Here is a 144179-nt window from a genome sequence, read left to right on the forward strand (position 1 = left end):
TCTGACTTAGTTTATTGAACTAATGGCTTGTGACATGAGGATAGGGACTCCTTAAATGAGTTCATTTCTAGCAATCATTTCAACATCTCAAAAGCCCCCAGCCTTATCAGAATTGTGAATTACTTGAGTCTAAAAATATTAGGCAAAATGTAATAACCACTCTCTGGAGATGACTGCTTTTTCCTGGTTCAGTTATGAGAAAAGAAAATAAAACAGGTGAATCAAGTGAATAAGAGAGATAATCAAATTCAATGTGTCAGTAAATTCTCAAATCCATTCTTGTGTTATCATAATTGCATTATCTATACTCTTTGTGTGAGTAACAACCGCCCTTCAATCTTGTTGTCTAACAAAAGAAAATAAAATAATGAGAAACAAAGTGAAATGTAAATAGGAAAATAGTTAGATTTATTTCCAAGGTTGTACCAGATAGGATATGGGGTAGAAGAACATGGACAGATGACTGAAATAGGGGTACCGTGGAACCCTCTTTCTTTTTCACCTATTCTCTTTCTCTCCCTCCCTCTGTCTCTTCTACAAATATACACTGATATGGCAAGGCTAATATCCTTTGATAACCAGCTGGTGTAGTTGTATGATTCATGGAGGAATAAGAAATAATTTATATTCTCCAGAAATTCAGATCAATATAGCTAAACCACACCAGTTGGTTTGTATTCTAATACCTATTTTTTTAGTAATCATAGACTGATTGTGTTTTGAGGGAAAAAAAATTCTTTTGTACCTACAACAATCCACAAAATCCATTCCTTAATAAGAGGGCTTGTTTATAGGGTGCCTGGGTGGCTTAGTTGGTTAAGCATCCAACTCTTGATTTTGTCTCAGGTCTTGATCTCAGACCTGGGAGGTAGAGGTCCGCATTGGGCTCCATGCTCAGCTGGAAGTCTCTATTGAGATTCTCTCCCTCTCCATCTCCTGCTCCCACCCTGCCCCCCCACTCATGCACTCTCTCTCTCTAAAATAAAATCTTAAATAAGAAAAAAGTGCTTATTTGAGTAATGGACACATGAATCTGGTCAGTCGAAAGGCTTGTGCTAAAATGATCAAGAAAGGGGTGCCTAGGTGGCTCAATGGGCTAAGACTCTGCCTTTGACTCAGGTCATGATCTCAGGGTCCCAGCACTGAGCTCCGCATTGGGCTCTCTGCTTAGCGGGGAGTCTGCTCCTCCCACCCCGCCTGCCTCTCTGCCTACTTGTGATCTCTGCCTGTCAAATAAATAAATAAGTATATAATCTTTTTTGGGAAAAAAAAAAAGATCAAGAAAAAGGAGTTCAATTTCCACAGAGCTTTTTACGGATAAGATAAAAACCTACAGCCTCTCCAGAAGCCATTTTGCCAAACCCAAGGTGAAAATCCCGTCTATGAATAAATATAACATAGAAGAAATCAGAGATAATATATATAAAAAATATATGTCAGTGCATATATGTATATTTTTGCATATAGTTTGAGCATCAGATTAGATAATATTAGTTGACTATAGAAACATTTATATCATTTTGGACAACTTGTGTTTTATCTTTTTCATCATTTTGAGTTAGTATATTGATTGAGATCATGCTTAACTACAGGTAACAGGAAAAAGAAGATTCTATTTTCTCATGCAACAACAAGTGTGGGAACAGGTAGCTCAGGAGTAGTACCATAAGGACTATTCTCTTTCGGACGCATCATTCCTAGTATGGACCTCTCAACCTCAGTGTCACAAGATAGATTCTACCTGTATTTACCTTCCAACCCTCTAAAGTACCTTTAATATATTCTAGGCAGGAATAATCAGGGAAAGATAAGGCAAATGATGTGTTCACACTCATCAAGTTGACACTATGCACAAAATTGAGATCCTGTAGTAAGGAGGAAGGAGTACATTCAGTAAGCACCTGTGATCAGTATTTACCAGAATCAGGTCACTTGCAATTCAAAACAAAACAAAACAAAACAACGAAAAAACCCTTAGTAATTCCTTATATGAAAAACTCTTTCACTAAAATATGACTTGTGCTTTAAAATAGACATGTGCCAAAGGGTTATAACATATCAAGGAGAGTGGGAATACAATAGGAATATATTCAAAGAGGAAATGACACATGAGCTGAATGTTAAGTCAGGAGTCCAAGAAGGGCAGAAAAAGAAGATAGGAAAATGGAACCCATTTATGCCTAGTAATGAGAAATGGACCCTGAAAATTTGAAATTTCCAATAGAGATTACATTTGTTAGTGAGAAAGAATATGGTCATTTTAAATAGCATGCTCCTTCAAAAAAAGGACATTTGGTGCCTGATCTGTTTGGAGCCGTGGTAGAGAGAAGATATTCATATGAGAGAACACATTCACAGGTGCATGTATGAATGATTCTTTTTTTTTTTAAGTTGGGATCTACGATATCATATATATTATCGTATAATCTAACGTTTGTGCCTTCAATACATCTAGGATTTCATCCATCAGAGCCACAAATTGCATCACAGCACAGTACTCAAATGATTTACAGATCCTTAGTGTATCTTCTTCTTATTCCTAATTAGATGACATACCTCTGCTTAGCTAGCAAAATGGATTTTTGACTAAATGATGGAATTAGGTTTTAATAAATGATGTACTGTATGTGTAAGCCTAAGAAGTCCTAAGTAACTAAACTTGAGTATTGTTCACCATCTGATGTTACAACTGTCCTATTGCCATCCAAATATAATTTTTACTGTACATTACTAAGGAAAGCCCTAATCTCTCATTCAGAATTTACTGGGGAGTCACCTGGTTGTCTCAGTCAGTTGAGCATCCGACTCAGCTGATTTCAGCCCAGGTTGTAATCTCAGAGTCATGAGATGGAGCCCAGTGTTGGGCTCCATGCTCAGTACAATCAGCCTGAGATTCTGCGTCTTCCTCTGCTCCTCCCACTCTGCCCCTCCCCCTGCTTCTACTCAAATAAAAAATAAATAAATAAAATCTTAAAAAACAAAAAAACTTAACCTGTGCTGGCTTTGAAAGAGAAAACTGTCATTTTTCATTTATCCATTGGTATTTTTCTTTAAGATTTTTATTTATTTATTTGACAGAGAGAGATCACAAGTAGGCAGAGAAGCAGGCAGAGTGAGGGGTTGGGGGGGAAGCAGGCTCACCACTGAGCAGAGAGCCCGATGTCCTCAGCCCAGGACCCTGAGATCATGACTTGAGCCGAAGGCAGAGGTTTTAACCCACTGAGCCACCCAGGCGCCCCGCCATTGATAATTTTTATAAAATCATATTTTTAAGGAATAAGGCCAAACACTTACATACATTGGGATTGGACTCCAGCTACCATTCTACATTCTTTGTATATTTGTTATCATGCAATGATCAGAAGATCCTGTGAAGTATTAAAGTTTTCTGAAGTGCACTTATTTGACTCTAGATGACCAAAACCCTCAGAGTGTCAAAATGGTAAAAATTCTCCTTTGTGTCTGACCTAATTTGATATCTGAATCTCTGCTGAGAAACCATCTCTAACATTTCTGGGAGAATATATACTCACAGATATGTGTGTATGGGGGGGGGAGGTACGTGTGTGAGATATATATAAAATTTCTGAGATATGTAATCTGGCTTTCTTTTTCTTTAATTCCAAATTAAGAAAATTGAGAATCATCTGGACATTGAAAAATATTGGAAAATCTTCCTCTTATTTTTCCCTACCCTTCTGCTCTGGTTTGCTTCATGTCCTTTGTAATTCTTTACTAGAAATATCTTCTCCAGATGGTTATGGGAGGAAGAATTAACTACTAATATATATTATTTATTATAAATATATTATTTTATTTCCTTTTGGCATGTGTACCTTCTTGATTTGTGCAGACTGAATGAGTAAAATTCATATAAGGCACATAGAGTTATGCTAACTCCTAACAAGCACTATTAATGTGTCACACTTGTTTGTCAGGAAGGAATTCCTTGTATGATGAGTATTTAGTATATATTGTATGTGTGTGTGTATGTATGTGTGTATATATACACAACACCAAGAGTTTGGCTGGACATCCATGGTATAAAGAGATTACAGTTATGACTCCTGAATCAAATCATCCATCTCAGTAGAAACAAGGAATAGAGATGGGTTTATACCAGCAGAAACACTACCACCTTGGACCCAAGAAGGGTAGAGACAAGACAAAGTGAAGGAGAGCTGACAGTTTTCTGGGATTCTACAAGGCAGAACAGTAGAGCTGCAAACATTCATTAAGTTTCAAGAAAAGGAAGGATGTTGCCAAAGATGATTTAGAAATCAGGGCTGCCTCTCCCTTTACTCAGGTCTAGGGGGCACAGCTATTTTCTCCTCAGTTTCAGAGAGCAGGACCACATCTTCATTTCTGCGGGCCAGCCTGATGCTGCCTAGAGCCTCAGAGGCAGGGGTAAGACCCAAAGCTGCAGGAACAGGGCTGCTGCCCAGGGCCAGGTTGGGCAATACTAATGCGGTGGGATTGGAAGGCAAGGCCACTGCCCTGGAGAACCCAAAACACAGAGCATCAAGCCAAAGAGGATTATTCTCAAGCCTTAAAATGTATTAGAATTTGCCCTGGGACTAATATAAGCTTTGAAGCAGGCCTCTTCACCACCAATATCATTGTGCTTGTAGAAGAGAAACTCATCTTTGAGTACCCTTAGGAGAACATCATATACTTTAAAGAAGCAGAGTCACCAAGGCACTTCCAGAGCTTACAATTCACACTTGACAACCAGGGATTTAAAGCTAGTATAGAAGATATGGCAGCTCTCCCATGGAAACCAAATGACGAAGATTAGTTACGTAAAGATTATGTTCGAGTAAGCACTTTCTATGATGCAGAATAAAGATCTTCTAGCAAGGCCATTGTACATGGTGAGAACAGTAGGCACCTGACAAGATAAATACATCCCTTCATTACTTAGAACCTCACCCTATCCCTGCAAGGATATTGCCAGTTCCAGGGGGAAAAGGAACTGGAAGTGAGTATCAGAAACCACTGATGAGTCTACATACCCCTACGTGTCAATGAACAGTAGCGTTAAGTATACAGATTTCTCTTTACAAAATATGGACAAAACATTCAAACTTTTTTAAAAGATTTTATTTATTTATTTGACAGTCAGAGCTCACAAGTAGGCAGAGAGGCAGGGAGAGAGAGAGGAAGAAGCAAGCTCCCCGCCGAGCAGAGAACCTGATGCAGGGCTCCATCACAGGACTCTGAGATCATGACCTGAGCCGAAGGCAGAGGCTTTAACCCACTGAGCCACCCAGGTGCCCCAAATCATCCAAACTTTAAAATATATATATATATATATTTCTCCAAGACTTTGAATTAAAAAAAAAAAAAAAACTATAATTTTCTTTTACTTTACCCCTGGGGCTAATAATACATTATATGTTAATAAAAAATAATTTTTTTTTAAAAATCTAACTTCCAGCATGGTGGAAATGCAAACACAGTGTCTTCGGTGAAGGTCATTCTTTTATTAACCAACTGAGCCACCCAGGCGTCCCGAGGTCATTCTTTTATTAAATATGTTTCATGTTACAGAGGCAGTCACTGCCCCATGAGTTTACTTACAGTATAATATACTTAACCTTCAGAGCTTATAGGCTCTAGTTTTAAGTATGCTTTTAGAAAGTTCCATTTTGTGAATTCCCACTACAACATATAAAGCAACAAATTTCAAAGAGGAAGATAAGTTAATCGTTTGGTAATTCCATTTTCAGAAACACAGAACTTAATACATCTCTGTTTAAAATTCAGTCCAACTTTAAAATAATAAAGTTTTTTAAAGAAGTAATAAGGTATTTATGAACTTAAGAAATAAGATATAAATCAATTTGATGATCTCATAATGCCAAACAATACGTATCTGTTGGCAATGAATATACAAGGCTATGTATTGAATAATTATCTCTGGTGGGTTGCGAGGTATTTCTTTTCCTTTACCTGTATTTTTGGATTTATGCCATTGCTACATACATAATCATTATTGCTTATACAGGAAAAATAAAACCAGCTTTGTCAGTTTTGTTATACAAAAAAAAAGTTTCATTTGTTGATGAAAACATTTTCTAGAGACGGATTTTCCTTCTTTAGTTCCAAATACGAGTCTATGGTAAAAGCATTACTTGTTTGTAGAACTAGACTGTGCCCAAAATTGTTGAACTACTCATAAAACTCTTTGTACTCTACAAAGTGGAAAATTATTTCTGAAATTTCAGTTTGTCAAGACCAGTTTGCTTTATCCATGGGTAATAGTAGAAAGAAACTATTTCTAACTGCATCTGTGCTAAAAGTACACATGGCATTATATAATCAGTAGAAATATGCACTTTCAAGCTGAATAACAAAAGAAGAAAAAGAAATATTAGGTCACTAGATGGTGCCATAATGTTATTTTTTACTTTATTGTCAGGATTCTGGAAAGATATGACAATTATTTTTAGGAGGCATCATTTAGCTGCATTCAGGATAAAAAATAAACATAATGTTTACATGTAACGTGGACATTTTAGAAAGGAAATGTTTAACCAAAAAAACTTACATAAATAGTATTGAACTAAACTGTCTCAGAGTACATCAGTAAACACTTTGGGCAGTTTTTTTTACACGATCAAGTTAAAATAATTTAATGTGACCAAAAAGTATTTTATGATGGATTTTTAGATTGAGTTTAGTGATTTTGTTTCTAAACCACTTGTGATGACTCATATACTTACACACATGTAGAAAATAGAAATGTTTCCTCGTGTACTCAAAAAAAGCCATAATTCTTTTTTTTTAAAATAAGCAAATGTATTTTTTGTATCAAATGTATTTAAGGACCTTGTTCAATCAGGAGTTCCTTTGATAAGTGGACCTGGGTCCTTTGCCTTTTGTTGTTGTCATTATTAAGCAAAGATGAAAATAAATAGAATTCGCTGATGGGACATTTCTCCATTGAGTTGATATTACCAAGAAACGGCAGCCCAAGGGGTAGTTTTTCAAACAAGAATTATTTTACGGCACCTGAAACAAATCCAGAGTAACATTCTTGTTTTGGGGAATGTGAGAACTTGTTGCCAGGTTTGGGAGTAAAAACACTTGTGTGTGGAGAAACAGTCACATAGAAGCCTGTGAGAGGCTTATTTGCATTTCTCAACTTCCCCACTGGCATAATGACTTGCAGAGAAAAAAGGAGTTTCTCCCTTTCCAGTCCTCAACCACCATTCACACACACACAATGTTCAAGAGATCTAACACTTTTAGGTACTTTGGAGATTTCATGGTGGAGGAGATGGGAAAGACTTTAAAAGTCCCCAAATGCTTCTTTATTTCTCTCATTATTGGAAGCAGTTTAACAGTGTACTTCGAGGTTCCCTTTTAACAAAATTTGCTCTTTTCCACATTATTATTCAACATGAAAATGGATTTTTCAACTCAGACTGAACAACAAGGAACCTTTCAAAAAAAGGTGCAACTTTTGGTGTCAGGTGTATTTAGATACATCTTTGATAATACAATTCAAAAATTCCCCAAACCCTGATCTGTGATGTTTCTGAGGATAAGCCCACTCCTTGCAGGAGAATTTGTATAACGTGACCAAGATCACCATTTCTGACTACCACAATGCAAATTTCTGATGGATTTTGGATTGAAAGCAGAGAACAAAGGGCTAAGACTGTTTCTAAGGAGTATTTCTTCTTCATTTTAATTAGACGAGGTGACTGTTTTACTCATATTTAAATTATTACTTCACCCCACACTTGACAAATTAATATCTAAAAATATATTAGTGCATGGGAAGAGTTTATAGCTTTACTGTAACCTCATTTTGGGGAAGGGCTTTTTTGATATAATTTATAGTAAGATTAGGCTTGTCTCTGATTTAGGTGAGGATGTAGCTAACAGGTTATTTATAGGGTTGCTTGCTACTCTGTTTTACGGCATGTTTCCCAGGGGATGTTAGTTTATAACAACCTTTTTCTTCCTTGATGGCTATTAACGATATTTGGCACTCCTTTTCTTTCGCAGGCCATGTACAATTAAACACAGACTGACATTTTGACTGTGCCTTGGCTAAAATGGCATATGCAAATGCTGATAGTCTTATCCAAATCCAAAAGAGTTTTATTTGATAAGCGCAGGAGCCAAGAGAAAATCTTTTGAGTTTTTCCTTAAAACACTGATTCTCTGAGCAAATCATTGCCTTATTTGGATCAATTTATTGATCCAGGGTTTCCCCAAGAATGAATGCTTTGCTTCATTTCATACAATCTAAAGAGTTTTACAAATACCAGTGGGACATTATGTACTGGGCACAGTGCCAAGTGTTTTACCTACATTGTGTCCTCTGCCTACCATCACTATGATTGAGTAAAAAGGGCTGTTACAGACCCCAGTTTAGAGATGACGGAATGGGGCCTTGGAGGTGGTTCTATGATCTGCCCAAACACACAGATGTAGCACACAATATAATGAGGAGCAGTAACCTCAACAGAGAACCCTTGTACCGCCATAGGTTATGTTGGTCTTAGAGCGGCAAAGTGAAAGAACCGTTAAAACTTTTCTGTGTGAGTGCCTGGGTGGCTCAGTTGGTTAAGCCTCTACCTTTGGTTCAGGTCATGATCTTAGGGTCCTGGGATCGAGCTCATATCAGGCTCTCTGCTCAGCAGGAAGCCTGCTTCCTCCTCTCTCTGCCTGCCTCTTTGCCTGTTTATGCTCTTCTTTCTCTGTCAAATAAACTAAACTAAACTAAACTAAAATACTTTTCTGTGGTTGGAGAAAAGAGTAGTTTTGATTACATACAGTAGGCAACAACCTGAGAGTTGACCACCTGCATCCAAAAATTGCACTGAGTTTCATCTTAGATAAATTAGCAGCTGTCCAGAGGATACCTCCTTTGGGGCTCCTAGTTTTTTGTTTTTTATTTTAAGATTTTTTTGTTTTTAAATTTATTTGACAGAGAGATCACAAGTTGGCAGAGAGGCAGGCAGATAGAGATGGGGAAGCAGGCTCCCCGCTGAGCAGAGAACCCAACATGGGGCTCCATCCCAGGACCCTGAGACCCTGACCCGAGCTGAAGGCAGAGGCTTAACCCTCTGAGCCACCCAGGTGCCCCTGGGCTCCTATTTTTACTTGCCCAGCATCTATTTCTTTTTTGAACTTCTCTTTCCCCTCTTTTGTTAACCACCTACAGCTGTCAATCAAGGCAATCTAACCTAACGTGCCCAATGGTGACAGGGGGCTCAGGTTGTCATCAAGTCATCTTAAGAATTCACATCTTCACCAGTGTGACCCAAAGATTCAAATCAAGTGGGAAGGGAGTTAATTATATTGCCTATGGTGCTGCAAGGAAATGTCCATTAATTGCCAGCACGAGATGCCTATAAGTTTCCCTAGTTCTCAGCCTTCCAGCAACCACTTATTTTGCTTTGAGTCAAATAGTACTTCATATTCTTTATGAACCTAAGCTCTCAACAGTTAGTAATAACTTAATAAAAACATCTGGTAGTTCTAAGAATTAATTTAAATAATACAAATAAAATGCTGTGCACAATGTCTGATATAATAACTGATGTCTTAATGGAATCTGTACCTCACCCCTCCCCACTGCAGATCCAACAAAAATCATTTATACCCCTTTCAGTAATAACTGGTTTTTAATTAAGAGTATCCTATTTAAACAGCTATACTCTAAACACTATTTGGCCCCATTGAATTATCTCCATGTTGCCCTGATGGTTTCATCCCATTATGAGTCGGTGTTTCGAACGCATGGAGTTTTCCCTGGGTTTTGTAATTTGATTTTGAACAGAATATTACCAGATCTTTGAGAGTAAGAGAGTTATCATGAATCAAACAATAGTGAAAATTGGTTGGGGGTAGAGGAGCAGAGGTATGGAGAAGTGTTTGGGTATGTGAGGATAAGACCGTACTTAAACTAACTCAGAAATGAAATTGAAATATTTCTGAAAAGGCTTTCTAGAGAAGGATTTAAAGTTACAACATACAGATGAGGAGCAGACATTCTTTCTACCCAGCTCTGCACATGCTGATCAATGAGGCATAAAGATATAATTTGGTTTATAGACACATTTGTTGGAATTTATTTACCAGGCTGTTAAATATCACATTTATGTTTTGAGTCTAAATCATCAGGAAATGAATTTCAACATAAAAAAGAGAGTTTCTGTGAGATATTAATTAATTTATTTGTATACCGACATTAAAAGTTCCCACCACCCCATTCTAAAGAATTCGTTTTAAAGAATGCCAAGAAGGAATTAATTAAAATGTAATTTGGCAGTAAAATCTCTTTTTGGAAAAGCCCAGAGGCCTCTCCTGCAGAAATCATCAGATAGGAATTTTTTTGTTGTTGTCTTTTAAATATTATGTTATCTGCTTATGTTAATGGTTCCAGTGAAAGTTGTCACCCCCATTGCAAGTTGGGCAGAGATTGAAACTTGGCAGTGGGTTGGGACCTTGCTTCGTGGGTACTTCAGACTTACCTTTAACACCTTTAGAATCTTCTGGAGAGGTATACACAGAAAACAATGCATTGAGTAGAAGTCCTTCTTGCTCTAAGACTTTGGACACAAGTCCTACCAGGCAATGTCTTTCATTCCTACTGATAGACCTGCTATATTTTGTAAGCTAAGAGCAACAAATGCAGTCTCCTTTCACGACTGTGTAAGGTAAAGTGACTCTCAGCAGTTTATTCAAGTATGACCTCAGAATCCTTAGAATCATAGCATTCCCAGGGAACCACTACCAGTAGATTGGCTTTGGCATGAGGAACGAATTTTATCTGTTATCCTGACTATAGAGAATTCAGCTAGGAAGATAACTCTAGAGGTGAGATCACTAAATGCAAAGCATTTAAACATTTTATCAAGACTAAGATATACTTTGAAGGAAAATAACAGCATAATAGAAATACAAAACAACTTTAAAAAATAAAAACTATTTGCATTGAAGACAGTAATATGGTATAACTTTTTTGATGCAGTTTCCCAAGAATTTCCACTGCTATGATGTCATCTCATTTAAACCTCATAGCCACTCTTTGATGAAGATATGATTACTATTTCATTTGCAGATCAGGAAAATGAACCACAGAGGAGCTGTATTTCTTGAGCGCACATAGTTGATAATGTAGGGTCAAGAATAGACCACAAATCCTATGTTTTCATAATACTCTTTATTTACACACTCAAATCTAAGAGTAAAATAGCCATGATGACATAAACACACCATTAAATTGACATGAGTTCCCTTTTATAAGAAATATATATAATATATATATGAATGCTCTCTGTCCATATGTCTCATATTATAAATGAATAAAATGAATTCCAGAAGATTATGGCATTAATAGTAACAATAATATTTAAATCTTAGATAATATTTTATTTGCCAAGCACAGTGCCAAACCACTTTGGTGTTTGCCATAAACTCATATATTAAAATTCATAACAACCCTAAGAGTGAGGGCTATTATTTATTATCTGTTTTACAGATGAGGAAATTGAAGCATGGCAGGTGACATAATTTGTTAAGCTCATGCTCAGATAGTTAAAGGTAGAGTAGTGCTCTGTATCTAGGTTCTGGATCCATAGCTACTACACACGCTGTTTCTCAAACATTCATCATCTGCATGTGTAAGTAAAAATGCATTTAAAAGGATCTGGGGGGCAACTGGGTGGCTCAGTGGATTAAGGCCTCTGCCTTCAGCTCGGATCACGATCCCAAGGTCCTGGGATCAAGCCCCACGTCGGGCTCTCTGCTCTGCAGGGAGCCTGCTTCCTCCCCCCCCACCCTGCCTGCCTCTCTACCTACTTGTGATTTCTCTCTCTCTGTCAAATAAATAAAATCTTAAAAATAAAATAAAATAAAATAAAATAAAAGGATCTGGTACCAGACTATAGCCATTCAAACATTTTTTCATAAGTAATGGTTGTGTTCCTATGCTAAGAAGTCTGCTCATTTAATGTTCAAATGCAAACGTGTAGAAAAATATAAAATGTTATACATGTGTTAAAACATTAAATACATATATGTAGTAAAAACAGCAACAATAATGTTTAGATCATATTATGGGTGGGGTGGTAAGAAATGTCTACCAAGTTTTTGAACTTGCTAAAGCAATTATATTTATAAGTGATCACATTAGTGGATTTCTTAGAGCACAAATAAAACCATCTTACATGTGGTGAACCATCAGGGGAATTTTAAATGGCTGCCAAAACCTATTAAATAATGAGAACACAATACTGCATTGCTCTGTTCACCTTTGCATTTTAAACTGTAGAGGCATTTCAATGAATTCTGCCCAAGATTCCTTAGGTGTTTCCTAAGGAGAAAAGTTTCTCTGGGCTCCTCCCCAGCTTCAGTGCACTTGTGCTTCTAATGAACCACACCCGTGACTCTCTTTAGACACCTGATTTGGAGCTAATGGAACTGCTCTGCCTGCATTCTAAGAAAGCAGGACGTGTCTGGAGATAGGTTTCTAGCACTGCCACCCCCGGGAGACATGTTACCCGTTCGTGAACAGGTAGGAGATTATGAAAACTCCAATCTCTTGGTTCCATTGGGAAAAACTCAGAACCTAATTTAACGTTACATGGTCCCTTGTGGGATCGGTTTTAAGCTATTTCCACTGGACTTTGCTTTGAGTGACATCTCCTTTCCTCTCTGCTTCTCCCGCACCCTTCCCAGAATCTCTTGGGGAGTATTTTCCTTATAAATCTATAGTAAGTCACTGTCCCACTTTGTCCAGTGCTGTGGGATTACCTGGGAGTGGAATGTTATCAGCAGGTAGAACTGTAAGTACCAACATTGACATAGTTGTGGGCAAACCAAAATGGTTGGTTAACCTACAGTGTGGCTTCTGAGAAACCTGACCTAAGACATCAAGGAAGGCCTCTCTGAAAAGACAGAGTTTATGCTCAGAAGGAGTTAGCCATTCACAGAGCTGGCAGAAGTATTTTTTTTAAGCAAAGAAAACAACAGCAAGTGGTAATGGCTGAAAATATCCCATACTCGGACAAATAGAAAACCAGTGTGGCTGGAGCGATCTGAGTAAGAACACGTGTGTGAGTCATTGACTCTAACGTGGTAGGAAGGTAAACAACGCAAGGGAACTTGGAAGAAAAGGTAAGAGGAGAAATTCATTATTCTATTGAATTATCACATATGCTGTGACACAATGTGTAGAATGTTTAAGAATGGATCTGTGTGCATTATTCCTACTGAAATTTTTTGAGAAGGTAATCTTTCAATGTAAATGCAAGTCTAGAGGTACCCCTGGGTGGCTCACTTGGTTAAGGATCTGACTCTTGATCTCAGCTCAGGTCTTAACCTCATAGATCATGGGTTCAGGCCCCACTTTGGGATCTGCACTGGGCAGGGAGCTTATTAAAAAAAAAAAAAATGTAAGCCTAGGTATTTGGAAGCTTCTTTCTTGATACACTTGTAGTTTTGAGACTGTGAACTCAACTGAGAACCACAATCACAAAAACATATAAGACCTTTGTGGTTGAATTAAGAGATGCAAAAGAGAAAGCGGAATGAATTATTGTTTATAGCTTCTAGAATAAAACTATGATTCTGGGTGTTTGGATTTTTTTGTTTGTATATTCAGATACCTCTGCATGAAAACTTCATCTTTAGCTTCCAGGAGACACACCACGATTGAATTCCGAAGGGCGTTGAAAGTTTAATTATTTTGGTTAGAATTTTGGCTGTGCCATTTCTTTGACCTTTGTTTTGTTTTTTTCTTGAGGTCACAGAACCTCATCTTCTTCATGTGTCCACCAATAGATGCAAGTGTTGGTCTGAGGGATAGATTGTTCTGTGCAAGTCACATAGTCCCTGGGAAGCAGTCACTGATAGGTAGTTATGATTTTGATAGGGCCTCGCTTTAGAACAGTAAGCCCTTTCAGGCATAGGATGTTGCAAAATGGATGGCAGGAGATGAAACAGAAGAGTACTTCTGTGGAGTACTGTGGAGGGCGAAAATCTAAACAAGACTGGGTTTTGAGAAAGAAAGAAAAAAAAATGCCTGAAGGATCCTCTGAGCTTCAGAATATTTTCCCAAGGGCACTTTTCCCAGTGTTTGTAAGTTTTAAATAAAAGAGTTTACTTGAGAAAACCCACAAGGTTGAGAGAAAGGAAGGGGAACAGAAATTACTCCCCATTGCTCGAAGAGCAAGTTAGAGAATCTAACAGGTCTTCTCTCTTTGCCAGATTTAGTGCTTTTATTATAATTGGAATACACAAAATGGAGTCTTACACTTGAAGAAAGATTGAGTCAAATTATATTACTGATGCATTCATGTAGCCTCCATTATTCTGATTAACAGTATAGTCAGGGAAAATTAACCCTTTGCATGCTCATAAAGAATAATCTTTCTATAATTTTCCAAAAACTTGTAATTACTTATCTTCCTCAGAGAAAATAAACTGCCTATAAGTATCCCTATGCTAAACAAAAAAACAAACAAACAAAACCCTATATGTTAAAATACCAAAAACACATGTATAATACACATATATTATATATATATCAAAAAATTAAATACATATTACTGAAGAATGTTAACATGATTTTCATTGCATGTAGTTTAATTGAACTGATACAAAATCCATTTGTAAAATAAGAAATGATAGTATGTAGGCAAATAATTCTATTTTATATGAAGAAATTAGCCCGAGTACTGATTTTTAAAAATGGTCAGTTGGAAAGGTCAATAACTGCCCTGATTATACATAGAAAACACCAACAGTGTCATTTTCTAACCTTTGTTCACTGGCAAATTTATTTGGGCATTGATTGCTGGCATAATTAGATAATTTTACTTTCAAAGTAGAGGTTAGTAAGCTAATTAACTTACTTCATAAAGAAGGATTTTGTTAGGGGGAAAAAAGTCAGCATATGAAGATGGTAGGAGGGATTTTAAAATCCAGTCAACTTTTGGCTTATTTCTTCTTTTTTCTTTTATACGGCCAACATGTGGTTGAATAAATACAGAAATGGATGAACAAATACCATAGGTGGTACCTGACTAAATTCCTAGGGTCAGATATTTAAGTTCAAGGAGACATGTGCTTTATTTCTGAGAGTTCAGAATGGGGAATACTTCACTGATAATAAAAAGTTCAGTTTCCCCCAGAAGATAATGAACCTGGGATCTTGAAAGATATGCTACAGAATTATGTCATATGGCCTCAAAGTGATGTTGTGCTCTTTTCTCTTTAGGGTAAGTGTTCAAGATTGAAAGAAATAAAGACAATTTTAGGAAAATTACACCCATATACACTTGACAGAATTAAAGATAATGAGTATGTGGATATTAGCTTCCATTAGTGTTTGTGTTGAAAATTGTGAGTGACCTGTAAATATTATTTGTAGAAATATTTGGTGGAATGAAGAAAAGAATTAATTCAGTGCCTTTCATTTTTAGATTTCCCTGCAAATATAACTTCAAGGGCAATACCCGCCATTAATCCCCACCCTCCCCTTATAACAGAATGCCATTCTGCTCCTTCCTCCTGGATGTTCTTAATATAATCTGAGGGGTTTGAAGTGGCGGGGGGTGGGCGGTTGGGGTACCAGGTGGCGGGTATTATAGAGGGCACGGATTGCATGGAGCACTGGGTGTGGTGAAAAAAAATGAATACTGTTTTTCTGAAAATAAATAAATCAATTTAATTAAAAAACAAATACTGCCCTTGTGGGTAAGCAGCCTGTTCTGAGATGACATTCGGGGCTTTCTCTTAGCCCACAGGATTTGCCTCCTTCTATGCTGTCCACAGTCCCTAACCTTGCCAGTTTTTACCTACATGAGTTGTGGATGCCACCCTCTCTCTGTTGCCCTCTACCGTCGTGTTACCAAAGGGACAAAACCTCTCATTCCCAAACACAAGGGAAAGCTTTGCTCCTCTGGTGATCACCAGTCTCATGGGTGAGCCAGCGTGGGTTCTACTCACTTTTCACACGCTCTCTTTTTCTTTTCTATACTTTCATACTTCTGTCTATCCTGTCTAAAGGCAGAAACCCCTTTTAAAATTTTTCTATTCCAAACAAATTTTCATTTTTATATCATAGGATAAATCTAGATGGTAAGGGGAGGGCTGGCAGCCTTTTGAATTAACAGTATTTAAACATTAACAATGGCTAGAGGGCAAGGGTCATCGATATGGTTCTTATTAAACAGAAAATTTAGACATAACTTGAATTGGCACCAATTCATGCCAATTATAGAAGCACTGAGAAGACAAATTATCTTCTACTAAAAACCACATGCTATGCTTCCTTCATTCATCCCCCTATAAAGGCCTTTCAAATTTTACTACCTGCCTAAACCTCTTTTTTGGCTCTAGGAATAAAATGGGGACAAAAACTATGTATAATTCCTCCTTACATGGAAGAACCTAGGGAGAGAGAGATTAATGAAATAAACACGTTAATAAAGGTACAAAGAATCAAGAAGTGGTAGGACAGTAATGCTATAAACACACAAAGGAGAAACAAAACACCTTACACTTGAATTTTGCTAGAAATTCTGATAGTTTTTTTTTTTTTTTGTAGAAGTGTGATACTGGAGCTGAAAACTAAATTATGAATAGCAACTAATAAGGTGAAAAATTGTGTGTGTCTGGTGCCTGTGTGTGTTTAGTTTAGAATAACATACAGAATGTATGATTTTTGTTTTGTTTTGTATTCAGGGCAAGAGTGTTTTTCTTTTTTATTAAGAAAGAATAGTACCTGTTTACCAGGAGACATCCAAGTTCATGATTAACTTGCATACGGATTTAATGGGATTGCTCTGAGATCAATACTCTTTCAACCCCACAGATACGTGTTTACCAAGAGACACTCAAGGTTGCTGTCTACTCCAACAAGGCTCAGTAGTAGCTAAATCTGCAGAAGCAAAAGGAAAGCATTGTTTTAAATGCAAGATAGAAACAGAGGAGTTGTATATTACCTCCCAGGATATCATTCTGACTTCTGCAATGATAATAGATGGTCAGAACAAAATATGCTCCTTAATATAAAGCAATTTCTTAACGATGTGAGCATCCCAAATGTCTGTATTTACATATACGAATAGCCTCCCTTTTACAAATCATTTGGAAATCTCTTAGCCTTTAATACAAAGATCAAATCTGTTAGTTGCGGAGTTCAGAGAAAAATATACAGGGCCTTGCAACCAGCATGATGAACATCTTTCTTGATATCAGTGCAAAAATTACTTATTGGATGGAAAACAGCGATCATTGTTTAAAAAGGGAGCATTTAAAACTTTAGCTCATCAGGCTGGATAGTCCAAGGAAGGGTACATCTTTAGTGTGAAAAAGGGTGGGTGCAAAGGATCTGGGACAGCTCTGTGAGACCAACAGGTATAACCAAAAACGTATTCATTCGTGCATATTTAAGATAAACATCCTTATGAAGGGAGAATATTTCTTAACATGCCTGAATATTAATCTTAAGAAATACACACTCTGGGTGAAGACAAAAGAAATGACTCTAAGTGGAAGCTATTGCTGTATATTTGTGTTTGAAGGGACGACTCATATCTGGAAATGCTTGTCTCCAAAATAGAGCCAATCTCATAAAATGACATCTGAATAAGACACTTATATTTGGTAAGCATAAATTCACACTGAAATACCATTTCCCTAATAACCACTTTAGTTGTTATCCTTGTTTGCCCTAGAAATACTAATGCTGTGATAATAAGAAAGCATACTTATATTTTCCACTAAATTTAGAATTTTAGTAATTGAAACACAGATGCAGTGGCTTTGACAGGGAATTAATTTGGTGTTAAGTATCCTGCTAATGTTAGATATGCATAGTTACCCACATGGACATATTGCTTGTACCAATGATAGTATAACACAGTTTAATATACATACTCACATGCCTACACACACACATAAACAAACCCAGAAATAAAACTGAAAACCGAAGATAAATGTGGGTTGATAAAACTGTATTTTGAGTTGTATGAACTATTAATTCATATTTACATTTTTTTTATCTATTAGTATAATAGTCTTCATTTTTTCCTGTATTTTTTCAATCATTCTGTAGTATTTACTTTGGTAACAAATATCAACTAAATATACTATTTTTTTTACCAATATTCCTTTACTAACTAAAATTTTTCTCTTTAGTACAGATGACAGAAGAAGAAAACATGAATTGAATTGTGTTTTTCTTTATTTTACAGAACTTTAGATGTTGCTTGCTCTCTTAACTCCCTCTGTTCCTCCCTCCGTCCCTCCTTTCCTCCCTTCTTTCTTCCATCTTCTTTCAAAAAATACTTAATTAGAATCTGTCATAATCTAGGCACTGCGCCGTATATTGGAAAGTCAAATAAATGTCCAGTGAGATGGATTTGTACCTCATAAGATTTTATAGACTAACAGTAAAACAAGTGTTAATAAATTATCTCACTGGAATAATTATTTGTGAGAAAAATAGAAAGTGATCCAGTGAGAGAAGTCATGGCAGAGTCTGATGGGTTCATTACCTCAGAGAAGACCTTCCTGAGGAAGGGCTTAAATCTGAGGGGAAAGCACATATAAAATGCGTATTATTGAGGATAAGCTCTACAACAATAGCAAACAACTCCTAAATCACATTGGCTTAACAATTTCATTGTTTGGGGTTTTGTTTTGTTTTGTTTTTAAGATTTGTGTGTGTATGCATTTTATTTCACATGTATTATACAACATAAATGAATGAGGTGCTCAGTTCTGTTTAGCTTCCCAGAGAGCTGGGCTGATGAAAGTTCTACCATCTTCTAGCTCAGGGGCAATTCACCACTACAGGATATTTAGCAGTGTCAGTCTATAAATTTTATTGTGACAACTGGAGAGAAGGCTATTGGAAGCTATTGATTATAGGCTAGGGATACTGCTAAACATCCTACAATGCACAGGATAGACCTCTGTCTCCCACACTCAGAATTTCCTGGTTCAAAATGTCCATTGTATCAAGGCTGAGAGACCCCCGGGGTAGCTGTACCATCGACACATCCTTGGGTCTCACAGCACGAGAAGACACTACTCTTCAGTGCTTCATCCTGAAAATAATACATATTCCTTTTGCCCACAGCAGGATATAAGTATGGTAGCCATAAGTATGTCTTGTGTCCCTGATTAAGTGCAGGGAGGTTTGGAAATGTGGTAAAGTAGATTACAAATTTCACGAGCACTGCCGAACTGCCATGGTCTAAAGGAGGACCATGCTGTAAATCTCTTGAGCCCTTGGAGTCACGTCTCAGTTATAGAACAGTGGGCGATAGGGCTGAGGCCAGCAGGCATCTGATCTGGGTATGGGGGGATAAATGTGAGTCTGCCACCACGTTCACTGTGAAAGCTGCTTTCATATTGAGGTATTCACTGAAAACCAGCAAAAGGCAATATATTAACTTTCCAATGTAATTTTCTCAGATATGTGTGAAAATGGAATTCATTATACTTGAGAATTGAATATTAAGGGTAATTAATGAATTTGGCAGCTCTTTTATTCTCAGCATTAGTTGGGAAAATTCCAAGTATTCAACAAATGAAGCAAGTTTTCTAGTTTCCATGCCATTTCTTCAAGTGAAACAAGTGACTGGGAAATTATCTGCATTTTTTTTTTAAATTCCAGAAGATTCTTTAACTTCTAAAGTAAGAGAATAAAATAATTTTGGAACAGATCAGAAGGGAATAAAATTCATCATTCAAGTATCTTCTTTTTCTAAGCAGACATTTCCGCAAAATTAATATCTTAATAATTACTTTGCATGACAACTTTTTTTTTTTTAACACTAGAATAAGTTCTGAACAGAACCTGGTTTAAAGTGCTGGCCTAGAGTTTTGGCTCTGCGTGTCCCTTGGTCTTAGTCTCCTTATCTATCAAATGACTACCCACTTCAAAGGAGAAATTTAAAGATGGTTTATTTCATAATGGATCTTGGTATTTTCTTCGTATGTAATAACACTCATTGCAGGTTGCTACCATTATTTATCTAATTTTTGTTAATTCATTTTAATTTCAGGTTAAGCGCATTGATCTCTTGGCACATGGCACAGAGTATCGTGATTCATTTAGACCTTGGATGTGCTGCTCAGAAATTTTGGTTCAAAGGTAAGAGATTCACAACCTGTTTTTCTTTGGTGGTATTGTTTATTGTATGGAGTTTATGGATCAGAGGCCAAAAAGGAGATAAAACCACATCTCTGATTCAAGTGGTAGGATGGAGTGATGAATTTAGTAGGTGATTTACTACTGAAGTTAAAGAAGCAGCTTAAGTGGTCCAGAAATTACAAATGCAGGAAGCTGCAAATATACGTAGGCTGAAGAAAAGTGCACAAGGGAAGAACTAAGGCTGAGATGTAATTCTTGCTGAAGAGAATGAGGCTGCCACAGAAACATAGACTGTCAATAAGGATGAAATGCCTCCAAGCGGATAGGTCAGAGCTAGTTTATAGAAACCAATCACCAAGTGGCTGAGAAACTTTCTGCCATGGATGCTTATCTTTTTCTTAATAATCTGTGGGCTCCTTTGCTGAAAGAGAGCATAGGGAACCACTGAAGGAAACCTGATCCTCCTGCTCTGGTCTCCCAATATCTGTCCCGTCCCCTCTTTGCGGAAAGCCTAAAAGAGCCAACTGGTAAGGGGACATGTTTCTAGGATGCGGTTCACTCTCATTAAGAGGGACTGAAAGGTAGTGACGGCCAGTGATGTACCGCAGCTGGCTGGACCAGCTTTTGAGAGCTGATTGTCTGGACTCTCCACATTCTGTGACTCCGTGTAGATAACTTGAAATTGGCCACAGTGGAAGTATCTTCAAAACAAAAATCAGCAAACATTTCAGTTCAGTGCTTGTTGTTGTCATTCTTATTGGAGAGCCGGCTTATCAGTATACTACCGGACACAGCCGCTTTAGGGAGAACAAACCTTCTATAAAAGACAGAATTCAATTTTAAAAACTCATTGAAATGCATAAATAAACAGCATAGTTCATTTTCAAAAATGATCAGCTCTGCCGTCTGGCAGCATCGATTCCATTCTCTACCATTTCTTATCTGTGTGACAAGGAGTATAATCTCTCTAAACTAAGTATCCTCATCGGCAAAATAGAGAAAATAGTAAGACCTCTCTTAGGATTGTTCTGAAAATTGAGCAAGATAAGCTAGATAAAGAGACAGGCACAGAATAAGCCCTAAGTGTGAGTGATTATGAGAATTAACACCATGTAACATCCCAAGGAAATTTGCTCAGTGTTTTAATATTAAAACTCAGCTAAATGTATCATGCTTAGACTGACAGAGGTACTAATTACAGTCTTCAAAAAGTTTGCCTTACAATTCATTAAAATATGTTTAAAATAGTCTGAAAAGGTTATTGGTCATTTGAAAGTTAATTTTCATAGATTAAAAATCTTTTAAAATATTTATGTTACCGAAGCCAATAGATCAATTTCTGAAAAGTATCATAAGGGACCATCCAAAACATGGAGGAAAACATTTTATGTTCAAATATATTTATCATACTGTCTATAATGGTGAAAAATCACAAAATAGGAGGCTGGGTAAGTAAATTATGGATTAGTAGGAAATACTTGGACTGTTGTGTAGTGCTTTAAATAATGTTTATTAAGCACTGGTATTAGTACAGAAAATGCAATTAGTAATACAAAGAAAGAGGAAAATTATATACATCATGACTACAACTGTGGGAAATATGACTTTTAAATGCTTAAAGAAATTGCTTTTTGAAATGCTGGTGATAAATGCATCTTGCAGAATGAAATAAGAGAAATTATGTTCTTTGCGTGCTAATAAAATTCTGCTACCAAAACTAATAGTAGGTACTAAATAGACCCAAAAGCAAAGGTCAGGGAAAATAAGTCTGTATATGGATATCCATACTATCCCAGTTTGTTTGTTCTTTCTTTCTCTCTTTTTGTCTCTCTCTTTCCTTCTTTTTCCCCTTCTTTTTCTTCCTTTTCTTTCTTAGAAGCAGCAAAAGCCCATATTTAAATCACATGAATTTCTTTCTGCTCGAAGAAATGTCATAGGGAAAATGGGGATAAAATTAGCTTGATACTCTTTCCTATGTATATGACATCGAGTTTTCACAAAATAAGAGAAACGCACTGAGGGTTAAGAATTTAGTAATCTATCATCCCGTCTTTGAGCCGTGGCCCTTTGTAGCCTCCCTTCATCTAAAAATCACTTATTTCATTAATATATGCAGTGACATTGAATTCATTGCTCATAGAAAACCCATCCCATTCTGGGTTTTCTTTTTCATGGAAGCTCTTTGTAGATGTGCTATTCTTCAGGTTTCTCTAATCTAGACCAAATATCCTCCATTCTTTGCAAAATCCCTCACTTGGCCTGGATTTCCTATCTAGTATATATTTTGGTAGTTTCTCTTACTTGCACTTCAGGTTGCCGGTGTTTACTGTACAGTTTATTAGCAAGCATTAAACTCAGAGCTCTGGGTAGTGAAGTGTAGATGTGTTTCCCTATCCAGTGTTGGCAAGAAGAAACACGTTCTTGCTTAGCTGTTTCAATCACATGAATGTCCACATCCAGCTCCATTTGTATTTTCCCCAATACTTCAAGTTTTCAAGACATGAGATAATGTAAGGAAAAATGGATACAGGTAGGAAGATTTCTCTTGGACCTTGGATGGTGTAGACAGTGTATTTCCCCAGAACATATTAAAGACACATGCTGATTGATAATTAAAAGAAATAATGGGATGTATTTAGTGACATCTCAAAATGACCCAGGTAGATCTTCAATTATTTGCTTTTATGTAATGTTCATTGTCATTTTTACATCTCTAAAAGGTAAGGTTTATGGAGTAAAGGGTTTGTATTTTTGTTCATTTTAGTGTTTAACATTCATACCTATTGGAGCACTGCCCTCTTATGATTCCAGAACTTTTTCTAAACCAGTACCCAAGTGCAAGGGAAATGTGTACACTCAAAAAGCATTGATTAAATGCAAGATGAATTAATTCTAACTTTTTAATATAGAGTCACAGAAATAAGTATGTGTATTTGATTAATATATCCTAATCTCTTCCCAACCTTTAATGCCTCTTTTTCTTGACTTCTGTATGATCTAACCTCTGGCTACCCTTAGAAAATATTTTTTCTATAATTTCCCTTTGTTCATTTTGATCCAGCTCTACTGGCTTTTCCATTGTCCTTTGATTATGCCCTACTTGATTCTCAATGTCACCTGCTCAGTGAGCTCTCCAACCATTCTCTATAAATTGTGCAAACCATCACTTCTGATTTCCTTTCTCTCTTTTTTATTTCATAATACTCTTACTAATATTTTAGTATGTATCCATAAGTCTTTCTCCCTCACCAGAAAAGTAGGCAAATATATGTATTTAATTACTGTATCCACAGTTCCTGGAAGATAATAGGTACTGGGTAAATACTAAATGAGTGATGAGTGAGTAAATAAATAAATAGACAGGGCAGAGAGGTGGGTATTATCATCAGCATTTTAGAATTACAGACCTAGGCCTAGAGTGGTTAAGTCTTTTCTAAACTTATCAGAACTAGAAAGTGGCTGATCTAATTTACTGGGATTGTTAGCTATTCAAGATGTACCACTATGACCCATGGTGGATACCCACTAAAAGTTGACTTTTAGGGCAAAATCACAAGGTTCAAATTGGGGAATGTTTGAAAACTTCTGATGTGAAAACCAGAGTTCAAATTCTTCCTACGTTGGTAATTTAAAAATCTCTCTGTGATTTCTTACATTAGGGCCCACTCAAATGAATTAGAAATCTCTACCATACAGAGTGGTGGTAAATGTGACATTGCCCTGATACAGGTACAATTGAATGTGGTGATCTCATAGAGAATCTGTTTGGTTTTGTCTGGGTTTCTTTTCTTTTGTTCTACTGATTATTTTACCTCATTCACAAACATCAAATTCCATTTGAATTGCTTCATGATTGATCACTTTTTTCCAGAATTCTTATTAATAGTTTAAGATTATTAATAGTTTCTTATAAGTATAACTCCCTGATCTTAGCTCCGTTCTAGACCTGCATTTGTTATTTTCTGGTCAAAGGATTTTTATGAACTACTTTACCTCTCACATTTTCTGGATAATGGGACTTCTATTTATTTATAAAACTGTAGAATCTAGCAAATTGGGCATTTTCTGCACTACAGTAATTCTTTATTATGGTATGCTAATGCTTCCTCTCTCTTGCTCATGATGGGTTGTTTCTTCATGAAAAGGAAATGGTGGCAGAATAGGAGGACCCTACATTTCTCTTATCCTGTGATTACAACTAGATAACTATCGAATCATCCCAAATACCCCAGAAATCGACCTGAAGATTTACAGAAGCTCTACAACTAAAAACATAAATTATTGGGATTTCATCAAAATAAAAAGCTTCTGCAAAATCAAAGGAAATGGTAATATTAAAAGGTAACCTAGGGAATGGGAGAAGATATTTGCAAATGATATATCTGATGAAGGGTTCATATCTAAAATCTATAAAGAACTTATAAAACTCAACACTAAATAAATAATCCAATTAAAAATGGGCAGAAGACATGAACAGAGATTTTTCCAAAGAAGATATCCAGATGGCTAATAGACACATGAAAAGAAGCTCAGCATCACTAATCATCAGGGAAATACAAATCAAACTACAGTGAGCTATCACCTCACACCTGTCAAAGTGGCTAAAATTAACAGTACAAGAAACAAGTGTTGGCAAGGGTGTGGAGAAAGGGGAACTGTCTTGATTGTTAGTGGACATGCAAAAACTCCATACCTTGAAAAAGGTATGGAGTTTCCTCAGAAAGTTAAAAATAGAGCTAACCTATGATCCCACAATTGCATTACTAGGTATTTACCCAAAGAAAAACAAAAACACAAATTCAAAGGGATACATGCCCCCTGATGTTTATAGCAGCATTACCTACAATAGTCAAATCATGGAAACAACAAAGTGTCCATCAATTGATGAATGGATAAAAAAGTGGTATGTTGTTAATGGAATATTACTCAGCCATAAAAAAGAATGACAGCCTTGCCATTTGCATTGACATGGATGGAGCTAGAGTATTATGCAGAGTGAAACAAGTCAGTCAGAAAAACAGAAATACCATATGATTTCACTCACATGTGAAATTAAAGAAAAAAAAAAGGAGCAAAGGGGGAAAAAAAGAAAGAAAGGCAAACCAAGAAACACTCTTAACTATAGAGAATAAGCTGATGGTTACCAGAGGGGAAGAATGTGGGGGGTTGGGTGAAATAGGTGATGGGGATTACACAGTCTACTTATGATGAGCACTAGATGTTGAATCACTTTATTGTACACCCCAAACTAATATTATACTGAATTTTAATTAGGATTTCAGTAAAAACTTTTTTTTTTAAAGATTTTATTTATTTATTTGACAGAGAGAAATCACAAGTAGGCAGAGAGGCAGGCAGAGAGAGAGAGAGGGAAGCAGGCTCCCTGCTGAGCAGAGAGCCCGATGCGGGACTCGATCCCAGGACCCTGAGATCATGACCTGAGCCGAAGGCAGCAGCTTAACCCACTGAGCCACCCAGGCGCCCCAGTAAAAACTTTTTAAAAAGATGAATTTAGGGATGCCTGGGTGGCTCAGTCACCTAAGTGGGTCCCTTAAGCTCTGGCCATGATCTCAGGGTCCTGGGATCGAGCTCTGCATCAGGCTCCCTGGTCAGCGGGGAGTCTGTTTCTCCTTCTCCTTCTGAGCCTCCTCCCTGTTTATGTTCTCTTTCTCAAATAAATAAATAAAATCTTTCAAAAATATATATGTTTCTTACAGTCAAATATAAAAAAAAGGTATGCTCAGTCATTATTATAAGTGGGGTAATTTGATTATTAAAAAAATCTTAATCTTTTAATTAGAAAGACTCTATTGGAATTTTCCAGATAATTTTATTAATGCCCTACTCCCTTTTTTTTTTTTTTTTTTTTTTTTTTTTTAAAGATTTTATTTATTTATTTGACAGAGAGAAATCACAAGTAGGCAGAGAGGCAGGCAGAGAGAGAGGAGGAAGCAGGCTCCCCGCCGAGCAGAGAGCCCGATGCGGGACTCGATCCCAGGACCCTGAGACCATGACCTGAGCCGAAGGCAGCGGCTTAACCCACTGAGCCACCCAGGCGCCCCCTACTCCCTTTTTAATAGTCAAAACATGTTATATAGAATATTTGTCTTGGAAAACCTGAATCGTGGTTTTATTTCCGTTTTGGGGACAAAATGCTTAAAATTTCTCATCCTCAGGCTCCATCTTCTAAGAAAGTAGAAATATTCATCTCAAAAATTTTTATACAGCTTCTTGAAAATGAAGTAAACAACAGTGCCTGGCAGGTGTCTTTTATGAACATTAACTGAGTTTTTGCTTTAATGTGTCCCCATCCGGAATTCTGTCTTACTTGTTCTGCTTCCAGTCCATTGCTTGACTTTTCCTCTACCTCATCGCATTAGCATTGATCATAATAAAACATTCTATGGCCTATTTCTTGCATACTTTGGAGGAGAAAGATACTACACATAGCTATTAAATAATGGATAAATATCACCTTTCAAGTGTAAATGTATAACAATGCCACAGTCTTCTGCATACAAGTATCAAAATGATATCAGTAAAGCACAGGTTGGCAAAATCAATATTATTAATGAGACAGTCAGAGTTGAAAGAGCAAAAGATAACAAAGAGTGAATCTATAACTAAAAAAATAGTCTCCATATATTTTATTAATAATTCTCATGACGACTGCTTTTTTTTCTTACATATTTGAAATGGTCCTAATGGAACCAGTTTTTATAGCATGCTTCTGCATCAAACAGCAAAAATAAAATAAGATGAACATCTGAGATGTTTATTGTCTCTACATTAATTGAAAGTTTTGAAATATGATCATTATTAGGCCAAAATTTGACTTCATTTCTTTTCTAAATTTCCAATTGACATTTTATTAGAACGTAAGCCCTAGGAGTCAGAGGTCCTGTCTTGTTCATTATTGTATCAAATGCACTTAACACACATAGTCACATATTTTAAGTGATCAAAAATGTGGTTAAGCAATTCTTAACCAACGGAGCCACCCAGGTGCCCCTGGTTAAGCAATTCTTGGTAGTACTAAAGATCACTTCAAATTCCACTGCTAAGAGATTCTAAATCACTGTCTTGTGTTATTTATCCACCAACTCTGAAATATATTGTAAGTATATGGTTATGCAACATTCACAATATTTTAGTACCTAATTACAAATTGAGTACAACTGATGTTTCTTCTAAAGATGCTGGACTATTTTATAAATATTACTTAACCAAGAAAGAAGGAAGGTGTTTTATAAGGTATGCAGGAAAGGGGCGATACATGAGCATGTAGAAATGGATTCATTTTCTAGTGACAGAATTTGGTCAGAGAATGACAAAGGCCAGAGGACTACACACATGAATTATTTAGTTACTGCAAATCACTGTTGGCTGACTATTCTAGGAATGATAATTTCTTTATCACCTTTTGAAAATTACAAATCTGTTTCACATCCATTGTCTTATTTGGTCCTTACCACTCTCCAGAATTATTTGGAAGGCAAATAAATTTTGCCGTTTTTAAAAATTGCTTGGAGTGGATATTAAATACTTAAATACTAGATATTAAATACTAGAAACATGGAATCCTTGATTTTAGCATTGGAAAGTATTGGAAATATTTCTCAATTACATTCCACAATAGTTGGCTTTTTCTTAAAAGCTGTGACAAATTAGAGCATTTTAAAAAAGATTTTATTTATTTATTTGAGAGAGAGGGAGAGAGCGAGCACAAGCAGGGGGAGTGGCAGAGCGAGAGAGAGAAGCAGACTCTCCACTGAGCAGACAGCCCAACTTCGGGCTTGATAAACAGGACCCTGGGATCATGACCTGAGTCAAAGGCAGACGCTTAACCAGCTGAGCCACCTACGTGCTCCAAAATAGAACATTCTAAATGTGATTTTTGGTTTTATCATAAAACTCTAATCAGCACAATTGGAAAACCATCACAGCAGGAACACTAAGTATATGAGGAAAATTGGAACAACTGACATAGGACTGTGGATCCAACTAATCAACTATGTCTACCAAATCCTGCAAATTCCCCATATGGTTGCTTTATTTCATACTAGACATTAAAGAAACTCTGATCCCTTCGGAAGAAAGGAAATTGCATATTTATTCACAAAGTATATACTTCAGCTCCAAGAAAGTTTGTCACATTGTTTTACCGGGAGAGCATAGGGTACAGCAGCAAACTTCTGGGCCTGCTAAAAACCATCACATTTATGGCACAACCACAGTTATGACATTGATGAAAATAATAAAGAAGGAAACATATATTCTAATAATAATCCTGTAACTTTAACAAATGTAAGAATTCTACATTTACGTGTCTCCTATCAGTCCCTATCAGTGCATATGCATGATTTGGATAGTGGTAAACTCCTTGCATGGATGCAATTTTGTATTCTGACTTTTATCTGAAGTATTTACCGCAGCATATGACCCTTACTGAGCATTCCATAAATGCCATTTTTGCTCAGTTTTACTTATATTTATTGAACATCAACTTTTTATCAATTCATCATGCCCTGAATAACTTAAAATAAATAAAATAACTAAACATGCCTAGCCTAGAGAATCTTCCATTTTAAGATCATACATTATGGGTGGGAATTGGATATTAAACTAATGTATTTTTATTCGATTGAATAAGGTCAGGTGTTAAAAGTAAGAGTGTAAAGGGAAAGCATTCCATTTGCAAATGACACAAAAATAAGTTTTGACACATTTTTGGGGATTGCTGTTTTTTTTTTTTTTTTTTTTTTCATTTTAAGTGGCTGGGTTGATCAAATAAATAAATAAAGTGGTTAGATAATCCTGACATGTTTATCCATGCAATGCATGCAGACTCACTACTTTCATTGTTGAGAGAGTTTGGCCACTGCCAATCCACTTTTCTCCAGCTAATCCCCCTGACCTCCAATAACAAATAGAACCAGGGTGCAGCCACACCTTGCAAGAAGCAGGTACCAGTGTCATCATCGAGTAATTCAATATCAGCGTATAGGAGAATGAACTCTGTAATGCAGGGATGGTGCTATTTTTCTTGTGCCAGGTTTTGGAACACATTTTCTATCAACTTCACAGTTTATTTGAAGACAAAATTGCCTATCACAACCCTACTCCTATGGGTTCATCCTATCCACTTACTTTAATTATGCATAGTAACTAGAAAGAAAAACCATTAAAAATAATCACCTCCACTGTAACAATAGTTTAAGACTCTCCCACTGCCATCCACCACATTCTGCAAATTCCTGCCCCTTGGATTTGTGAATTCCACTTCTGTCTCCTTACACTTATCACCTGTTGTAATTTCCTTGAGGCCCCTCATCTCTTTCAAAGGTCTTTATTTGACTCATCTCTGTAGATTCTCTTCTCTGTGGATTGCCAAGATTAAAGCCTATTCAGGCTTTCAAGGTAGCTCCAGACTTGCAAGTCTTATCCTGATTTATTCCATGGTTGGGTTTCCCATGACTAAATTAGTTCTTAGGTACAATTTGTCACTCTCGCAGAAGTGAAATGTTAAGCAGATTTCAGTGGTGTTTACATACATCTTAACATGCGATAAAATGTCATACACACTTACATACAAGAATACATGTAAAAATGGCTGATATCCAGGTAAATTCTATAGTCTAGTTAATAGTATCATGCCATTGTTAATCTCTTGGTTTTGATAATATGTTATAGTGATATGAGACACCAGCCTGGGGGAATTTGGAAAATTTGAGCAAACCTCAGCATAATCGTAATAAAAAGGGACTATGGTTTCAGATTACCAACATTATTCAAACCCAACTTTACAATTTAATAGCTGTATAAACGTGAACAAGCTCTTACATGTTTCTAAATCTGAGGTCCTTGCTTCTAAAACTGGGGTAAAAATAATGCCTTTGTCTTGGGAAATTCATGAGAATTGAATGAAACACTGAATGCTAAGAGTATAGAGTAGCTCTTGCCATATAGCAGGAGCCCAACTAATCTTCATTCAGAGTGCTTAGTATAGCGATGATATTGGAAAAAAGAGTCAACTAACGCACTCCCTGCAGAACATGTCTTCACAAAATCCAGCCAGTATACACCTTGTCATTGAATCTCCAGACCATTTAATAAAAAAAAAAAAAACACTACACAGATTCTGTGCTCTTTGTAATGACTTAGGAGTGTTTGATGTTATGTGGCAGTAGTGACAACATAGTTACAATTATGGTAGAAAGCCATCTGCCTGATTTGTAGAGAAAAGTTGTTAGTGTTTCAGTGACTCCATAAAGTTTTTTATTGGACTATTCCCATTTTTCTATTGTACATTTGAGCCTTAATTTCACAGTAGTACCCAAAGATAATTTTAATCTACAGAGCTACCCTGCAGCCCAACAATTGCACTAGTAGGTATTTACCCCAAAGATACAGATGTAGTGATCCAAAGGGGTACCATACAGGTGTCCACAATAGCCAAACCGTGGGAAGAGCAGAGATGTTCATTAACAGGTGGATAAAGAAGATGTGGTATGCATTTACACACACACACCACACACACACACACACACACACACACTATTACTCAGCCATCAGAAAGGATGAATTTTTACCATTTAAATCGACATGAGTAGAACTGGAGTGTATTATACCGAGCAAAATAAGCTAACCAGAGAAAGAAAATCATCATATACTTTCTACTCCATATTTCATATGTGGAATATAAGAAGTAGTTCAAAAGATCACAGGGGAAAGGAGAGAAGCCAAAGGGCAAATCATCAGAGAGGGAGAAAAACCATGATAGACTCTTAACTATAGGAAACAAACTGAAGGTTGCTAGCGGGGAGGTAGGTGAGGGGATGAGGTAATTGGATGATGGATATTAAGTAGGTCACGTGGTGTGATAACACTGGGTATTATACACAGCTGATAAATTACTGAACGCTACATCTGAAAGGTACTATATGTTGTCTAATTGAATTTAAATTTTTAAAAAAGATAGTTTTAATCTGATCTCCTGAGAATGATGAGTACAGTCTAGGGTCCAAACTCTAAATCAGAGGGATCCACTTCTCAAAAAACTTCTTGGACTTTGATTGGCATTCTATTCCTTAAAACAAAAAGTGACTTCATTGGTAATGGCCAGCATGTGAAATGTTACAAAGACTCTACAATAAAGGCGTAGTGCACTTAATATATTTCACAGTGAATAGGCAGTTGTCATATTAGTTTTATTTATAATCTTGCCCATGTCTCCTGACAGTATTGGAGGAAAACAAATTCAGGTTTCCAAAAAGCATGACAAAATAGTTGCTAAAGCAATTTCCTAAATGATCCTGTTGAAAGTGGGTTTGAGACTCACATGAAACTATGGAGATATGATTTAAGAATGCCACTTAGAGAAGCACAGATTTCAATGTCCTTTTAATAACAGTCAAACAATGTTACCAATATCTAGTGAACAAATAGGTTATGTGCTACATCATGAATGTTACATTCTACATGTAGGGAAAAATCATGTCTTAATTCTTTGGGAAATCCAATTTTCAGTATTCTTTCTTGTTATTTTTCTAAACTTCAAATGCCTCCAAAGGAAAGCTTAATAACTGAGGTAGAAAAATAACAGTGAAATCAAAAGAATATTGAAACATGGTGAATGAGAATGTCAAATAATATTATACCCATATGTCTGGATTATCATTTAGCCATTTAAGTGTAATGTTATGGAAGTATTTACTTACGGTAAAAGACTAAAGAAAAAAGACAGAAAAGTGGGGTGGGGGTTGTTTGAGAGTTATTTTAGTTATTTTAACTTTTTTGAGAAAAGTATATAGAAAATGGATATGATGAGTTTATTAAAAATGTTAATATCAGCTCATAAGTATTGAATTTCTGAGAATTTGGGGGATTTTAATATATTTCTTGAGTCTTAACTGTTTCATAGAAGGAGTATACATTGCTTTGAATGTATACACATATATGCACATACATATATATGATATTTTAAAATCAAAAAGGGTAGCTGTGCTATTGAAGAATTAGTGAAGACAAAGTAGGATCAGTTCTTCGACATCCTATAAAACCTTTCTTCTTGGACCAGCTACAAAATTTAAAAAGCCGAGCAAAAAATAAAAATGTGGGGTTTCTTATTCAAACTGTGTTAAGAATTTCAAGGTAGTGACAACAGAACAATAAGCCAAGCATGGAGCCCTGTGTGGCTATCCAAGTCACATGCCCATGAACACTGCTTTCTTCCTACACGTTATATTCATGTTTACATCCTTCCAGCTGTAGGGCATTTTTTGGCTAAAGATTCTTTAATTTTCCAACCAACCCCTATAACCCTCTAAGGCTTTGACCCTTTTTGTGCCTTTGGTTATCCACCACCTTTCATTTGGAAGTGATTTTCATACCTGGCATTTAGTCAACTTCTTTTCAAACTACCCTTCACTATTGCCATATGATACGGAGCTCTATTTTTCTTGCTTTGTTTGGCTTTTGTTAGAAAAGATGGGGGGAAAGGCTGGTGTATGACACAATATGCATTTATGGTCTGCCTCCAATGTACCGAGCACTCAATCCTATATTAGGTGGAAAACTATGAATAAATTATGGCCTTTGCCTCGAAAAGCCTGTAAAACCAGGAGGAGACAGAAAGCAAAACAGAAAATTTCAATACCAAGAATTTTCTACTTTTTAGAACACAGAGAGCGCTGGAGGAAAAATAATGGAGAAAAAAGGAGATCCTCATCTATTGTTACTGAGTACCCACACGTAGTCAAAAGCAGACTTTTGCCTATCAGAAATCTTACAGTCCATCTCTACTTGCATGAATTCTGTTTCCAGATTATACACTGCTTTTCTTGTTTCTCACATACTCGATGACCACCTCTTTCCCTAATTGACTGAAGACTAGAGTTCTCTATAATGCAGACCTAACATGGGGAGTAGTCAGCAAACAAGGGCATGTCAGACTGAGGATAGATCATGCATTAAGTATTATGTTTTGGATTTTATATTTTATTATTTAGTGCTTCTGGCTAAATGAAACTTGCAGATCACTTCAAATTATTTAGGAACTTATGTTTTTCTTTATAGTAAACTTGCCATAGACAATAGGAACAATAAAATTCTTCATAACAGGAGACTGCAATTAAACACCAAACCTTTAATCAGATTCAGAGGACATAAACTGCCTACCTTAAAAAAGTGAGGTATTAGCAGAACTCAAATATGTAGACAACCCAAAGAGAACACCTGTTTTTGTTGTTGTTGTTAGTAAATACTGGGCCTCAATATAACTCTTCCTTCAAGATGTGCTAAAATATGAAGATATATTGTTCTCCACGTATTAATAGTATATCAGCTTATTACTGGAATAACTGATGCTTCCATGGTCCTATAAATAGGTTTTTCATATTTGAATTTTTAAGTAATTTTTTTTCTAGAGCTTTAACACGTTTTGACTTACATGGAGCTGTTATACTACTTGACATGTAAAGTTTAAATATTGTTGTATTTTTTTTTTAATCATGAATTGCTTGTCGATATCAAATAGCATACGGGTGAGAGCGGATGAGGCTGGTGATGGTGGGATACGATGATGGAAATGTTCTCAATTTTAGTTTGAGTGGATATATGGAAGTATTCAGTTGCCAACATTCGAATTATACTTAGAATCTGTACATTTTATTTTATACAGATTATGCCCCAATAAAAAGAAAATCTTAAAACTAGGGACTTAAAGGGATGCCTGGGTGGCTCACTCAGTTAGGTGTCTGACTCTTGACCTCAGCTCAGGTCTTGATCTCAGGGTCATGGGTTAAAACCCCATGATGGGCTCCACACTGGACAGGGGACAGGGGATGTAAGTAGATCTTAATGAAAAAAAAAAAAAAAGTGAATAAATAGCAACAATTTGGAAATTTAAAACCTCTTAAAACGAATTCAAAATTGCTTACTAAAATAAAAATAATAATAATAAAAAGATTAATCAATGGATATCTGTTGCCATATATTAAAGGTATTTTATACTTAAATATTAAGGCTATTTTATATTCAAAATAGCTTCTTCAGGGCACAGTAAATTGTTTGCTGCCTTACAGACTGATTCTTAAAATTCATGTGAATTAAAAAAAAAAAAAATCATGTGAATTTCCTTATAACCTGCAGCAAATTAAGTGAATCATCTTTTTTTTAAATAAAGTATTTATTTTTAGAGAGAGAGTACACACAGGCAGGAGGAGGGGCAGCAGGAGAGGGAGAGGAAGAGTCCCAAGCAGAACCACCTCCCTTCCTCCCCGCTGAGCACCGAGCCCAGCACAGGACTCAGTCCCAGGACCCTGAGATCATGACCTGAGCCTAAACGAAGAGTCAGACACTCAACCAAATGAGCCATCCCGGTGCCCCCTAAATGAATCCTTTTAAACCAAAATCTCCTGAAATAAATCGGAGGGTCCAAACATTTTCCAAAGTAAGTTTGAGCCCTAACTCTACTTCCTTTAGTACCAGGTTATTTCATTTGATCACTGAATTATTAAAGAAACACTTTCCTTGGCCTGTTCACCAGTGTTTAGATATTTAATTGTTGTTGATAAAACCACAGCCTGGCAAGGCCATTGTGACATATATCCCAGAATTTAAATCATATGCCTCAGCATTTCAAGTGGCCTAGAAACTTGCAGTCCATCTTTCACATTGAGTCAGTTATAAAATATCACTGAATATATTCCATTTCTACTGGAGCTTCCCAATTTATTCCTCAGCTCCCATGTGCACAGTTTAATTACCTCCTAACGGCTAATTTGCCTTCGACCTCATCACCTCCTCACGAGTGAGGAATCTACCCTGCTCGCCTGTTGGTAATGTTCCTTCTGAAGCACAGATCTGACTACCCTGTTACCCAGTTTCTGACCAGACACAGTAGCCTTGGATAAAAGTGCAGTATCTACGTATGCAGATTGATTTTGCTGCCACACACTTTCTGATTCAAAAATCAGATAGCATGGGGTTATCCACAAATGAAGAAAAAGGCTCCACTTCCCTTCTCTCTTGTTAGATAGCTAGATAGGTCAGTAGGTAGATAGGCATATGTGATGTAAATGTATGTTTTTGACTTGAAATCCCCTTTTCTCTTTCCTGAATTTCTAGCTGCTGAACTATATTTTTGGTAAGAATTACCAGGGAGAGATGTGCAGTAGCTGTAGGAACAATGTGCAAGGATTTTTCTTTTTTTTTAAATACAAGATTAGAATATTAGATGATTTTTTTTCTTTTGTACTGGAAAAGACAGATAATACTGAATATTTGGCAGTCGTGTGTGTGTGTGTGCACATGCACGCACACACGTGTGTACATAGATACACATACAACATGCTTGTACTTCCTACAATCCAAATGTATTTTACAGCTCCAGTGTTGTACTTCTGAATGTGGCATGCTTGTTTTAGAACAGCAGTTCTCAGGGGCGCCTGGGTGGCTCAGTGGGTTAAGCTGCTGCCTTCGGCTCAGGTCATGATCTCGGGGTCCCTGGATCGAGTCCCACATTGGGCTCTCTGCTCAGCAGGGAGCCTGCTTCCTCCTCTCTCTCTCTCTGCCTACTTGTGATCTCTCTCTGTCAAATAAATAAATAAAATCTTTAAAAAAAAAAAAGAGCAGCAGTTCAAAGAGTTTCATTTAATTCCTTTAAGTTGTAGCTTTGGTGCTAGGAGCTTTAGAGTCTTTTCAGGCTTATTATTGTTTGGCTAAGTTTGAGAACCACTATTTAAGGAATTTGCTTTTTGAAATACTTGAAGATAAAGCATCTAACTTTCCTTTAGCTATTTGCATTGGCCCGAACTTCCTTCTTCATTATCATTAAGAGTAAAAGTCATGACCAAGACACCTCTGGATCCCAAAGTCAGCTCTGGTGGATTGCATAAAGCGGGTGAAGGTGCTACCCACAGGCTGACTCTACAGTCTGTTTACTAAATGGCATGCTCTGTTTTGCAGTGAAACCAACAGAGATTACACAAAGGGAGGGGAAACACTTTGGTGTCCTCAGGCATCTGAGAGGACTAAGTGAGGAAACCTACATAAAACAACCTACAGAATAAATGTGCAGCAAATGTCAGTTGCTGTCTGATCTTTTCTTTCTCAAGCGTTCTTCAAACTGTATACATTGAATATGTGTATTTTATACACACACACACACACACACACACATAAATTATACCTCAATAAATCTGTTCAAAAATTAGAAAGCATATGCAATGCATCTCCTCTAGGAAGTGGCCTTTGGGGTCTCATAAAAGGATTTGCCTAAAAGCCAGAATCAGCAAATTATAGCCCAAGGGTTAAACCTGGCATACCACTTGTTTTAGGGTAGCTTGTGAGGTAAGGATTTTTTTTTTTCAATTTTTGTGAAGAAAAGAGCATTAATTATATGAAATGTAAACTCCAGTTCATAAATAAATTTTAATAAGAGCAAAATCATTCCCACTTACTACCATAGTGCCCATGGCTCCTTAAGTATTATAGTGACAGTGTCAAGAACAACAGTGACAAGACCATATGGCCTTCAGAGCCTAAAATATTTACAATGTGATCTTTATAGGATAACTGGGGCAACCCCTGATCTAAAAGCAGTTGGGAAAGAAGAAATCCAGCACTCTCAATTTGTGCAAAATAGTAGACAAGGTAATAAGAACATTTCAAAGAGAAGAAAAAAGGGTGTAACCTGACTTTGAAAATGAAACAAAACAAAGCAAGCAAAGAAATACAAAACCTCAAAGCAATTAACATCCCTATTCACATACGGGCATCAGAGTTTGGGTGACTAGAGTTTCTTTCTGCTAGGAAACTTAACAGCTGTTTGTCAGTAGAAGGAGAAACTATCTGGAAAAACCAACTAGTAGGTAAAATAGCTGGGGTAGCAGCTATAATCTGTCATACCAATAAAGGAAACAACATTCTTTTTTAAAAAAATCTTTGTTGGGGCCCTGGGTGGCTCAGTGGGTTAAAGCCTCTACCTTCCGGCTCAGGTCATGATCCCAGGGTTGTGGGATCCAGCCCTGCATCGGGCTCCCTGCAGGGAGCCTACTTCCTCCTCTCTCTCTGCCTGCCTCTCAGCCTACTTGTAATCTGTCTGTCAAACAAATAAATAACATTTTCTAAAAAAATCTTTATCTGTGGGGCTCCTGGGTGGTTCAATCAGTTAAGTGTCTACCTTCAGCTCAGGTCACGATCCCAGGTCCCTGCTCAGCAGGGAGTCTGCTTCTCTCTCTCTGTCTGCTCTCCCCCTACTTGGGCTCTCTTCTCTCAGATAAATAAACAAAATCATTTTTTAAAAAATCCCTTCCAAAAAAATCACTATTTGTTATCACTGGACCCATGTTTGTCCCACTTCATCATAGAGAAAAATTGTCTAAAATCTAATGTCTACAACTTTTTCACATTTGCCTCTCAGATAAATCCATTAATAAGAAAGAAGTTTGGCACATATTGTGCCTGGTTGATTAAAGGTATTTTTTAAGGGAAAAAAAAAAAAAAAGAAGTTTGGGTAGTTCTGTTGGTTAAATTCTCTCTATCAGTATGACTAGGCCATGCTGCCTAGTTGTTTCATCTAACATTACTCTAAGTATTGCCCTAGAGGTAAGTTGTAGATATGATTTACATGTACGTTACTTGATTTTAGAAAAGGCGATTAACCTCCATGATGTGGATAGGGCTTCTCCAATCCCTTGAAGATCTTTAAAGCCAAAACTAAGGCTTTTTAGAGAAGAAAGAATTCTGCCTCAGGACTAATGTAGAAATTATGCCTGAGATTCCTGCCTGCTAGCCTGCCCTTCCCATTTTGGACTTTCCAGCTCTCATAATCACATACACCAATTCAAAAAATAATGAATCTAGACAGACCGATAATCTGTAGTAAATAGATCGACCTATAGATAGATCGATCGATCATTCATACTGGTTCTTTTTTTTCCCCCCTAATACAGAACTCTGGTTCTCTTGCAAGGCCAAGGCACTGGCGTGGCTCCACTGTGGTCTCAGCTCCCATTCTGTGGCCTGCTGCACCTTCCCCTCAATGTGCTGTTCTAATTACTATTTACTCTCTTTGCCCTTTCAGGGCTACTGTCGTAACAGAGCCCCCCTTTTTTTCTATTCCAGAGAGAAAGCACTCCATCTTTTGCCTTCTCTGTTTCTTAAGCACACATTTGAAAACAGTGCCTGATTTATCTCTCTCAAATTACCCTAATGAAAACATCCTAAGTGTTTTCTCCCTGGACCCTGACTGATAGAACACTTACAGAATTATCAGAATAAAATAAAGTCTTTGTAAAGTGCTGAAAATGATGCCTGCCCTGTATTAAATTCTTCAGTAAAATGTTAGCCGTCATTAACCTGATTGCTCTAGTTTAATCTTCGTTGCAGTGGCTTCTAAACATTCCGTTTCTGCACTGATAAATATTTCTGAACATATTAAAAATCCCCCTCATCTTTCCAAGGTTCTGCTAAGTCTCTCTCTAGGGGACTCCGGCCGCGTCTTGACAGTGATTCAAAGGCGGCAGCAGCCTCGGGGTCAAAGACCCTGCCTCTCCAGAGTCCGGGGTCACTTCACCTGTTCAAGAAGGGCCAGTTCCCTCCAGCTCATCTCGAAAAGAAACATCTTTCCAGAAGCAGAAACAAGGAAAGGAATCTTCTCATTTAAATGGGATAGGAGGGGAGGTGGTGTACAATGATCCCCTCCATTTGGTTAAACAGATTGGGTTGCAGCACTTTGAGGAAGGTGATCAAATCATATTTTTAATTATTTTGCACACAAATTATTTTGCACTTAAATGTGACAATAAAAAAGTAAAAAAATTTTGAAGTATCTGTAGGAGGAACATCCTTGTATCCTTCCTTCTCATCCCTAATCCCATCACAAGCACAACCACTTTCCCCCCTACCTTCATAGGCTCTAATAGCTAGTTTCTACAGTGAGCCCAAGTCATCTTCCTCCAACAAATACATGATCAGGTTTCTCCCCAGCTTAACAGATGTTGCTTGGTCTCCATTGTTTACAGGATAAAATAGAACTTCCTCAGCGTGACCTCCAAATACATTTCTAGCCTTATGTTCCATTCATCCCAGTCCCTTGGAGTTCCCCGGACATCTGGATATGCTTTATATTCCTATTTTGTGGGATGTTTGTTTGTTTATATGTGCTTCTCCCTTGTCTTGGTACACTGTGTCTGCATCTCTCCCTTGTTTACCTAGCCAGCTTCTGCTGTTCTTTGAAGCTTCAGCTCGGTCAGAAGGTGATCTCCTCTGTCACCCAAATCTCAGTAGATACCTCTTCATCTGTGTGTGTGGGTGTGTGTGTTTGTGTGTGTGTCCATCGCTTTCTACAAAGACTCTGTCACTACCCCTGCCGCTACAGTGGCACCCCCAGCTTCTCTGTTAGCACTGTGTCCGCTCACCCCTCAGGATCACAGCTGTTTTGGCCTAGAGCCCGCACTGCATAAAGCCTCAGCAAGTTATGGACAAATACATGGACGAACATACTGGTGAGGCAAGCAGTACAAACCCACGTTGGCTCTTTATGTTATTTTTATGACAATTATAATTAAATTTAGGTTTTTCTCAAGCTGTTCATGAATAACATTTTTCTGAAAGCCTTTGTCTCAGCCTACTAACTTTCCCAGCCCAGCTCAGATCTTTCAACTAACATTTGACTCCCTGGCCAGAGTCCTCAGGATTCAACCACCAGCCCCTGAAGCCCTCATTTTTGTATCTTTTTCATGATCTTCGTTAAGGTAAACTTCCTTAACATTGAACTGCCTCTTTCAAAGCTGGGGTCAAATCAATGGATCATGAGCCTTTACCATATTCTCTGGTCATTCTAAACTTTCCTATCCTGTGATCTGTAGTTATTATTTGAGAGAGCGAATAACATAAGGATAACTAGAGATGAGTGATGGCTCAGCCAGCTCTGGAACTTGAACCTTGGAAAGTAGTTTATCCTCTCTGAACCTTTGTGTCTTTATCTGCAATGCAGTTGGTTGCAGTCTACTGATTTTGCCTCTTGGGTATTAGAAATAAAAACAACTCTATATGTGAGGGCAGTGGTACAACCCTGGCAATAAATACCCTGGGGGTGGGTGTTTATTACACATGTACACTTTGGAATCAAATGATTTCTGGAAATTCATTTATCCATCTATCCTGATTTAAATTTTCAAATATCTACTTTTCATTTAAAACAGCTCGTGGGGCTCTTGCGTGGCTCAGTCAGTTTGAGTGTCTGACTCTTGATTTTGGCTAACGTCATGGTATCAGGGTTGTGAGATCAAGGCCCGTGTGGGGGCTCTGTGTTCATCATGGAGCCTGCTTGGGATTTTTCCCCCTCTTTTTGCCTCTGCTCCTGCCCCACTCTCTAAATAATAAATAAACAAAATCTGGGGCGCCTGGGTGGCTCAGTGGGTTAAGCCTCTGCCTTCGACCCAGGTCGTGATCTCAGGGTCCTGGGATTGAGCCCCGCCTTGGGCTCTCTGCTCAACGGGGAGCCTGCTTCCTCCTCTCTTTCTTCCTGCTGATCTGCCTACTTGTGATCTTTCTCTCTGTCAAATAAATAAATAAAATCTTTTATAAATAAATAAACAAAATCTTCTTAAATAAAAGTTTCTTCAAGTTCTTCACATTTTTATTTTTTAAAGTGTTTTACATTTTAAATGAGATTTACATTCATAATCTTTATAAATGTATTTTCTTTAAATACAACAATATAGTAATTGTGTTGGCAGCCGTGTATTTTGGAAGTACTAGTCTCTTTGAAATGCAATCACCATCTGCTTGCTGTTCACACTTGATTCCCACTTGCTGCTTGACCTCTTTTAAATTGGCACATCCGTTTTTATCTTTGGATTTTTTCCGTTTATGAGGTCACTGGCTGCATTAGCAATGTGTCTGACCAGTGGGAAGTGCTCATGAAGGAAATAAGCCAAATCAGGAAATAGTGGTTCAGAATCTTCAGGACCCTGATGGTGGGAAGAGGAAGCAGAGAGGAGACAGGAGGAGAGAAAAACAAGTTACAGGAAACAGGCCCTCAGCCAAGCCCACAAAGAAGAGATTGAGCCAGTTTGTCTGGAAGCTGATCAAGTTGCAAAACCTTTAACTCTGAGCACATTCGGGGCAGAGTTTGATGCAAAATGACAAATTATTTTGCAAGCAAAAGCAACAGCTGATGACAGGGTTTCTGTTGGTATTTCCTAGCCATTTTAATTAATCCAACACACAATGATTGAAGTTTCAACTGTATTTCTTCCTTTTTTCCTTAACATAATTTATACTTTATTTGGATTCTAGTGAATTAGAACATCAGAAATCAGGCTCCCTTTCCATCTTTTACTTACTGCCTAGAATATTTCAATAGGCCCAGCAATAACATCTAGCTTTTGCAGTTTGGCTAACAGAATAAAGGAAGAGAAGCTCTTCTGGAGGAAAAAAAAACAAAGAAAGTCTGTTTGAAAATAAATCTCTTATTCTCTATTTCTAAGTGTAACAAGCTAGCAATGTTGATTTGGCAGTTATTTGGTAAATAGAATTTGTAAAGAAAGTTTATTTATGGTCCCTAAACAGATTTTATTTTGGTCTAGGGTGACTCCATTAATAAAATCAATCATGTAATTTCTAAAACTTGGATTTTTTTTTTTTTTTGAAACGTAAATATTCCTAAAAATTGTCAAATTGTCAAAGTTGTTTGGTTGTTGCATTTCAGGTCATTATTGTCATATTAGGTTCAACAACAGGAAAATTTTGAAAAAAAATCTTATGTAAGATCCAAAGGTGAGAAAAGAAAAAAAGACTATTGCAGTCAGAGCTATTTTTTTTAAATTTTATTTATTTTGTCAGTGTTCTAAGATTCATTGTTTATGCACCACACCCAGTGCTCCTTGTAATTACATGCCCTCCATAATACCCACCACCAGGCTCCCCCAAGCTCCCACCCCTCCAAAGCCCTCAGTTTGTTTCTCAGTGTTCACAGTCTCTCATGGTTTGTCTCCCCCCTCCAATTTTCCCCAACTCACTTCTCCTCTCCTTCTCCTCATGTCCTCCGTGTTATTCCTTATGCTCCCTAAGTAAGTTAAACCACATGATAATTGACTCTCTCTGCCTGACTTATTTCACTCAGCATAATCTCTTCCAGTCCCATCCATGTTGATATAAAAGTTGGGTATTCGTCCTTTCTGATGGAGATGTAATACTCCATTGTATATATGGACCATATCTTCTTTATCCATTCATCTGTTGAAGGGCATCTTGGCTCCTTCCACAGTTTGATGACTGTGGCCATTGCTGCTATAAACCTTGGGGTACAGATGGCCCTTCTTTTCATTACATCTGTATCTTTGGGTTAAATACCCAGTAGGGCAATTGCAGGGTCATAGGGTAGCTCTATTTTTAATTTCTTAAGGAATCTCCACACTGTTTTCCAAAGTAGCTACACCAACTTGAATTCCCATCAACAGTGTAAGAGAGGGTTCCCCTTTCTCCACATCCTCTCCAACACACGTTGCTTAATGTCTTACTGACTTTGGCCATTCTAACTGGTGTAAGGTGGTGTCTCAATATGGTTTTGATTTGAATCTCCCTGATGGCTAGTGATGATGAACATTTTTTAATATGTCTGTTAGTCATTTGTATATCTTCTTTGGAGAAGTGTCTGTTCATGTCTTCTGCCCTTTTTTTTGACATGATTATCTGGTTTGTGTGTGTTGAGTTTGAGGAGTTATTTATAGATCTTGGATATCAGCCCTTTGTCTGTGGTATCATTTGCAAATATCTTTTCCCATTCTGTGGGTTGCCTCTTTGTTTTGTTGACTGTTTCCTTTGCTGTATAGAAGCTTTTGATCTTGATGAAGTCCCAAAAAGTTCATGTTTGCTTTTGTTTCCTTTGCTTTTTGAAGACATATCTTGAAAGAAGTTGCTATGGCTGATGTCGGAAGAGGTTACTGCCTACATTCTCCTCTAGGATTTTGATAGATTCCTGCCTCACACTGAGGTCTTTTATCCATTTCGAGTTTATTAAGAGAATGATCGAGTTTTATTCTTCTGTACATAGCTGCCCAATTTTCCCAACACCGTTAATTAAAGAGACTATCTTTTTTCCACTGTATATTTTTTCCTGCTTTATTGAAGATTATTTGACCATAGAGTGGAGGGTCCATATCTGGGCTGTCTGCTCTGTTGGGCTGGCTGGTCTATGTGTCTGTTTTTGTGCCAGTACGATGCTGTCTTGGTGATCACAGCTTTGTAGTAAATCTTGAAATCAGGCAATGTGATGCCCCCAGTTCTGTTTTTCTTTTTTAACATTTCCTTAGCAATTCAGGGTGTCTTCCGGTTCCATACAAATTTTAGGATTGTTTGTTCCAGCTCTTTGAAAAATGCCAGTGGAATTTTGATCGGGATGGCATTGAAAGTATAGATTACTCTAAGCAGTATAGACATTTTAACAATGTTTATTCTTCCGATCCATGAGCATGGAATGCTTTTCCATCTTTTTATGTCTTCTTCAGTTTCTTTCATGAGTGTTCTGTAGTTGAGTACAGATCCTTTACCACTTTGGTTAAGTTTATTCCCAGTTATCTTATGGTTCTTGGTGCTGTAGTAAATGAAATAGATTGTCTAATTTCCCTTTCTATATTTTCATTGTTAGTGTATAAGAAAGCAACTGATTTCTGTACATTGATTTTGTATCCTGACACATTACTGAATTGCTGTTTGAGTTCTTATAGTTTGGGGATGGAGTCTTTTGGGTTTTCCATTTACAGTATCATGTCATCTGCAGAGAGAGAGAGAGTTTGACTTCCTTTGCCAACATGAAACTATTATTTCTTTGTGTTGTCTGATTGCTGCTGCTAGGACTTCTAGTACTATGTTGAACAATAGTGGCAAGAGTGGACTTGTCATCTTCCTGATCTCAAAGGGAAGGTTGTCAGCTTTTGCCCATTTAGGATGATACTCACTGTGGGTTTTTCATAGATAGATTTTATGAAGTTGAGGATTGTTCCTTCTATCCCTATATTTTGAAGCATTTTAATCAGTAATGGATGCTGTATCTTGTCAGATGCTTTTTCTGTATCACTTGAGAGGACCATGTGGTTCTTCTCTCTTCTCTTATTGATTTGTTCTATCACATTGATTTATTTGTGAATGTTGAACCACTTTTGTAACCCAGAGATAAATCCCACCTGGTCATGATGGATAATCTTTTTAATGTACTGTTGAACCTATTATCTAGGATCTTGTTGAGAATCTTGGCATCCATATTCATCAGGGATATTGGTCTGAAGTCCTTTTTGGTGGGGTCTTTGCCTGGTTTGGGGATCAGGATAATGCTGGCTTCATAACAAGAGTCTGGAAGTTTTCTTTCTGTTTCTATTTTTTGAAATAGCTTCAGGAGAATAGGTATTATTTCCTCTCAGAATGTTTGGTAGAATTTTCCCGGGAATCTGTCAGGTCCTGGGCTCTTGTTTTTTGGGAGATTTTTGATCACTGCTTCAATCTCATTACTAGGTATTGGTCTATTCAGGTTCTTCAATTTCCTGGTTGATCCAAACATTCTTAATTAAGCAAGATGGTCATTAGCTTCCAAGTGTTTGAATTCCTTCCAAACTTTTTCTTGTGGTTGATTTCCAGTCTCAAAGCATTGTGGCCTGAGAATTTGCAGGGAATAATCTCAATCTTTTGGTATCAGTTGAGCCCTGATTTGTGACCCAGTACGTGGTCTATTCTGGAGAAAGTTCTATGTGCACTCGAGAAGAATGAGTATTCTGCTGTTTTAAGGTGGAATGTTTTGTATGTATCTATGAGGTCCATCTGGTCCAATGTGTCATAAAATGCTCTTGTTTCTTTACTGATTTTATGCTTGGGTGATCTATTACCGAGAGTGACATGTTAAGATCCCCTACAATTAATGTATTCATATCAATATGACTCCTTATCTTGATTAACACTTGGCTTATGTAGTTGGCTGCTCCTGTATTGAGGGCATAATTATTTACAACTGTTAGATCTTCTTGGTGGATAGACCCTTTAAGAATGATGTAGTGGGGGCGCTTGGGTGGCTCAGTGGGTCAAAGCCTCTGCCTTCGGCTCAGGTCATGATCTCAGGGTCCTGGGATTGAGCCCCGCATCGGACTCTCTGCACAGCGGGGAGCCTGCTTCCTCCTCTCTCTCTGCCTGCCTCTCTGCCTACTTGTGATCTCTGTCAAACAAATAAATAAAATCTTAAAAAAAAAAAAGAATGATGTAGTGTCCTTCTTTATCTCTGACTACAGTCTTTAGTTTAAAATCTAATTTATCTGATAGGAAAATCACTACCCCAGCTTTCTTTTGAAGCCCATTGGCATGAAAGATGCTTCTCCATCCCTTCACTTTCATTCTGGATGTGTCCTTAGTTTCAAAATGAGTCTCATATAGACAGCATATGGACAGATCCTGTCATTTTATCCAATCTGCAGTCCTGTGCTGTTTTATGGGAGTATTTAGGCCATGCACATTGAGAGTGATTATTGAAAGATACATTTTTTTTTTTTAACATCATGTTGCCTATGAAGTCCTTGTTTCTATAGATTGTCTCTGTAAATTTCTGTTCTCTGTCACTCTTCGGTTCTTTCTTTTTTTATAGAACCCCCCCCCTTTAATATTTCTTGTAGTGCCGGCTTGGTGCTCACATACTATTTTCAACCTTGCTGGTCTTGCAAGCTCTTTATCTCTCCATCCATTCTGAATGTCAGCCTTTTTGGATAAAGTATTCTTGGCTGCATGTCCTTCTCATTTAGTTCCCTGAATATGTCTTTCCAGCCCTTTCTGGCTTGCCAGGTTTCTGTGGACAGGTCTGACATTATTCTGATGGACCTTCCTCTGTCTGTAAGGAATCTCTTCTCCCTAGCTGCCCACAGAAGCTCTTGTCAAAAATTATAATTTATTAGTCTCACAATCAAGTGTCTCGAGGTCTTTCTAGATTCGTTGATCTTGGGGGATGATCTTTCTGCCTCTAGGACATGAATGCTGGTTCCATTCCCCAAATGGGGAAAATTTTCATCCAGAATTTGTTCAACTATGTCTTCTAGTCTTCTATCTTTTTTCCAGCCCCTCAGAGATCCCAATAATTCTTATGTTGGAATGTTTCATGGCGTCATTTTTTTCCCTAATTCTGTTTTCATGGCTTCTTAGCTCTTGCTTCCATGCCTCCTCCTGATCTTTTTCTCTATCAGTTTGTCCTCTAGATCACTAATTCTGTCTTCTGCCTGAATTACCCTAGCTGTTAGAGTATTTAAATTAGATTGGATCTCACTGATAGCATTTTTAACTTCTTCTGGGTAACTTTCACTTCTGCCCTTAGAGAATCTATGTTGTCACGAATGGTTTTCTCCAACCTATCCATTGCCAGGATAATTGTTACCCTTAAGTCCCTTTCTGACATACTGTTTATGTCCCTGTCCAATAGTTCTGATGGAGAGAGGGCACAGTCTCTGAATTTTTCTTCTGTTGGGTGTTCCTCCTCCTAGTCATTTTGGTGAGAGGTGATTGAGGGGATATAGCTGAGTAAATCAACCATGATCCAGCCAAGGTTCACCCTGGAAGGCTTTGGAGTAATTGGAAGTCACCACCAAAAAGAAAGAAAGAAGAGAAAAAAAGAGAGAGGGCAAGAGAGAGCAGGAGAGAAAAAGAGAAGACCTGGCCAGAATGAGCCCCCAAAGTAAGATTTATAAGCCATACAAACAAAAATGGGTGAACAAAAAGACCAACAAAAGTAAATGACAAGAAAAAAAGAACCCAGCCAAAATGAACCGCAAGGATAAGATTTATATAATATAAGAACAAAAACAAATACACAGAAACACTCACAGAAGAAAAAGATGGGAGGGTGGTTATAAATCCTTGATGTGGTCAAGGAAGTTTATTTTGATTCTTCTTGGGTGTATCTTGATATCTTTGTTAAAGGACTCAGCTTTGCAGAGATGAAGGGAGATTAAAACTGGTTTATATATAGGGGTAGTATTGATTAGAGAAAGAGGATTACCTTGAAGCTTATATCTAATGTATATTAAAAAATAAAAAAGAAAAAGAAAAACACAAGTATATCTATGAAAAAAATCAGGTTAAAAAATTATTATGCATATGTTGTATTAAACCTCTAGTTGTAATGGTAAGTAGGTTTAAAAATTTAAAAAGAACAAGAATAGTGAGAATGAATTAAAAATAAAAGTTGTATCTATGAAATATATAAGTTTTAGGGCAATACTGGGAGATTAATATATTGTTTTCCCCTGATGTTGGGGTTTTACAGTTTTATGGGAAACCTGTGGTGGTTGTCCTCTGGGGGAGGGGCCTGCTGCATTGTTTTTCAGTCAGTCTTGCTAGGGCTGAGTAACCCTACCCCCTATCAAGGGGCTGGGCTCTACAGAAACTGGCTTTTCGGGCTTTTGTTCTCTGGAGGTTTTGTTCTTTGGAAGCTTTTTGCAGATTTTCAGAGGTTTAGTGGAAACCAAAGGGCACCCAGACCCCTGCCTCAGAGCAAAGCCTCAGTCTGCTCCCCTCTGGGTGGTCCAGAACACACAGACTCCCCCTCTGCAAACTCTGCTGAACTGTGCAACCTCCCACAGGGGGTACACACCCCCTACCACCATCTCAGGGGTCGCCTAAAGTGCCTCCTTGTCTCTGCACCCCCATGCCACTAAAACCATGAGCAATATTGGCCCAGGGAGCCCGCTTCTGGTGGCTGCCTTTGCCGGGACTGCTGTCTGGGGTCCACACCTCATGGTTGCACAGGTTGCCGCTCCAGAGAAATCCTGACCAGAGACCATACTGAGTTCCTTCAGGCACAGGCTGGGAGCGTCCAAACCCTTGGTGGGTCCTAGAGACCACTGGCGCAGAGCTCTCTCTCCAGCACAGGCAGGGTATGCGGTTCAGACCCTGGTCTCACCGTGCGTGCAGAGTGCAGAAGGCTGTGGTTTGAGAGAGTGCCCAGCAGACTGCGTAAGGCAGGGGCAGGAGCGTGCCCAGCTCACTAGTGGTGGCAAGCTGCACAACGCCGGAGCCTCTGGGACCAGGAACTGGAGGCTCCGTCACTCTCTCTCTGGCATGGGTGTTTGCTAGGCAGTGGCTGTCCTGGGTCCATTGGCTTAGGCCTGTGTCTTTGACCGCCTGATTCCACCAGTTGCCCCTTAACAATCATTTGCTCTTTTTGAGTGCTTTAACCAGACTCCAAGTTTATGCTGGTCCCCAATCACAGGACACTTTCCTCTTGGGGTATTACTTTCCAATGGATCGGTTCTGGTGGCTCCCTCCGCCTTCTGTTTATACTCCAATATCAGTCCGAGCATTCCCACTCTGCTTTCCCTCTCCACTGGTGTCTTTTGCCCCTGTAGAGGTCCAGAAGTGTATAATCCTACATCTCAGGCTGACTTCATGGGTGTTCAGAGTGTTCTGGTGGATATTTAACTCGCTTTAGGGGACCGGTTGAAACAAGGTCTCCTGCTTCTCCGCCATCCGTCCAGAGCTATTTTAAATGAAATTCAGTGCAGACCTTAGATTGCATCTATTTTGGAAATGATTAAAATTCAGTTTGTTTATTTCCAAGAAGAGAACCCTAACCAGGAAATTCTATTTGATTCTATGAAGTTGTTCAGCAGTAGAGCAAATTTAGATCCTTTAACTTAGAGTTTAATAATCTCCCCAAATGTGTCCAAAGGGAAGTTCCTAGAGCAGGTTCATCGGACTCACCCATAACACGGGATAAACAGTAAATCTTAGATTTACTGAATCAAAATCATTTGGAGTAGGACCCAGGGTTTTGCAGTTTATTAACTCCCTATATTATTTTTAATGTACATTAAAAATTAGGAAGTCTTGCCTGTTTTACTCCATGGGGTCTTCTGTAACTCTGTTTTGTAGGCATTGCCTTAAATTTGCTCTCATCCATTTACTTATTTATTTCAGTTTTTCAAGTGCTTATTGTGTATAAGATATTATACCAGGTGCTGGCCCTAAAATGTTAAGCAGAACATTCAAATTCTCTTCCCTCATGCAGCATAAAATAAAGTGAACATTAATGAAGCTACTCAAACAATTTGACAGATAGCCAATAGGGTTCTTTGCAATATTTCTTCCCTGATAAAGGGACCCTTAGGACCAGTGTGTTGAAATGAAGATTTCCTTGATGGTGGTCCCGCTTCCCTGGATTTTCCCAAGATAATTTTCAGCCTTTTACATGGTGTTTCATAAAAATGGCTTTGCATTTAAAGTAATTTTCATTGATTATTTTTTCTTTGTTTCTTCCTCTTTTTAAATTTTTTTTTTCCTTTATAGCCACCAAGAACTTCTGTCTCTTGGTAGCAGCGGCACTACATGGGTTACCATGGTAACAATGCATTTGGGGGGATAACAAAAGTAAATATGCATGTACTATGTCAGCACATCAGTTGCTAATTCCTGATGGAGGTCTGAAATTGTGTGCAGCAGGCTTTTGCTTTGAAAATGGTCCAAGTTTTTGTTTTTAAATATATTTTGTTAATTGAATATTTGTAGCTTATTAATTAAAGTCAAGTAAGACAATTTTTTTAACAGTCATTTAAGAAGGGTCAGAGAGAGAAGAAAAATGTATCCTTTAAAGACAACAAGTGTTTAATGAATCTAATAGAAGGAGCTAAATTAGGCATGGTAAAAAAGATCAAAATGACATAGAATTTTAAATGATGTACTCAAAAGTCATACACTCAAGACTTCTACATTAATCTTTTGAATTCAGGGAGCAAAGAAGAAAAACAGTAAATATTTATTAAATATTAGCCTTCTGTGTCAGAAAAATAGAGACTATGGGACCAAAAAGGATCACAGAGAGTCATCTAGTCCCAGTTAACACAGTGAGTGGGAGAGAAAGCCCTAGCGTATGCCCTTCCTTCTCACTGTAAGTCTGACATTTCCCCCCATGCATGTTGGAATGGTAACTTTTTATTTTTATTTTTATTTTTTTTTAATATTCTTGTTTATTTATTTGACTGACAGAGATCACAAGCAGGCAGAGAGGCAGGTGGAGAGAGAGGGGGAAGCAGGCTCCCTACTGAGCAGCGACCTTGATGTGGGGCTCAATCCCAGGACCCTGAGATCATGACCTGAGTCGAAAGCAGAGGCTTAACCCACTGAGCCACGCAGGCGCCCCTGGAATGGTACCTTTTAGCAAATAGGGCCTGAAGATCAGTGGTCTCATTCTCTGTCTGCTCCTTGTCCTGCTGCCATAGTCACCGCCTCATCACCTGTTACCTTTAATATCCCAGTAAGTGCTGAATTATTTACCCAGCCTTTTTTCTTGACCTCCTTGTTCTATCTTCACACTTTCAGAGGAAAATGTCATGTTCTCGAACCATGTGACATACGCCAAGCTGCTTGTTTTGGTGTTTAAGGTCTTTCCTGGGGTGGACCCAGCCTCATTCTGTAAAATGATCTCCCATAGTAACTCCACATAGGCTTCTGCTCCACAGCTACCACAAATTACTTGCTTACCTGTGAGCATTCCAGTACCTTTTCATTTTCTGTAGTTTTGCTTCAGCCATTTTTTGATGTATGCCACTTTTGCCTTGCTAGAAAAACTATGCATAATTTAGCACACTGTCCAGAAAACACCATCCCTTTGGTATCTCTCCTGAATTAATCCCAAGCACCAGCGTGGATAGCTGTTTTTATTTTTCAGACCACATGGTACTTTATAGACATCTCAAGTTTTCACCATGTTGCAACTATGGGCTTACAACTCTGCTTGTGTTCAGGAAGAAGTCCCATGTCTGATTCACCTTTATGTACCCAGGGATAAGGATGGGACATGGAACAAAGGATAGGAGTGACTGAATGACTAGCCAAACCTCCAGAGGTATAGAATGATTGTTTTTGACACCTACTAAGCAGGAATTATACATAAAGACAAACAAAAATTCTTTTGTTCTTTCCTTTGCTATAGACCTCAAGAGAGTATGCTGATGATGAGAAAATAAATATTGCTTCATCTCTCTCCCTATCAACTGCTTGTTTGTAACAGATCCATTCTCCCAAAGTCAAAGTTACCCTAGACCCGAATGAAATACACAAGGAATGATGGACTGTTCCCTGGATACTTTGTATTACTAGACGGCTGCATTGGTAAAGCCCTTTTCAAACCCAGAACTGGTATTGTACTCTTCAGAATTGTAGGCCCAAATTCTGCCCTTTGGAATCATAGAGTTTAAATTTCCTGTATTTTCCACATAAGTACTCCTCAGTGCTTGTTTATATTCATTATATCTAGTGTCCAGACTACACACTGTTCATCTCATCAGCTTTTCATCATTGGGCACGATACCTAGTTCCTTCACCATCACCTGGAAGCAGTACACTTGACAGGGTCTTGAGTGATCAGTTTTAGCTGGAATGATAAATACTGGAAATACTTGGTTTTAAGAAGGACAGAAAAGTATTATTATAGATTTTGGTGATAACAACATCATTAAATAATAATAGCCAGTTGTTGCTTTTTTCGCATAAGCCAGGGACGGCGCTCATCTCTTCATATATATTGTCTCATTCAAACTTTAAGAACAAATGAAAAAAAACCTGAAGGAGATATGACTACCCTAATTCAAGAAGTGAGAAAAGTGAGCCTAATATTGAAATATCTTACCCACGGCTGTTACATCCTGATATTAGTAACTCTAATTGTTGTTTTCACAGAAAATCAAAATCAACTCCTAGACCTTCTTTAGTCTATTTGTTCTTCCTTTAAAAAGCAGTATATGTAAAGTCAAAATGCTGTATGAAAAAAATTAAATTACTACACTATAATTCCATTGGATTATAGATTTGGATGCCCACTGGAATCCACCAAGGGCATGGGTATAGGAATACAAGGAGAACAAATATTATAAAACACCCAGGAGAATGAATTCTGTTTCTTGATAGAGTCTTGACAAACAGCGGTTTGCACAATACAGTTTGTGTATGCTGTTGTCTTCTGTGGCAAAGGCTGCTTCTAAAGGCATATTGGAAAAAAAATTATCATTTTGATTGTTCTGCAAAATACATTTTTCATCTGAAATATACAATGTTGCAATGAAGACCAACCCATGAAGCCTGTTCTTGGAGGTCTGATTATTGTTTCAGATGGAAAGGCTGAAAGATAATTTTGCAAACTGTAACTACCATGGAATTTTAAAGTTTTGAATCAACTTTGCCTTCCTAAGATATTTTACACTGAAAGGCAAGGAAGTGAAATCTGCCAAACATTTATCCTTCACTCGGACCCTATGACTGCCTTCATCTCATAAAAATAAAGCAGAGTTACGATTTTTTTGTCCACTGAAAATTTAATTTTTCTCTTGAAACTCCAACCTTTCTATTGGCAAGAATTGTGACTGATGGCAAAAATAATAAATAAATAGAATAAAATAAACCAAAACCAAAAATATTAAAAAGGATAGGAAACAAGATTGAATATGCAGGAAATTCTGGGGTAAGGTAAATCAAGAGAGTGATTTAAAGTCGTTGCATTCTAGCAGAAACCTCTTTAGTATGAAAGTTGTAGAAGATGGGTGAATTAATGAAGGAAGAAAATAAAAAGAGGTACTGAAATAAACTGAGTGTTCTCTGTTAGTCTCATCAAAACCGAGGCCTAGGAAAAAAGTCCTGTATGCACTTGGACAGTGGTGTACATGCAGATTTTACATTCCATTTCAGCAGATTCACAGATTTCCAAGGCTTTCCTATGGACTTTCTGGAGTGTATATATGTCTCTGTGTGCTCCAAGCTACTTTTTGTAGTAAAATATGAGTATAAGTTTTATCTATTGCTTTACATGTAAGGAAATTAAAAGTCAGAAATGTGCCTTATATCCATGGTCATCTAATCAACAGAATTGAAGATTTAAATTCCAAATTGTGCACCTGTGTGGCTCAGTTGCTTAAATGTCCAACTCTTGATCTCAACTCAAATCTGATCTCAGGTTTGTGAGTTTAAGACCCATGTTGGGCCCCACACTGGGCATGGAGATTACTGTAATTAACTAGTTAATCGTCTGAGGTGACTGCATGCCCATCCATATGTTATACTTTTATTTTGGTTTTTGTAGGTGCATGTGAGTTTGTGTGGTGTGTCTGTGCACGCACATGTGCAAATATGTGGTGTATGAAATGAGGAAAAAATGATATATGGTTGGCAATGTTTTTGCATTTTACTCTTTTCTTTTCTTTTTTTTTTTTAATTTTATTTATTTGACAGAGAGAAAGAGATCACAAGTAGGCAGAGAGGCAGGCAGAGAGAAGGGGGGAAGCAGGCTCCCTGCTGAGCAGAGAGCCCGATGCGGGGCTCGATCCCAGGACTCTGAGATCATGACCTGAGCTGAAGGCAGAGGCTTACCCCACTGAGCCACCCAGGTGCCCCTTGCATTTTACTCTTTTCAAAAAAAAAAAAAAGTGGAAAGCCAGGTGACTACCAAAAAGATAGTAAGGTGTTAATTTTAAAATAAAAGTAGCTACTTAAGTTGAGTAATGATACATCTTCATTATCACATTTTTGTAGGTACCCACTGCATACCAATTCATTTTCTCCATGGTCCCGCCTCTCCCTCCACCTACCACCAGGACAACCACATGCAGCAGCACATCCCTGGGCTGTTTACCACCATCTCTAGTGTCTTGCCCCAGGGCTTCTCTGACACCAAGGCACAGGGAGTCGGTACAAACTCACTCAGCGCTCAGGGCTGCACAACCCAGAGTCCTGCTGATTTTGAGCAAGGCCTGAAACAAGAAAGCTTTCCAGGAGGTCCAGATGGTGGTGCCAGCTGTGCTGCCACATGACCGAGCACATTCAATAGTACATAGTTATCTAGGTTGAGTAGGAATGTGCAAGAGGGGAATCTCAGTTGAGAAAAAACATGCCTTCTGTGGCAGAAAACTCCTTGGAATCTAAAAAGAAGCCCTTAACATGCTCCTGAGCCCTTGTGGAGACTGAGAGCCTGTAAGTGGAGGACAGCAAGTGGCCATATTTCCAGAGCTGCCCTTCAGGACTTGTTATGGGGTCACAATGGTGCAGCTGCAATCCTCCAGAGCAGGCAATGGAAATATCTCCAGCATGAGGCCAGGCTGGTTCAGGGGCATATCTAAGTCACATGTACATGTAGGCTAGTCTCCCACATCACCTACCGTGTCTCATTATTGCCAGTCCCTCAACCCAAATACTCCCTTCACAAATACATCTTTGTTTTGATGATCCGCTGATGGGGAGGAAAACACTTGGGCCTTGTTCACCAATAGGCATAAGCGCCAAATGGACTCCTGCCTTACCAAGAACCACCTAGGGTGTTCCCAAACAAAAGTGGCAGAAATACTCCCAGTGAGTAGAGCTTTGTATGGTACGCCTGGTCATCAGCCTTGTGGGAAGGAGTGAGAAGCCTCAGGTGTGGACATACAAGGACACACCACCCCACACCCCCCAGCCCCAGGAGAATGCTTGGCGTTTTAATAAAAGACTCGGAAACAGCAAGACTGAAAGATTAGTCCAAGGAAATCTGGGAAAGAGGGACCTGACTAGACTCAGAGGAGGCACTCAGCTAACAAATGTTCATCTCATCCTGTGGATATCAGCTAGAATTTTCCTTCAGTCAAACCAGAGTTAGAGCAATGGCCCATGAATGGAATGGTCATTGTGGCAAAGATGTAAATGAAAATGGGCCAGACATCATGGCCTTCTCTCCAAAATATATGACCTTGCTACTGTGAACACTCGATGCCTATTTAACCCACAAGCAGCAGAACCCAAGACTGCAACCTCAAATAGGATCCCTCTCTTAAATGAATCGGGAGTTGCTTGATGGCAGATTAGCTTTGTAAGAAATCTTCTATACTGAAGATAAAGGGATTTTTGACATACGAGTTTGTCTTTTCTGCTTGCAGTGCCTGTGGAAGTATCACCATCCAAATACTTGCAGAATTCTTCAGCCACTTCCATGATATTTTGCACAATAATTCTTCAGACCAAGAGTCTAGTTTTTTGGCAGCAAATGCACAACAGTAGACCTGTGACTATGACCCATTGGTCTTACCATACATGTCATGATGTAAACATAGCTTGAAGAACAGTGGAGTAGTCCACTAAAGGTTCATCCAAAGCATCAATTCAGAGATAAGTTCCTGCAGGATTTAGATGCTCTCCACTCATATGTGAGATACTCACTGAATTAACCAGTCTTATGGTGCTATGTCTGCAGCAGCTACAATACATTAGTTCTGGAATTACGGAATCAAGAACAACTATTTCCGTCATCTTCTGTTTGATCCAGTTTGACCTAATTTTACTAATTATACCTAATTAGAGGAAATATGAAATTATGTTTTCCATTACTATGATCCTAGACCAGCCTATTTTAATGGCTACTCGTTTGGGCTAGTGGTAGGTTTCACTTCCTCCAGAGTGAATCACTTCCAAGGGCTCATAGCATATTTTGGGATAAAGAGTCTAAATCACCCAGTCCTAGACAAGCATCCTAGAGCAGCATAAGTGCTGGCCAAATGTAAGGGAAGTATAAAATGAGTGCTGGAAGGTAGTAGTCCCTCCTTATCCATGGGCAGTATGTTTCATGTCCCCCAGTTGATGCTTGAAATCACAGATAGGACCAAATCCTTATATATACTATGTTTTTTCCTATGCATATATACCCATGATAAAGTTTAATTTGTAAATTAAGTACAATAAGAGATTAACAATAACAATGATAAAATAGAATGATTACAGCAATATATTATAATGAAACTTATGTGAATGTGGTTTCTCCCTCACAATGTATTATTGTACCATGTGCATCCTTCTTGTGATGATGTAAGATAATAAGATGCCTACGTGATGAGATAAATTGAGGTAAATGACAGAGGCACTGTGAAATAGCATCAGGCTACTACTGACCTTCTGATGATCCAGTTGGTAAGAGGGTCATTTGCATCCAAACTGTAGTTGGCTCTGAGTAACTAAAGCTGTGCAAATCTGAACCATAGGTAAGGAGCAACTCACGTATACAAATGATGGATTTCAGTTAGTGTTTCTACGTCAACCATAGCAGTGGGGTTTGTAAGTTGTCCTACTAAACTCTTATAATCAGCCTTTGCAGAGACTGTCAACTCTGAAGGGTACTCTCTGAGAGGCTGAACTTAAATGATGTAAGCCAATCTGAGTGTTGAAAAGAGAGCTGTACTGGACACTTCTTACTCCGGCCCCTATTAAGGCAACTAACTCCATTCGCTCTCTATGAGCTTTATCCCGGTACCACTTTGTTTTAGACCAAGAAATTCTTTCTTCCTGTCCAAGGATTTTCTTTGGACTACACAGCATGCCCAAGGGAACTCTAGTGACATTTATGTAGGTGCATCCAAAAAGGGTATAGTAGGTAAAGCCTAGGGCCTCCCTTGAGCAGCACAACATGGATAATGACTTTCCTTTAGGTGCCAAGCAGTCAGTTTTGTGAGCGGTTGCACCAGGCTCCTCAGAAGGCAAGACCAAGCAGTAGCAACAACCACTAATGCACTTTACTGGTTTTTCTTCTTTCTTAATTGTATTCCTAGGTTGCTCGGTCCTATATTCTGGAATAAATTCCCAAATAAACTACCAGTGTACAAGGTTTTTGTATCGAACTATGGTTTCAGGGAACTTAGGTTATAACAAATCAATTCCGGTGTTTCTTTAAAAAAAAAAATACTCACATATGGGTATATTATTTTCATTTTCCTGCATCAGTGGAAACTTGACCATGGACTCCATTCTGTTGCACTCCTAGGATAATCAGGGCATTTCCACTGAGAACTTGGCATTTGATATGGTTTCTGTGTATGTGTTGGCTTTCAGTAAGGTTTTGGAATGCTGCCTTCTTACAGGTTAGTCACATCATTTTTTTTTTTTTTAAGATTTATTTATTTGACAGAGAGAGATCACAAGTATGCAGAGAGGCTGACAGAGAGAGAGGAGGAAGCAGGCTCCTTGCTGAGCTGAGAGCCCGATGTGGGGCTCGATCCCAGGATCCTGGGATCATGACCTGAGCCGAAGGCAGAGGCTTAACCCACTGAGCCACCCAGGTGCCCCACATCATTTTTGAATGATAACTCTCTGTTTTGCCCTAGATGGTGCATAGGAGCATAAAGATATGTCAGTAGTGAATTTTAAGCTTTGAGAAAAAGCTGTTGTGGATTCAAGAGGGATTGGATGGGCACAGTCACTGAAAGAATTTCTTTAGAATCCATTTCATTAACTAATACTTCTATATGATCCTATCATGTACTTTGTGATATGCCTTCTGTCTGTCTTCAGCTTTGCAATACTTTGAGTTAGTCATTACAATGAACATTTCCAAGGCTACACATTCAAGAACAGAATTGGGATTTGAACCCAGCTCGTTGGACTCCAAGGACTACCTTTGCTTTACTATAATACACTCTCTTACTAGATAGAGTACTTTCTATTACTAAAGCAGAGTCTAGCTGTGAGGCGTATTCAGAGATGTAGAGAAGGCCGCAGTCATGCCTGAAGGGTATAAGAAAAGGCTCGTGAATCAGAAAAATTACATCACATTTCATTTGAATACCTTGCAGGTCGATATTTTATAGAGTATATAAAATGACAATAAAAGATAATGGAGAAAATAAAGATAATTCATTTTCTCAGAGGCATTGATCATCAGGAGAGGTCTATTTTCTTTCTCTCTTTTGTACCAAATGGGGAATTTGTTCAATATTCTTAATTTACATAAAATATACAATGCAGTTCACCACTTTAAGTGCTCTTCGCATTTAGTTCATGACTATAAAATCGTTTCCAGAAAAGAGAAAGTTTTCAGTGTATTTTATTTACATTTTTCCAAGTCCAACTTTGAAGCCATTAAATGAATAATTCATCAGGCTTGGTGTTTAACGACTTCATACAGAACTTTTATTTCACCTCCTCACGTGGTTCACACATTTGCCGTAGACTTGTCAGCAGTCACTTGAGGATTCACTTTTTTTCCTCTGTAAAGCAAGAGTTGAAGCTCCGAAGAGTTTCCCCTCATTACACACAGGCATTAGCCACCTCATGTCATATTGAATGGACAACTAGTCACATTTGCCACCTTCCGTTGATATTTACCATGAAAATCAATTAGGTTGGAGCCACAGAGATACGGTGCCTGTAATCCACACAGAAGCGGCTCAGTGGAGTGGAACCACACATGCAGCAAAGCAAGAATGCTTAAATAACGGATTTCATCGAGGACTGAATGAGAAAGAACAGGATGTTTCAGAAAGCGGTGGCTCCGCGCTGGGTACATGTGTTCAAAGTGAGTGCGACTCTTCAGTTCCCAAATAATAGTCCAGTTGGACTGGACTTCGGATGCCATTGAGGTAGACGCTCCTTAGGATTGTTCACTTGCTATTTCAGAACTGTCAATGCGTGCCCAATACAGTCCCACAGACAAAGTGTAATATAAAATGTCTTTAGGTTTGGATATCATCATATCCATTTGTAACCCCCGAAGGCAGCCCGGCATGGTGGAGCAAAGCATGGACCCACCTCTACTCGACACTTTATACTCCATAGCTGTATGATTTTAGAAAAGTATGTTGACATCTCTGATTACTTTCCTCAACTGTCACACAAAGGCCATGAAGAATAACGTGTTCACTTGCTGTGTAAATAGAATGATATATCTATACAAAGCACTTAGGTAGTGCCTAAAAATAATAGGTATAAGTCTATAACTTATCTATTATTTTTTGAGTAAGGCTTATGGGAGGGAACAAATAATTTGGGAAACAATTTGAAAAACACTGGATGAGCCTTCCTTTTTTATTATCTCTAGCAATTGCAGAAAATATGTCCACTTCCTGGCCACAGACTCTGAGCTGCTGTGTGATGGGTTTTTTTGTTTTTTTTTGTGTGTGTGTGTGTGTGTGTGTGATGGGGTTTTAAGAGGTCATTTTTACATTCCAATACTATCCTCATTATGCATAGAAATTGTCTAGCATACTTTTTAAAGTCACGGATATCTAAATTCATTCTGCAGATACTGTAATCAAGTGGATTCTAGGAAAAGACGTCTGAATTTGTACAAAAGCACTAAAGCCATTTTGACATATACCTAGGGTGGAGAATAGCAAATAACGTCAATATAATTATTATTAATGTAGTAGGACATATTATTTATTGAACATAGTAAGCTAGAACTTACAGAAATTTTACATATTTTACATATATGTATTTTACATATTTTACATAAAATATATTTTGCATATATTTTCCCATTTAAACTTTAAATGTTACTGGTCAGCTTATAATCATCACTTTGTAAGTGGGGAACCTGAAGCTCTTGGAATTGAATAACTTGCTCAAGTCCTCATAGCCAGTGAATCGCACAGATGGTGTTCCAACCCCGGTCTGCCAAGTCTGTAGATGGAAGCTGTTTCCATTCCCAGTGAACATATCATGGTCCCTTTTCCATCCTGGGATTTACCCTGATGATAGGTTTTTTTTCAACCTGCCCAGCCTTGAATAGTGGGAGTTAACATTATAATCTTGTGCTTGAACTCTGGCAGGTCAAATACACCTTTTCACATTAAATATGCACCCTTATTCAAGTGTGTGGCCCAGAGAAAAAAACAAACAAATGAGGGAAAAATCTGCAGAAAATCCTGTCCATCATGCTTCCTTAGTCCTTGAACCTGGAGCTCCTGAGTGAAACTGACTTTTAAATACTTTTTTTTTTTTTTACTTTTATTTTATCTAAAACTTTTTTTAAAGATTTTGTTTATTTGACAGAGAGAGATCACAAGTAGGCAGAGAGGCAGGCAGGTGGCGGGGAGCAGGCTCCCCGCTGAGCAGAGAGCCCAACGTGGGACTCAATCCCAGGACCCCGAGATCACGACCTGAGCCACAGGCAGAGGCTTAACCCACTGAGCCACCCAGGTGCCCCAAAACATTTTTTATTTAAATACAATAAGTTAATATAATGTATCATTGGTTTAAGAGTTACAGACCTGTGATTCATCAGTCTTATGTAATACCCAGTGCTCATTACATCGCGTGCCCTCCTTAATGCCCATCACCCAGTTATTCCATCAACCCACCCCTCTACCCTCCAGCAACCCTCAGTTTGTTTCCTATGATTAAGAGTCTTCCTCTGGTATTGTCTTGTTTTATTTTTCCCTCCCTTCCCCTGTGATCCTGCTTTGTTTCTTAAATTCCACATATCAGTGAGACCATATGGTAGTTGTCTTTCTCTGACTGACTTCTGTCACTTAGCATAATCCCCTCTAGTTCCAGCCAGGTCATTGCAATGACAATATTTCATTTTTCATGGCTGCGTAATATTCCTGTGTGTGTGTGTGCTTGTGTGTGTGCGCGTGCACGCATGTGACATCTTCTTTATCCATTCACCTGTTGATGGACATCTGGACTCTTTCCATAGATCGGCTGTTGTGGATATTTCTGCTATAAACATCGGGGTGCAGGTGCCCAAAGCTTTTAAACTGAGGTGCTTGGGTGGTTCAGTCAGTTAGGCTTCTAACTCTTGTTTCAGGCTCAGGTTGTGATCTCATGGGTCCTGAGATTGAGTCCTCTATGGGGCTTTGAGCTCAGCGGGGAGTCTGCTTGAGATTCTGTCCCTCTGCCCCTTCCCTCACTCTCTCTCTCCCAAATAAATAAATAAATCTTTTAAAAAAGAAAAGCTTTAAAATGTGTTAGTCTCTCTTTTCTCAAAACAAAAAACACTTAACATTCTATTAGCTCCTGCCTTATTATTTCCTATGTTTCAAAATCCAGTTACTAATTACCTCTTCCAAGTAGTCTTTCTTGAGCCCGGAAACATCAGAAGCGTCCTGTGTTCTCAGTGTATCATACACACACCTCTGACTTTGTACTGATCACACTGTTACATAATTGCCTATTTCTCATGAGAATTTTGAATAGTTGACTCCTGGGTAATTGCACATGGAAGTTTTGGCAAAGAAAGAAGGAAGATAAGAGGGAAGGAAGGGAGGGAAGGAAGAAGAAGAGAAGAAAGGAAGGGAGGGAAGGAATAAAAGCATGAGTTTGTGGGAAACACACTCTCTGAAAGAAAGACCTGTAAGTCATAAGGATGGTGATTTCCTAGGCAATTTGGAGATCAGGGGTTAGAAGAAGGAGTATATAATAAATTAAGATAACTATCAATGGACAATGATGGACTTTCTTGTACACTTCTAATTTTATTTTGATGTGATTCCTTGGAAACATTTATGTAGACTCATTCCACATACTTATAAAAAAGTACTAGAGTGTGTATAACTCATCAAATTTCCTTCAGAAGCCAGTAATCTTTGAAGAACAGTCACATAAGCAACTAAGCAGGACTGCTGATGAAATTAATGGCAGTGTTGCATTAATTATATAATCCTGTTTAGCAGTTCACAGATGCTCAGGCATGGAAGGAAACTGAAAGGGAAGTTTGCAGTGTTTTCTAGGGGCAAGAAGTAAGGGAGGATAACAGTATAGAAAGGGTGAAGGCTTTGAATAAGACCAATGTAAAGTGAAATCTCTGCTTTATAAGCCATGTAACTTCTAGAAAGTTTCATAACTTCCTTTTTTGTATTATTTTTTAATTAATTATATTCATTAATATATAATATATTATTTGCCCCAGGGGTACAGATCTGTGAATCATCAGGTTTACACATTTCACAACACTTACCATATCATATGGCCTCCCCAATGTCCATAACCCAACTACCCTCTCCCTACCCTTCCTCCTCACAGCAACCCTCAGTTTGTTTTGTGAGATTAAGAGTCTCTTATGGTTTGTCTCCCTCTTGATCCCATCTTGTTTCATTTTTTCCTTCCCTACCCCCCACAACCCCCACCCTGCTTCTCAAATTCCTCATATCAGAGAGATCATATGATAATTGCCTTTCTCTGATTGACTTATTTTGCTTAGCATAATACCCTCTAGTTCTATCCACATTGTTGTAAATGGCAAGATTTCATTTCTTTTGATGGTTGCATAGTATTCCAGTGTGTATATATGTGTGTGTATACATATATACATACATACATACCACATCTTCTTTATCCATCTGTTGATGGACATCTAGGTTCTTTTCATAGTTTGGCTATTGTGGACATTGTTGCTATAAACATTCAGGTGCATGTGCCCCTTTGGATCACTACGTTTGTATCTTTAGGGTAAATACCCAGCTGTGTGATTGCTGGGTCATAGGGTAGCCCTACTTCACCTTTCTGAAGTACTTCCATGCTGTTTTCCAGAGGGACTGCACCAGCTTGCATTCCCATCAATAGTGTAGGAACGTTCCCTTTTCTCTGCATCCTTGCTAACATCTGTCATTTCCTGAGCTGTTAATTTTAGCCATTCTGACTGGTGTGAGGTGGTATCTCATTGTGGTTTTGATTTGTATTTCCCTGATGCTGAGTGATGTTGAGCACTTTTTCATGTGTCTGTTGGCCATCTGAGTGTCTTCTTTGCAGAAATGTCTACTCCTGTCCTCTACCAATTTCTTGATTGGATTATTTGTTCGTTGGCTGTTGAGTTTGATAAGTTCTTTATAGATTTTGGATACTAACCCTTTTGCTGATATGTCTTTGGTAATATCGTGTCCCATGCTGTCAGTTGTCTTTTGGTTTTGTTGACTGTTTCCTTTGCTGTGCAAAAGCTTTTATCTTGATGAAGTCCCAACAATTCATTTTTGCCCTTGTTTCCCTTGCCTTTGGCGATGTTTCTAGGAAGAAGTTGCTTCAACTGAGGTTGAAGAGGTTGCTTCCTGTGTTCTCCTCAAGGGTTTAGATGGATTCCTATCTCACATTGAGGTCTTTTGTCCATTTTGAGTCTATTTTTGTGTGTGGTATAAGGAAATGGTCCAGTTTCCATTCTTCTGCATGTGGCTGTCCAATTTTCCCAAAACAATTTGTTGAAGAGATTGTCCTTTTTCTGTTGGGCATTCTTTCCTGCTTTGTCAAAGATTAGTTGACCATAGATAAGGGTCTATTTCTGGGCTCTCTATCCTGTTCCATTGATCTATGTGTCTGTTTTTGTGCCAGTACCATCCTTTTTTGATGATGACAGCTTTGTAATACAGCTTGAAGTCTGAAATTGTGATACCACCAACTTTGGCTTTATTTTCAACATTCCTCTGGCTATTCAGGGTCTTTTCTGGTTCCATATAAATTTAAGGATTATTTGTTCCATTTCTTTGAAAAAAAAATGGATGGTATTTTGCATTAAATGTGTATATTGCTCTAGGTAGCATAGACATTTTCACAATATTTGTTCTTCCAATCCATGAACATGGAAAGTTTTTCTATTTCTGTGTATCTTCCTCAATTTCTTTCATGAGTACTTTATAGTTCTTTGCCTCTTTGTTTAGGTTTATTCCTAGATATCTTATGGTTGTGGGTGCACCTATATATGGGATCAACTCCTTAATTTCTCATTCTTCTGTCTTGTGTATAGAAATACAACTGATTTCTGTGCTTTGATTTTATATCCTGACACTTTGCTGAAATCCTGTATGAGTTCTAATATTTTAGAGTGGAGTTTTGGGGTTTTCCGCAAGTATGATATCATCTGCAAAAAGTGAGAGTTTGACTTCTTTGCGGATTCGGATGCCTTTTATTTCTTTTTGTTGTCTGATTGCGGAGGCTAGGACATCTAGTACTATGTTGAATAGCAGTAGTGATAGTGGACATGCCTGCCGTATTCCTGAACTTAGGGGAAAAGCTCTCAGTTTTTCCCCATTGAGAATGACATTTGCTATGGGTTTTTCATAGATGACTTTGATGATACTGAAGTATGTACCCTCTATCCCTACACTTTGAAGAGTTTTTATCAAGAAAGGGTGCTATGCTTTGTCAAATGCTTCTTCAGCATCTATTGAGTGTATCATATGGTTCTTGTTCTTTCTTTTATTAATGTATTGTACCACATTTGTGGATGTTGAACCAACCTTGCAGCCCAGGAATAAATCCCACTTGGTCGTGGTGAATAATCCTTGTAATATACTGTTGGATCCTACTGGCTAATTTTTTAGTGAAAATTTTCACATCTGTGTTCATCAAGGATATTGGTCTGTAATTCTCCTTTTTGAAGGGGTCTTGTCTAGTTTAAGATCAAGGTAATGCTGGCCTCATAAATGAGTTTGCAAGTTTTTCTTCCATTTCTATTTTTTAGAACAATTTCAGGAGAATGGATATTAATTCTTCTTTAAATATTTGGTAGAATTCCCCTGGGAAGCCGTCTGGCCCTGAGCTCTTCTTTTTTGGGAGATTTTTGATGATTGCTTCAGTCTCCTTACTGGTTATGGGTCTGTTCAGGTTTTCTAATTTTTTCTGGTTCATATTTGGTAGTTTATATGTCTCTAGGGATGATTCCATTTCTTCCAGATTGTCAAATTTGCTGCCATATAGTTGCTCATAATATGTTCTTATAATTATTTGTATTTCTCTGGTCTTGGTTGTGATCTCTCCTCATTTGTTCATTATTTTATTTATTTGGGTCCTTTTTCTTTTCTTTTTGATAAGTCTGGCCAGGGGTTTATTAATCTTATTAATGCTTTCAAAGAACCTGGTCCTAGTTTCATTGATATGTTCTACTGTTCTTTTGGTTTCAATTTCATTGGTATCTGCTCTGATCTTTATTATTTGTATTCCACTGCTGGGTTTAGGCTTTCTTTGCTGCTCTTTCTCCAGCTCCTTTAGGTGTAGGGTTAAGATTGTGTACTTGAGACCTTTCTTATTTCTTGAGAAAGGCGAAAGGCTTGTATTGCTATATACTTTACTCCCAAGACTGCCTTTGCTGTGTCCCACAGATTTTGATCAGTTGTGTTTTCATTTTCATTTGTTTCCGTGAATTTTTTAAATTCTTTTTTAACTTCCTGGTAGTCCCATTCATTCCTTGGTAGGATGCTTTTTAGCCTCCATGTATTTGAGTTCTTTCCAACTTTTCTCTTGTGATTGAGTTCTAGCTTCAGAGCATTGTGGTCTGAAAATAGGCAGGAAATAATCCAAATCTTTTGGTACAGGTTTAAACCTGATTTGTGACCCAGGATGTGATCTATTTTGGAGAATGTTCCATGTGCACTAGAGAAGAATGTATATTCTGTTGCTTTGGGTTGGAATGTTCTGAATATATGTGTTGTCTATCTGGTCCATTGTGTCATTTAAAGCCTTTATTTCCTTGTTGATTTTTTGCTTGGATGATCTGTCCATTTCAGTGAAAGGGGATGTTAAAGTCCGCTATCATTATTACATTATTGTCAGTGTGTTTTTTTGATTTTGTTATTAATTGGTTTATATCATTGGTTGCTCCCATGTTAGGGACATAGATATTTAAAATTGTTAGATCTTCTTGTTGGACAGAGCCTTTAAGTATGATATAGTGTCCTCCCTCATCTCTTATTATAATCTTTGGCTTAAAATCTAATTTATCTGATATAAGGATTGGTACCCCAACTTTCTTTTGATGTCCATTAGCATGGTAACTTGTTTTCCACCCCCTCACTTTATTTTATTTTTTTTTTTAAAGATTTTACTTATTTATTTGACAGAGAGAGATTACAAGTAGGCAGAGAGGCAGGCAGAGAGAGAGGAGGAAGCAGGCTCCCCGCTGAGCAGAGAGCCTGATGCGGGACTCGATCCCAGGACCCTGAGATCATAACCTGAGCCGAAGGCAGCGGCTTAACCCACTGAGCCACCCAGGCGCCCCACCCCCTCACTTTAAATCTGGAGGTATCTTTGGGTCTGAAATGAGTTTCTTGTAGACAGCATATTGATAGGTTTTGGTTTTTTATCCATTCTGATGCCCTGTGTCTTTTGATTGGGGCATTTAGCCCATTTACATTCAGGGCAACTATTGAAAAATTTAGTTTAGCGCCATTGTATTGCCTATAAGGTGACTGTTACTGTATACTGTTCTGTTCCTTTCTGGTCTACTACTTTTAGGCTCTCTCTTTGCTTAGATGACCGCTTTCAATATTTCCTGTAAGACTAATTTGGTATTTGCAAATTCTTTTAATTTTTGTTTGTCCTGGAACCTTTTTATCTCTCTGTCTATTTTCAATGATAGCCTAGCTGGATATAGTATTCTTGGATGCACATTTTTCTCACTTAGTGCTCTGAACATATCATGCCAGTTCTTTTTGGCCTCCAAGGTCTCTGTGGATAAGTCTGCTTCCAATCCGATATTTCTACCATTGTGTGTTACTTACTTCCTGTCCCAAGCTGCTTTCAGGATTTTCTCTTTTTCACTATTAGATGATGGGATGTGGACCTATTTTTTTATTTTGAGGGGGGTTCTCTGTGCCTCCTAGATTTTGATGCTTGTTCCCTTTGCCGTATTAGAGAAATTCTCTACTATAATTTGCTCCAATATACCTTCTGCCCCTCTCTCTTTTCTTCTTCTTCTTCTGGCATCCCAATTATTCTAATATCTTATGGTATCACTTATCTCTTGAATTCTCCCCTCATGGTCTAGTAGTTGTTTGTCTCTCTTTTGCTCAGCTTCTTTATTCTCCATCATTTGGTCTTCTATATCACTAATTCTCTCTTCTTCCTCATTTATCCTAGCAGTTAGAGTCTCCATTTTTTATTGCACCTCATTAATAGCTTTTATTTTTTACTTCAACTTCATTACATTTTAGTTCTTTTATTTCTCCAGAAAGGGATTTTATTTTTCCAGAAAGTTTTCTCTAATATTTTCCATGCCTTATTTGAGCCCAGCTGGCACCTTGAGAATCATCATTCTGAACTCTAGTTCTGACAATTTACCAATGTCCCAGTCATCAGTACTGCCTCTTGTTCTTTTTTGTCTGTGTGTGGTGAGTTTTTCCACCTGTCATTTTATCCAGATAAGAATATATGCATGAAAGAATGAAATACTAAAAAGGTGGCAAAGACACCAGAAAAATGTATGCTAACCAAATCAGATGGGACCCATAACTGGGGGGAGAAGAAAGGGGGGGAAGGAAATAAAACTTAAAAAATTAAAAAGTATATGTGTGTGTGTGTGTGTGTGTGTGTGTATATATATATATATATATATATATGACTGATGAAGATAACAGAGCCACCCACTTGATTTGGGGTGTATTTTGGTCTCTTAGAGGAAACTACCTCCCAAAATTTTAAGGAAAGAAAAACTTATATATATATACAAAAATAAGGGTAAACATGATGAAGGGATGAAATATGACTGTAAAGATGAAAATTTTTAAAAAATGTAAAAAGGGAATTGATAAGTTGAAAAGAAAAAGAGGAAAAAGAAAAAAAAGAAGAGGAGAGAATGTGATCAGGCTATGCTAGATTTAGGGTACATTTTGATATATTAGAAATTGTGTCCCAAAATTTTAAAGAAAAAAAAAAAACCTATATGTGTACACAAAATAAGGTTAAATACAATGAAGGCATAAAATATGGCTATAACAATGAAGATTTAGAAGATTTTTTTAAAGGTATAGTTAAGATAAACTAGTTAAAAAACTTTAAAAGAGGAAAGAGGAAACATTAAAAAAAATAGAATAAGAAAAAATAAAATTAAAAAAATTAAATTTGCAAGACTATAGGATCATGGGGGAAAGAAACAAATTCTATGTGTTGCTTTCCCCTAGTTCTATACTTTGGCAGTTTTCATTGACCTGTTAACTTGGTCTTGGCTGGATTTTCTTGCTGATCTTCTGGCTGAGGGACCTGTTGCAGTAAGTCTCAAATGTCTTTGCCTGAGGCTGAATTGCACCATCCTTGCCAGGGGCCAGGCTAAATTATCTACTCAGCTTCCATCTCATGAGCTTTTGTTTCCTGAATGCTTTTCATAGAGCTTTAGAGGACTTGAATGAAAATGGCAGGCTTACAATCTCTGGCCTAGAGGAGCTAAGAGCTGAGGGCCCCAGTCCTCAATGCACCTTCAGAGAAAAGCATTCAATCCCTCCTATCTCTCTGTTCTCTGGCTGCACTCTGAGCTTACCTGGCCTGTAACCAAACATTTCTATCTCTGGCTCACAGCCCCATTTGGAGTCTCCAAACCCAGCAGATTCCTACCATGTGCTCCCAGAGTAGGAAGGAGGCGGGTATCTCTGGATCTGCCAGTTGTGGGGTCCCTCCTCAAAGAGCAGTAGCCTGACTCTGCCTTGGATCATGGTTTAAGGTAAACCCAATATGAGACCCCACTCATTTGCTCTGTCTCTGTAGCCAGTTTCCCTGCTCTGATACCTGGGCCTTGCCACACTCAGACACCCCTGGTCTTTCTGTGACTCCACAGGACCTGAGCCCACATTGTCCCTGTGAGGGCTCCACCCCCACTTAACCTCTGGAGCGATATCCCTCAGTCGAACAGATTTCTAGAAGTTCTGATTTTGTGCTTCATTGCTCCACGGCTTGCCAGGTGCCGGCCCCTCCCTCCATGGTCTATCTTCCTGTGGTTTTGGATTCACTTCTCTGCACATCCTACCTTCCAGAAAGTGGTCAATTTTTTGTTCCTAGAATTGCTGCTCTTCTCTTCTCTCCTGTTGAATTTGTAGGTGTTCAGAATAATTTGATAACTACCTATCTGAACTCCTGGGACCTGATGTCATTTTAGTCTGCTACTACTCCTCCATCTTGCCTCCTTTGTCCGAAAGTTTCATAACTTCTTTTAACTACAGTTTGTTCTGCTGAAAATTAAGGGCAATGAAACAACTTAAACTTCAGTGTGGACTTGAAATAGTATTTGTGAGCTGTCAGATGTAAAGTAGACCATTAGTAAATGATGTCATTTTATATTACATTATAGATTAAGTAATATTATCAGTCAACCTCAGATGGTTCTCCCTTCCCAGTTATGTATGTGTGTATGTGGATACAGAAAAAAAAAAAATGAAAATGAGTTGGTCTAGTGTGTTGCAAACTGCATTCATATTTAATAATTCCACTTCATTTCTCTAACTGCTAAACATTTTAAGAGAGTGTGTGTGTGTGTTTGCATGTGTGTATGTGTGTGCTATATGTAAGCTAAATGAGATTGATGGAGAAGATGGGATTCCTGATTTGTTGCTAATGGTCTAGACATTTCACTGTTTTGTCAACAAAGCCCTATTGTTGAGAGCAATGTTTTCTCACTATGTCAATATTTCTGCCATGTTGTGTTGATATTAATGGAACTGCCAGGAAAGAGATTTAATTAATCACTTCCCAGAATAACTACTGTCAGCATTCATTTCCTAGCTGAAGGCATTCAGGCCAGCAGGGAGGTTCTCCCAGCACACATCCAGGCACCTTAGTTATGCTGTGAGAATATATTTGTGTAAGTCTTCCTGTGGTGTTGAGATGGAAGTTTGGTCTTGCTGACCAATGAACAGGTTATGTTTTTTCCCAAACCAGCTATTCAGAGTAATTCATTTTGCTTCTATTTGCAGGAAAAGTATTTTGCAGCACCAGTTCTGCTCTATAATGAACCAAAGAATCATTATGTGAATCTAGTGCAAGTACAGTGTTTAATAATACCCTGTTTCTGACACACTGGGGTGGCAAGGTTGGTTAAGCAGCCAACTCTTGGTATCAGCTCAGGTCATAACCTCAGTGTCCTGAGATGGAGCCCTGGGTCATGTTCCTTGTTCAAGGGGAATTCTGGTTTCCATCTATCTCTCTCTCCCTCTGCCCCCCACCACCCATGCTTGAATGCTCTCTCTCTCTCTCAAATAAATAAATGAATCTTTTAAAGAAATAATACCCTATTTCTCTGCCTAAAATAAAACCAAACAAAGAAACAAACTAACAAACAAAAAAACAGAAACAAAAACAAAAAATAAACCAAAATGGTGCTTGAGTCTTCAGTATATTCTACATTTGGGGGATTCAAAGAAGGGGGTTTAATGAGAAATATGGCATTAAAAGTCCATTTCCTCCCCATTTATTCCTATATTTTTCCAAAGGAAACTGACTCCCTTTCTAGAGTTCCTGGTTGGGCAACATTTATTACTGGGTCTTGCTCTCTCATCAGTGAGGTTGGAGACTGACTAAAAACCAGAGGCTGCCTTGTTTGGTCAGGGCTCTTTGTACCCATTTCTTGGCTTTCTCACATAACTGGTCTTCTCTTCCTAGTACAAACTATTAGCTGCTAACATCCAAAGATTTTAAATGGAGCTTAGGGAGAATAGGTGTTCTTTAGGGCTGAGTCTTACCTAACAAGCCATGTTCTCCAGCTCAGTCTACCAGAGTTCTGCATGAGGGCTTTAGGCAGAAGCCCAGCCAATAATATAGGGTGTTGATTTGATATGTTGATCTGACATTTTCCTTCCATGTTTCCTCCCAAGATGTCACAAGGAGGATCACAGGGCTAAGACTGAGTTAGAAAAAAACTTAAAAAAAAAAAAAGTGAATCCCATTGACTAACCTCTGCAACCTTATCTTGCTGCACAAAAAGAGCCAAAAGAACTAACTCTGAATGAAGTGATTCCTCCCTTCCCCATGTCAGGAGCTATTTCTTACTTATTAAAAGTTATTTTGTCTTGGTGCAAACTTCTTTATAAGTTAAGCCCTTAACAAATTCAAACATATTTCCCAGAAGGAGATGATATGTTATGTGCAAAGAGATTTATTAATTTTTGAAGGAACACTGAGAACTCCACTTTTACTGTTTTTCATTTAAATAATTAAATGTGGTCACATTTTAGTCATCCAGTGACTAGCACCAGGAATGTAATGGAAAACTTTCCTATGCCATCTGTGAAAATAAATGCAAACCCAGGTCCCACAATAAATATATGTATTTTTGACTATAACTAAAATATACCCTTTAAAAATAGATAAATGAGAGCAGGAATTGTTTCTGTGGTGACTGCTTCACCAAAGCTGTGTTTATTTTTCTGTTTCCAAATATTCTGAAATAATAAAAAAAAAACTGATTCTCTGAGGACCCAAATTCCATATGTTCTTGCTATAGCTAAACTCTGCATGGAGTTGATATAAAAGAACACATGCCATTTTACATTAAAATTTACTTGGTAGGAGGAGGGAAAGGAAGAAGGAAGAGTCTGTATAGTGTTGCTAATTGTCTGTGGAGCTATAGGTTGAAATTTGTAGGAACCAGGGACTAGAAGGCAAAAACAATAGGTGAGGAAAAATTTGAAGTAGATCATCTATCTAAGCTGCGATGGAACCCTTTATGTAGGAATTGTCTTGTATGTGATCTCATTGTATGAGAATTATTGACTAAGTTCTTTGAAGGAAATAACCTCTTTGAATTGTTGTGATTCTATGAGGCAAGAACCTTTGGTGGGAAACTTGGTACATCGCTGGTGGGGTAGTGCTGGTCCACCCCACAGGCCTTCCTTACCATCATATTAGGTGGCTATACCTGTAGTCATACCACAAAAAGGGAAAAATCAAGGCAATAATTTGATCATACCAGCCAAATAAATGTTCATTCTTAATGTGTTTATAAGTGATGAAGAATGTTTTATTTTTCTTTTTTACTTTTAATGTCTCTTCATGGAATACCTCTTAAAAATCAAAGTCCCACTCGAATTTTAACCTGAAGTTATGTATACAAACTTGAACAACTCAATTTGTGCAGCCCCTTTATAACTCTATTTTTTGTTGACTCCAAACTCAGTAGTAAGAACCAGCATTAGAGAGGATCCTTCATGAGCTTAGCAGGCATTATTCCAGATACTGAGTATACCTTAATGAATAAACCAATTCTCATGAAAGAAGCAAACATTGAATAAGGGGCCCCCTAAATGCACATAGAAATACAATTTAGGTTACATGCTAAAAATGGATAGGATGCAGTGAAGGAGAAAAATGATGAGTGAGTCAAAGAGAGTATGTCACAGCAATAGAGAATGATTCCCTAAATTGCTGTCCTTTAGACCACAGTCATGTTGGGGAGTGGCTGAGGGGTCATTAGGTGTTCAGCCTATGAAAGAACTAAAAGAAAGTCCACCTAGGGGAGAACGATGGGAGGTAAAAACTGACATCACGGTCTGGATCTTGCAGGACATGGGAGGCCCTCATTGTAAATGCAATGAGAAATAGAGAAGGGAGTAGATGATTTAAAATACATGTTTTAGGAACAAAGGAAGGGAAAGAAAGTGAAGGGGGTAAGGATGGAAGGAGAGAGGGAGAGAGGGATGGAAGCAGGGAGGAAGAAATCACTCCCAACTATTTTGTGGGAAATAGTTTGAGCAGATTTAAAATAGGATCAGGGCACAGACAGAATATATTGAAGACTTCCGTATGAGTTATGATGCTGGGTTGGATGAGGGCAGATTTAATGGGTGAAGAGGGGAATAGGTACGTTTGAGATATATTTTGGCGATGAAAATGCATGGACTTGTGATTAGGTTAGCCATGGATAAAAATGGAGTCTTGCAAGGAAGAGCTAATTTGTTCAAAAGCAGGTGATTGAGACTCTCAAGCATTTCTGATTAACATTTATTAAGCCCCTTACTATGCCAACCACTGCCAAACCAAGTTCATTTACTGATAAAATCAAAACTCATCTAGGATAGTATATTATCAGTATATCTGATTTGCAGTTATAGGGTGGCCAGACTCATCTAAGACTTGATAGTTAGCAAGGAGGGACAAAGATTGGATTCCACATTGGCCTATCAGCAACTTCAGTGATTTTGCAACTGTTAAATTTACTCTGATACTGAATCCTTGACTCCTTCCATTTAGTCTTCTCATTCTATGCTAGGGGTTATTATTTTCTCAGTATGTGACAATGGGCAGGTATGTTTTATCTCTGTTATGTCTCTTGTTTTAACCTGGTCACCAGGCAAAACCAACAACAGGTAATATATATATATATATATTATATATGGCTATGGTAAATATTTGGTAACATATGACAAATATGAAAAACACTCATCTGCTTTGGAATTCAGAGTCCTTGTTGGCAAAATGGGTAAGTTGAACTTAGGTACATTTCCATGTAACTTGAGATTTTAGGAATAAATATAAACACATATATGTATATGTCTATATATATGTATGTATATACATACATATCTGTATTTACAAGGTCAGTGTCTACTAAGAATAACTGGAAAAGGATTTCTAGAGTATTATAAATGTACACTGGACCTTGAATCATGGAAATGATTGGAAAGAATGAAGCTGGGAGAAAGGAGCATTTCCGTCCTAGAAATATTCCCTGTAAAATGCAGAATTAAAATGCTTTTCTGAATATGGAATTAAAATGTATATTTAAGGTTAAATCTAAAAACTTATTTCTTAATCATATTTTGGTATTTGTATGATTTACTACCTAGAAAACACTTTGCCATCGATTTCATTTCATATTTGTTACCATCTGAAGAAGTGGCTATAAGATTCCCCACTCTATAAATGAAGATCAGAGGGTTAGGTTACTAGCAAAGTCATATGGCTTGAACATAGCAGAACTATGACCCAGAGCTGATCTTCTTGGTGGCAAACGCAGAGCTCCATTGTTTCAAAGATAGTGCTTTGCAACTGGGAGCATCTTATGACATACACTTCTCCTTCTCTCTAAGGTACTCTCAAAATCAGTTCAATACACATACATACACATGCTCATTCCACATGAGTAATTTCATGGAAGGAAATATAAAATCTTGGTGCATAACAGGTGTACCCTATACTCTATAGCCAAACTTGTATTCCTATAATATATTCTCTTCAGGAAATGCAACACCTGCAATGTTATATTTGCATACATAATTTTATTCTTGCTCACTATGTATCAAATCTGTCTACAGAGCTCATCAATATGCCAATTTAAATTATAGACTACTCTAGTCTTTGTTTTTACAGAAGCGTTTCCCTGCACATAACTATCAGTCACAAGTTAATTTAGGGCCCAAATTCATTTTTAAAAGGTACAGCCAACATATGATTTTACTGAATATTTTTTTTATCATGAGTCTGGATATACTATGTGTTAGTGATTTATAAATAAAAATCAGGGTGAATTATACAGGTACATGTCCATGTGTAAACTGAATTGCAGTGAGTATATACATTTTTTATCATTGGTACTTGAAGAATTTTTTGTTTCATTTTTATGGAACTTATTCTCACAGCTAGAGGCCAAACATCACTAGTGTTTTATAAGCATGATGAACATATTGGGCATTTTATGAAAGAAGTCAACTTATTAACTACAGTTTTTGATGATCAATGCTTCCTTAATCCTCTTAATATTGCAAACATGAGAAACACTATCTCTGAGTACTAAAATATTTGGTGTATTTGAAATTAAGTATGAAGCAGAGAACAAAAACTAAAAATGACATATTAGTCTTTGCTCACAATATTTGTATTCACAGGCTGATGTATATACACGCACACATATTTTTTTTTTCCTTTCTTGTAGTTTGCTCTTTCATGTGAATGCTATTCTTGTGGTAAAAATCAAAAACAAAAAACAACAAAAAAAACAAAACTAAGAAAAGCCTTTCCAGAATAGTATCTTGTCCTTTCCTTTATTGTAACTATGCTGTAGTAAACTTGCCTACTTACCTTACAAAGGTTGGGACAGCACCCTGAGAAAGATTATAAACTTCTTGAGGATAAAGACCAGACTTGTCCCTTCTTTTACCATCAACACTGTTAGACTATCTGATGTGCAGTTAATGTTTAATCAATAAATTCGTGTTGAGTTTAAGAAAAAAAAACAACTGTATGCAAAATGGTATGAGGGTGGTGTATGGCATGGACAAAAATATATTACTTTTAAGTCAGATAGACCTGGATTCTGTATGGAACCCTTATTTAACATGTGTGCTAAGATATAAGGCAAGTGACCTCTCTTTCATTTGTAAACTGTGGTTAGCCAAAAATGTATAAACAAGTAACTTAATGATCAGAGTCTGTAGCTTCAAACACACATGACTCCACAGATATATTGAAAAGCAAAATGTTAGAACCAAATTTGTCTAAATTCTGAAAAGCAGTCAGATGTTCACAACCACCAGGAGATAGTGTTTCTCATGATTACGTGATTTTCAAGGCAATTCTGAATAGGAAAAAAAAAATGCAATTTAAAAATGGTAGAAAAGCTTTGAGCCATTTTTTTTTAAGATTTTATTTATTTTTTTGACAGAGATCACAAGTAGATGGAAAGGCAGGCAGAGAGAGAGAGAGAGAGAGAGAGAGAAGCAGGCTCCCTGCTGAGCAGAGAGCCCCATGCGGGACTCGATCCCAGGACCCTGAGATCATGACCTGAGCCGAAGGCAGCGGCTTAACCCACTGAGCCACCCAGGTGCCCTTTGAGCCATTTTGACTTGCCCTTGCTCCACCTCTCCTCATCTCAGCATCAGTCTTAAAGACTACAGCCTGTGTTCCCAGTGTGGGACTCTCTCCCATGTTTCTGGAGAAAACAGAGCAGACTCACATGCAAATTATTGTCTGTCTATTATACTCTATCTGGGGGTTACCTGAAAAAGTACTGTAAAGTTCTGGTCTCTGTTTGCCTTACTCACAACTTAGAGTGAAAAAAAAACAGCAGGCATTGTTCAAAAAAAAGGAAAAAAACATTGTAAAGCACATGAAAGACCACAAGTTCCTGGGGCAAAAGATAATGGTAAGTGTAGGGTAGACATCCTAAGCATGGAGGAAAAGTTGGGGAGAGAGTTTTTTGGTATTAGGGCACTCAAAAGTGTCTGTATATAATGAGGAATTTAGAAAGCCACACACATACCCAGGATAGGATACATGTTCAGAAAAGATCTGAGAAAATACAAAGCTTTCACTCCTGGCTGATTTGTAGGTTCACTACAAGCAGGAAGTGAGAGCTGACGCAAATTTCTCAGTGGTCTGGCAAAGTGTTAAAGGAGTGTCCCAGGATAATGTCCCTCTGTAGACCATGGAAGAGTTGTTGTTGTCATTGTTGTTTCATGTTTATATCCCCTAACATTCCAGGAGGTCTCTGAAAATACTAGCTGAACAGAAGCTAAAGGAAAAGAGATCTTAGCAACTACCCATGACAAAATACAGCTATTGCAAACATATTGGCAAATCACTAAACACCTGTACATCTACAGTCTTTAACAATCAAAAACAGCAGAACCTAGAGAGGGGAGAGAATCTGATTTCCAGAGTAACTACTTTCTAATATTTGAATATCCTGTTTTCAACCAAAACCCGCAAAGTATGCAATGAAACAAGAAAGTAAGCCCCTTTAGAGGAAAGAATGAATTAATGGACAACATCCCTGAGATAGTTGAGACATGGGATTTAATAGACAAAGTTGAATTAACTGTCTTAAATACGTTGAAAGAGTCAAAACCATAGACAAAGATATAACTGAAACAAAAACAACTATGCGTGACGAAAATGAGAGTATCAAAGAGAACAAAATCATAAAAAGTCGCCAAATAGAAATTCTGAGCTGAAAGGGGCAAGGGATGGAATGAAAATTCACTAAAAATGTTTCCACAGTAGGTTAAAGGAGGCAGAAAAAAGGGTCAGTGAACCTTAGGACGGGGCAGTTTAAATTGTTCATTCTGGAAGTCAGAGATTTGGAAGAATGAAGAAAAATGAAAACAGAGTTTATGGGAAACGTGGGACACTGTAGAGCAGAACTATACATGGATGATGAGATTCCCAGTAGAAGAGAGATAAGGAACAAGAAATACTACTAGAAAAAAATGGTAGCTAAAAACAAACAAACAAACAAACAAAAACTTCTGAGCATCAAACCACATTATCAAGAAAGTGAAAGTACAGTTTATAAATAGGAGAACGTATTTCCAAATCCCATATTTCATAAGTCTCTACTATACAGAATTTATAAAGAACAACTCAACAACAACAAAAAATATACATGTCAGTTAAAAAATAGGCAAAGATCTTGAAGAGATGCTTATCTGAATGAGATAGACAAATGGCTAACAAACACATGAAATACCTTCAATATCATTTATCGTTAGGGAAGTGTAAATCAAAACTAAAATGGTGGCTATGATTGAAAAAAGTGTCGATGAATGAGAATGCTTTTCGTTTGCTCATTTTCTGTCTAGAACACTTGATGAAACAGATTCACAACGACTTAACACTTCCATATAGAGGATAAGCTGGCTTTCTAATGTCATGTTGCCCTCTTTACTTTCCTATTCATCACCCAAAATATGAATAAAATATAAAAAGCATCATTTTTATTGCCTTTTTACTTAAGTAGTCCACACTAATACTTGATTTCTAGGATTACACTTCTTTTATATATAAAGTTTCTTGATTTTCACAAACTCTGTAACAGGAAGAGACCATAGAACTATCATAAGGTAATTTCTTATGGGAACTTTTGGGCTTATCCAGGTAGAATCAAACCTCATACAGTTAAATGCACCAATCAATGCAGGGCACATACCAGTATTGTTTATATCCTGATCATGTATCCCAATTATTCACTGTTCATTTGGGGAACAGTGTTTGCCACAGTACTTATAATAGTGTAGAAACAAAGTATCTCCAATCCCTGCATTTGGAGGGATAGGAGACAGTTTTTGTGAATTCTACCAACTGTACTTTAAAAAGGTCCTATTAGAATCTTTTGTAACTTTTCTTTTTAAAGATTTTTATTTATTTATTTGACAGAGATCACAAGTAGGCAGAGAGTGAGGCAGAGAGAAAGAGGGAAGCAGCCTCCTCGCTGAGGAGAGAGCCCAATGTGGGGCTTAATCCCAGGACCCTGAGACCATGACCTGAGCTGAAGGCAGAGGCTTAACCCTCTGAGCCACCCAGATGCCCCATCTTTTGTAACTTTTTGACATTGCCCGTTTAAAGTGAACTGTGCTATTGGAACACTTTGCTTTGTATTTTCGTGTTACAAGAATTTTGTACGTTATTGATGCTTTTATTTCAGCTTAAAATACTTACATTTTACATGTATGTATGTGTTTAATTGTATTAATACATTTATGTATATATACATGCATATGTAATAATAATACTAAATAATATATATGCATGGATACACATCCTTTATTAAGTAGGGTATTTTAAACATCCAGGAATACAAATAATAATATAACATATGCCCATTGCACAAATGATTTAACCATTACATTTCATGTATTTGTTTCCAATTTTTAAAAAATTAATTACAGGCTACACACAGAATATAACAACCCTCCATGTACATCTCATTTTCCTTTCTCCCTAAATGTGATTAATATCAAGAAATTGCTATGTATACTTCCATTCATATCTTTTTTTTTTTTTTTAAGATTTTATGTATTTATTTGACAGAGAGAAATCACAAGTAGATGGAGAGGCAGGCAGAGAGAGAGAGAGGGAAGCAGGCTCCCCGCTGAGCAGAGAGCCCAATGTGGGACTCGATCCCAGGACCCTGAGATCATGACCTGAGCCGAAGGCAGTGGCCCAACCCACTGAGCCACCCAGGCGCCCCTACTTCCATTCATATCTTAATGCTTTTAATACCTATTCATGGTATTTAATATACATTTCCATAAACATGTTTCAGTGTACATTTTTATAATTTATATAAATGCTATCTTACATAGTTTATCTTATTAGTACTTTCTGTGTTTCACTCAATGTTATATTTTAAAGACCCAGCAATATTTATGCATGGCTGAAGCTAATTCATGCATCCTCATTGCTATATTACATTGTATTGTATGAATATGCTTCAATTTATGTATTCTCCTATTTATGAATTATATGTTCATTATTGTGAGCTACCAGCAATGCTTTGGAAGGAGACAGGTTTTACCCAAACAACCACTTGATGACTTATTGATTCAATATCCTGGGAATGGAATTTGTCTCCATTGTACATAAATAAGAAAATTATCTCATTGCTCTCTAGTTGAAATTCAGATTAATATCTTCTGTATTTTGGAAGCACAATCAAAATAACTACTTATCTAGAAAATCAAGTATATGGTTACTAAGATAGCAAATCAATCAGCATTTTCCTCTTCTAATCAAGTGCCCAGCAGTATATTAGGAACTTTGGACATGGGGTGAAGAGCAGGGAGAAGAAAAAAGATACATCTCTGTTTTCTAGGAACTCATTATCTATTGAAAAAGCTAACCCAAAGAACAATGAAAACAGGAGAGAAGAAAAGGTAAGCGTGAAGGAATGTATAACTGGTACTAGTTAGCATGTGAATGAAGGATTAGTTCTAAGAAAGCTTTGTAGAAGTGGTCTTTTGTAGGAATCAGGAAATGATCTGATAGCACTCCCTCAGTGAGAGGCACTGAATATAAAATCAAAGAATAAGGAGATTCAAAGTAAGAAAATCCTGTGGAAAGAATAGATTAATATGTGTTTTTTTTAATTTATTTTTTATTTTCAGCATAACAGTATTCATTATTTTTGTACCACACCCAGTGCTCCATGCAATCCGTTCCCTCTATATTACCCACCACCTGGTACCCCGACCTCCCACCCCCCCCCCTTCAAAACCCTCAGATTGTTTTTCAGAGTCCATAGTCTCCCATGGATCACCTCCCCTTCCAATTTCCCCCAACTCCCTTCTCCTCTCTAACTCCCCATGTCCTCCATGCTATTTGTTATACTCCACAAATAAGTGAAACCATATGATAATTGACTCTCTCTGCTTGACTTATTTCACTCAGCATAACCTCTTCCAGTCCCATCCATGTTGCTATAAAAGTTGGGTATTTGTCCTTTCTGATGGAGGCATAATACTCCATAGTGTATATGGACCACATCTTCCTTATCCATTTATCCGTTGAAGGGCATCTTGGTTCTTTCCACAGTTTGGCGACCGTGGCCATTGCTGCTATAAACATTGGGGTACAGATGGCCCTTCTTTTCACTACATCTGTATCTTTGGGGTAAATACACCTGGGTGGCTCAGTGGGTTAAGCCGCTGCCTTCAGCTCAGGTCATGATCTCAGGGTCCTGGGATCGAGTCCTGTGTCGAGCTCTCTGCTCAGCAGGGAGCCTGCTTCCTCCTCTCTCTCCGCCTGCCTCTCTGTCTACTTGTGATCTCTCTCTGTCAAATAAATAAATAAAATCTTTTAAAAAAATGTGTATTTTCTGAAGAATCATCTGGTTGTAGAGACTTTCTCCTGTATATGTATATTGAACTCTAAGGACCTTGGATATAACAGCTGAAGAATTTACTCAGCTTTTTCCATAACCAATAGTAGAGGGCCTGAAATGTTTTAGGTCTTCTGTAAATAGCTGGTGAATAAATAGAGAATGAAACATCATCATCATCATCATCACAAAACTGAAATAAATTAGAGGAAAAGTAAGAAAGTTAACGGAAAAGCCTTGAGGGCGTTACTTTTCAAAAGCCATTTTTGCCATCCACTCCTATTCAGTTCATAGAACAGGAGACCATGGCTGTGTTTGCAAAAGGTGGGTTAATCCTGATAAACCAAAAATAATGCTTTCTCGTGGATGATGTTGAAGATGATCATTCATTCAATAAGAAAAATAGGAGATAGGGAAAAACGCTTTAGAAAAAGTGAGCAAAGGTACATTTTTTAAAAGCCACAAACTATCAAAAACAATACAGTCTCCCAAAAGAACATCAAAATTGGAAGGGCCCTTCAGATTTGGCCTCAGTGCTCTTTTTCAAAGCGGGGTTGAAAAGAATTGGTGAAAAAATGCCCACTCATTTATAAACCTTGAAGCATGAACATAAAATCAATTGATATACACAATTGTCTCAAAAGAAACAAACAAAAACTACTGAGAATAATTGCATTTTGACTGACATTTTAAAAGCGTAGAGAGTATCTGCAACTTTCAGCAAAGAAACCCAGTGTTCATGAATCTGTACTAATTACTATAATTGCATAGTGTTTCCTACTACCTAAGTAATCTCAGATGACTGCCTTTACTATACTCAAGTCCTAACCTGTATTCTAGGTTTTTGACATTGTTCATGATTTGATCTCAGTCAGCCTTTCTGACTTTATTTTATGTACGATTCCCCCATATACTCCATTTTAGAGAAATACCCAACTTCTCGTTGATTCATGTATCTTCAAACCTTGATGTATATACCAGTGCTATTTTCAACCACCCTTTTTCTCTAACCAGTGAGAGAACCTAGTTGCTTTTTGGTCCTTCTTAAAGTCACCTCCTTCATGGGGCCTTCCTTAATCCCATTCCCAGATACGAGTAATCCAAATTAATTTCTTTCTTCCCTCTGTGCTTCTGCAGCATTTGACATCCATCCTTAATGATGAACTGTGCCCATAATTCTCAGACCTACTAGATAAAATAATTTCCTGAAGACGGGGCAGCACTGAAATACTATACAAGCCTAAGACATCATTATAAGAAAAAAAAATTTTTTTGAGAAATATTTGGACTTATGAAACTGAGTTGCAAAAATAGTACGGAGAAATCTTATATAACTTTCACCTAAACTTACTCTAATGTTAACACTTTAGATAACCACAGAACAATTGTCAAAATTAAGAAAGTAACCTTGGCATGATGCTATTGATGGAAATAATTTGCAAGGATTTCACCTTTTTTTTTTTTTAAACACTAATGTTCTTTTTCTATTCCAGTATCTGATTTAGAGACCCATGTTGCAATTGATCATCATGTCTCTTTTGTCTTCTCCAACCTGTGATACTTTGTCACTCTTTCCTTGTCTCATATGATCTTGACACTGATGAAGGATACCAGTCAGTTACTTTATACATGTGTTTGTCTGATGTTTTCTTATGATTAGACTGAATTTATACATTTGTCTCAAAAGCACCAAAGAGGTGCTATCATCTTATGGGGGGCACTTGATATTTATATGGATTACTGATGATGTTAAACTTGATTATTTGATTAAGGTGGTATCTGCCAGGAAACTTGATATAAAATTACTTTATCCCTTTGTAATTACTAAATACTCTATGGGAGAAACTTTGAGACTATGAAGATGCAGTAATTTTCCTTATAACCCTGTGCGATCATTCTAGATTCATCACTGGATCTCACCAGTAGAATTTATTACAGTGGTATAGCTTTATGAAATTACTTTTTAACATAAAATCATCAAATTTTGTTGTATGATATTAAAATGATTTTATATTTTCTTCATTTAAAAAATTATCAGTTGTAATTTTTCAGTGAGAAGTGTTATTTTTCATTTCTTCCATTTACCTTAGTTATTTCATTGTTTGGTTAATTATATCAGTATGGACCCATGAATATGCATTTTATTCCCTGGCTAATAATGCAATCGTAATATCATTTATTTCCTTGGCCATTTGGAACACTTTCAGGTAGGTTTCCATGCTCTTTAGACTTGTCATGCCTACTCCATTTTCCTCTTTTTGCTCTTATTTGCAATCTTGCACCACAAAATGCTCCAGCTTGCACAGTGTTGTGAGCAATGGCAAGCACACAATTTGGAAACAGGTATATCAAGGTTCAAATATGCCTCCTTCTAACTCACTGTTCTTGCATATGTTATCTATTTTTTTTTCCTTCTGAGCTCAAATTTTCCTATTTGTAAAATGGGCCTAACTGCATTGAGAAAATTGACAGTTGTCAATAAATTGTCCACAGTATGTATTTGATAATTTGCATATTACTAAATGCGCAGTATTGAAAAGCTGACCTCTGAGACATTGAAATATGAAGAACTCCATAGATCTGCTGCCAATGAAACAACCATAACTAGTTTAAATATTTTCAAAAAGAAATAAAGGATTTGGGAATTGTTTTAAGAGCATGCAGTAAATGAAGAAACTTTTATTCAAGGCAGTCTGTTAGCATCTCATTCATCTGGTAAGAGTAGTGGGACTCTGTTATACTCTGTTACTCCCGAGCTTAGCTTGATTGCAGCTCCATTCTGAGTGGAATGAGCCAAGAAGGCAGGGCTCCCTCTTCCTTCAGCCCTTAATCAAGTCTTACCATATTTTACTTGGAGGGGCAGGCCACAGCTCTTTCCATTTCCCCACCTCTAATTTCAGGTGGCTAAGTTCTTGATGGTTGTAGTCAAGAAGTCAAGAACTCCCTTTCTCTACCTAGTCCTTACATAGAAGTGCAGCAGACTGGTACCCCAGTCATCCTTTCCCCATGTTACTTTTATGACAAAAGTTCAAAAATGGCAGTAGCAAGTTGAAAAAATATAGATGCTATCATCTCATCCAATGCCCAGAGTGGTGACTTCTACAAGAGTAATATTTGCATGTCTTTCTAAAATTAATTTATCATAAACCTGAAGCATATTCTGATAAGTTAGATATATATTGTAAACTCCAGAGCAACAAATAAGAAAATAACAACAACAACAACAAAAGTGAAAAAAAGTCGTTAAAGGAATTTAAATGATAAGCTAGGAAAAAAATCACTTAATGCAGAAGAAAGAATTAAGGGGAAATTAGGAACAAAAAGCATTAGACATGTAAGAAACAAAAATTAAAATGGCAAAAGTAAATTCAACTAAACCAATAATTAAATATGAATGGATTAAAAATAAGTCAAAAGTGGTGGGACTATAAGAAAAAATGTGGTGGGACAAAAAATGATGTGGCCACTTTTGTTAAATGGTTAAACATAGTTACTCTATGATTTAGCAATTTCACACCTGCAAATGCATGCAAGAGAAATGTAAAAAAAAAAAAAATCCACACAAAATGGTTATTCAGAGCAACATTATTCATAATAGCCAAAATTGGAAGGAAGTAAAATATCCATCAACTGATAGAAGGACAAAAAATAAAATTTGATATATCCATACTATGTAATATCATTCTGCAATAAGAAGAAATTAAGTAGTGATACATGTTACAGCATGGATAAAACTTGAAAACATTATGCTAAGTACAAGTTGTCTGTAAAAAAGGACCACATATTGTATGATACCTTTATATGAAATATTCAGATTAAGCAAATATGTGGAGACAGAAAGTAGATTAATGGTTGCTGTGGGCTGGGAAGTGTGGGTCGGGGTTGGGGTAACAGGGTGATGGGCATTAAGGAGGGCCTGTAATATAATGGGCACTGGAGGTTATATGCAACTGATGAATCACTGAGCTCTACCTCTGAAACTAATAACATACTGTAGTTAATTAATTGAATTTAAATAAAATAAAACTTTAAAAACATATATAAGGAATATAGAAGATAAGAGTGTGGATTAATGAATAAGGATGCTGAGATTTGAATCCTGATTCTATGCCTGATTGTTGGCAATGTAGAACTTGTCAGAGTTTTAGTTTCCTAACGTGTATAGTGGAAAATAACCTACCCCAGTGGGATAGTATGGCATTAAATGAGATAATGCATAGGAAGCATTTAATAGTGTTAATGATAATATCTATTATTCTTTTGATAGATACTATTTGAAGTGTAGACAAATCTCATACATTGTTTAACATGTTTTGATCCAGTTTGTTTAGGAAGAGCATCTTGATTAATCTTATTTATTCTTTAAGGCATACCTATTGTTTAGCTAAAATAACCTTTAAAAATTAATATGTGTGTGATGTGAGTGTGTGTGTGTGTGTGTGTGTGTGTGTAAGTAAATATTATTTAGCTAACCATGAGTCAGTCAAGAATTCACAGACCTCTAAAATAATCATGGAACCAGTGTTGTCATGGTGTTATTTTTCTGTTTATCACAGAAATCTGTATCATAGTGCTCTTTTAGGTAGGAAAGAATAATAGACAGCTCTACAATGCATTTTATGTGGATATGTTAAAGAAAAATGGCTGACTCTTTTTAAAAAGCTATCATATCCATTTCAGATCTCTCCTTAAGTTCCTGCTATCCTGTTTATGAGCTGAATTATATCATAAAAGTATAATCATTGAAACTGTCCACACCCACCTCCCTCATATTTAATTTCGGGGTGATAATTTATGCAGTGATTTAGTACAAGAATTGAATGAGACAATATAAATGAGTATAGTGACTCATTAAACAAAAGTGACACTGAACAAAACTCCCATTTGCCATTCCCCATTCCCTCTCTTTCTGTGATAAAATACTATCACAACAGGTATAAAAGGAAATGAAGCTGGTCTGCCATAAATTGTTCTTGGTTGAGCTAATGTTTCCTAGAAACCATTGGTTCCTTTTCTTGTTCATTATATATTATATGCTAAGTAACCACTCCTCATATTTTCTCTGGATGATTTGAAGTATGTGGATATAAAAATTCACCTTCTCTTCAACCCAAAAGAAACTGCTAAAATATCTCTGTGATCCCCAAAACTGTTTGACAGGTAAATTGTCATGGTAGTTTGAGTTGTGGTTTCCAAGATCAGGAAGTCTAAATTATACCCTGATGCCTCCTTACCCATCCACAGTTCATTCTAAGAAAGTATGCCAATCCTTTATCATTCTGTGTACCATTTAGGGCAGGAAAATGCAAATCCAATGAAGTTACATAGGTGTGGTTATTATGTCTTTTTCTTTTCTAAATATTTGCATTTCTAAATCCATTTCAGGGTAGTAGCAGCTCCCACTGTGTATAATAATGTAAAATGTATTGATTCCTAAACTTATGGAATTCACTTATGTAGTGGGAAGAATCAGGTATCAACAATTATAATAGAACATAAAAAGAAGAATAATGTAGATGAGCCTTTGTTCCAACTGTGGCATATGTGCTTTGTAGTTGGGAAACCTTAGAAACATGATCTTTAAGACATGTATTGGAGAAATAATTTTAAAATTTTCAGACAGACAAAAAGAGGAAGGTACTCCTGGCAGGACCATGGGCTTGTGCAAGAAAGGACATTGGAGAAAATGGCATATTTAAAGGACCACAGATAGTTCAGTATGAATTTGAAAAGTTAGGACCAATTCCTAAGGTGCCCACAAATCTTGATAGTCCTCCACACATATGGGTAGCAAAATATGTTTAGTCTGGACAACGTAACTCAGAATTACTTTGAAACAAAGAAAAAGGAGGAAATCACAGTGTTTAGAGAGACACAGACAATGCATTCTCCCTTCATCAACCATGATTAGTCAGGGAATAGTCAATCAGTGGTATCAAGCAGATGGTCCTTGTAGTCAATACAGTATACACAATATGTGCCTAGTGCCAAAAATCCTGTAATTTCTGGTTCCTGTAAATTGAAAGGCTGCCCTGAACATCTGTGATCTGTCACTTGAAAGGTGCAGTGTATCTAAAGGTTTGACTCATTTTTCCCCTCTGATATACAATGACTTCTTTAGCAACCAGCATAAGATCTACTTCAGCTAAGAAGCTTTCTCTATTGTTTGGCCCATGACTCAGTTAATCAACAACTTACATAGGGTAAAGATTGCTATTAAGAGATGAATTTTTTTTTTAAATCTATGTGATAAACATATATTTTGCATGTTGACAAAGTTTGAGGATGGGCTGTATTTGAACAATAGGGTTAAAATGTGGTTGGCTTCTGAGAAAATTCTTAGCACAAATGAGTCCATCCAACTTCCTGCACTAGTAGATTTGACCAAGCTCTAGCATGTCTTCAGTCAGACCAATACCATGTCCCTAGGATGATCCCATGCCTTCTTAAAATGCCTGAGAAAGCTCAGTGTTACCAAAAGCATTTACTGTTTGTTCCAGCCAAAACATGACTAACAGGATCCTGACCACTCTTTTCTTAGTCATTTACTTTAGAAGGCTTACAGTTATAAATCCTTTCTCTGCCCATTTAAGATACAAATTTCCTACCACCCTGGAATGTCTCTCTAAGGACCTGGGAGCTATCTCTTAGAAATGCAGACAAGCAGAGCTATAGCTCTCCTATCTCCCAGTTCCTATGGGGAAGTAAGAGCTTATTTTTGATGTATGGCTTGCTTCAATTTGGATAACCACCTCCTGTCCTGAAGATATGTAAAGTTTGTTTTTCCTCTACATAACAGCAAATAACAAACTTAGGTGGCCTAATCACAGTACCTGACCACGCTTAACCCCTTTCAGCACTTTTCCATTTACACACCCCAGCATTTAAAAATGTTTTGGTGGCATGGACCTGAGTTAAATACTGAAGTCTCTCTCCCTTACTGCATTAGTCTGAATATAGTCTTATAGTTTTATCAGGCATCCAGCTTGTTTCTCTCTTTGACACTTTTGAATAAAGAATAAAAGAAAGTATATTAAGTCTCTTCTCTATTTGTTTTTTCTTTTGATTTGCTGATTTCCTCCAATTATCAGCTGGGGCTTAAAGGAAGCATATCGTAAAATAGGAGTTAGGGCTTATAAGTGTCTCAGCAGTTCTTTATAGATTTTAGTACCTAATGTGCCAGATTTCTGGTCCATTGGTGGCAGTGATAGCATTCCCGCTTCTCCAGGTTCAGGGACTTCCCTATGTAGCATTGTGTCTCCCCGATGTCCTCCTGTCTCCTGCACAGAGAAGCAAAGAAAGGAACTTGGGTTTGGAATAAGACTGAAATTAAAGCTTTGTTATATGACCTTTGGCAAGTCACTCAATCTGGCTCAGCCATTATTTGTTTTTATGTTAAATAGTAGCAATAATTCTCTCCTCAAAGAATAAAATAACTTTGTAAAGTGCTTATCCTAGCACGTGAAAATTGAAGATACACAGTAAATAAATCTCACCCCCTCCAATTGCCAAAAAGTCTTTGTTATGAAGAGCAAGTTGCAAGTGAAGAAGCTTAGAAAACACAAAAAGATGGGATGGGGGATGGTGTCAATGTTTGAGAAACCCTTGGCTATAAAATGCAAGAGTCGTAGAAATACCCAATGAGCACCAAAACAAAAACCAAACAAACAAAACAAAAAACCAAAAACTTGTTTCCTCTGGGCTGCATCCCTCAGTGGTCCAGAGCATGGAGAAGGGATCACATCTGATCCGGGCCAATGATTAGGAAGCATAATCACACTCCATCTTTTTTTTTTTTTTTTTAATTTTATTTATTTATTTGACAGAGACCACAAGTAGGCAGAGAGGCAGAGATAGAGGGGGAAGCAGGCTCCCTGCCGAGTAGAGAGCCCGATGTGGGGCTCGATCCCAGGACCCTGAGATCATGACCTGAGCCGTAGGCAGAGACTTAATCCACTGAGCCACCCAGGCGCCCCATCACACTCCATCTTAAATAGCATTGGATTGGCATGACCATAGATGAGAAAGTCAGAGTATGAATAGCAAGCCTTTCCATATTCATGGAGAAATAGAGGCCTTCAAGCTTAACTTCTCCCATTAAGAGATGGCCTATGATTTCTTTCCCAGTTAAACAAGGACTTTTGAGAAATATTCTGAGAGGACTCATGGAACAGAAGAGGATCCAGTGCCCTCGAGTTCCACATACACTTTTCACATGCTTTTCTGTTGAAGATAACTCTGCAGTAAACTGAGGTGAATATAAAAGAATCCAAGCTTTCTCTTCCCATCACAGCCTACACAGGCATTCCAAAAGGAATTGATGTACACAGAAACTGGCAGAGTGGAAATCATAATAATAAGGAGATGGTGAAATGATATCTACTGGTTCCGTATAATCTTTGTTTCTCCATACACAGAATGGTACAATCGTTCCTGCCTTGCTTTGAGAATAAAATGCAATACTATTGTAGTGTGAGGTACAATGTAATTCATAAAACAGAGGTCCATATTTTATTAATAATTTTCTATGAAACCAGATGAGATGGTCAGTAAAAAGTATTCTCTGTGCACACATGTGCTTGTTTTTTTGTTTGTTTTTGTTTTTAAAGATTATTTATTTGCACATACAAGAGAGAAAGATCACGAGAGAGCATGAGTGAAGGGAGGGGCAGAGGGGCTGAGCAGGGGCCTGATAAATGACCCCTTTCTAAGACCCTGGGATCATCATGATCTAAATTGAAGGCAGATGCTTAACTGACTGAGGTACCCAGGCACCCTGTGCGTTTGTGTGCTTGTGCAAGAAGGGGTTCTCCTTACCCATGCACAATCATAGAGGACAAGATAGCCTGATAACATTCACCATTTCCTGTGGTGATAGTATTCAAAAAGGGAAGAAAAAAAAAAAAGAGATGACTTATTTATATTATTTGTGTATTTCAAAGGAATGATAATCTGAGTTCTGAAGTCTCTTAGAAATATTTTATAATGAAAATATGACTACTATTTGCATAATCCTAACACTTCAGGAATGGGTAATAATGGCCCATTTTGTTGTTAGTCTGTGCACAGAAGATACATGGTTATTTAGTGTAATAGATGTCGTCTCGAGTTTCTTTTTTTACAGAAACATAATCTCTAGAGATATACTAGGGGAAAACATCAATAACTTTGTGATCAAATGTGTCATAATGGGAAGATCTGATGGTGTAGTACAGTTATGTAAGTCTTAAAATAAAGTATCTCTATAATTTTGTTTAACCCAGATTGTCCCTAACACATTAGTTTAGAATTTTTAAAATAAAAATAAAAGAGACCCTCAAAAAATGATTTGAAGATTCATTTTCTGGAAATAGCCCCTATTCTATCTGTTGTCATTAAGCTCTCATGATCACTTTATACCACAGCAAGTTTAGTGACTAAATGATTAAACTCTCATTTTATTTCTCTAATGCACTAACATATATTATAAAGGGACAGCAACTAAATTGGTAATGATGCAAGCATATGCACATGCACAGATCATTACAGAAAACACTGGCGATTGATTTTTAAATAAATTAATAGTCAAAATTGGGCATGATATAGAAAACAAAAGACAGGAAAAAAATTCTCCATATCATTATAGGATAATTAGTTACTTGTTAAAAATAATTTGTTTCATGTTTATTTCATACCACTATTCCAAATATGTGTTTAAGTAACTTGATAATTAAATTCAATCATACAAAATAGGGGGGGGAGAGATTTATTTAATTATTTCTCTTTGGGGGAAATTATTGATTATTCTGAATCTATTTACACATATTATTATCTTCTCTGGAAATTTTCTAGTAGTGGAATTATTAGTTTAAAGGTTGCAACAGCCTTTTGGATTTCAAATGTCATTTATCATGTATATGAGAACATTCATTTTATTACATACTTTGGCATCCTTTTTGTCATTGGGAAAATGATCCAAATATTTGCTGTCTTATAAATCCAACTATTATGCATTCGTTTTTGTTTTCATTCATCCATGCATGCATTCATCCACTTAGTTCACTATTCCTATAATTATTCTGATACTGCTACTTCATGATAGTCACGTTCATGGACTTTGGAAACAAATTATCTGGGATCAAGTTTATTCCACCACACAATTTATCTCTCAGCAAATAACTTATGTTCTCTAAGACTGATATGAAATGGAGGAATGAAGGCAGTACCTGCATGGAATTTTGGAGGATACAATATCTTAATCCATTAAAGAACTAAGGACAAAATATGTTACAGCATAAGCACTCAGTTAATCTGATGTTTAATAATAATTATGAGGATTAATGTCCAGTGAGTATTTTGTACACGTCAAACTCTATTTTAAAGAGTTTGCATGACTTAACTCATTAACTTTTATGTGTATAAGCAAAACTTATATATGTATATATTTGCAATGTTTTATATATAAATAGCCACACAACTTTGATTCTTACAATAATTTCACAGATGATAAAATAGAGGATTTTAGGATTTAAGTAAATTATATAAAGCCATATGTTCAGAGGATAATCATACCAAAATTAAAACCAGGCAATTTAACTCTAAAGCATGTGCTTTTTATGATTGCAATCTACGTCCTGATTTTGATTTGGGAACCAGACTCACCTAATTGAATAATATCTGTGGATATGAATATATCACCTCCAAGTGAATCTAGTAGAGAAAATTCTCCTTGATAGAAGCATTTCTATTCCTTTTACATATTCTTTCCATAAACAGTTCAAAACAAATTAAACATTGAAGTAAAGTGCAAGCATTTAATCAATCCTAACACCCATTTATCGCTGCTTAAACTACAAAGCAATAGAGATTATCCCTTTAATATTTAATACACTAATAAATCTGCTCCAGAAAATCTGTCCCTTTTTGTGTCTGTACTTCTTCCCCTATGGTTTATGACTTTTCAGAAGTTTGTGTATGAAAGTTCTGTAAGACTTAATCATTTTTGAACAAAAGAAAGAGCAGCCATGTTATAATTGCAAATGAGCCAGATTACACATTTCTTGACCTTCAGTGGTGAACCTGAACCGTTATTATTAATACATATCTGTGGTGAGTCTATATTACTCTGATCGTTGTCTGATGTTGGCAAAACCATAACCTTTGTTGAGCACACAGGCTACTGCAGAAGAAACAAACACTTTACACGGCAACAGATATATATGATTCCTAAATCATGTGAGCCGATGCATTCTAGACTATAGAGTCCATGAGAATATACATTTTGTTGTTGCTTTCTTTAATGTGTCTCAGTACTTAAAACAGATGCTTGGCATATTATAGGTGCTCAAAAATATTTGGGTAATGAATTCATAAGTTAATTGATGAATCGACAAAAGCTGTGGAAATATGTAGGGGGTTTAGTAAAGTAAACTCAGTTTGGTGCACAGGCTCAGCCTGGGCTTCAGAAAGGCTCGAGGTAGGTTGGCCTCCTACATGGGAAACGGAGCAGAAATGGTGCTACTTAGACACATTTAATGTTGGTGGAAGTAGTGTCATTTTGTTATTGAAATCACTCTACATCACCCTCAACTGTTCTCTGACATTTTATAGGAGGAGATATGGTAAATGCCATTATAAATCTTGAGCAGTTGTGAGCACACCATGCCCCCCTCCCAAGAGGTAGCAAGATGAAGCTCAAACACAGATGGAAACTCAGACTTTGATTTCCTATTTTTTAAATCATATTTTGTTTAGACCCCAGTCACTTGCTAAACTCCTTGTATCTCTTGTCTACTAAAAGGAACAAGAAGTGTATGTGTGTTTAATAAAATGCATTCACTCTCCCCCTATCAGAAATTATTTCCTATCCCCCATAAGGTGAAAGTTAAAGGAATTATTGTATATTTTAGGAATTATTGCATTTCTGAATAATTTAGTGTAGCCATGTCTTTTCAATCTCAGCTTGGCCCATTCCTTCTCACCACAATGCAGCGACATTTGCTTCCTTGGTTCCTAGATCAGGTTGTCTTCAATCTAGCTTCCCCGAAACAAAGGGTAAGATGCGAATTCTAGATTTACTGGGGGATATGCTTACATAAGAAAGATCTAAGGAAAGTAACCAGGTTGGGGGAAAATGTTAAACAATAATGTGGTCTCAGAAGAAGATGAGCTCCTGAATAATCCCACAAGGACATTTTAGACACAACTGTACCATCTCTAGGTGATAGGGCCAACCTTTGGTACTTCTACATCTTCGCTCTTAGGTGAGAGAGAAAGAGAGATTTCCCAGGTGAGTTTGAGGGCTCTTCTCCAAAGAGGAACAGTTATGATCTGTCAGTGGTGAACAGTCATAGCCTCTTGAATATGGGTAGACAGTAGAGGTCAGTAGAGGGGATTTGGATCACATGACAATGTGTATTCTGCAGGAGACTTCTTGTACTGCTCATATCCACTTCTCAGATTAAGCTTATTCCACATACTTACAGCCCCTCTCAGACTCTAGTTAGTTAGAATCTGGGGCTTAACAAGAGGAGGGTTAGTGACACAAAGTGCAGCCCTGTGCTCTAGTTCTCCAGAAGTCATTACTGAGTTATCTTCCCCATCCACCACATATTCTAAATCCCTGACCCTCTAGGCTAGAATTTCTGTAGGCCTAGCTCCTCATCTCTAAAGATGGTTACCATGTTCGGATCAGGAATGATTACTGCATTTGCCCATTTCCAGTAAAGCCAGGCATGGGAGTACCCAGTGATGCTCTAGTGGAGTCATTTAAGGGCTTGCTGGGTCTCTTCTTTGGCCAAAGGCAATTATCTAAAGGAAGGGGGAGCTGTGAATTGTTAGCAAGCATCACAAAGCTAGGGAAGGCGATCTGAGCAGGGCGCTTAGAATATGCACACTAAACTCTTTACTGCCTCTGAACCTGTGCACTTTTTAATCCTTTTACTTGGGACATTTGTTCTACTGTTCAAATGCCCAGCTCTTATTCATTGAGAATTGCATGTGCTTCCTCTTCTGAGATGCCATTGTCCACATTGCCACCTAGATGTCATTGTCCTTACTTTGCATATCGCCCTGCATTTTCCTATTATCAATGCTTAGCTAGATTTATAATAGCTTGCTTTGTTTGACAAATTTGAGTTTTCTTCTATCTTTACTATTAAAATGCATGCTTAATGAGAGTAAACGCAAATTCATTTTCTTCACCCTTGCATTATTATTTCCAAGGACAGAGACTAAAATAGAGAAACAAAGTAGATGGAAACAAAATATTTCCTGTGTGCCTATTTGAATGTATCGGTTGCAAATAAGGACCCTAATGGGCTATTACCTTCACCTTTTGTAGATTCTATAAATATCTTCACTATATTATATAGATCCCTTCATATTTATTTATGTGCTTTACCTTCCCCACAGTACAATGTGTGCCCATTGAAAAACCTTCCATTCCCTCCACCAGGAGCATCTCATATCCTTACTCCTCAGCCATTCTTTTATTGTTTTGTTTTTCTTTATTCTTTTCTCTTCAGTTTGCAACCTCATAAAAGAAACGTTTGCGGGCGCCCGGTGACTCAGTGGGTTAAGGCCTCTGCCTTTGGCTCAGGTCATGATCTCAGGGTCCTGGGATCGAGCCCCCCATCAGGCTCTCTGCTCAGCAGGGAGCCTGCTTTCCCCTCTCTCTCTGCCTGCCTTTCTGCCTACTTGTGATCTCGGTCTGTCAAATAAATAAATAAAATCTTAAAAACAAAACACATTTGCTTGTAGTATTGACCTAATACTATCTGTTTTTTTCTTTTTTTTTTCCCTGAAAAAGTCGAACCACTTCTGATCATGATACTAGAACCCAGTGCATTAGGTCTAACCCCAAACCAAAAGATGTGTCTTAACCCTTGGCTTTCCAACAGATGTAACTGATTCCTTTTATCTCTTGTTAGTATTGTATTTGATTTCAGTAGTTTCGGTGTGTCTACTTATCTTTAGAAACACATTCAAGAGAATCTTTATCCTGTTTGTGATTAATTCTTAATTACTAGTTTTGGAAACTAAATGCAGGATACTGTGAATGCCTTATTTTTAGAATAGCGAAGTGTGAGAAAGGTAAGAAAAGTCCAAGGATAAGACTCTAAGTATCATGGTTTATTAATTCTGTGTAAGAAATCTACATAATTTATTTGAGAAGAAAAAGAAGGTTTTTTAAATACGCACACATGTGTGTTTGTGAATGCATATATATGTGTGTATGGGCAGATACATGTGTATTATTAACTCATAAGTAAGATGTGATCTTACTTTATGAAATACTGAGATATTTGGCTAAGATGTGAGATTGTTAATATTACAGTCCCATCAATGCTACCCTTTAATACATTTCTTTTCCTCTAATAAAAATACAAAAGTCAGCTCAAACAGTTTGCTTTCATATCTTTAGTGTTATTGATTTTGAACACTCCATATGTTGTCTTTTGTACCTTTGAAGATAAGATGTAATTATTGGAAAAAATGGATCAATAAAATAAGAGATTTGGGTGCTTATTAGTTTATCTCACTCTGCCTCAAGCTCGATTTTCTGAGAAAACAAGCCATTTGCATGTACTTTTCTTGGGAAAGAAAATTAACTGGAGTCAGTGTTCTGGGAAAAATTCTTGAAATGGATTTTAAGAGCTGTGTAATACCTGATGGCCAAAGTAATTATCAAATTACTCTGGGAGGCACCCTTCTTCACATGACTGTGAACTCTGAAGGAAATTTTGAGTCGAGTTGCTATTCTCTAACGTCTCAGATGTGAGTAACATTTCCAAGGATTCGTCTTGAAATCCGTTGTAGGCATACCAAAAACAAGATATGTAGCTGCATGTTGATAATTGTCTAAACTTGACTGTGGCCATCTAAGCTTCTTCTGTGTGGATATAGAATTCAGCTAATCAGTTGTGTGGCAATCCAGTCAATTCTTTAAAGTGACCAAGATATCAACCTTTGTTAGGCAGTATAGGCTCATTTTATCTGCTTAGTTCTTACAGAAATAACAAAAGTGATGCTTCCTCTCAGACCCAGGCTTTGAGGCTTAAGATGTATTCATTTCAAACATGAATATTCATGATTTCCTTTCTTTTAGTTTATCTGCCCCTTCCTTTACTTTCCTAAAACTAATTTTAGCCTGTGTATAATACTCTGATATTTTGAGTATACCCTTGGAAAAGACTAATGCATAAATTAACATAAATAATCCTTTAGATACAGTTGTATTCTAAGCCATCTGTCTATCTGAAATCTAAAGGTTTCCATCTGATTGGCTAGATAAATCCCATGAATTGGGATAATTCTAGACATGACCCAAGTGAAAACAAATAATTTTTAAGGTAGAAAGTTAGAGTAGAAAGGTATTCCTTGGAATTTTCTCAAAAACTTAGCATCACAGACTCCTAGGACTTTGAGAATAGATAGAACAAAAGCTTACCCCAGGGTTTTATGAACATTGATATACTTCACTTACATCTTTATATTCTCTTGTTTTCTTTACATTCTTTCGGTGACTGAGACATCTGCACAGAGGAACCTCAGTGGTTTATATATTGCCAACATAAATGGGACCAGGGATACTAATCTTGTCCTATCAAGCATTTAATACTTTAATTTTTTGGTAAATATTTCTAACAAATCCCAACCTCTGTTGTTTACTGCATTATTACTAATAGGCAAAATGACTAGGAATAAAAACTATTACAGCTGATGAAACGAATATTGTTATTTATATTATTATCGAGTGCTATGATGTTCTAGTCATGCATTATCTATAACCTTTGAGATACATACTTATATGTATCATTCAGAGAAGTTGTTGCTATTATTCAGATAAATAACTTAGATTTAAAGAAGGAATCTGACTTGCCCAAAGCCATACAGATCAGTTTCAGAGTATTTGAGATCTGTCTGCATCCACGAAAGCACATTCCTTAAACAACTCCAGTGATATAAGGCTCACCAAATGTTGAAACCATTTTTTTCCCTCCATTTTGGAAAGCTCTTCTGTGTATGAAGATGAATTCAAACTCTTTCCTGCCAAGCAATTAATCACTAAGAGTGATCATAATCTATTAGGCTTATTTTCGTATTTTTAGTCTTCATACGCATATCTAATAGAATATTCATTACCATGATGGTATTCTTAAGAATCTTTCCTTACATAGACAGAATGGTATCATTAAGTTTAGATGTTGGCTGAGTACATTGTAATATATAAAAGTATTTCTCATTTATTTATTTAGCTTGGTAGGGATTTCAATTCACATAAAAATGAGCACTTGCCGTAACAGCCTTTTTTTTTTTTTTAATTTAGTGTATAAAATGCAGCTCAATTAACTCAGCTGGATACTGTGACCCAACAACTAAAGTGATTTGAGTTTTTATTCTATTGCTGTTAAGACATGGATTAATACATTTACTGCTGGCAAGCTTTTGATAATGTTTTTCCCACTTTAAGATTATTTATTTATTTATTTATTTGAGAGAGAGCAGGAGGAGGAGCAGAGGGAGAAGGTGAGAAACTGAAACAGACTATGCGCTGAGCATGGAGCCCAATATAGGGCTCGATCCCATGACCCTAAGATCATAACCTGAGCTGACACTTAACCAACTGAGCCACCCAGGCACCCCTGCTTTTGGTAACTTCTAAAGCAAATGGAAAAGTAATCCTACCCTCTAGCTCACACAGTTCAGTTGTACAGAAAATTATTAAGGCATGAAAAATTAGGTATCATATTAAAAATGCCTAAAATAAAAGACAGTTATTCTATTTCATTTATTTTAACTTATTTATTCTGGGGTGCCTAGATGGCTCATTGGGTTAAGTCTCTGCCTTCAGCTTGGGTCATGATCTCAGGGTCCTGGGATTGAGTTCTGCATTGGGCTTCCTGCTTGGCAGGGAGCCTGCTTCCTCTTCTATCTCTTTCTCTGACTACTTGTGATCTCTGTTTGTCAAATAAATAAATAAAATCTTTAACTTATTTGTTCAGTATATATTATTGACACATAATCTTATGACATATTTAGTGCCAGGACCTGCAAGTACACATGGAAATAATATCTAGTTCTTAGAAAGAGTTTGTGGTCTCATGGAGAAAGAGATGGCTTTGTTATAGTGTAACTTGTGCTGGTAGGAAAAAGAGGGTATCCAAACAAACAGGGTCTGATTTTTCGCTGCAAGTGACTTTTGCATTATGCTTTGAATTGATATTAGGCAATACTTAGAAGAGAAGTAGCCTACTGAAGTAGAGGCAGGCAAAGACAACCTAAGTTTGGGGGCACCTGGGTAGCTTAGTTGGTTATGCATCTGCCTTTGGCTCAGGTCATGTTCCCAAGGCCCTGGGATTATGGCCATTAACCAAGTGATTTGGACATCCCCTGTGCACCATTTCAAAATTGTTTTGGCACAGATGCAGTCAAACACTGTCTCATCTTGGCCTATGCTGTAAACCTCTCCTTTCCTGATCTGAAGTTCTTCTGACCCGGTGTCAAGGGACACCTGCAGAATGTGTTCAATATAAATGTAAGTGCAACGCAAAAGTGTGGGAAGTTTATGACCTCAAAGCCATCGATAGCCAGGAGACAGTGATGGGTAAATGCTTCTTCCCTTCATCCCTAATAGTTCTGAGACACATTCTATAGAGCAACTCAGAAGATCCATGATGATGAAGGAGCCGCTCACCCAAAGCAGGGACCAACACATATTTACATTGGCTTTTCTTTTTTCTCTGTGTCACTTGCCTTGTCTTGTAGTCCCACTTTCTGTATGTTATTTCCCAAATAAGCGATCTGTGTGCAAACTTTTGTCTCAGGTTCTCCTGTGAGGGTAAAGAAGGACAAGGTAGTGGTTGATAAGGAATATTTGAGGAGACCTACCATGTGTATAGCTTTCTGGTCTATATCCCTAATTCAGGGAAAACTCTCCAAGACCTTATGGCTCTCTGCAGGTAGATTCAGCAGATACATGATTTGATGTTTCATAGGACAGATGAGAACAGCCACTTAATAAGCTTATCAACATCCCATTATTTGTGCTAGCATGCTAGCATTAGCTATGCCAGTTTCTCAGTGAGATCTTACATGAGTTAAAAAATTCATTAGAAGACTGAACAGATATGGAAGGGGTAGGTAGAGAAAAGTCATTAAGCAAATTTGTGTTAAGTCCATAGGCCACAGTCATGGGGAAGCAAAAACCATGAGTGAGTAGATACCACGAAGTCGTAAAAAGACCCACACAGTACAGAGAAAGTATCTGCTAGTAGTGAGGATGAGGAAAGAAAGCAGGTAGTAAAAAAAATGTAGTAAAAAAAAAAAAAAAAAAAGTCTCCTTAGTTCCTTAATTTCCATTTTTCGTTTCAGTTCTTCACCACAAATATTTTTTTTTATTACAATGAGTTCCACTTTTTAAAAAGTGTTCTATGTAATCATTTGACTCTTGTAACTAAAAGAACAACAGAAAAACTTTGTCTGTGCTGCTTTCTTTAGTTAATATATAGCAAAATCTTCCCACGATCCAGAACAAAAGGAAGTTCCGCCCAGACCTCCCACATACTTCTTTGAAACTCTTTTCCTTTACTTTCAGCACATTTTCATTGATTCTGCTATCAGGAGCACAACCAGACTAAATCATCTAAGACTCATGACATTATGCAATAACTTGGAAATACCAAGCACTTTAATGTAATTATCTTGTCTAAAACAGTTTAGCAAACAGAAAGTCAAGCTTCTGATGGTTTATGTTAATAGGTCTCGGAAGCAATCACACTGGTTATTGTATTATTTTTCTTGCCCATGTGTCTCTCTGTTAGTACATTTCACCTGGTGGACGATTGAGACAGATGGACAGGATTTTTTTCTTTGTTTCTTAAAAGTTGATGTTAAATCAATTATTATTATGCAAAAACACAGTAACAGAAGTAATGTCAGTGGTATGGAGTTGGGAAAAGGGAAGTGTATGATGTATCGTTTTAATCTGAATACAGAATCAGAAACAAAAATTCATAGTAGAACAACAAAAAAAATAAGGTTAAACATAAACCTTTAATCTGTGGAAGTATTGGTAAACTATGGGAAGGGCATCATCTAAACCAGGAACTGGACACTTTTCCCTGTAAAGGCCTTGATTGTAGATATTTTTGGCTTGTGAGCCATTCAGCTTCTGTCATAACTAATATAATCAGCAAAGTGGGAACATTTGCCAAAAAGGGAAGATACAGACATTCAAATTTAAAGTTGATAAGAGATCAAAGACACTGAGTCCTTAAGAACATGGCCAGTTGTGGGGGTGGTGATTTTGTGTGATCTAGAGGGGGTGTTGCAGTTTGTGTTCCTTAGGAAGCAGAATCTGAACTAGAGATTAGCATGCTGGATAGAGATAGGGCAGTGCATTTTGCGCTGACTACCTGTGGAAGGGAAACGAAGAAAGTTAAGATGGGGCAGAGAGAGGGCGCCTGGGTGGCTCAGTGGGTTAAGTTGCTGCCTTTGGCTCAGGTCATGATCTCAGGGTCCTGGGATCAAGTCCTGCATCGGGTTCTCTGCTCAGCAGGGATCGTGCTTCCCTCTCTCTCTCTGCCTGCCTCTCTGCCTACTTGTGATCTCTGTCTGTCAAATAAATAAATAAAATCTTAAAAAAAAAAAAGATGGGGCAGAGAGATATTTTAAACTGTAATGCAGTCTTAACAAAGACCTAAGCCAGTCACAGGAGAAGCTCTGAAGTTAGAATGAGTTGTCCCAAACTGAATAAAGTGATGAGGTTAATCCTTAGTTAAGGAATGCCCTGGAATGGAGGTGTAGCCTTCAGCCAAAGTGAACCTCAAAAAAGAATGAGAGCAGAGGGCCTGTCACAGCAGCATTCCCAATGTCCTTCATTCCTAAAAGTGGAACTCGTAGCATATCCCAGCGTATGGTATAGTCTGTCCTTTTCCCTGACATTTTCTACTATTAATTATTTTTACTTTTTTCTTTTTTAAGGTTTTATTTATTTGACAGAGAGAGAGAGAGACAATGAGAGAGGGAACACAAACAGGGGGAGGGGCAGAGGGAGAACCAGGCTTCCTGCTGAGCGGAGAGCCCTACCGAGGGGTTTGATCCCAGAACCCTGGGACGATGACCTGAGCTGAAGGCAGACACTTAACATCTGAGCCACCTGGGCGCCCCCATTATTTTTACTTTTTTGTATAAAGTTTTAGAAGCAAGTACTCTCGTGTTCTTAGGGAAAACAATAGGAAGATTAGTGGGATGAATTACAGCCCCTCCTCAACAGCTGCTGTCAAACTGCCTGGTATTCTTTTTTTATCAAAAGATTTATTTATTTATTTATTTGACAGAGAGAGAGAGGGGGAGAGATCACAAGTAGGCAGAGAGGCAGGCAGAGAGAGAGAGGAAGGGAAGCAGGCTCCCTGCTGAGCAGAGAGCCCGACGTGGGACTCGATCCCAGGACCCTGAGATCACAACCCGAGCCGAAGGCAGCGGCTTAACCCACTGAGCCACCCAGGCGCCCCAAACTGCCTGGTATTCTTTATCTTTGTCTTCACATCCTCAGTCCTGATGCCCTCAGCCAGTGCATCCACTGCTTTAGCCGGCTTACCTGACGGCATGGACCATTCTCTGTCTCTGGGATCTGAGTTCCCATTCACCATACCTTTCTTAGGCATAGGTCTTTGAATGATGCAATTACTATAAAAGGTGGAAATGGAGTCCAAAGAGGTACCTGAGTGAATCAGGGTATGTGCCAAATTCTGTACCCATTTTCACAATCGGCACCGAGAACAGCAACCTTGCCTCCTGCTGATGAGTAGGACTAATTACCCCTGCCGAAATGATTGTTCGGTGTACTGAGCGTGGTCACCTTTCATGAAACCTGAAGTACCAAAGCGCAAGCAATAGTTTGGACTTCTTTCTTCCTCCCCCCCCCCCTTTTTTTTTATTATGTTATGTTAGTCACCATACCGTACATCATTCGTTTTTGAAGTGGTAGTGTGGATTTCAGTAGAACTCCAGCATTTAGTAGATGCATTCTCCCTTTGGAAATCAGAATCTTTAGATTCTGAGCCCAAAGTTGCAAGGATAGAAGAATAAATCCAAAATCCTGGGCTGTTTTTTGTTTTGTTTTGTTTTATTTTATTTTGTTTTCCATTGAATGGGACCGGGGCTGTACGGGGTTTGTGGACCCAGGCTTTAACGTGCACAGCACCTACTAGATGGAAGATGGGTCTCCATCTTCTCGGGGTATTGTCCTCAAGCCAGTGCCTTAAAACAGCTATTCTACCACTGTCTGGCAGCTTCTGGTCAGTAGTATATCTTATTATCTGTGGAACCCATAGCCAAGGGCCCATTTAGGTAGCATTTGTGCTATAAAGTGGTCCCTTTAATTAAAGTGTTGTCGAGTGGGATTCTATACTGGTGGATTAAACACTCAATGAGAGAATGGTGATGGCAGAAGTCCTACTGGCAGCTGTGCAAACACATACTTAAAAATATAAAAGGATTCTTCCTAATTGTTTTGTGCCTTTTCAGTGGTGGGTGCTCTTTAGTTAGTATTAAAATATGGATTGAAGATCTTCACACTTGATGTCCACACCTTTTCTTCCTATTTTTTTTTTTTTTTACATTTCTCTACCCCAAATTTTCTTGTCCTTGACCTTCTAAACGTCATTCATATTCGTGTAAATTCTAACTACAGACGAGTAAACTTTCCAAACAATAAGTGACCCTTAAGCTCTACTCATTGATTCATCAGTCGCCTATGTGTGTGTGTTCTTTTTCTAAAGCAATCAAAATTAACAATGATTACCCAGTGCTACTGTTCTTAGAGTTCCTAGTTTTTACCTGCCTGATACATGGAAGCAGCTCATACATTTGCTTAAGCCATTCATTACTGGTGAAAGTTTTGGAAATTGCCAGCAGCAGGCTGTGTCCCACCTATCATCAGTGATGGGTCCCTTAGTGCCAGTTGGGTGACAGGTTTTCCAGCCAACAGACAATCCTTTCTCAGACTGTTCCTGGTGCCCCCCCTCCACATGCACACACACACACACACACACACACACAAAGAATAAACTCTGATATGGAGATTAGTGTGCCAGAGATATGCTAAGGAACCTCAGAGTCTTAAACCTATAAAATGGAAGAGAGGTAAGTAGAACTGACCAGAGGGAAAAGATGACCTGTAATTCAGATGCAAAAGAAGCCTCGAACATCTTTTTAGTGAAGTCTAAAACTATCATGCTCCTTCAGAGTTGTCCCAAGAATTGGCAGGGGGCCCACTTTTTCATGTTAACACTTTGGCCAGTCATTGATGAAGACTGCTCTGGGAAACTTGTTACATGAATATTATTATCAAATAATTTAAAAGGAAAAATCAATATATTATTAAGCAATATATGTAATTAATTTTTTAATAAAATATAGTTCCATACCTCTGATCTCCATGACCTTAAGTATATTCTTAAAAATGGTTCATGTTGTCACTCATTTCATCTTTTTTTTTTCTTTTTAAAGATTTTGTTTATTTATTTGACAGACAGATCACAAGTAGGCAGAGAGGCAGGCAGAGAGAGAAGAGGAAGCAGGCTCCCCACTGAGCAGAGAGCCCTATGCGGGGCTTGATCCCAGGACCCTGAGATCATGACCTGAGCTAAAGGCAGAGGCCTTAACCCACTGAGCCACCCAGGAACCCCTCATCACTCATTTCAAAAACAGATATTTAATACTAGATATATAGCAGGTACCATGCTAGCTGCTAAAGAAATAATGTTGTACAAAATGTATGGGTACTACCCTCACAGACTTCATTAAAAAAAGATTGGACAATTTTAAAATGCACCATTTTTGTTTCCATAGAGAATTTGAAAACTCCCTTAGGTCTTAGTTCACTCAATGAAGTTATGGTTTCTCGATTTTTTTTACTGGTTTCTATATTGGGGTAAATGTGGCAAACAGAAACAAATTAAAAATACATTAATGTATGATTGAAAAAAACAAGTTAGTATGTGTAATTATGAAATCAGCCTATAGTTAAGTGCTGCAAATTAAACAAATTATGATAAATACTAAGGAGTGAAATAGAAAGCTGATATTTAGACCAAGATGAAAGTGGCTTCTATTTAGTAGTAGGTGGCCAAGGAAATTATTTAGGGGCAAGAGTATGGCATTTAGAAAAACTGTAAGAGTGAGGTTTTCCCTCCCTTCTACTGTTGGCCTCTGCACTATTATGTTCCACATATGAGTGAAACCATGTAATTGTGTTTCTCTCATTGACTTATTTCACTTAGCATAGTATCTGCCAGTTCCATCCATGTCGATGTAAACGGTAGATATTCAACCTTTCTGATGGCTGAGTAATATCCATCATATATATGAATCACATCTTCCTTATCCATTCATCCATAGAAGGACTTCTTGGCTCCTTCCACACTTGGCTATTGTGAACATTGCTGCTATGAACATTGGGGTACATGTGCCCATTCTTTTCACTACATCTGTTTCTTTGGGGTAAATACCCAGTAGTGCAATTGCTAAAGGGTGGGGTAGTTCTGTTGTGGAAAGGAAGGTGGGTGGGGAAATAGGGTAACTGGGTGATGGGCATTAAATAGGGCATGTAATATGAGCAGCACTGGGTGTTATACTCTTGTTATTGACTCATTGGACTAATGATGTACTATACTTTACTGCATTAAGGGATAACTGAATCTAAAATTCCTGTTTTTTTCTCTTAAAAAAAAAATATTTACTTTAGAGTGGGGAGGGGCAGAGGAAGAAGGAGAAAATCCTGAAGCAGACTCCTCTCTGAGTGGGTAGCCTGATGCACGGCTCAATCCCAGGACCCTCAGATCATGACCTGAGCCAATATCAAGAGTTGGACCCTTAATCAATGAGCCACCCAGATGCTCCCCTGGTTTTCTCTTAAATACCTTTTACATTTTCTGAGAATATTTGGTGCATATTCACATTTTATTCTTTGAAGACAGGAACACATACTATTTTTTGTAGCTCCCATGGCATTTGGCAGGGGAGTCAGGCACATCGTTGGAATTCAACAGGCTTTTGCTTAAGTAACTATAAAATTCATTAATTTCAACTACAAGAAACTGACTGCTTTTATAGTCTTTGAGAATATTCTATAATCAAACTAATATTATTCTTTTATTTAAATTTAAAGTAAAGTAGGTTGGATACTTTTCATATTGTTGTATTTATATAGCATGAACCCTGACCGAAAGCACTCCAAGAAACTAAGCTGGTTGAATCACCTGCCTTTCCTGGTGAAATTCTAAATTTCAGCATTAATTAAAAAAAAAAATGAAACTTCAAGATACTAATTAACTTGCTAAAGGTAACACGTAGGTAAATGGCAGAGCTTAGAACCCTCTTAGATTTTCTGACTTTCTCTAATTAACTGTAAAACATAAAAATGAGGGTAACAGTAGGTTTCTGAGTCATTTTTACTTGAATCTTTAGTACTGTATCACTGTTGGCAGGTGATAAATTTTTATGGATAATAATGAGATCATGCAGGGGAAGCCTCAGCTCTTTAATTTGTTAAAAATTTCTTTATTTGTGTCTCATTTTTTCAAAGACTTGCTATCACTTTTATTAGAACAGATTATAAGTAAATTCTGAATTCTTTAGGTAATCTCTTAATCTTTTAGATCATTATTCCTGTGAGGAAAAAATGGAGCTTACTAGGAGGATTTTGTTGTTATTTTACCATGAATTATTTCTACCCACGGTCATAAAGGAGAACAAATATGAGTCAGAAAGATAGTGTTATAAGTTTGATTTTTCTACAGAGAGTAGGTGGGTTTTTTTTTCCCCCATCACGGAATTCAGTTTCCCATCTGAAAAGAGAGAAGTAGATAGATTAATCTTTGAGTCCTTCCTACTCTGTCTTCTATATACAGCATAAATCAACGATATCTTCTTACAGCTCTTTTCTATTTCAAGCTTTTGTTTAAAGTCAAATAGGCCATATCATATGAAATCAAGAAAGACAAAGATAGCAAAGGTTTTTGATAACTAACAGTGCAATCAAATGCTTCTAGCCGAAAATGTTCCCATCTTCTGATGCTGAGTGCCTGGATAGGGCTGTACGCTATAGATGGCAGAAATATGACTTCATACTCATTTTATTACTTTCCTTGAATAGAGGATGACAGTATAAGGCATTGAGTATGTAAGGATGTGACACTGGATGTATGAGTGAGCCGTTCAAGCATGTTTAGACTCTTGCATCAATAAATCCCCTGCCATTACAGTGAGCAGGAGTCAGACAAAAAGCTCTCCCTCGGTTTTCTAAGCCAAATAACCTCCCATGGATTCTCACATTAGAATGCTTCCTCCTGGTCCTCTTTCTCTTATTTTTCTCTTCTAACAAAAATAGTTCCTGTAGCTGACTGAGCAGTGGTCCCCGAAGATGTTCCTGCCCCAATCCCTGAAACCTGTATATATGTTACCTTGTCTGGCAAAAGGCACTTTACAGATATCATTAAATTAAGCATCTTGAGATAGGAAGATCATCCTGGATTATTTGGAGGACATAATGTAATCACAAGGGACCTTATAAGAGAGGGGTGTGGGCCAAAGTCATAAGATGAGATAAGATAATGAAAGTAGAGACAGCAGAGGTAGAGATTTAAAGCAACCCTGCGGTCTTTGAGATCCGGAAACCAAGTAAGAGCCAAGGAAAACCTGAGGCGTCTGTCTCCAAGTAGGCAAAGTCAAGGAGACAGATTCATCGCCAGAGCCTCTAGAAAGAGCATTGTCCTGCTAACGTAGACTTTCAACAGTGTGTGTTGTTTTAAGCCACATAGTTTGTGGTAATTTGTTAGAACTGAAATAGAAGTTTCATATAGATCCCAATCTCCATCTCTAAAGAAAGAACATCCCTTCTTAAATTAGTTTAAGAATGAATAAGAGTCAAAGATTCATGGTAACTACTCTTTATGGATTATAAATATTAAATGTAATTAAAATAATATATTGAGATTTGTATTTTGGTTGCCATGGTGATTATTAGATCTACACACGATGTGTTATTTTGAGCAATATGAGCCACTTTGTATAAAACAAAATAATGTAATGCATTCCTGTGGTCCATTGCATATATACAACCTTCCGAAATAAGCATTTCAAGTTCAGTTTCAATGTTTAAAAAATATATATCTACGGTCCTGGGTCTGTATGAATAAATGTGTGTGTGCATGTATTTCCAATACTATGTAGAAGCACCATGCCCAAATTTCTCTTGTGGGTATAATTCTTACTTATTTATTAATTCATATTGGCATTTCTGAATATTTATGGCATAATTTAAGAAGATCCATAACCATAAAAAACTTGAAAATGTTACTTGCCTTTAACTGGTAGGCGAGATATGGCATGGGTTTCTAAAACTTTTGAATCTTTACTTCCCCTTCATCCTTATTTCATAAAATATTACTTTCGTTATTCTTTATCTGCCTTTTCTCCCCTTCAAATGAACTCTTCCCTTAATACTGAGATGCCAGGAATTGATGGAATTAAAAGTAATGTATTTCTCTGGGAAATTTGCATTATCAAAGGTTTCAGACTATTACATTCTAAACATCAAGCTCTGTCAGTAGAATTTCTAATGTCTGTAATCTTTGGCATTTTCTACTTTCATTTATAATAAATTTTACAGTTTGCAAAGTACTTTCCTTTGGGAAGAACACAGGTTCAGAGTTATCAGTTAGGGTTCTGACACCAGCTTTACCACTTACAAGCTGGATGAACTGTATCAACCTGCTTAATATTTCTAAGCCTTGGTTTTCGTATCCTAAAAAATTAAAAGTGATATGACCTATTTATCCTATATGTTTATTTTGAAGATGAAATTATATAATGATGTAATATACATAAAAAGGTCAAGCTATAAACCACTATGTAAAGAATGTTAATAATTTTACTTTGTTATAATTGTAACAATTTCTACAACTTAACAATATTACTATTATTGCAGCAATGAATGACAAATTGTTTTAAGAAATAGTGGCTTAGGGGACACCTGGGTGGCTTAGTGGGTTGGGCCTCTGCCTTCGGCTCAGGTCATGATCTCAGGGTCTTGGGATCGAGCCCTGCATTAGGCTCTCTCTCAGCGGTAAGCCTGCTTCCCTCTCTTTCTCTCTCTCTCTGCCTGCCTCTCTGCCTACTTGTGATCTCTCAGTCAAATAAATAAATAAAATCTAAATAAATAAATAAATAGTGGCTTAGGGGCTCCTGGGTGGCTCAGTCAGTTAAGCAACTGCCTTCTGCTCAGGTCATGATCCCAGGGTCCTGGAATCAAGCCCCACATCGGGCTCCCTGCTGCTTCTCCTTCTCCCTCTCCCTGCCCCTCTGCCTACTTGTATTCTTTCTCTCTATCTCTCTGTCAAATAAATAAATAAAATCTTAAAAAAAAAATAGTGGCTTAAAATAATAAACATGTATGACCTCACAGCTTCCGCAGACCAGGAATCTGGGTGTGGCTTAGCTGAATTCTCTGCCTCCAAGTATCGTAGAAGGCTGCAATCTCTACCCTCTATTAAAAGCAGAGCCACTTCCAAGCTCATGCACACTGTCATCAGCAGGATTCATTTCCTTGAGGGCAGTTGGAATGGGACTCAGTTTCTGCTGTTATCTCCACAGAGCTGTTTACAACATGGCAGCTTTCTGGCTTCAGACCAAGGACGCAAGAGTGCAAGAGAGGGTGTCCCAGATAGAAGCCACAGTCTCCCAAGGACTTGATCTTGGAAATGTCATGCCAATATTTGTATTGTATTCCGTTCATTAGAAGCCTTCATTAAGCATGACTCACATTCCAGAAGTGGGTATTCCCCAAAGGTTGTGAATTCCAAGAAGTAGAGGTTGTTGTTAGTCATCTTGGAGGCTGCCTATCACAGTCATTACTATGCAGTTCTTAAAATTGCCCTTTCCTAAAATTCGGGGCATTGGTCAACGCATTTTCCTTTAAAAGGATACTCAAATATTTAGCTGAAGGCAAAATAAACACTTAACTCCAGTTTTAAAGCTCCATTTCCTTATATATTTGAGTGTGTATTTTCCTGATTAAAGTGTAAGGAATATTTTATAACTTCTCTTACATGGAGCTCTTATCTGGTACCAGGCCTGGGTAATGCAATATGCCAAGTTACGAAGTTCTGCAAAACACTTGGTTGCAGAGGAAAAGCAGATTAATGCTCTCTTAAACTATGACTGCAGTCGTGGGTACAGCGTACAATCATGATTTTCAAAACAATTATTTGAATTTAATAGCTCTCCAACTCCTTTTCTGGTGCTGCAACAAGAGTACTGATTTAATGGTGCACCAAGCTGCTAGAAACCAGAGGTTAAAACCCATGGTTAAATGTTTCGTGCAAGAGGTATTGAAAACTATCACCATGTGGACAGTTCTCAGGCTCCAGGAAGTGGAGAAAGAGGGAGGCAGTCTGGGGAAGGGGATAAAGAGGAAAATAGAACAAAACAGGGAAAGCCAACAGGCAGCTGAGGCTTTCAAAGGCCTCAGATACTGCCAATTTTTCTTTTTCCTTTTCTTTCTTTCTTTTTTTTTTTTTTTTGTCACTCCGAATGTTAAATTGAAGTGATTATAAACCTCTTGTTTGTTTTGTTTTGCTTTCAGTTAAAAAGTGAAAATTAAAAGACTGTGGGACTAAAGTGTGGGGAGAGCTTTTGACAGCTGAAGGATGGAAAGCCCATTACCCATAATCATAATAATACAAACCCAGCTGGACAATGCTGAGGGAGGGAACCTCTCACAGGAGAGGTGCTGGAAATGACCCAGGCCTGGCAGGCCCTGGGGCCATCACAGGAATGAGATTGCAAAACCCCAGGGAGAAGCATTGAAGGCTGCCAACATGGCGGGCCCTGAAAGCTTCGCTCTGTGAAGACAATAGGAGGCAGGAGAATTGACAGGGCACTGATTGGCAGTGGGTGGGAAAATGCAGGAATAGGCTGCCTGCCCAGAGGGCCCGAGACCTGTTAGGATGTGAGGGGCAGACAGAGCTACAAAAGAAACCTGAATGCCAGAGGAAAATGTATCTAATCAGAAATCAGCTGAGAGGAATGGATTGCGCTTTAAATCCAGAGCATGAAATAACCAAAAAAAAAAAAAAAAAAAAAAAAAAAGGAGAGAAAAAAAAAAAAGGAAAAAAGTTTAAAAAAATAAATGCTTCTCTATAATAATAATAATTAAGCCTCATTTTACCTAAATCAGGGGGAGCTATTTTTATTTTTACAAATTTTATTGACATACAAGAAGGTACACAAATTATAATTTAATAGCTCAATGAATTTTCACAGAGTAAATACACCTTTTATTTAGCACCCAAATTAAAAAAAAAAAAAGACTATTACCTACATTCAGAAAGCCTTTTGTACCCCCCTCTTCTGTTTACTACCCACCCTATTCCCCATATTCTCAAGACTAATCACCATACTGTCCCCTAATAGCATAGATTAATGTTCACATTTGAGCTTCATATAAAGGAAGCCTTATGGTACACTCTTTTGTCTAGGCGATGTTGCTCAACATTGTGTCTGAAACTCACCCACGTTGTATGTCAAGGACTTTTTTTTTTTCTATAAAGAATTCCAGTGTGTGAATATATCACAAATTATTTGTTCTACGTCTGAACGCCATATGAGTAGCTATTATTTGGGGGCTTTTACTAGTCATCTTGTGAACATTCTAGTGTTTCTCTCTTGCTGTCATTTCTCTTGGCTTTACAGGTGCAACTGAGAGTCATAGAGGTTACAGCCATTCAACTTTGGTATACACTGTCAGGTGCTTTTCTGAAGTGACTGTATGATGTATACTCCTGTCAGCCGTGTACAAGGGTTTCTTTTATTCCTACACATGCCAGCATGTGGTATTATTTGTCCATACTATAATGCTTGAAAATATTCCTAATGGGTGTTTCCTCCTCTCTTACCTCTCAAACTCTAAGCACTGTCCCTTCACCCAGGCAACTAGCCATGTCCCATGACAACTTCACAGGAACCTGAGTGTGATGGTGGAGGCAGGTGGAACAGAAGAGCTCTTTGTCCAAGGAAGGACCACATGGGACAAGTTGACCTGGGACAATAGCAAGACTGCCCTACCCCACTAAAATGTTCTCTCCAATGGCAGCACTCCTTACCTCCCCTCCCCAGATCCATACAGAAGTTGTCTTTCATTTAAATACCAGAAATCAGTAAATAGCAGTATAGTGACAGGGTGGAGACAAATTAAAACACCTGAGGCATGGATTTAGAGGCAAGTGAAATCCAGCTAGAGTTTAAAAATTAGAATGACACTTAGCAAGTCCCTGGACTTCTCTGAGCCCCAAATTTCTAATCTGTAAGTGCCAGGAACATTTATGATGTAAACAGATCCAACTATCTCCCTAGAAGATTCCTTCAGTACTGGGGTGCCTGGGTGGCTCAGTGGGTTAAAGCCTCTGCCTTTGGCTCGGGTCATGATCCCAGGATTCTGGGATCGAGCCCCGCATCGGGCTCTCTGCTCAGCAGGTAGCCTGCTTCCTCCTGTCTCTCTGCCTTCCTCTCAACCTACTTGTGATCTCTGTCTGTCAAATGGATAGATAAAATCCTTAAAAAAAAAAAAAAGATTCCTTCAGTACTATTGATTTTTCAATTTGTGAAATATATCAAAAACTGGTTTGTCTCTGGATGACATAATTCAGCTCATCTTTTGTTCTCTAGCTTTCATTGTCAGTTGACCAGCAGACTTGGAATTTGATTTTCAGTGACACTACAAATCAGGAAGAATTAGAATTTCAGATTTAAATTTCTCTAATCAAGAGCAAATTTTAAAGTCTAAATGGTTTACATTCCTTGTTTTGAAAGAACTCCAAGTTTTTTTTTTTTTTTTAAAGATTTTATTTATTTATTTGACAGAGAACACAAGTAGGCAGAGAGGCAGGCAGAGAGAGAGAGAGAGAAGCAGGCTCTGCACTGAGCAGAGAGCCCGATTCGGGGCTCGATCCCAGAGTCCTGGGATCATGACCTGGGCCGAAGGCAGAGGCTTTAACCTGCTGAGCCACCCAGGCACCCCCTCTTCAAGTTTTATATGCAAAATGTAAAGAGTTGTTCTAAAGCCAAAAAAAAAAAAAAAAAAAAAAAAAAAAAAAAAATCATATGTTTCCTGAATATCTTTAAATTATTTTTTAGGGGCGCCTGGGTGGCTCAGTCAGTTAAGCTTCCAACTCTTGGTTTCCACTCAGGTCATGATCTCAAGGTCCTAAGATCCAGCCCTGTGTCTGGCTGGCTCCTCTCTCAGCAAGACAGTCTGCTTGAAATTTTTCTCCCTCCCCATCTGCCCTTCCTCCTCTCTCTCTCTCTTTCAAATAACATATATATATTTTCTTCAAAATACCTATACACCATAGCAATTGAGGTGAAAAGGTGAAATATTAGCTAAATGTGCATTAATTAACCTTTAGCATAAATAGAAAAAAAATAATTGGTTAGGATTTTCTTTTGGCATTTCCCTGTTTGCTTCCCAGATTCATTCCAGATGTACATGGGAGAGAAAAAAAGAAGGAAAAAGGTTTAAAAAATAAACGCTTCTCTATAATAATAAAAATGAAAACTCATTTTACCTAAATAAGGGGGAGTTATTTTTATTTTTATTTATATATTTGGCTGAGTTTAGATCATAACTTTACAGTGCCGATTGTATATTCATATTTTCTTAATTTGAAAAACAAGTGAATTGATTCCTCCTCAAAGAAAATCGGTTTAGTTTCTAAGACACAGGTCTTATCTGGATCCATCAGAAAAACAAAAACAAAAACAAAACAACAGAGTTAACCAGAAAGAATCTCCAAGGGGGGGGGCGGGGAGAGGAGAAAAAGAAAAAACAAACTATCTTTAGTTCAGAGTCAGAGAAGGATGGCAAAAAGCAAATTTTGGTAGCAAGAAAATACTCTCTACAGAGATAGTTTATGCAGATGGTCCCTATCCAAGGTACCCCTTCAGTAAGTCAGAAAATCATGAAATGTTTTCACTTTTAGGGATCAAAAACAAACATTAAATTGAGTGGAAGGCTGGTAAAACCCATAAGTAAAAATCAAGTTTTAGTATTAATTACAGTCACTAATAATTTTGTTACAGAGTCCTGAATGACTCATAATCAAAATGAGAGAATGGGCCTGATTCTCCAGTCAATGACAGGGTGACTTATAGCTTTCTGTTAAACACCTAAAGTAGGAATAAACCCAAAGACACAGAGGCCCTGACTAAGATTTATTATAAGGTTTGTTTTGTTTTTTGTTGTTGTTGTTTTTTCATTGTTTTTGTTTTACATCTTAGCCTGGAAATAAATGCTAGAAAGGTAACAACTTTTTTTTTTTTTTTCAGTGTACATTTTACATTTTTTCCATTTAGAACTATTCCATTTCTTCCTGGTGACTATTAAAAATTAAACAATTTTAGAGGGATATGTAGAGATGAAAAAGAGTTTCATGGTACATTAAGCTTATATATGTATCTCTATTAAAACTGAGTCTGAGGTATGGAATCAGTTTATTTTTCTCTAAAGTGCTAATCTGACATGTCTTTTTTAATAAGAAAAAATAGTCAAACAATGAGTACCCCAACTTATATGCTATCAATAAATAGTTTTAATTTCATTTAAAAAGTATTGACTTGCTTTCCTGAATTAGCTAGATTCCTATTATCTACTGGTTGATGGTTTAAATGCTCTAGGATCATCATCTAACGGGGAGCTCAGCAAGAGCTCTTAGATTTCACAGATGTATTAACAGTAACACAACAATAATGGGAAGTACATTAGAACAACATACACCGGGAGCTGACTGCTTGTGAAACATTATACTAAGTGCTTTTCATATGACAACACATTCAATTATCCCTACAACCCTATTAGCTTGGCATGGTTATTTTCTTCCGTTTTATAGATGAGGAAACTAAGACCAAAGGGGTTAAGAATCTTGCCCAAAGTCTTACATGGTGAAACCCAGAACAGTTTGATGCAAATATGGTCTTTAAAATGATGCCATACTTCCTTAGGAAAGAAAACCGAAATAGATTCTGATTCTGTAACCCAAATTACAAGGCAATGAGGACCACAGATGGTATCCCAGCTGTGTCTAATATACACCTGGGAAAGCAGTGTCACCTGAAACCGTTTCACATCACAGAAACAGAAACAAAGTTTTGCCAATTATCTGGTTAATCCTGTTAATTTCAGTGAAGCAGTAACGCTTCAAAATAAATTTTATTTGGCTGGAAACTTTGATTTGGTTGTCTGCATCTATTGAAGGAACTGGATAATCACAGATTCTTCACTGAGCACTGCTTAGCCTCATCCAAGTGTGTATCATTAAATTATCTCTTATTCAACCTGTGTGCCATTTGGATATTCTGTCTCAAATAATAGTTGCTTGTTATCATATGTTATTTTGGGTCATGTATAGACTTATAGACTGATTCTTCATCGCTTTCCAAGATCCTGCACATATCATAGAATTAGAACGTCGCATATTAAAGTAGCAGGTTCGATGATGGGGGAGTGGGAGGGAGGAAGGTCAGAGGCCTGGAAAGTGAGTTGCTTCTGTCGTAATTTAGCACCTCTTTTCTCTCAATCTAGAGAGATCTTAAATGATGTGTGTGTGTGTGTGTGTGTGTGTGTGTGTGTATGTATCTTAAAGACCACTTGGGGAGAGGCTGTTAGCTGACATCAAATAAATTTCATATGATCATTCTTACATCCATTTGTTTGCCATGCATTCTGAAACAGAAAAGAAAGCTTCATGTTGTCATTCTCTGTACTAGATATTAATTCCTAGATGAGTTTGATTTTTTTTGCAGTTGAATGGTGATAAAATGAAGCTATTTTGAAGCACATTAAATCTGCAAATTTGAACACTTTGATGCCAATGTTCATTTTATTGCAAGGTATCCTATTTTCACCTTCATAAAATTGAATGCTTGCATGTACCATATAATTAAATTTAGCCATACCAAAAGCTCAAGTCTATGCATTTATTAACTCTTGACTGCATCACTACCTAGGAACTTTGATAAAGTTTACTACAATTTTCTTCATCTCTGCTGTAACTTATGTAGTAGGTAGCTCATTTCTGGAGTTGGGGGGGATTGCAAAGCATCGCTTTCTTATTTCCATGGCCCGTATCACAATGGAACAGTACTCTTCTGGCAAAGACACTTGTGATCCACAAAGAGTTCTTTTCTGCTGGGTTACTGGGCTCCCGTCAATGTTGGCTCTAATATCTGCCCTCAGGAACAAAGTTCCTCTTCTTAGGTGAGTGGAAATTTGTTGTTGCACTTCAGGATTAAGACATAAAATGCATTCTGGCTGGTCACCAGAAAATGAGAATTTTGCAAGTCTTGGAAAGTTTAAAGCTGCTAAAGGTGGCTTTTGCAATCTGTTCCTTCGGCAAGATTTTATTCAGATCAGTTCTACAGGAAACCTAGAAGATATAATAAGAAAAAAGGAGAGAGAGGAACACATTCACTGGAATAGAAACCCTCAAAACACCCAACATAGAATTTTTAAAAGATAGATGTGCTTTTCAAGGCAAAAGGCCACAACCCCATCTAATCTGTTAAACTGGTTGACGATAGACATATTTTTGCTTCCTCCAGCATTGCCAAGTATGTACTCATAGTCCTCCCTGCCCTGTCTCCTCTCACTACTTACCATAGATCTACTCTGTGATGTATGATTCAACAATGAAAATCAGAATTTTCCCAAAGATCCTTCTTGTTTACTTCCTTGCTTCCTTACCCTGTTTTCTTTGTTTAGATTGCCTCTCCTATGCTCACTCACTCAACAGAATCCAGGAGTTCAAGCTTAGATGTCATTCATTTTGTGAGTGTCCTCTGCTGTCTGATATTATCAATCTCCTCAAAAGTACTTGCGTATACACGCTCTCCCCATTTGCTTCCATCCTTGTCACTGCATCTTTAAATCTAAATCCAGATCTGCTTTGGCCATATTCTTCCGCGGAGGTCACTAAACTCTTCCATGCTGCCAAAGGAGTGGCTCTCCGATTCTTATCACGCTAGATTATTCACTGTATTTCAAAAGAGTAAACCAGGGGCACCTGAGTGGCTCAGTGGGTTAAGCCTCTGCTTTTGGCTCAAGTCAGGATCTCAGGGTCCTGGGATCAAGCCCCACATCGGGCTTTTTGCTAAGTGGGGAAACTTCTTACCCCCTCTCTCTCGGACTTCCTCTTTGTGTACTTTGATCTCTCTCTCTCACTCTCTCTCTCTGTCAATTAAATAAAATCTTTAAAAAATTAAAACAAACAAACAAAAAAACCCCAGTAAACCATGGTTTTCTTCTTGAAACAGCCTTCTCTCCTGACCTTTAGAACTCCCTTCTCTAGCCATTTTCCTGATAACCCGTTGGCTTTTTTCTTTCTCATTCTCCTTTGCTGGATCTACTCTGTCTTAAACCTATATGTTGTGTTTTCCCAGGACTTAGTTTTAGTCACTCTTTCAGACTATACTTTCTCCATTCCCAATAATTTCATTAATTCCCAAGGCTTCAAATGCCATCATTAACACCAATTCTAGATTTCTAGATTCTAGATCTCTAGATCTAGACCAACTTCTAGATTTTTAAATTCAGTCCAAATCTTTCTGTGATTTTCATATTTATCTAGAGTTCTTACTTTATATCTGCCTGGGAATAGTCCCACATGTATCTCAAACATAACTATCCAGAATTTATCTTTTGATCTGCAACCCTACCACTGTCTTCCACATCTATCTAGCTGTCCAAGTAGAGCATCAAGGAGATATTCTACTTACTCTTTCTTTCACACACTTCATATAATGGACCCTAAGGAGGTTAGGAGTACTTTGATACAAAAGAGATTTCAGATCTGTCTGGCCTGCTCTATCTGCACTACACTGTGTATGTATGTATGCATGTTTGTGCGTATACAGATTTATGCAGGCATTGCACAAATTTTAAGTTTTATATATATATTTATGTATATAATTATATATTATAGTAATTATATATTACATATACAATTTAAAATCTGTGCAGTTGGCATTATATTCTGAATAATATGTCCACTTCCTTTATTTCATGAAATTGCTGCTCACAATATCAAGTTTTAAGCTTTATCGTCAGTTTTAAAGTTGTCTCATGCTACAATTTGTATGATTCCATATATTTGAAATCCAAATGCAAACAAAAATAGTTATAATAAGCACAGTCAGAGTTGTGGTGGCCAGGGAGAAATGGCTGTTTATGGATGAGAAGATCACAGGTTGGAATGAAGTCACAAGGGACCTTCTGAGAGACTCATAATCTTCTATATCTTGTTTTGATAGTTGGTTACACAGGATTTTATAACTGTCAAAATTCATATAACAATATTTAAGTTTAGGCCACTTTATATTAATTATAATAACATTAAATCTATAATTTAATATAATTATATTAAATATAATTATTAATATAACTATATTAAATATAGTTATTAATATATAATTATATCCTATAATAGAATTTATTTTATTTAATTATATATTAATTAGGTATATATTGGTTAATTATATAATTATATATTATAATTAATTATATTAATTGCGTGTCAATTAAAATGAAGCAAGCCATAAATTAAAGGTTCTAATAGCCTCATATTGAATATGGAACAAAATCTTTACTCCTCAAGGCTGTGAAGAGTCTTGCCTCTGTCAACCTCTCCAGCCTCATTCTGTGCACTACCCTTTTCTAATATTACTCAGACTTCTGCATCTTCTTTTAGTTTCTTGCATTCATGAGGTCCTGCTCTCTATGCAGAGTATCTGTACCAGCATCATCACCCATGTACCTGCACTTTGTTGTCTAGTCCTCAAGTCTCAACTTTGGCATTTCTTGCTACACTATCAAAAATGGCCTTTTTGTTTTCCAGATGCATTTTTTTCATTTTCTTTTTAAAACGTACTATAATTTGCGAATGTCTTATCATTTTTGTGTGTGTGTGCACATGTTTGTTTTGTCTTGTCTTATTTTTTTTTAATCTATCTCCTCTATTAAAGAATAAGGACTTTGGAGCAAACCCCGAGTCTCTGTTGATCGCTCTAATATCCTTAGCTAGCCTAACACATTGAAACAGAAAAGACATTTGTATTTATTTGCCTGTTTATCTGCTTAATTTATGTGTATCTTTTGCTGTTCAATAAATAAAATGAGGCAGTATTAGCATGGTTCTAAAAGGTGAGTGTGCTTCATTTATTTCACAATATGGGAAGGATATTTTAGGTTGTAGGAATGGATTGGGGAAAGACACAGAAACAAAATAACCACATGCATGCTTTTACTGGAATGATGTTGTTTGAAGGAGAGATAGGGAATGGGATAAGGAAAATAAAGGAGAAAGCCTTTATAAACAAGAGTTTTTCTTATTAAAATTGATTTTCATTGGTGTTCATTCTTACCTCTTTTGTTCTAATAAGTTGTTGATGTTGGTATCTCTGTGTAATGCAATAGCTAGATAGTTTACCCAAGTTTTACCTTCTCAATAAATAATGACAATTCTTTATTTCACTCTCTAAGTACAGAACTTTGCAGGACAGTCTCCCCACAATATATACAGATGGATTAACTAGCATTCTTTTTATCCAGCCATCTGTATTAATCAGAATTCTCCAGGAAAAACAAACAAACAAAATGCACTCAAGATAGAGAATATGAGAACTATTTTAAGGAATTGGCTCACATGTAGAGAAGCCAACAAGTTCCATAATCCACCATCTGTAATCTCGAGATCCAGAAAAGCTGGTGATGTGTTTGGAAGGCTTAAGAACTGGGAGCTGTTGGTGTAGATTCCTGTCTTAATCTGAAGGTCTGAGAAGCAGGATTAGCACAGACAGGACAGGACAGGAACTGGGTGCCCCAGTTCCACAGCAAAGCAGAGAGAATGAATCTTCCCTGCCTCCACATTGTGTTCCAGTAAGGACGTCAGTGGATTAGAGGCCAGTGTTAGGGAGGACAATCTACTTTATGTAGCTTTCCAATTCAAATGCTGGTCTCATCCAGGAAAAAAAAAAACAGAAACACTTTCACAGAGACATAACAAAAATAATGTTTAACAAGATATCTGGACATCTCTTGATCTAGTCCAGTTGTCACATAAAATTAACTACCACATCACGCAAAGGATTAAGAAGCTAGCCAACATTTATCTAACCATATCCATGGGATTATCAGAGAACATCACAATGCCATGTGCTAATATCTTGGTAGATGAATCACCAGCATTACACAGACAGAACACAATAAGAAACACTTATGCCCTGAGATTTAAATAGGAAATTAAAATAATTGGCCAGATAAAACTTCTCTGAAGCTAACTCAGGGAACAATCTTTAACGAGAGCACAGAGAAGCAAATAGCCAGGTGGTTTCCACCTGCCAGGTTAGAGAGAGGAAAGACGGTGTTACAAAATTATCATCATTCTGAAGGCTGATGGTTTCTACCTTATGAAATTTTGTCATCTGAATCTCCAAAGGGTGAAAAGTCATCTTTATGCTCAAGACAAAAAGCTGCTTCAGGACTCCAGAGCCACACAGGGCAGACAGTCTTCTACATTGTCAAACAAACAGCTGTTACCCGTATCTGTGGAAAAGCAACAGCTGATGTTTCCTGACATGGTGTTATGTTTACATATCATGGAGTAATGAGTTTGTTCCATGTTGAAAATGAAGCCATGTCAAGGGCCACTAGAGTGACACTATTGGTCTTGTCATGGAATCACGGATTCTCAGAACTAGAAAGTTTTTTGAGCTATAAAGCACAAGCTTTAATCAAATCCTGGAATCAAACTTAAAGGTGCAGTTGCAATTTTGTTGGGTTCAGAGCATCCCACCTTAAAGGGATTACTGAAATATCACAAGATGTCCATAACAGAAGAATTAGCATCCTGAGAGATTTGGAAAAAATGGAAGTTCATTGGGATTGTTGAAGTAACTGGGGATGTGTCAGCAGTAATGAGATAGAGGATGGAGACCGTGGAAAGTAGACTCAACTAGTATAGTTTAAAAACCTATCATTTTCATTAGACAGATATAATTTTAATATTTGATTATTATATATTATCCAAGAAAAATATTTTTCCAGCATCTTGAAGAAATACTGATTTAGGCCCAGGAGAAAGAAGACTGTTCTGAGTCAGAACTGCCCAGATAGGAGTGAACATTTTGGGGATACAGTAACTTATATGCCTCTGGTCATCTGTACCACAAAGGTATTTCCATGGGGCTTATTATTGGATATTGGATGTTTATCAATAAGTCTAGGGTCTTAGCATTTACAACTTAGGAGTTAAGAAGAGTCGTCTTGGATAAACAAGGAAAGGCCACTGTGTTTAAAAATATTGTGAACTTAGGAAAAAAATGTAAAGTTTCATACAGGTGTAATAAGGGTAAATGCAGCTTCTTAGGAGCTAATTTTTATTGTTTCAGTGTGTTATGAAACATACTTTCCCATAACCTGTATTTTGACAAGGAAATAAGCCAATTCAAATTCAAGGAGGAGTAATCAAGGTTTATAGCCCAGAATGTGAATAGTCATTCCAGTTATTCAAATAATCAGCCTAATAACTCACATTGTTTGTATCTAAATTTTTAGATTAAAAGGCTCATTGTCAGTATTTTACTTTTCATCTGAATAAGCCAGGTCAACATCTACTATTATGCAACTCAGGCCAGTTGAATCCCAGTCATTAGCCCCAAACTATCCAGAGAGATTGAAAAATGTTCTGTTGAGTATGATTCTTTCTCTCCATCCCTAGTGTTTTACATGTTCTGTATTTCTCAGTTCCTAGCTTCCCTCTTCCAATTCCCAAGCTCCTAGACATGCCATATCTTTGCTTTGGAATCTTTCAACTATTCTTTTACTTGAAGGTAGGTGGAGGGTGGCGAAAATCAAGGTCTTTAATGATTTTTATTTCTACTCTGTTCAAACCACATTTACTGTTACCTTCCCCCTCTACTTCTGAGTATCTCCTCGAAGAATTTGCCCTCATAGCAAATACTAAACAGGTAGGGGATCTCGTTTCCCTCTCTGAGCCCCCATACTCTCTTCAACTGGAAATGAGCCCTTGGCCCAAATTAAGCATACCTGACTCTCAAAAATTTCGAATTGACACTCAGGAATTTCTTTTTCCCTGTAATATATTTGTCTTGAGAAAATCTCTAAGACTTATGGGATTTTTCTCTGCAAAGAGAAGCAAGGGAAAATAATCAGGGAAGGGAAACCAATAAAACAGATAAAGAGCCGAAAATGTGAGATACCATAAGGTGAGAGATGGGGAAAAGGGAAAAAGAAAAAAGACAGAGATGGTCTCAGTCCCTGATTCACTCCCTGCTCCTGACTACAGGAAACCTGTCCTTGTGTACTAACCATAACTGCATATCCCTCTGTCTTTAGGAAAGAAACTGTCAACTTTTTGCTGTAGCTCCTTTGAGCAAGTTTGAGTTGCTGAAGCTGAAAAATTCCTGAATAAGATAACCTTCTCTAAGACATTTCTTTCCTTATGGTCCATTTGACATTGTCCTTCATCCTCCAAAACCCCTTTTCTATGTCACCCTCTCTGACCCTCAGTGGTTTTAGCTGTATGTCTTCCATGCTTACATAACATACCCTTTTGTTATGTTTCCCTGCCTTTTGGAATTTATTTCTTGCTAATAGAATCCACATGATCAGATTTTTTTTCAGGTAATGTTTCATGTGTAACTTCAAAATATTGCATATATATATATATATATTTTAGTTTGGGAACAAATGCTATATAATTACATATAGTTTGAAAATATTTATATGCACAAATATAAACATGAATATCACATAGGTACATAAGTAGTAGTAAATCTTTGAGTTATTTGTGTCTTCCACATCTTATTTTCTTATTCAATTATTGTTCTCTCTGAACTACTGAATTTTTAGAGAGGTGTGTTAAGAAATATACATTTTTAAAATAATTTCTGATGTGTTGAAGCCATTAAATTTAAATGAAGTCAGTGATATATCTTCTTTGTGTATTGAATTTCTATCCATTAAAAATAATCTGTGCCCTCCTACTTAATATCATTGTTTTTATGTGTCTGATACTAATATTGTTTATAATAGTTAATTTGTATAGATATTTCTGTTATTCTTTCTCCAGTCCCTCTCTTTTTTTCAAGGATATTCACTGAAAATACTAGGGTATTTGCTGTGTTCTACTAAGTGGTGTCTGTCTTGCGATTGTAGAGTTACTGTGGAAAGTGATCTCCCAGTGGCTTTTTCTTCTTTGTGAAAAGATTCAACATGCCTTGGAATCATTATTCCTCTGGGACCCAGTCCTGCCCTTTTGGTCCTGGGGCCCATACTTACTACATTAGTCATAGGAAAATGCAATAGTGGCTGTTCTGAGTGAGCCCCTCTTTTAATAATGCAGGATATATCCCATTACCTCTGTTAAAGAACAATGACAACAACAAAAATTAACTGAGTAAATCTCAAAGCTCTTATGGCCTTTAGTCACTGATTCACGAGTTAGGCAACATCTAACCTAGCAAATAAAAAAGAGCTTCAAAGAGCTATATAAGGCAAAAGATTTTATAGGCAGAAAGGAACAGAAACAAGGATGTTGTACTAAGCAAAAAAAAAAAAAAAAAAAAAAGTAGATTTTGTTATTAGTAGACTATCTTCCTTATAAGATGGTAGGGGTTTATCAGGCAGATTACCTAACTAGTGCTTATCAGGTAATTCCTGACTGACTGGATTAAGATGTCATTTCTGAAAGAACCAACACTGTAATTAAGTTAAGTCTGCTTTCTGGCATAGGACGGAACACAAGTGACTCCATTTTGGATCTGTTGTCTTGAACACCTCCTACTTCATAGTCTCTCAGTTATAGGCTCAGAGTTCTTTCACACAACTCCTCATTCTACGGTCCTGTAGCATTCTACAGTCCTCATACACCAGATTTCTCTGGTAAATATTTGAGACTCTGATTTCTTTGCTTCTATATTTCCCATCTACTTTTCATCATTCAGAGAAACTCCCCAAATTTCTGATCTGTTGATAACCTTTCTCCCCTGCCAGTATTCTGATGTTTCTATCTACTTACATCTATTTCAGTACCTACCTCACCCAACTGTAATTATGTATCTAAATATTTTTGTGTCTAAATGTGTCTAAATAAATAATTATGTGTCTAAATTGAGAAACAATTTCTTGTGAACATGCTGAAAGGAGAAATGGTCTCATATTCTCTGATTTTAATGCCTATTACGGCGCCTGCCACTGGAATGCTTAACAAATATACTTTAAATAAATGAATAAATGTTTCCTACAAAAAAACTTCAAGACATTTTCTTTTTCTCATTTGACAATCAACATTCTCCCTAAAGATATTATTCCTCAACTCTTCTAAAGAAAGCAGGTTCATCATGAGACAATCCCATTAGAATTTAGCCTTAGAAGATTTTACTTGATGAAGAACATAAAACCTAAAAATGTAGTTTTCATAATGGAGCACCTTTCATGACCTTAGCAATAGCTTTTTGATTGTGGCATTATAATGAGTGTAAACAGGTAGCAAAATAGCATTGTACCAATAATAAAAATAACTCTCACTTTCCCAAAGGCCTCAGCAGCTCACCCCGCATTCCAGAGCTCATTGCAGATATTTCCTCCAAGAGTACAAAAACCACAGAAGACTAAATAAAAGATTAAGTAGATTTTTGTGAAATCAAAATGTGATGAAAGTACATTTCAATTAGTAAGGAATGAGGAGAGGAAGTGACAAGGGAAAAAATGTGTGCAGGGCATCAGCCTCTCTAATCTTGGAAAACAGAGCCTCTCCTTGGGGCTGAGATCATATTGACTCATCACAGAAATCACGGAGCAAGGATGAGAGAAACTCCTGAGGAAGCAAGGATCTGACAGACTTTTCTGAAAGCTTTGACTACCTGGACACAAGGATTGGGCTGGGCTTTGAAAGTGAAAGGGAACCTGCCTAGCAAACAGGCTACAGCCATAGAAAGTTTAATTAAAGGCAGTGGGGGGATATTAAAAGTGGGGAATAATTAGGACAGAAAGAGAAAAAAGAAAAAAGAAAGAAACCAGAAGACGATTAAAGGAAGGATCCGAAGGCATAGAGCTACCTGGACAGTATTTCAGTGACGACTATTAAAAATGAGTTTAATATGTTGCCTATTTCCAATTTGCATTTTGGTTTGCTCTGTGTGTGTGTGTGTGTGTGTGTGTGTTGGATATGTGAGTTATCACCTGCTACCTCTTTTGTCTGGGGTTGGTTTTGTTGTTGTTGTTGTTGTTATTGTTTTGTTTTACTTTTTGTTTTGTTTTTGGCTACCAGCTGGGTGGGAATGAAAAAGTGCCATGATCCAAACTGGATTTTAATGAGGACAGCTCACTGCCTGCCAAGTCCTTGGGCATGAAGTTGGCGGGCTAGGCCCACTGGTCCTTGAGGGTCCCTGCTCTGGATCTGAAAGCCCCTCTGTTAAAAACTTGGCAGCCCTTCCACAGTCTCTCTCTGCCTCTGTCAAACAGATGAAGGCAGCGTCTGGCTCTGAGCATGAAATGCTGCAAGTTGCCATGCCTGTCAAAGGCCCAAGGAAGGAGCACTCCCCTTCCCTGACATCAGTCAGCTTCATATCCAACCCAGAGACCCTCTGCTGTTATCACCTTTCCTGAGAGAGACTGACTTTTTTTATTCTTCATAAACACCAAAGCTGCCACTTTCTACATTTAGTTTGGTAAAGACCCAAGAAGAAAAATTCACTTTAAAAAGTCATCCTTACGGAGGGCACTGTTGCTTGGTGGCATGTCTACAGACAAGAGTTTGCGTGGGAGAGTATCAGGCAATGAAGCTAAAGTTTTAAGAAAGATTCTAAAATTCTTGGAATATGAGTTTAAGGAAAGGTTTGAATTTTTTAATTGAAATTCTGTGGGGAAGGAACAATGCTTTTTAAGCAGGAGGGGAATATGGATTATTATCACTATTATTTTGTGCTAGAAAAAATGATATTTGCAGGCCGTGAGAGAGATTTAAGATATATGTACTGGAGATAGGAGGATAATGGAGATGCTATTTCAGCTATGGGTAGAATGAGAATAAAGCCTTGTAGTGGGAATTAAAAAGATAAAAATAATTAAGTAAATAAATAAATATAGGATGCATATTCCAGAGTTATTTAGGAGTTAGAATCAACAAAAACACTCAGTCAACACCTGTTGACTTTGTGAGAGAGGATGAAAGAAGTCATGGGTTGGCACACGTTTTTCAGTCAAACATCTGGTGGGTAGTATTGTCAATCAGAAGGGCTGGAAATTTAGAATAAGAAAGTTAACTTTCTCCTTTATGATGGAATGAAATCACAAGTTTGGAATTGTTTGTGAATACTTCAAAAAATATATTAGAATAAGTGTGTGAGTACTTGAATTATTTATATTTTACGTACGTATTTGTACATTTATGTATTTGTCTCCTTGTATATGCAAAGCTGTCTTGAATGCTGCTAGAATGCAAACCAGTCATGTTTTCCATAGAAGCATTAGGACAACATTAAATCCCATGCCAAGTCCTTTGACATATCTGCAGTCCAGATCTACACACTGTGGAGTATTACCCAACTGGAGAAGGGAACCCTATCTGTATCTGTAGAACACTGAAGCAGGTGGTCCCAACAGAATAGTAGTTTTCAACTTAGAGTGCTTGCAACATCCTTATGCCCAGTCCACAACCCAACCAATGAAATCAAAATGCAACAAGCAATGGCATTAGATTTAATTAACTCAGGAAAATGCAAAATGCAGCTGAGTTTCAGAATCACTTCAGAGCGTGATATCTGAGACAAACTGGAAAGAAGCAGTAGGAGACAAAATATCAAAGCCAATCCAAAAGAGAATAGAATCACACTCAAAATGAAGAGTGAAAAATCACATGCATTTGAAGAACAGTATTGAAGGAGGCAAAAAAAATGTAGAAAAGGCCCAAGAAAATTGATATGACCCAAATGGAAGAAACGAGGTCTCACTTATTGGCTGATGGCCACTTGGCAATTGGCATCTCAGTCAACTTCGTAAGAAACACTTGAGACCACACCAGAGGTCAAGCATCTCCCAGGAAACATTTCTCATGTCTCATTGGCCTAATTTGTTAATCTTACTTGTTCTTAAACTAATTTCCATTGTCATAAAAGTATCAAGCACTGGTTGGGGGAGGATGGGAAGATATCTATTTATTCTCTTTGGGTGGTATAAATCTGTTTCTATTCATGGAACGTGGAGTGGTGTCAAAAATTTTTTTTAATAATTTTTAAATTTTTTATAAACATATATTTTTATCCCCAGGGGTACAGGTCTGTGAATCGCCAGATTTACACACTTCACAGCACTCACCAAAGCACATACCCTCCCCCCCCCTTCTCACAACCCCACCCCCCTTCTCACAACCCCCCTCCCCCCAGCAACCCTCAGTTTGTTTTGTGAGATTAAGAGTCACTTATGGTTTGTCTCCCTCCAAATCCCATCTTGTTTCATTTATTCTTCTCCTACCCACTTAAGCCCCCATGCTGCATCACCACTTCCTCATATCAGGGAGATCATATGATAGTTGTCTTTCTCTGCTTGACTTATTTCACTAAGCATGATACGCTCTAGTTCCATCCATGTTGTCGCAAAGGGCAAGATTTCATTTCTTTTGATGGCTGCATAGTATTCCATTGTGTATATATACCACATCTTCTTTATCCATTCATCTGTTGATGGACATCTAGGTTGCTTAAAAAAATAAACTAAATAAAAAATTGAAAAATAAATTAAAATTCTCCTGAGTACTCCCCAAAAAGGTGTTTGCTCTTCTTCAATATTATTTTGATACAGTGTCATAAAAACAAAAACAAAAACCACTACTTTCCTTTCATCCCCATACTTATCCTTCATGGTGTTGTCCTCATCCTACAGACTGATGTCACTTGGGATGGCCAAAGGGCTTGCAGCATATCTATGTCTCAGTCTGAATTTCACTGGGTCTGCAAAGAGACAGAATCTGTTTCTAGCAGTTCTCCCAAAGAGTGAGTAACGTTCTTTGCTGCAAATCTACCTTAATTTCTTAAGATTTAGTCTTAACTTTATAATCACATTGAAAGAAAATAGAATTTTAAAAATACCCTTAGCCCCAACCATCATATACTAATCAACGTTTTTCAATCTTACCTGCTGCTTTTCAGTTTTATTCTATGGCTACATTCAAAAACTCATTAGCTAACACCTTATCATTTTCATTTAGTTTTTTGACACATACACTATATTAAAAATAGGCACACTGTATTTTTTTGTTCTTCTTGAGCTTTTTCCTTATATATTAAGTTCCCAAAAGAAGGATGACTGTGTCGGAGAATATTGTCACAGTTAATTTTTATACTTAAGTACACATGAAGATAAATGGGTAGATCAATCTATATATACATAGATGGAGGTAATAAATGGTTGACACAAAAGAGTCTTATTAATTTCCAGTTCTTTTAGATATCAGTTTGTATAATCATTTCAGGAAGAAAAAGGAAAATTGTGTATGATTGGGTGTGTGTTTCCTTATTTGCTTTGCTACCCTAGAGAACGAATATCAGTTATCTCTGGTTAACTTCCAGGACCAAGAGATAATTCAGTAAAGTTTCAAATTTCATTTTTGTTATAAGTAAAAGTTGACATCATAGTTTGTTGATAAATATTTTTGAGAGAATAGAGGTTTGTTCATACACCATTTATATGTATTTTATCTTAAGTAATTTTCCTTATACCCAAGCCTTTTAATTTAAAAACCCATGCATTATGAGATGTCTGGCTAATGTTGAAAGGTCAAGGGTGAAAAAAAACAATTTAGGATGATAGAAATGATCTTATCCTCTTAGTCTTCTCCTTCTTCACTAACTTTGGGTGCATTCACTTGGTTCTCTAGTCATAGGAATTGATGGCTAATGGGTGGTATTTTTTCTGTATTGAGGTTTTAAAAGATTGAGAAAGACTAAATGACATCTTGACATTTGATCTTTATTCTATAGCAAATATCGAGAAGAGATTCACCATTAGCTAAAGTTTTTCTTGATGTCTGAATATCTTAATAGCAATTTAATTTTTTAACTCCGCTTCAGTTTCCTGAAATGAAAATTTCTGATGCCTTACTGCCCTTAGAATCAATCAACATGTATCCAAATCACTATTAAACCAAAGCCATGATTTTCTTTGAAAAGAGGATTGACTTAACAAGTTGTTCATTCAAGTGAAATTACTCTATTTTTTAGTTATTATAGTCCTGTTTTGGTTATTCATATGAAATTACTTTGGAATTGAGTCACTTATAAAGTGATTGGAAAATACTTCTTACCATGAAAATATTCTAATAAGTAGTTCAGATATGAGAGGCTATTTAGCTTAATTGAAGGACCATTGAACAGAGTTAAAATGTGGATTTTAATCTTCCTGTTACATAATATATACAGTGTGACCAGGGTCAAGTCTCTGCCTCTGCAGCTTACCTTACTTATATATAAATTGAGAAAGTCAGTCTAAAATGGTGGTGAAACATGGGTGATAATTCATGCAAAGAGTAATGTTTAGAAGTTATATCATTTTTTCATTCAAAATTAAAATCTATTTATATATAATAGTAGGGAAAATTTATATTCTTTAATAATAGATTACTGATTTGTTTAATACAAGAATGGTACCATTCAAATATGGCTTCATACTAGACAATGGGTTAAATGTATTCTTCAAAGATAGATGCAACGAAACCTTCCATTGCACACATTCTTGTTCAATATTAGCTTGACACTCTTCCCACTGAAAAATTAGATATATATCATTTTCCTTTCAATCTGCTTGAGCTTGTGTCTGCTTTGGCCAATACAGTATGGTGGAATTGACACTATGTAACTTCAGCACTTCGGTTATAAAAGTCAAGCCAGATTAGAAGTCCAGCTTTCCTGACACCTCTATGTCATACACAGAATCCACTTGTAGGTGATCTTGTTTATAGGCTCAGGTAAGATCCCAGTCAACAGCCAAACATGTGAATCAAGACACACCAAATATCAAGTCTTACCGGCTGAGGGTCCAGACATCATGAAGCAGAAATAAGCCTTATCATTGTCCTTCAAATTCCTGATCCACAGAATCCCTGATTATAGTAAAAATGGTTGTTTTCTAGAATCACTAAGTGCTGAGGTATGTTGTTAAGAAGCAAGAGCAAGCAAATGTAAATTGTGAACTTGGAAGGAAAGTCTTATAAAATACTGTCTATTATATATAGTGCTATACTATAGCATACTTTACTACACTGAACATAATAAAAACCTAAAACATGTGGCATTTATTTTGGGACCAAGCCAGAAGGGGGCAAAACCTTGAGGAAACTAAGGAAGAAAACTAGAAAGTCCTTGGTTGGTCAAAACCTCAAAGACTGGGAAGAAAATGTTATGAGAAGCTGTAGGAAAGGAGATACTTTATAAAAGTGAAGAAAATTTAGTTTAAAAATCATCACCTTGAGTAGTGTGGAAATTATGAAATGTACTTAATTAACTTGATGAGAGAGTGTTGGATATTTCCAGATGGAATCTAGGAGGTGCCATCTGCCTTCTTCTGTAATAAAATAAGATGAGACAGACATGGACTAAGGGACAAACTGTTTCTCAACTGTAATTTGAAGGATTTATAAAGTGCCCAGAACAGTCTTACAGACAGCAATGGGTTCTCAAATTAAGTAAGATCTTCTGGCCCAAGATCAGTTCCAGGATGGAAACATGTAAGACCCATGGTTAAGACCTCAGAAAGATCTAAGATGATGTTTCACAGAACATTTCAGAAAGACAAAGTCCCTTGTATGGCTCTTAAGACCATACACTAAAGATCCATTTCATTAAATCAACAAGGTTTTTGATATTTTAAGAGCATAACAATACTTACCTTAAGCTTATACTTCACATTTATAGCCAGAAAAGGACTAGCTCAATGTCCCCCGTTTCTTAATTCCAAATTATAAGACATAGGGTTGTAAGCTAATGGTTAGCTGAATATGAATTGCATGACTATTTTTGTCATAATCAGATCAAGCAGTAAACCTACTCAGCCAATACACTCCAGAGTCCTATGGCCAGGGGTTGGGTGCACCCAATACAAACCCTTTTATCAGGAAAGTACTCCTGTTAAAGAAGCTTAAGTGCTGAGTACCTGGAGAAGAGAAAAGACCTGTTTTTGGCCTGCTCAGAGCTCACCACAAGTGCTCTTACAAAGCCATCAACAAAAGAATAGGAACTATTGAGAGAATGTTGCATTTTGGAATGAGTTCCCGTTTGTACCTTTTTTTTTTTTTTTCTGTAGCATATAGTCTTATTTCCCATGATTACTTAGAGTCCTTACCTATGATAGTTCTATTTAACAGCTATGGTAGCTCACCTTAGCAGGTGGTATTCCATCTAAATTACCATAACATTGTCAATCCTACAAATATATGCTCCTGGGACATAGGGCCACATACCGGGAGACTTTGAGCAGGTCTCAACTGTGAGGAGATCACTGGAAATTATTGAATTTGTTTCCATAAACAAGGTAGTGCTTCTTGTTACGTATTGAGAGGGATTATTAAAAAATATAATAAAGTAACAGAATGAAGTACAATAATTAATAATAATAACAATAATAAATAATAAAGTAACTGAATGAAGTACAATTCAGAGAAGATACTGCTTAAAGGTGAAAGAAACATGACCTGACTTTGGTTGTCCCGAAGACAGAGCACAGAGGCTTGTATTTGAACCAAGTGTTAGGATCCTGTCTATTTATAGAAAAGTGACATTTACTCTTTACTTGGTAGCATTCCCCCTGAAATAATGCATTTCAAAGAGAGAGTGAGCCTTTCACTTTCAAATTTAATATGAAATTGTAAACTTCTCCACATTTTCTACCACTGCCAGGGAATCGCGGTTGTCTCTATTGTGATTTTCCAAGGAAATCCAGTGTTTGTCCCCTGAACGTAGACACATTGTAAAACTGTCAGACAGGAGGCCCTCCCTTGAGGAAAGAGACATTTACAGTAGGACCCAGCAGCTGTTCGGGGAGTCTCCCAGCAGTAATATTTACAGTGCTTCCTTTCAGGTATTGTCAGTGCCGGTCACACTTCAAATTCAGGGCCATCACTGTTATTGAAGCTAATGGCTAACTGAATATGAATTAAATTGCTGTTTTTGTCATAATTGGATCAAATGGCATAACACACTCATCCACTCAGGGAGAGGGCAGCCTCCTCCTCAGAGCAACAGTGCTGAAAGCATTTTGTCTCTTAGGAAGGTCTGTTGTTCCTATTTCAGGCCACACCTGGGGATGTTGCTTTCCCCTGAGATGTGGGACACAGCTTCACATTGCCCTGGGAAATGAGGAGCATCACCCCCTCTGGAGGCGAAGTCCAAATGCCGCAGCTGTTAAGCTTTCGAACGCAGGCACATTTCCACTTGCATTACGGTGCTCAAGTTTGCAAAACTCACGCTTGTGAGCAAGGGCAAGAGTTAAAGAAACAGAAGGAAGGAAAGAGGGAGGAAGGATGTGATGGAGGGAGAGAAGGAAGAGCCCTTGACCTACTGAGTTGTGCTTCTAATTGAAATAGAATGTACGCATTTGGAGGTCAAGATTAGCAAGATACAAGCTAAGTAAGACTCACCCATGCCATTTTGCAGCCGCAAAGCTAGGTCTTAGAAGATTTGTGTGGCAGTTCTGACCCATTGAATCTTGACGCTGTGCTGTGCTCTGTCCAATATTTAACCTATTTCTCTCTCCTTCATATACTTTTCATGGTTTCATGGTCACATTATTTTCTGTAAATGTGTGTTCTTCCCTTGGTCTTCTGTCTTCTTAGCAGAGCTCATGCACATCAACCATCCAACTATGATTTGATACAGATCTTTATGTCCTCCTGGAATCTAGGCTCTCTGCCCCCTTCACAGTGCTGTGAATACAGCCATAATAACAATAACCCCCATTTACTAAATGAATTAGGCATTGTATGAGTGCGTGTTTCTATGTGTGTCAGATATGTTGCTAAACATTTTTTGTGCTATCTTAATCTTTTCAGCATCTCTCGAAGTATACACTAAAAAAATTCCCAGATGGGTCTTAGGATTATATAATATTGCTCAGGTCAACCATTAGTGAGGGAAGTAGACAAAATGTGTATCTTGCAATATAATCCCAGTAGCCATCTCTTAATCATATCATTATCCTGCCTTTTACACCAGGCAGGGGTAATTAATCTTTGACAATTGGAGTTACAAAGGTATAATAAAACCAGAGGCCATGTACAGCCCCAGGAAACAGAACTAATGCTACATGAGTATTCCTGCTAGCTTACTTTCAGGAAAATTCTGACAGGCTTGGCACACAGTAACTTTTGCATCTTGCTGAACTCTGAGTACAGCTGACCTAAGATTACCTGATTGATAGTAGAGACACGGCTTTATGTGCAGTGAGAGAGAATATGGAAACTCATGGCTTGCCTTCAGCTCTCTGATTTCCTACATGAAGCAGTGCAAAGTGATTAGACTGAAAAGGCACTTTTCCATTCAGTTCAGGGAAAGCCGCTTGATTTTATTTCCGGAGAAGTTCACCCCTTCTTTATCCCTTTCTGTCTTCAGAAAATAGAAGGGAAGGAAAACACTATGTTGATAGGCTTTGTAAGAAGTCAGTGGCATAAGAGAAAACAAGAACTAAGTCTTAAATCCTGCATAATATGACAGTTCTTGTGCCAGTTTTAACAGAAACAACAACAAACGTACAACACATTATTTGCGTTACTTGCATAAATTCTTTCCCGTCCCACCTCACTCACTCCTAGCCACCACCTGCTGAGACACCTGTGATTATAGGAGAAAATAGAGGCACCCACAACTGCACAAGTATTCAAAGTCATAGGATTACTGTGGAGGCTGAGATGTATAGCCAAACAATTTAATCCTACTCTCTTACTATTGACCTCTATATTCCACCAACAGAAATATATGACCATATTTTGGGGGAGGGGCGGGTCAGAAAGGATGGAAACAGAAAAGGCATCCTCATTCCAGGGGATTGGAAAATTTGGAGGTTGGGACTGGACCAAAGGAATGAAATCCATTCACTTATAGACCCTCCATGTAGACTAGGGTCCTTCAATCGATTTTGGTTTCATATAAAGAAGTCTTTTCTAACACAAAGTACTTATTAAATTGCATTCATATAGTCATCTTAGAACTATTCAGAATGACTTACTTGTAAGATAGGAAGCTCTTTCCTCATATATCATAGTGGATGGCCCTGAATGGTCATTTTCAAGTATCAATCCGTACATAGACAATGTTGTTGTTTATTACTTTCTAGCCCTCCTATAATCTGTCAGCCATTCAGGCTGCTCTAACAGAATACCATAGACTGGGTGGCTTGTAAACAACAGAAATTTATTTCTCCCACTTCTGAAGGCTGGAAGTCCAAGGTCAAGGTACTGGCAGATTCTGTATCTGGCGGGAACTTGCTTCCTGGCTCATGGGTTGTCATCTTCTTTCTGTGTCCTCACGTGGTGGAAGGAGTGATGGATCTCTCCAGGACCTCTTTTATGAAGGCACAGATTCCATTCATGTGGGCTTTACCCTCATGACCTAATCACCTCCCACAGGCCCCACCTCCACATACCAACCCTTGAGGATTAAGTTTCTGAATATGAATTTAAGGGAACACACACATCTAGTTTACAGTATTTTTTTTTAACCAAAAATACTGCCAATCTCTACTTCTATGGTCTCTATCCAAGAGACGACTGTTTCCTAGTGAAACCTAGAGAATGTGCTATGCGATGAGAAAATCGGATTCTTGGAATCAGAGAGCTCTCCTCTCCTCCTCTGTTTCTAACCCACATTGTCAGGTCCTGGTCAGTTCTCACCTCCTTCAGCCTTCCCTCAGCAAGCCTCCTTACCAACATCTTTGAGCTACACTGGATCCCATTTCATCCTGAATGAAACATCCATTGCAGCTTTTGATGTTCCGAGTGACTTGATTTTGCCATCCTAATGGGACTACAAACTCACAGAGAAGAGGTATGGACAAATTAGGGCAGGGAGATCCAAACATCTCTGCAGCTCAAAGGTATGCAGAATTCTGATATAGAAAATATGGAAGCAGGAGACCTCTGGAGGAAGTGGAAGCATTGACCTGCAAGCCTGTTGATCCAGTTTCCCTACCCTCTCCCGTTCTTTCTCCATGAGATCCTCGTGGGAGACATGAACAGGGGATCTCATAGTCAGGACTGCGATCAAACTCAAACCTATTCGTCTGGGCCCCTGTTCCTTATCTCTGCAATGGCAATACCGTGACATCCTCAAGGGTGATATTAAGGCTTCAAGGAGAGACACAATCAGAAATGTTTTCCTTCCTTCCTTTAGTTCTTTACTGGCCTTCCTTCAGCCTCTCTTGATTGTTTGCTTTTTCCTTCCTCCCGTTTCTCCTCTCCCCCCTCTTTAGATAATGGCTCTCATAATGCAATGTCGGTGGTAGGCTCCTAGTGTACATTCCTTCATTTATTGTTTCATCTCCTGAATAGCAAAGATTTATTTTGAGTATATTATAATTACAGGTAGATGCAGTATGAGGTATGCTAAGAAAATAATATAATGGCCACCATGTTGGTGTTGCTGGACATATATTTATAGAGCTATTTTTTTATGTATGGAAATAGAGTTTACATATTCATGGAGTATGTTTTCCATTCCACAATACCACATTAGGCAATATATTACATCTCCTGGCCTGCTTGATATTCATTGCTAATAAAGTCTCATAGAAATAAAGCTATGTGGTAATAGAATGGCAGCTTTTTATTACAGAGATGTTTCTATTATGCTAATTTGTGATTTAGATGATTTACGCTAATAAGTGTAATTTCTTAATATAAACAAAACTATAGTCAAATTTCAAAACGCTTCTACCTCTGGCTGGCAAATTTACATACCTCACAGTTTTATTAAATATATTCGGTGGAGATAAAACACATTTTTTACATAACAATCACCTCCGGCTTCTCCATGGAGAATTTGATGACATAAAACAGCTGCACATCTGTAATTGTTCTGCCACCTGTTCTATGGAAGCGAAGGTTCTGTTCTCAACAGTGTGATTGAATGATATTTTGCTCACATTTCAAGGTCGTGAATTATCCTATCTTCATCTTTTGATAGCCTTCAAAGTGGGGCTGGGGGGGGTGGTTGATATTTGGTGGAGCTGATTTTCCAAGGTTTGATGAGAAATTTTCCAGAAGAAAGGAATTAAATAGGGATTTGTTCAAAATCAGCCAGATGACTGGATAAGAGGAGACACCCACCATCTGTGATGAGCTTTAATTTTTAATTTCCAAAGGGCAGTTCTTTTAGTTTTTATTTCTATTAAAAAAAAAAAGGTAAACAGTGACTTAGTTTAAAAAAAGAAAAAAAGCTTTTTTTATGTAGGAAAAAATTATTAGGATGTGACAATATTGTTTAACTAATGATTGGTGCTCCCCTTTCCTCTCCCCCTCTCTCAAACGTCTGCACATACACATGCGGAGGCAAAAATCACCTGTGTTAGTGCATCAATTCAATTGTATCTTATTAAAGCATATTAATTTACCCATTTCATTTAAAGAAAATAATAAAGGTGATGCCTTTTGACCTCACTCTGAGCAAATGCCTTCGTCAAATCACTGAAGGAACGAAATCTGCCTGTTTTAAGACTAATATAGATAACCCATGTGTCTTTACCAAGCTCACTATTTTGAAGTATCTTAAAGTGGTATGAGTGTATCTCACTGTGATGAGACATTGGTATTAAATTCTGGTAGCAGAGATGACAGAAAAGATGAGAAGAGGAAATCCTATTAAACAAATTCTTGTAATTTACTTATACAACATTTTACTTATATACAGTCTTTGGAAATATTCTTTGTTCCTAGTTTTCTCATGACTTAAGTGTTAAGTATTCAAGGTGTACTTATGCATTGGGCAAACCAAATACAATATGCATTCAATGTCACCTTCATTCTGTCTTGTTGTTTTGTTTGTTTGTTTATTTGAGTATACATAAAGAAAATGAAAGTAGAGAAAATAATAGCCAAGGATGTATCTCAAAGTTCTGTCTAGACTGATCCATGAACAACTGTGGCACTAGTAGGAATCAGAAATGAAGGGTTAAGAATAGTTTAGAGAAAGAGAAGGAAGATGCATCTGGTCTGAACAGCCCTTGGTGTGGTTCTTGCAGGATATCCCAAAGGAGCTCCCTGGCACAGAGTTGGTGTGCTTTGCATTGTGAGCTGCCCTGATCTAGATCCCTTGTTCTCTACTGGGAATAGTTTGCCCCCCAGCCCTCCCTGGGGAACATTCTACAAAGTGTGGAAACATGTTTTGTTTTTTCAAACATGTATATATTCAAACACATATAACCACGTTTTGGTTATACAACAAAATACAGCAGTGCATTGGCAGGAATCCAGTGACAGAATTATTATCCCCATTTTACATATAAAGTAATAAAGGCTTAAGAAGTAACTTTTCTAAGTTTACATAATTACTGAGCAGCAGTGGAAATTTTCAAACTTACTTCTTTTTGATTCCGTAGCAAATTCATTGTCCTGTCTACCATACTAAGAAGTAAAAGCTATTACAAATGAGTGATAAATGATCTTTCCAAAAATGAGTGAGGGCTTCCTGCTGTCCTTGAATGCTTAATGTTGAAAATTCTGCTGGGCTGATCTACAGCCCATATTTAGGGATCAGCAGAGAACGGCTGTAAATATTATAATTGTAACAATGCTTCTAACCTCCCCCACACTTGCCACTTAAACACTAGGAACAACCTTCTGAAATGGGTGAGATATTACAAAGTCAAAGGCATGCAGCATCCCTTAAAAAAAAACAAGTTGAGATTTCTTTCAGAAATATAAATCTGTGTCCATTCTCCACTTTGATTATTGTTTTGTATAGCTTCTACAAACCCTTGGAAACAATTTCGAGAATAACTCTTATTATGTGGAAGTTACACATCAGAGCTATATATTGGATTAGAAAATGAGTTCATAGCTCTACTACAGTATGTGACCATCTACAGGTCCCATGAACAGTGCAGGGCTGGGGTCATGCAGCCCTGGAGAGTGGAAAATTTGTGTATAACTTGTGTCTCACCAAAATTAACTACAAATAGCATACTGTTGACTGGAACTCTTACTGATGACATAAACAGTCAATTAACACATATTTTGGATGTTATATATATTCTATGCTGAATTCTTATGATAAAGTATACTAGAGAAAAATGTTATTAATAAAAATCATAAGGAAGAGAAAATATATTTATAGTACTGTACTGTAGAAAATCTGTGTGTAAGTGGCTTGTGCAGCTTGAACCTGTGTTGTTCGAGGGTCCACAGTAATACTGTAGGACTTCCAAACACCGAGAAGCAAGAGCTGGAGTTAGTCCCCCGCTCAACAAATATATGACCCGTTTGACCTTGATCCGGCCACTTATTCTCTTCAGGAATCTGTTGTCAACTATAAAGGATTTAATTAAACTTTTTTAAACAATCATTTGTAGCTCTGATTGGAACTACTTCTATGATCCTTCAAACGTAAAAGCATCTCCTCCCAACCTGACCCTTTAACAATGCCTAACATTATTCAACCATGCATTCAACAAATGTTTGTGGAAACCTGCTATTTGCAATGCATGGCTTTAAGCACAGTAGGGTGAATGTAGTATGGGAAGACTTGATTCCTGGGCAGAAAAGAAAAACAACATCCTCAAATTTTCCATGAAAAATAGTAGAGTTGTTGCTAGAAAATAGGTTTAGACACAGTACTTTGACTTGGGGGAGAAAGGTCAGAGTGATTGGTTAGTGGGCTAGCAATTGAAGGAGAAGGTTGAAAGCTGAACACTACCTTTGAACGTACACAAGAGTGCTGCTGAGGCTTCCCCCCATCCCCTAGGTTGGAAATAAACGAGATCCACCTCCCTAGATTGGATTAGGCCTCTATTCATTCCCAAAAGATTTGCATTGTGCTTTTGTGGAGGAAAAAAAAAAAAAGTGCTAGCTCATGTATCTGTCATCATTGCTGAACATCTAATTTCTAACTCAATGTTTAGTACAGATTGGGGTTTCATGTACTAGTTCACAAATAATTTTGAAGTATTCCAGTACTTTTTGTGGAGCTAGGTTCTGGATATTTTCTAAACAGATGAAAAAAAAAATCTGTATTAACATGCATAGTTGTAAAATACATCGATCTGGTTAAGACAAGTTCTGGTAGTGAGTGCAGATTTACCATGCTCATAAACGCAACTGTTTAAAAAAAAAATCAAGAGGAAAAAGAACACATTTTAGATTATGTTAGCGTCCGTCACATTGAGATGCCTTTAGGGTTCTATGATTTACTGAGATAACTTCTGTGATGCACAAGGGTTTATTCTAAGACTCAAATTTTCTTGTAATTTGAATTAATGCAAACCGGGAAAAACTCCATGAAAATGATCTTCCCTATTTTATCTCTGAATTTGTCATATCCAATCCAACAGTCATGTGGACCAAGTTTGCATCTCCGAAAAGATTCAGGGCATTGTTGGAAAAATACTTGACAATGGGAAAAGCTCTTAAGAGGAGGTTCATAGCTCTTTGGAGAAATAGCTACATCAATAGCTGGGATGGGAAATACATAAGCTGAGCCTGAAGCATCTTTTTGTGCCAGAAATAAAGTAGTAAAAAAAAAATCATAATTGTGGAGATATTCCAGAAGGATGGAGGAACCTACTGAAAGGGCTTCTCATGGTCAAAGCTAGAATGTGAGCAACATTATAATGTAATATAATGTAATTTGAGGTTATTAACCAAAATATAACACAAATATCCATGAGTCCATATGAATATAAATAAATGCTTGAGTGAATAAATTGGTAAAGACAGACAAACATCTCATGTGGAAGGATTTAAGTAACTTAAGGACAGTCATTCTCAATGAGCTGGATCTTAACTCCCTATTCTTTAAATGTGAGTTGCACATAGTAATTTTCTTTCAAAGAGCATAGTGTAGAAAGGGGAAAAAAGAGTACCTTTATACTAGAGAAATTTGTGAAACTCTGCTTCAGCCAGGTGATCAAGATTCACACCACCAGTGCTAAGGTACATTGATGGAATATACCCTTTATAAGGTCTGATGAAAATGGCACTCCCCACCAAAACCGCCGACCCCCAGTCTACTCATAGGATAAATGTCACACAGATCCCAGTAGAAGGACAGTCTATGAAATACCTACAATACTTCTCAAAACTGTCAAGATCATCAAAAACAAGGCAAGTCTGAGAAATTGTCCCACCAAAAGGAGCCGAAGGAGACATAATGACCAAATGCAATGGGTATTCTGAGTGGGATCCTGGAACAGAGAAGGGACATTAGGTAAAAGCTAAAGAAATCTGAACAAAGTAGGAAATTTAATCAATAATAATCTATTAAGATGGTTCATTATTTGTAATAAATATACATAAACTCAATAATTCTATAAATATTATAAATATCACTCCCTGATCATAATTTAGTAAGACTAAAAATTGTTGAAAAAAAAACCCAGAAATCAAATAAATTTTTGATTTTCCAAAAGGTTATGTCCATCACTTACAGACATAGTACCTACAATTCTTTGTGATCTCTACTTTGAATCAGATGTGTCCTGGCTCAAATTCAGCCTGAAATTTTTGGGCAGATGCTGCATTAAGGAAAGCCACAGCTCTACTTTTCCTTTACAACTCTGTTCTCAGAATTTAGATGGCTTGACCCCTTTAAGTTGGTTTTATTATTTATTTATTTATTTGTTTGAGAGAAAGAGAGCGTGAGCAGGGATGAAGGGCAGAGGGAGAGGGTTGAGGGACAACCAGACTCTCCACTGAGCAGGGAGCCCTATGTGGGGCTTGATCTCAGGAGGACCCTGAGATCACGGCCTAAGCTACAGACAGATGCTTAATGACTGAGCCACCCAGGTACTGAGTTGTTTTTTTTTATAGTTCTAGCATATATAGCACACAATAGCCCAGTCATCGATTTTTGAACCTGCAATGAGATTAATAAAAAAAAAATGTTAATAATAGGGAAACTGGCACAGGGTACATGGGATCTCTGTGTACTCTCTTTGCAACTTCTCTGTAAATTCCGAATTCATCTTTAATAACAGTTAATTTTTTAAACAATTCATTTTTTTAAAAAAAGGAAGCCCATAAACAATTTTAAAAATATTTATTGCAGTCACCACCCTTCTCCAGACTCAAAGGTCTATTTCGGTCCATTTGATTCTACAAGTTCTTGACCTGGTCTCACATCCATTTGTATCTTATACAGTTTTATTCCTTAACTCTGAGTGTCTCAACACTAATATTTGACTATGGAATGATGCCCTCTTTCCTTGACATCTCTCCCACACTTAAGGGGTTAAGCCTACCCAGTCTTCCTTTGATGTGTATCGGTTCTTGATACTCATGCTACCCATTCTGCCTTTTAAGATTATTGGTAAGTACCTGAAGTTTCACTACATTTTTAACTGGGGACACAGATGAAAATATCAGCCTGTCCCTTTTGTTGCTTCTTTTATGCCATCTTAAGAAGTGGTAAGGGTGAAAATAATGTTCAAAGCATTAACTTCCACAATTCTCATACATAACACGTTTTTTCCTGAAATGTTTTTCCTCAAAGATAAAGCCTATCATTTGATTTTTCTTTATATTGAAATAAGGAAAGGACAGGCAAAACAAAAAAGAACCCTAAATGTTACATTGAAATCATTACCAATCTTGCAATCATTAAAATAGGATTTCTTTAAAAATTTTTAAAGCTATATACATAACTATGCTTCCTGTAGGTCACGTTTTTTCCTCTCCCTCAAAATTGATGTATTCTTATGAGAATGTTCCCACTCACATTTTCTCCATTTTCATGAATTTGAAAGAGGAAATAAGCTTATTGGACAACATAATATATGTGTGAGTGTAATTATGATCAGGAGGTACAGAAACCCAAATCAAAGAAGAAAGTTCTTTTTATCTAATGAGCCCAATATAAGAAATGACTACAGGTCAGCCTTCATGCAGAAACTCACATGTGACCATCTGGCTGCTTTCTCAGACTACTGTCTTTTCATTTGGTTTTTATTCTAAGCAGGGTCTTAACTTGGGATCGGCAATGATGGTGATCAAGTACTCTAAACATATAGTGACCTTATTGATAGATATCATTTCAAAAAGAAAATGTACTTTTTTTTTTTTTTTTTTTGATGGGATTCAGTCTGGATTGTTTGCCTATCTCAGGAACAAATATGGTGGATGAGCATGGGTGGAGCGATCAGTCATCCTAGTTTTCTGTGGCTGTACAGTTTCAAAGTCCGGGGCCCTAGGCCTTGATCATCTCAGAATGGAAAGCGAGTGATACAGCAGTACTACCTGAAATATGAAGGCGTATTCCCTGAAAATAATTGACGACCCCCAAATTAATGTATATAAAGCACTTTGAGTAGTGTCTAGAATGACAAATTAAATAATAAATAGTAGTATACACACTTATTCCCCTACATTCATCAAATGTAAGGTGAATGTCTATTGTAAAAGCAATGACATTTTTTACTTACCTCTAAGAAAGAACATGCTGCACATTTAACTTTGACATACTATCAATTTTAATACATTTGGATTTCAGTGATAGTAAAATGTGCATAATTTGTGCATATTAGATTCAAAAATTGTTAAATATGTATCCTTGTATATGTCTCCACCACAAAGGACTAACCCATATATATATAGTTCTTTCTCTGTAATATGCATTTTTTCATTCTTAAGTAATCATTTATATTTTTTTCATGTGTTCCAGATTTAAATGTTTCCAGAAATTATGAGACATGTGTCGAAAACAGAATAAAATCTTTTGAAAACATAAATGATATTATGTCCCTCAACTTCCTAAACCCCTCCCAGGGATTTCTGCTGCAGATAGGATTATATCAGCTATTTTAAATAGCTCACCAGTGCCTGCATGATTTGGCCCATGCTTATTTGACTGTCTTTTTCTGACACAAGACTTTGATTCCTTCCTTAGGGCCTTTGCACTTGTGTTTTCTCTGCCTGGAGGGTTTATGGTTACATCCTTCTACCTCTTAGGTGACATTCAACCTCTTAAAAAGGCATTTCTTAACCACCCCAACTAAGACACTCTTGCTACCCCCACCCCATCCTGATCATGCTCTGTGGACTTGCACTTCTCCTTTTTATTAGTCTCATAATACTCACCAACATACGAAATTATCTTACTTAATTCTCTCTTTGCCTGTTTGTCTCCCCTGCTCTTGAAAGGAAAACACTCTGCAGAGAGAATGGGGATATCACCTTGCATATGAAGTTGCTCAAAATCCTAGTGTTGGCTACATGAATTAATTTAGTTGTTGTTGTTTTGTTTTGTTTTGTTTTTAATGCGTGATGATGACTTGCTGACCGCAGAACCAAATGACCGAAATGAGAAGGGGTGGATAACAGCAAGCCCTTTTAGAATGATGACTTAAGTAGGCTTGTTTCTCCAGACTTGCTACATGACATGCACTTGCCTACTGAAAGTAAAAACAATATGTGTATTAGAAGGAATGAGATTTTGCAAGAAGGTTGAGAGGAAGAAGGAAGATATAATATCGTTTCTAACTTTCGCGGTTGATGAAAGAAAGGCCCTGGAAGGCTTTTTAATGTTATTTATTTGGTTTGTATTGTTTTACAGTTGTATTTGGCCAGAGTGTTGAAAACAAACATAGAACAACACACATCACAAGTGCACTTGGCTGTGAGAATGTGATAAACTCACTTACATCTGGAAAGTCTATCCAACTTCCAGAGTTTCCTAAGCAAAATTTAGGAAGGTTTCCAAATTTGCAATCATTTGGACTTTCTCTTTTGCTGTAAGCATTTGGACACATTTCCATGGAAATTTAGAATTACTCCTGAAGAATTAGTCCCTATGCTGATAAGCACCAGGATAAGCAAACAAACATAAAACAAATGGAAAAGCAAATTGTACACAGACACGGGAGGAGAAGGTAGTGATTTCAATATCTATCTCCAAGAAAGGTGGGCAAGGAAGGAAGGAAGAAATGAAGGGAGAGAAGAAAGAGGAAAAAAAAGAAAAGAGGGGGGGAAAGGAGAAAAAAAGAAGAATAAAGGAAAAAAGAAAAAAAATTGTAAAATGATCAGCATAATTAGTTTGGTAGAAACTAAAAAGGAAGGCCCTTCCTTTCAGAGTACGGACAGTCCCTGTTCCACTCCCAGAAAGGGTCTTATATTGAGATACAGTCTTTATCTAAAACTGAAGCCCCCTTCTCCCCAGACAGTATGGGATCCTTCCTAAAATTCTTAGTACCTCTCTCTGACTCAAGAACTCTCTGTCTGAGAGTGAAGTAAGGAAAGCTATTTTTTTTTTTTAGAGTAAACATAACCGGAAAAGAGAGTTTCTTTATTAAATCTTGAACTGTTCTCATTATTCCTTTCTAAGCAGAGTTTGAGATCATCATATTCTGCCCTCTCCTTAAACTTTGGTCATAGTCCGTATCCTTTGCCCTTTCTGTGCCTCACTGTAGCTTCAAGCTCTTGGCTCTCCCAAATCATTCTTGTTTCTTATCTTACTCTCCGAATTTGGTATTTGTATGTGATCAAATTGTTGTGCACCCCCACCCCCCAAGACCTTGGGTTGGTTGAATCATTAAGGTATGTTCTTCCTGTCTCAAGTCTTAGGCTCTTCATAAGAACAGAAGTTCTTTCCGCACACCTCATGTTTCCAGCCCTCCCATAAAGTAGGTTATATAAAATCAGCCTTTACCCAGGTGCCTGCCAGTAAACACTGGTCCCCCAAAATGTTTCATAAAAAGCAAAAATAGGTAGAAGAAGGAAGAGGGAGAAGGAGGTAAACTTACACATCACTGAATACTATGTACTCAAATCTGCATAAGAACCTTGATCATCCTGTAAATACAGAATCAGATTTAACTGTGTTTAAATATCCCTAACTTACTTGGTCACATACTGTCCTTTTTTTCTTTATGGCAGTATCTATTTATAGGTGAAAAACATTGTATGTGTGGCAAACACTTAAGCATGATCCTGCCTGGATATGTTTGTGTTCTCTTCCAACCCTGGCAAAATCCTAAGGTTGTAGAATTTCTATCAGATGAATTCTGCTTACAATTGGACCTATGCAATTCAGTATTTATCAATACCATTCCAATGAAGCCCACAGACCAATAAAGACCCTGCTGCTTAAAGGGTAGCTGAAGACAGCTATTCGATCACTAGGGGAAAATAAATCTCTCTAGGTCAACAAAGGTGGCATTTCCTCAAACAGACAAACAAAAGAACTCCTAAGTTTTTATTAATACCTTACATATGACCTATAATGATTGTCATCACTGACATTAATCTTTATAAAATAAACCATGTAATTTTTCATGTTACTTCAATTAGTTTGTATTAACTTGCCAGAAAAGGGTACTTAGTTTATATTTATGGGACATCACTTTCACTACACTACATTCATTTTAGGGCATTTCTACAGTATTACTATTCATAAAACAAAATAATGTTTATATCTTAGGGAATAACTTGGTACTTTTGCAAGCATTTACATTACCAAAGTTATAAATCTGGTTGAAGATACTGAACAGAAGCAATCTATTATTTAAGTACATAAAAAAGACAATTTATGAATAAAATAAATATATCCCTCTTAGAAAATTTCACTAAAAATGATTAAAAAGGGGGTCAGAGCAACAAATAAAGAGGTCATTACACGATGAAGCCACACAACATTTCATATTTGAAACCACGATGTTTGGAACAAGAAACACACACAGAAACATCTATTTTAGTGGTGCAATTATTA

The sequence above is a fragment of the Neovison vison genome, chromosome 7 (assembly GCF_020171115.1).
Source record: "Neovison vison isolate M4711 chromosome 7, ASM_NN_V1, whole genome shotgun sequence".
Classification (NCBI taxonomy): domain Eukaryota; kingdom Metazoa; phylum Chordata; class Mammalia; order Carnivora; family Mustelidae; genus Neogale; species Neogale vison.